Consider the following 137,601-nt stretch of genomic DNA (forward strand, 5'->3'; position numbering starts at 1 on the left):
GCATTAACTGTTGGTCTCAACCCTGTTAGCAAAATATCACTAAAAAACAGTTTTTTTTCAACTATTTTTATATTTTTTGTATACAAACCCTTGTGTTTCAGTAGTTAATGTCCTAACATTACGTGCTGAAACAAATTAATCATAACCTTATAATTAAATTAGAAATACATCCGTTTTAACTTTACTATCTGTTGCTGTAAACATGATCGGCTGTGAAGTTTTACTTCGCCTTCCTCCATCTTGTTCCCACAAGGACACGCCCATTGAGCCACATTGTTCAAATCTGAGAAACCAGAAATTAGTTTTAAAACCTCCAAAAACAGAAGTTTCAACATCGAATTGAACTTTGTACCTTTTTCACTTGAATACGGGGTTTTAAAGTGACGTCTGAACACTCTAAGTACGTGTTGACTTGTGTGACTCAAGTATAAGTACAAAAAGAAAGGACATTTGTGAAATCAAGTAAGGCTAATTCTTTATTGAGCATAAGAAGGTTGGTAATTGAAGGGTTCTCATCAGAGTTATTGGGAATCAATAGTAAGGCTGCTCCGTGAATTGTCAGTGATTATGAAGTAAATCATTGATAGAGCGTATTGTATTATTTACAGACGCTGAGGTGGTGGAAAGTGTGAAAAAGGAGTCAGAGAAGATCTGTTAACGTAGTTTACACTTTATATTATCCTGTTTTATTTATCTTTTTACTGTCGTTGTTTTAACTTCACCTTCATGCCTGAGCATCCTGCAGTTTACAGTTAAATCTCTGAGTTTGGGCTCGTTTTCTGCAGGTTTGTGCTCATTTCTGGGTGTAAAATCCTCCCTGATTCATTTGGTCACAGTTACATAATTACTCTGATGACATTCATCCAACCAACCAACCATCCATCCATCCATCCATCCATCCATTCAACCAACCATCCAATCATCCAACCATCCATTCATCCATCCATCCATCCAGCTATCCAATCAACCATACATCCAACCATCTAACCATCCATCCAACCAACCAACCAACCAACCAGCCAACCAACCAACCAACCAACCAACCATCCAACCATCCAACCATCCAACCAACTATCCAACATCCATCCAACCATCAAACCATCCAACCATTCAACCAACCATCCAATTAACCATCCATCCAATCATCCAACCATCCATTCATCCATCCAACTATCCAACCAACCAACCAACCAACCAGCCAACCAACCAACCAACCAACCAACCAACCAACCATCCAACCATCCAACCATCCAACCAACTATCCAACATCCATCCAACCATCAAACCATCCAACCATTCAACCAACCATCCAATTAACCATCCATCCAATCATCCAACCATCCATTCATCCATCCAACTATCCAACCAACCAACCAACCAACCAGCCAACCAACCAACCAACCAACCAACCAACCAACCATCCAACCATCCAACCATCCAACCAACTATCCAACATCCATCCAACCATCAAACCATCCAACCATTCAACCAACCATCCAATTAACCATCCATCCAATCATCCAACCATCCATTCATCCATCCAACTATCCAACCAACCAACCATCAAACCATTCAACCAAATATCCCTCCAATCATCCAACCATCCTTTCATCCATCTATCCAGCTATCCAATCAACCATCCATCCAGCCATCTAATCATCCAACCATTCAACCCTCCATCCAACCAACCATCTATCCACCCAGCTGAGAGTGATGTCTCTTTTTGTCCACATTACTTTTTCATGGCTGTGTGGCTTCCAGAAGGAAAGTTTCATTCAATATTTAAGGCCAAAGTCTGGAGCGTCTCCTCATCCCGGCCTACTGAGGACGATGTCTCAAACGCCCCTTCAGGTTCTCAGAACATGCTCGTGTTTTTTGTAGCGCTGGTATCTTCCCTGCGCGACAACAACATGGGCTGTAACAGCCTCCCCGTTAGCATCTGAGTCCGGCGAATAATCCACCAGGAGCAGCGGACTCACTTCCACTGTCACTTCACTGCTTCGGCCTGGTGGCATGTAGGTCACTCTGTGTTTGGACAACAGCAGATGCTTTCGACACGGACTCTAAGCAGATGATGCCAACTGGATTAATCCTAAAGAGTAACCACAGCAATGAATAATCCAGAGAAGTGGCTGGATTAGGAGATTACACACCCAGAGGGGAAATAAATCCCTGGTTTATTTATTGCTCCTCTGGTGGACGTCAGAGCCGCAGCATATAGAGGCAATCTGCAGCTTCTTCCTTCAACCCCCAGGACGTTCAAACTTACTGTTTAGTTAAATTACGACATCAGTTGATCACTCACAGATTTATCCGTGTTCCTATTTCTGGATCAGAGTGTTTCGCTGCATTTGGAGTGAAGAGAAAAGCCAACGTCTTGTCGAAGCTCCGGACCGGAGTGTCTAAATTTAGACTGAGCCGCTTTCAGCATCGAGCTTTTCTCCTGACGGGGTACGAAAGTGGGAGCAGCTGTGTCAGACCCTTCAACAACAGCGTCGTTTGCACCGTGAAAACAACTCAGTTTGATCCGACGGAATATTAAACCCTTCATTATCGCCCACTGTCAAAAGGCAAAGCTGGGCAGTGAAGTACATGGCTTTAACTCAGCCAGTTTTACAAATACTGACCTAAAATCTGGTGTGGTAGTAGCTGAAAGTGATCCCTAACACGTGCTGTGAGCGCAAACAGACCATGCCAGTTGTTTGTTTGAAATTTTACCATCACCTCTTTGGACTCAACACTGTCTGTCTGTTAGCAAAATATCTCAGGAACCATTGGACGGGTTTTTATGAAACTTTCAGGAAACAGTCATTGGATGTTCGTCTGCACCTGATTACTTCTGCAAGCTGACACAGGATAATATGGTCGCCACAGTCAGCTGTCCTTAGAAAACACAAAAATGACTTGAATCCAGCCATTTTTACAGATGTTGAGTTAAAATTTGGTTGTAGCTGAGAGTTAGTCACAGCTTCTACCTTGTGTGCTACTCACTGTGTGACATCTCTGCCTAAAATTTTAGCATTAACGACTAGAGTCAACCCTGTTCGTCTGTTAGCAAAATATCTCAACAGCCACTGGATGGATTTTAATTAAACTTTCAGGAAGTAACCACTGGACGCACATCTACAACTGATAAACTTTTGGAGTCAATCCAATACAAGATGGCCACCACAGCCACAATAAACTTTACAAAAATGGCTGTAACTGAATTTTACAGCCACTGAGCGTGCCATCTTTCAATATTGCGTGATTATATTTTAAGGTTTGTCCAAGGCAGCTACAGATCCATCATTCAAACTCTGGAAGCGAGTTAATTGTTTGTTTCAGTCCTCGCACTGACCCGCGAACGCGTTTGTGGCTGTGTTTGTGCGCACCGGCTGGGATGGGGGAAGAGGAAAAGATGAGGAGATTACTTTCTATCATCATTACAGGCAGCAAGTAATGAACATCCTAAAGCACACTGCCAAACAACAGAAGGGAAAAATACAATAACGGGAGCCAGGCTGTGCACTCGGAGGGGGAATTTCAATCGAGCTTACATAGATTTACTGCGCAGCCTCCCTCATCGACTCTGCTTGGTGCGTTTGTTGTTTGGGAAGAAGTGCACACTAAGTTGTTTTTATTGCCCTGCAAAGAGACGGGTAGCCGGGTCACCTTCACTCAGACACTCCCACTCTCCTAACAGGGAGGTGGGGAGCAGATGAATAACATATCTTTGTTTTTTCTGTTCGTCCACAGATGTGTGAGAGCTAAAGCAGAGAAACCAGACCAAGCTTCCACCTCATGTTTTTCTGATAAGACCTAAAATGAAATGGAAAACACGGCAGCATCTGTGAGAAACCGAGAGACTCCGGCAGCAGTTAGAAATCAGTTTTTCCCTCTCGCACACAGAGAATAAGTTAATTAGACTCCGTGGCTTTAGGGAATTGGCATGTAAATCATGATGGCTTCCTCTCGAAGCTCGCAGAGAGATTTAATTATGAAGCAGAACTTGTGATGGCGGTGGTATACCTGTCCAAAAGCCTGCCTGAAGCAGTCAGAGTCCCTCACTGGAGGATGTAGGTCGGCTGTGGAGTCAATAAGTCATCACAGTACAGACATACAGCTCTGAAAACGACAATCCGAAGCTGCACTAAACCCCTGTGTTAATATAAAACAGCTATATTTTATATTTCTGTAATAATATAAATAGGCCCACCTCTGTTTCTGCCTGATTTTGGGACTAAAATCATCTTCCTCTGAGAAAGAGTTTTGTTAAAGCGACATTGATGTGTTAAAGCTCAGGGGATGCATTGAGGACGACTCTAAGCTACTACCACACCAAATTCAATTCGCCGTTCACTTGTTGTCTGATGCTGATTGGCTGTGGGGGCCATCTTGAACCAGTCCAAACGTCAGTCGGATGAAGATTTACATCCAGTGATGGTGTTCTTTAAAGTCTCATTTAAATCTGTCTGAGATATTTTTGCTGACAGACACATATCTGTAAAACTGACTGAGTTGTAGCCATCTTTGTGTTTGCTAAGATCACTTAGCTGCTACGGCCATCTTAAATTGGGTTCAGTCCAAAATTATAATCAGTTGTTGACCCAATAGTTTTCTTCTGACAGCTTTATTAAAATCCATCTGGTGGTTCAGGAGTTATTTTGCTAACAGGCAGACAAATTAACAATTACATATACCAGCAAAAACATTATCGCCTTTCCCTTTCATCGGTGGGTAAAAATGATTTTATTATTCCTCTTGAACTTTAAAGACTCAGACTCTGCAGCGTTTGAACCTGTTTTCATCCTGCAGGTATAATCCAACTCTTGAGGATTAATGACAGACTTTAGATCTGTTATTTAGACCAATTTTAATTTGCTTGATCGCTTTATTTTCTCAACATTATAATTTAAGAACAAAACTCCACGCAATTTATTAATTCTGCACATTAAATCTTGACTACAAGTGCCCTTGTTAACCTTTGTTAAAGCTTTATGGTTAAAGTTTACAACCCTTTTGGATTTTTGGGAGAACTTTATAAAGTTTAACAAGTAAATCAGAATAAAAGCTGCTTGGTTATTTTGCACACTTAGCTCATGAGTTAAACTCTTACAATGTAGTCAATGAGTTATTTTAGTTTTTCTCTTAGGGCTCATCTTTCTCAGTGTTCCTTCAGTGAAAATAGCTTTTTTTTTTCCAAACCATGTTTTTCCTTTTTAAAACATGCTGCAGGGACACGCTCCAAGTGTCTCTAATAGAAATGGAAATTTCTTTTTTATTTTTTTAGAGATTTGGCTTCATTTGCTCCTGAATCTCAGCTGCAGTCTGCTCCAACATGCTGCTCTATTCCCATCACAAATATCATTATTATCCTCTTTTTCACTCAGACTCGCACCTTAATTTTCAAGACGCTTTAACGTTCGCACCATCTGATCTTGCTGGAAGGGCTTCAGGGATTAACTAAATGACTTCGCAATTAGCTTTAAATCACACACAGCCTCCCCAAAAATAAAACTCCTCCCAGCTCGAGCGGCGACGGTTCAGAGGAGAGAAGTCAGCTTTTCGTGGCCGGTGTTGGTCGCATCTGTGTCCTTAAAGTGTCCACAAATAAATAAAATCTGCAACATTAAAAAGATATAAACCCCTAACTCCTTTAATCAGCTCATGAATAAATCACAGCAATCCACTCCAGTTCATATAACCTTGATGCTTTTGGATAGATTTCATTTTAAAGCTCAATATAGCTTTGTAAAAATCATTTATTATATTAAAAAATGAAGTATTTGCCTCAGTCTTCAGCTCCTCATGCAGTTACACATTCAGTCCACTAGAGGCAGACATTCACTGTAGATTGTTTGTTTGCTGTGGAAAAAAATACATAAAAGCCAGTTTATTTACCTGAGGAAGAGTTTCTAAAGCTTTATAGCAGGAAGATGGATTAAACTAAAACAGCTGTGGTTATGTTATGGATACTGATTAAGACAATCATGTAACTTTGGATTTATATGGTTTCTTATAATCTTGTTCTCGTCACACAAAGATCTTAATGTTTTAATTTATCTTTTCAGACACTTCTACAGTGCTTCTTATTATATTCTGTACGCGCAGAACTTCGTTCTCCTTGACTCCTTATAATACTGAAGAACTAGAGATGGAACTTCTGCTGAACAGTTAAACACATTTAACTAAAATTAATTTGTATATTTTAACTTATTCTTTACATTTTGGCTGCACCTGATTCAGCGAGTTTAAAAGTTTATTCACTCAGGGGGCAATTGTACAACAAAAGTCATCCTGTGGAGCAATAGAAACAAACATTTATTATTATATTAAAATATTAAAGTTGCTTACTGAAGCCTTTTAACCTCTTCATTATGTAAAGGAATCAGAAAAAAGATCCTATGAAACTTCTTTTAACGTGGCTGTATATTATATCATTTTATTCTCAGTTTTATTTCCAAATGACTAGATTTTTGGTAAAAGTGTCTTTTTTTTCCTTAAACTATACGATCCTAAACGTGTTAAAATGAGCCTTACAGATGTAGGAAGTGATGATTTCAGCTCCAGTTCTGTGGGACTCGTTTAAATTTGAGTTTAAACACACAAAAGAAAAGATGACGGAAGACGTGTTTGTTGTGCAAGCTGCCACGGTTTCACCGCAGCAACTCTTTTTATTAGCAAAATCATGAAGATTAGTTCACTAATGTCCCCATCCACTGGAAACACGGACGGGGGAGTTTCAGGGGGGGAAGATATGCAACTTGAAACCCTCGCAGGTTCTAATTGATACCAGTGCACTTGTACCCAGCCAGCTGCCCGTCTACAAACTGAACACAGATCTACACACGGATCTACAATCTGCTACAAGGCCACCTTCGCCATCCTCCTTTCAAAGCTTCTTCAGGGCTTTTTTTTTTTCTCTTCTACTCAGGAATGTTTGTTTGTGCACTCTAATGTCGGGGATTAGCTTCATTTTTGGTTTCTTAGAAAAATAAAAACTTTGAAAGAGGATGACAAGTAGAGGAATAAAAGTCCCTTTGTTTATATTGTGCTCACACTCGCTCGCGGCACACACTCGAACCACACAGACACGCACGTTCCCACACAGCTCTCACAGTTTGTCAGCGTCAGAGTGAATTGGTCTGCAGAGTGACTTGGTCTTGCTTGTTTTGGAGTTTGAGAAGACACAAAAATTAGGCAAAGATGGAGGCGCTAGAAACGGAAACGGGTAACGTGAAATCAGGGGACTTGTTGGAAAAACTATGTGTAACCTAACTCGACAAACGAACAAAACAAACCGAAAAAAAAAGAAAAAAAGAACTGTAACTAAGGCATGCAAGGCAAGAACAGCTACAAACAAAAAGTGTTCATTTATGGACAAAGAAAGTCCCCTTTGTATATATGTATATATATATAAAAAAAATGAAACAATGATAAAACACATTTTAAAAACTCCTAAAAATTCCTGGCCATAGACTGTTGTACAAATATTTTACACAAAATGTTTTCTCTACACACGGTCTTTAAAACGTTTAGAGATGAACATAAGTTAATAAGAGGTTAAAGGTGACATTCTCAGCAGGGTCCACGACGGTCCGTCCACCCAGACTCCACTTCGATAAAGTCACTTCCGCCTGAACAAAAAGACGACGACACGGTTAGAAACAAGCGGGCCCGAGGCAGCCGGCTCCAGACAGAAACGGGCCGCCGTACCTTTCAGAACAGGCCGCAGTCCTTCAGGTTGTTCTTGATGATGACGTCGGTGACGGCGTCGAACACGAACTGCACGTTCTTGGTGTCCGTGGCACATGTGAAATGGGTGTAGATCTCCTTGGTGTCCTTTCTCTTGTTCAGGTCCTCGAACTGGCACTGAACGTAAGCTGCAGCCTCTTCGTAGGTGTTAGAGCCTAAACGACGACAAAACAAACCTTTTCGTGTCAGGAAAAAAACTGCTCCCCAAACACAACAAAAACAAATCCTTGGATATCTGCATATGGCACTAATCCTCCCATTTATAATAACGAGTTCATCAAGCCGTCAAAGAAAGACTGAATCAAGGATAAAATCCGATTTAATTTTTCATTATTTCCGCTAAATGATTCAACCCTCTACAACAACAACAAAAAAAAAAAAAAAAATTTAAGATGGGGAATTTTCAGAACAATAGACATTTTTCTGCAGTTTTTATTAAGTGAAAAGTACTGCTCATAATAATGAAGCTTAGTCTATTTTTACAGTAGTTTAACAACTTCTGAAAATGTTCTTTTCGTTGACGACTACTGGCCGAATTTCCCAACTTCCTGCCATGACATTTGGAGCCCTGCTGTCAGGATTTTGAGGCTACATTTCTGACGATAGTGATCAGCGATGTGTAGGACAAGCTGATTTAAACAGACTTTTAACCCAAGAAAGAAGCAAAAACGCTTTTCTGTTTAGCACCCGTTCAGTTAGTAATAACTCCACTGGTTTCGAACTCAAACAAATCTCTTGACTTCCCAGTTTTACCATCCCCCGTTCCCTCTTCCTCCACCTCTTTGAGTCTTCAGACCCAAGCAGACAGGAGGAAAGAGGCGTTTATCAAAATAAAACACTCTTGCTTCAGATCAGTCAACACTCATGTTTTAACATGAGGCAGCCCACGCAGCTCCAGGTGGAGGAAAGAGAAGATGAAGCAGTTTCTGGGTCATGTGTCTACGGAAAGCCAAAAGGGTCATAACTCGCGTGCTTTGTAAGACCTGTTAAACACGGCAGGCGTTTAATGGGCAACACCTGGTGTTTAAACAATACCACAACATCAGGAGTTTATTAAAAACCTGATGGTGGATAGATGATGAACTCTACCTCCATGTTTTTTTACAACCAGTAAGTCTGTCATCCACCTGATCTAACAAATCAAACACTCATCTTTACGTTGCAGCCTCGATAAAATGTCATATATGAACTTAGCAGTCAAAGTAGTCTTAGTATTACTATTTTAAATTTGTTAAACACCCCCGGGCGTTGCAGAGCATGTAAATTATGACCCGTTTGGCTTCCCTCGTGAGCCTGCCACACCTCAGAGCGACCGTGGAAGGCTGAAAGTTTAAAAAACAAAAAAGGGTCGAACGTGAGCCTGTACGTTTAGGTAACGTTGTCACCAAAAACACAGAAACATCGCTGTTCCTAAAACTTTCAGGATGAAGAAGTTTAAGATTAAAATGAAGACGTAAGCAGCCTCGTAAAATTCGCTCTTGCTTTCAAACTTCACACACACTCGGTCAGTGGTTTATCTGCACCCGGCGCATACAAAATACAGCATTTGCATGGAGACAACACCTGCTCTGCACGCGCCTGTCCGCCTCAGTGACTCACCTGCATATTCAGGGTAGCAGATCGTGAGAGGGCTCTTTTTGATCTTCTCCTCAAACAGGTCTTTCTTGTTGAGGAAGAGGATGATGGAGGTGTCTGTGAACCACTTGTTGTTGCAGATGGAGTCGAACAGCTTCATGCTCTCGTGCATTCGGTTCTGGATGGGAGGAGAGAAGCCCAGTGGTGACGCCGCACGCGTGTGGCAGCGGGTAGGGTGGGGTGGGGTTTGAGCTCAGACGGGTCTTACCATTTCTTCATCTTCAGCCAGCATCAGGTCGTAGTCGCTCAGAGCCACACAGAAGATGATGGCAGTGACTCCTTCGAAACAATGGATCCACTTCTTCCTCTCGGACCTCTGTCCACCTACGTCAAACATCCTGAGAGCACAGAAACAGAACTTTAAACAACTTAATCCCAGAAACAAAGACCCTGAATATAAATGTGCAGCACTGGTTGCCTTCAACTTTGACGCCAACAGAAAATAAACAAATCCCCTGTGATCGAAGCTGATTTTCTGTCCGTAAATCCTTCTTGTTTCTGGGCATACATACACCGCCGAGCTCCAGAAAAGAAACAAAGCACGACTTGGCGTCACGTGAACAGATTTAGAACAGCTGCTGTGGTTGTGCTCACTTGAAGTGCAGGTCCTTGAAGGTAAAGTGTGTCTCCACAATACCAGTAGTTTTGACTCTGGTCCTCAACACGTCCTGCTGGGTCGGGACGTAAGCAGGATTGGATATCCTGTCCAGATCATTTAGGTAACTTTGAGAGGAGAAAGGAGAATTAGGAATCAAACGATTAACAGATTAAAAGCATTTAAGGTGAGAATGACAGTCTTTCTGCCAGGTAACGGTCTAGTTTTCCTCCTATATGTCAGCAGGTCCGACTCACTATGAGGCTGAGTCGTTGAGCTGGTACTCCCGCGAGCGACTGAAGCACGCCTGAACGCCGCCGTCCTTCCACAGCCGCTGAATGGCGCCGGCCAGCTCGGCTGTCATGAAGCCTTCTTCTGCTGAGCCCGCCAGGGTGAACAGCTGCCGAGCATCGTCCTGAAGAAAGACGGTTTGTGGGAAAAAAAAAAAAAAAACTTGTTTCAGTTTTGCACAAAAGGCACGTCTACTAACACCAGAAACAGACAAGGAAATTTAAGGGTTATTTATTTTACGCATATGGGGAAGGTGATGTGTGGCTATAACTATTTATAAAAATAATGGACCAAGTAAAGTCGTGTCAATGCTCACAATAAAAACAAGATTTTGGCACCACTTTCCTTTCCTTTCCTTTCTGAGAACAAATTTAGTCATGAATGACTCAAACTACCATGACTCATGAACTAAAGTTTTCATTCCAGCCATTTTAGCCTCGATACTTCGGCAAATAATTAAGAGTTTAAAAACTATAAAAGCAGCAGAAACAATGAGCATAAAATCAGTGACACAGACACAGACGGAGAAGGTCAGTGCCTTCTTCTGTTGATAAGAAAAGGAAAATCCTCTTCTTTGATGGCTCCACTTTTCTCCCTGGCATCAGAGGACGTGTGAACGCCTCATCAAAGAGGCACAGCTTTAATTAAATGTTCTGAAATGTCACAGTGAGTTCAAACTGGCATCATCGAACATGATTTAAGGAAAGACTTCAAAGCGATGAGTTATAAAAGCTGATGGTCGGGTCATGTCCCGGGAAGAGGAAAAGTCGGGCTTGTTCTCCCGCTCTCACCGCTCTGCCCGGATCAGCAAAGTCGATCTTAAGGCGTCCCATGGCTCTGATGATGGCGACGATGGACTGGATGGTGTTGCTGAAGACCACGGCCTTGTACTGCTTACACTCCTCCTCTGAGTAACCGGCTTCATGGATGATCCTGGAAAACAACACGAAGACGTCAGGGGTTTGAGTCCCAACTAGTTTTTAAACCACAGATATTCACCCAAAACTAACCTGTGCGTTAAAAAAAAAGATTTGATCAAACTGGGGTTTATTTTATAACTAACAAAAGGAGCTAAGAGCTCACTTCAGTTCAAAATGTACAGATGGGAGGTTTTAATAAAAGGTAAAGATAATATTTTTTAAAGCTGAAACTTATTTTTGGCCACTTGAGGGCAGCAGAAGCAAATCTCCTCAGAACAATGTTTGTTGTTCCCTCTTTCATTCCAACAGTTAATTATTTCAGCAAACAATCAAAGATTTAGTCATCACACAAACACTGAGAGAAATCCAGTTTTGGCTTGTCAAGTTATTTAGACAATTTATTTTTTTACTGCACATAAAATGGCCTCACGTTTTTGGCCAAAAGCATTTAGCTGAAGCTGCTAGTTTGAATAACAAATAAAAGATTTTAATTTTTTTTGTTTTATTAAATTACAAAAAACCCGACTCACATTACTGAGCAGAGAACATCACAGCTGAATCTGAATCGATTCCCTAAAACACAGCCCAGTAATTATCACCCGCCTCCATAAAAACGGACTGTCTGTTAGCGAAATATCTCATGAACCGCTGGGTGGATTTTAATGAAACTCTCAGAAATTAATCACCGGACGTTCATTTACAACTGGCTAACTTTTGCAGCCAACCTGACTCAAGATGGCTGCCACAGCTAATCAACACTAGTTAAGACAAAAAAAAAAAAAAAGTCTTTAATGCAGTCATTTCTACAGATACTGAGCTAAACTCTGGTGTGGTAGTAGCTGAGAGTCATCCCCAACACACACTCTGAGTGCTAACAGATCGAGCAGCATCTTTGTTGTAAACCTTGGAACGCAACACGGCGAGTGATGTTTCGCTTTAAATACGTAACACCTGGACAGTGATACAGATTTATTTATCTAAACATAAGATTTATCTGTATTTGTTACCTTTGAACACTGCAGGTAAAGAAATAAAGGCTCGAAACATTTCACTCTGTGTGTAATGAATCTATATAATAGAGGAGTTTCACTCATAACGTGAGTGAAACCTGTATCTGTGTATTTAATTTAAACTGGTTTACAAAGATTATACAGCTCTTTAATTATTAGAAATGATTAGATCCAAATGACACACAGTAACCATCAATGTTAAGAAGAAAATCCTGATTTTTTTCAGACATCAGGGTTGGAGGAAAGTCACTCAGCTGATTCTTAGCTGGAGTATGTGGCTGTTTGCTGTCGACTAGCAGATATTTATTCAAAACAGCTAAAACTACATTCAGTTTATATCAAAACATTTAGTGATCTTTGAAAATGGAAGATGATTGTGTTCTTATTCACTCCAAGGTGTTTGTTTGCCACAAACAGTCAACGTCTTGGCTGCTTTCAGCTAGAAATCAATGCATCAACATGGACAAGATATCACACAAGATGATTAAAAGATGTTTGAGAACTAATTGTTGATTAGTTTACAGCGAACTGATGGATGGCTCTTATGCAGAAGAACAATGCTGAGGGAACAAAAGCTCATCTTCATCAGTGACTGGTGCTATTTGTTTTTAATAATCAAAGATGTTTCAGGGATCTAGTCGGTCATTCTATCTTTATGTAGGCTGAGAAACATGTTTTCCGTGATTATTCATTCATTTAGGTGATCCAGGGTTTGCGTTGTGCTTCAAGTGCTGGTAAACGTGTTATTGACCACTTACTTCATTTGCTTAACGATTGTGCTTTTCCCAGACTCCCCAGCACCTGAAACAGAAAACAAATGAGACACAAAATACATTAGAGTTAATGTAACAGCTAAAATTATACAATTACTGCAAAATAGTTACAATAAATTATTTTCAGGGATCAACATATGCAATGTTTTGTGGTTCCTAAATGCTTGTGTTTTAATCAACACAAAGCTATTCAGCTCATCTGAGCATGTAGGCAACAAATTACAAGAACCGTGGTACCAAAAAAAAATCAAAACAAATCAGATCCAATCAAATCAACCAGCTGCAATCTGTTCTCTGCCACAAAAACAAATTTTACAAAACTGAAGCAGAGAGAAATGTTCCTGTGGGGAAGAAAGGAAAATAAATTCAACTCAAACTGCCTTAAAACATTTTTTAAGACATGCTGGTTGAATAGAGAGTGATATTTATTCCAAGGTATAACATGTCCACAACTAAAATATGCACATTCAGACTTTTTAAGAAAAATACAAAACCCATCCCAAAACAGAAAACAGAATATCTACCTGCCAAATAAATACCTGAGTCCAGTTGTTGCATCAAACAGCCTAATTTTGTTAAATAATGTGTTTTCTCAGACAGGAATCCTCATCTGTTTGTTCCAGTCTGAAGATTATTCTGGTTTGTGCCAGTTCTGATTCCTTGAATTAGTCTGTGTGCTTGTTTGAGTAAACATTTGCCCCACATAAATGTGTCTAGAAAAGGTCAAATCGTAGTAAAACCACAGCTTCACCTCTGCAGAACATCTGTTTACAGATGTTCCATTCAGAATGAAAACGATTAAAAACAGAAATCACAAATTTAATATTTCTGGAGGAATAAAACCCGCTTTAATCGAGTCAAAAACACGAGTCGACGGCAGAGAAAGGGAACTTAACCAGCTCATATAAACAAGAAAAATAAATCAATTTCTGCCAAATTCACTCCTGAGAATTTCGTCAACCAAACAGTGCAACGAATCAAAAGGAACATTATTACAGAGATTTGTGAAGAGGTGTCTAAGGTCCAGTTTAAAGGAGTCTCAGAGCAGCTGGATTAATCAACTCGATCCTCCTGTCAATAAGATTACACACAGCTTACGCTTCCCTGGAACAGAATCTCTCGCTTTATCAGACCGACGGGACTCAGATGTGTCTCGTATGGGCCTTTGATTTGATTTGCATGAAATCAAAACACAATAATCAGGTCACCATTTCAGCTTTGTGGCTGAAAAGGCATCAACACGTGTGGCTCTAAGATCCGCCTGCGTTTGTCATTAGAGTGTTTTGTGCACCACCACACAGCTCTGTATCTCCCTGTGAGATTCAGAAGTGTTTTCAGCTGAGCACACAACATTTTAATTATACTGCCTCTGCGGGGGCTCTCAGCTCCCAGGTGAGCCGCAGTGTTTAGCAATTTATTGTCCCATATGATCAACAGCCACATGCAACAGACGTATTATTATTACCAAAGGAAAAATCCATTACATTGCAATCCCAAATTTCGTGGCTCATCGAGCTGCTAAATTTGAAGGGCACTTCAGAAGCCGATTATTGTAAAAAAAAAAAAAAAAAAAAAAAAAAAAAAAAAAATTCAGAAAAGTTAAATGTTTTGTGTTTGTCTGTGAGTTCAATCGTTGAACGGGGCGACATTGGCTGGATGTAATCCCACATATTAAACATATTAACTGCAGATATCGCTGCGGGAAAACATTAGTGCGGTCCCTGCATCTGTTTTGTCGTTCAGAAAGATGCTTAAATCAGAATGAAACTAAGTGTTGACCAGCAGCGTTTGTCCAACATGTCAGGCAATCAGTTCATACAGTCACTGCAAGGGGATGTCACCAGGACATGAGTGAAGTCTCACAGAGAAGAAAATGGCAAATGTGAAGAATGTGTGTGTGCACAAGAGTAAGAGACATCCAACGTCACAAATATGGACAGGAGATGAATCGAGCAGATAATGGAGCCACGTTACAAACTCAGATTTGATGCAGATAATTGTAAGAGTTGTAACAGAGAAAACAAAAAAACACCACCACTATTAAAATTCAAATCATCATCTGAAAATGAGGCACCCCCAAAACTGCATCTGAACAATCAGTATCTGATGACAGCGAGAGAAAAAAAAGTGGCACCACAGAGCAGCACAGGCAGAGAACAACTACAGTAAATAAGTCGAATAGCGCAACACAAAGCTGCTGCTTTAAAAAGAACAGCTTGTATCCTGAGTCGCTGAAAGGCGGGCAGCCAGCGATCCATCTCTGTTGTCAGTAAAGTTGCCATAGATGTACATCGCTGTCAGCCAGATTGCCAAGGTTGCTACGCAACCTCTACCCCATCCATCTACTCTGACAGAACCGACGGCGGACGGGAGCCGCCGGGGAAGGTGTGGCAGCTCCCTCTGAGATGGGAAAACCACGAAACAAAGACGTAACGTTATTAACAGATAATCTAAGAGGATGAATTCCTGTTGAATGACAAATATTTTATTTATTTGACCTTTTCAGGCAAAACAAGTTTGGCAAATCAGGTATAAAATCCGGTACGATTCATTCTTCAGGAACCGTTTACTGTTTAACATCAACTATTAGATTAGCAACATTTAGGATATAAATGTGTTTCTTGTGCAAACAAGGAAGATAAAGGCAACTAACAAACTCAATTTAGTTGCACGACTGTATTTGAGTACTTTGTGTACTTGTATTCTTAAGTGCTTTAGAAATCTGTAATTCTACTTCTAATTGGATACTTAGATGCTTTAAAATCAGCTCAGTTGCTCAGTAATAAAGAAAGAAAGAAAGAAAGTATGCGTGTCTTGGAAACTACGGCAGAGATTGATAGTGCAGAAGATAAAAACTTTCTCTGAAATCTCAAGAAAGGAGATGAACAAACCGGACTGCAGACAACACATACCCTTTAAATAAAGACAAACAGATAAAGTAACACTCCTGTTGTGTTTTCTGTGATCTACAGAAAAAAACAACTCAGTAACTTTTACTCTGAGTCCATTTTAAATACTTTCATTTGACTAGACTTCTATGCTGATCATTTAAAACTGAATATAAATGTGGTACTTTTACTTGAGCAGCATATGCATTCAGTCCATTTTTCTCCTCTGTTCAAAAAGGTACACAAACTAGTTGAGCAGCATGTCTGCAATCATCTAATCTCGGTCAAACATTAACTAGTAACATTTTCACATGGAGCACAAACCATTCATAAAATAAGCAGTGTTTACTTGTGTGCAGATTCAACAGGCCTCATGTGGACTGATTTTCTGTAGCCTGAGAGACTTCTACTATGTGATTTCAGCTACATTACAGTGCAGACACACAAAGCTGCGGGGCGGAAACAGCATGGGCATTATTGTTAGCTAGCGGCTAACTAATCCATGCTAACACCGAGCCGCTAAAGTAGCCTGAAACAAATTAGCTTACGGACTTAACGGAGGATAAAAAGCGGCCTGAGTGAGATTATTCGGCGTGCTCACGACCAAACACTGGCTAATGTGTTGCGCTGGGTTTAATTTGTCCAGCGGGAGTGGCCGAGATGGGAATGAAAGTAGCGCAAACTTTTCGGCTAACAGTGTCCGTGTCGGTGTTGTGCCAAAAAATGTACCCCCCCCCCTTGCTGCGAGCGACACCCCCGACGTTCCTGGGTGACCATCTGAACCCAGTTTCTTTAATGACAAAACTGAATACAGAAGTTACAAACAGATTTGTATTTCCTAATAGTATCTGTACTATTAGAAAGACGACGCTGTTCCCGGATGTTTTTATACAGTGATATGCTTTTCGTGACCGGGGTGCTTTTTTCGACACAACACCTGTTAACGCTGACCGTGCCATTCAAATTAAGCTGCCTGTTTTTGCCTCATCGGCAGGCACATAAAACTTTAATTTAGACGCCTAAAACACACACGTCCTGGCATGTTAACACCCGCGAGGTCTTCCCACATCAGCTACACGGACACCCCCTCTCCGTCCATCCATCTTTCTCTCACCGAGCAGGAGCAGCTTGACCTCCCGGGCAGCCTTTTCTCCGTCGTCCCGCAGGTTTCTGTCGATCATCTTGCTCCGCTCCTGCGCCGCCTTGTCGTCCGTGCTCAGGGTACATCCCATCTTCTCCTCCGCTAGGCTCCGAGTGAATGAGGAAAACAAAAAAAAATCCGCGGACTGCAACAGAACTTGAGAAACTACGACTGCAACGACATGCAAAGGGGAGCTACCGCGCTAGCATCCAGCGAGGAAGAAGAGGAGGAGGAGGAGGAGGAGGCAGTCTGTCTCTCCAGCGCTTCGAGACTCAAACACGCCCAAACCTTCCGGTTTTTAAAAGCAAATATCGCTTTATCGGATCGAAAACCGTGACTTTTACGACGCCTGTCTGTTCGGTTGATACGACAGCCTTAGACCCGGTCGAACAGTTTCTGATTTTTGGGGTTTTCTTTCGAATAAAGAACAAAATGTTGTGACGGACGCCTAAAATGTTTCCCGTTCTTCTCGCATACCTGCCCACTGCGCATGCGCGGCAGAGCAACAAGCTTAAAAAAAAACCCTGAAAAATATTAAATTAAAAACATTACAAAAAAAGGGCAAGAATGTTTTATATTTTTCTTTTAGGAACCTAGTTTAATAAACGCCATCATCAATTTAAATAATTCTCATAAATCTTTGCGTAATTCCTTTATAAGTGTTTTAAAACATGTATTAAAGTAAAGCCTGTGCTGGCCTCCCTACAGTGGCTTCCTGTTCATTTTAAGATTCAGTTAAAAAAATGTTATTGCTTGTTTGGAGTCTTAATAGTTTGGCACCACTTTACTTGTCCAAACCTTTGCACAAATCATCTTCTCTATCAACACTATAAATACTGTAGTGTCTCCTGGTTCTGTGGCACAGCCATGCAAATTAGAACCACCCAGACCCTTATTTATTTAAAATAATTTAAAGCCCATTTCTTCTCTCTAGCTGGTGTTCACCATTGCTTCACATTAAACTCTTTTCCCTCACTTCTTGTTGTTTAACTTAAGGTGAGATGAGATGTAGATAGCGGTGGCAGGGTGACATTATTTCGCCGAAGAAAAGCGATGTGGTCTTCTTAGAAGTACAGATAATAAGATTAAATGCCAATCATTCCTTTAAGGAATGCATATCACCCGCCGTCATTCAATGCCACAGTTTTAGATTAGGATCATCTTATGTATCTATGATGTTTGCTTCCAGTTTTGTAAATGCTCTGTTTTCTTTTGTTGTTGTTTTTTTTCCTCCTGTCAAGTGGACTTAATACTCACACTGAGATCAAAGAATCAGACAGGAAGCTTGACTGACTCAGATTTTTCTGTTTACTTTGTGTTTTTTTCTGGCCTAGAGGCACAAGTTATGATGTGGGAACGACAGAAAGCGGAGTACAATCACAAGCAGACAGAAGGGAAAGTGAAACCTGTTTGATGCAAATTGTGCAACACATGAAAGAGGGCGGATTAGAAAGCAGTAAGGGAACAATTCAAGCCATCAAAATCATAAAAAAAGGTAAAAATAAAAACTGAGTGAAAGTCGACACATTGTATGACTCATTGTGGTAAACTCCGGTGCAACAAATTTGTTATTATTTCCACATTGCAGAGGGAAAAAAACCAACATAACAGCAGAGATCATATCCAGATCACAGATTTCCACCATGATCTGCTCGCAGAACAAACCTTCTGTTGTTTCAGAGCACGAGCTCGCCAAAACATGACTCAGCAGGAACAACTTTTAGACTTTAAAGGCCCAGCGTTCGTTGAGGGAATGCACGTCGCCCGCCACCAACACGCCAGAGTTTTAGACTCAGATCAGCTTGTTTGGAGAACAGAGTTCGACCCGTGTGAATGGGCTGGGGATGACTCTCAGCTACTACCACACCAAATATTAGCTCAGTATCTACAAAACCGACTGAGTTATAGCCATTTTGTGTTTGAAAAGCCATCTTGAGTTGTATTGAGTCAGAAAGTTAACATGCAGTAATTCAGCAGCAGCTGATAAAAATGATTTAAATGTTTTTTATTGTTGTTGTATTACCTGCTGAGTACTGTTTGCCTTTGTCTTGCTGAAATAAGCAAATCTTTCCCTGAAAAAGACTCTCTGAGCAGTGCATTAATAATCCCCTCATGTGTCTTTTCTGACTAAACCTTCTTGTTTATTGCAATTCTTGATAGCTTTAAGCTCATGCACAAATTTCCACAACAGAATTTTGTCTTTTTTTAGGACGTAATGCCACCTGGGTGGAGTATTTGTTGTATCTTTCTCTCCTTTAATAAGATCACGCAACACAGATAATAAAGAATCTGAACTCCTCTCTGTTTTATATCTGGAAATTCGACCCCCCTTTGTTACAAGACCCCTTATAAAAATTCCTGATTATTACTTTTTTAACGTCTCACGACACAGACTGACAGCAGCCACTTTAAGTGATGCTGTAAACAATTTGGTTTTCCAAACAACACTGTGACAACTTAAGCAAATCAGCTGCAATTAGATGTCGCTTGTTTGTTCTGTGACTCCACACAGCATAAAAATGAGCCACGCACATCGTTATAAAACACTTCTGTCCTGCTGTTAGAGGTAATTTGCTTCACGAGCATCTACCGTGAGCTGCGAGAGCCCAGCAACCGAACTGTAGGTGGAAAACACCCAGGAAAGCTTTTAGGAGGGAACAATAATTAGAAATATTACCTGTAAACAAGCAAAAGAACTGACAGTTTTGACTTTTCTCAGACATAGATGTTTTCGCTTGTGTCTGTGTGTGTCTGTTAGCAAAATATCTCATGAACCACTGAAGAGATTTTATTAAAAAATATCAGGAAATATTCAACAGATGTACGTCTAAAACTGATTATCTTTTGGAGTCGATCCTATTTAAGATGGCTGCCACAGCTTATGAACATAAAAAAGCCATAACTCTGTCATTTTAATGGATATTGAGCTAAAATCTGATGTGGTAGTAGCTGAGAGTAATCCACAACACATATTCTGAGCGTGACATCTGCAGCGTCACATGAGAACATAACGTTATTTTCAAAGTTTGACCAAAATGGCTACAACTTTGTCATTTCTCAGCATAAGATGATCTTCGTGTGAAACTCTGACATTAAAGGGGCTGAATGCATTGCTTCAAGGAATGCTGGGCCTTTAATTATTCACACTATTATGCTGGATGTAGAGCCAGCTTTGAGATTAATGTCATTTCTATGGTGAAAACAGAAATACTGGGACGAAACAAGATGTATGAGAAGCTCCTATTAAACATGAAAACATGGGGACCCTAACAGAAAGCAGCATCAATGAAAGGACTCAGTGTGGGCATGGGTTTGGGGATTAATTATTTAGATAGACCCTGAACCCTGGGTCCACAGAGTGTTTCCTCTGCTGAGCTGCTGTCAGGTGGCGGCGGGAGAAGCCCAGGCTCCCAAATGTGGGCGAGCGTTCCCCGTGACCACAACCGTGAATTCAAATGAGCTCTGGAGCCTGAAGCGCCTGAAATATGCCCGGCTAAAACAAACAGGGCAGAAAACATTTTTTTTTTTTAAACGATCTGCAAGTTTATTTAATGGGCCACTTGTTTGAACGACTCTGTGATTATGCTTCAACATGGTTTTAATAAGAGGGGAAAATTAGTCACTCTTCATGCTCCCTCGTCCTCCTCCTCCTCCTCCTCATCGCCAGAATCCATTTGTTTGACCTGAAGCGAACCATCACATTCTCTATTGTTTTATGTGTTGCGCAGGATGGGAAAGGGCTCAGATGTGGTCAGAATTCATCTCCTCACTTTACATATGATTTTCTTTGCAGATGGTCCCTGCATCATGCAAACCAGAGCCATCATTTTTCCACTCTAAGTGGATGTGGAAAGATTTCTATTTGCATACACAGGACAAACACACACACAAACACACACACAGAGCACAAAATCCTTTTTAATAACCATCAGCGAAACACGCGTCGGGAGCTCAAAGGAGGGAAAGCTCTTCTTTTCCACCCCTGACTGGGGAGGGATGTGTATCGTTGTTGCCGTGGCAACGCGGTGTCAGCGCACCCCCTGGCAACAGGAAATGTTTTGACTCTTTTAGGAGATGGAGCCCGAGCTTGTCAGCACTCTGATGAGCCCAGCAGCACTAAGTGGGGCTGTGTGTGTGTGTGTTATGGGCTAAATAAATAAATAAAACCCACTAACATTTTCTGTTTTTTTAACCTCAGTTATGAAACGTGTCGCACACCGAAGAGGAAGGGGAAATAATGTTTTTGCCTGTGTGTGTGCTCGTTTGTCTGTTAGCAAAATATCTCATGAACCACTGGATGGACGTTTGAGTTGGAGTCTACTGGATTCAAGACGGCCGCCACAGCCTACTGATCTTAGGAAACACAAAATGGCTGCAACTCAGCCAGTTTCACAGACATGGAGCTAAGATCTGTCTGTTAACAAAATACCTCATGAAGCTCTGAACAGATTTTAGCGAAACTCTCTGAGAGTATTCGTCGACTGTTCGTCTACAACTCCTCAAAGTTTGGAGTCACCACAACTCAAGATGGCCATCACAGCTAGTCGACTTTAACCAGCACAAAAATGGCTGAAACTCAGTCAGTTTTACAAAAATTGACCGAAACGTTTGAGTGAAATTATTGTCATTTACAAAGTCTGACCTTAATGTAACTATAACTCTATCCTTTCTCACAAATAGTTTAAAACTGGGGCAGGAAAGGCGGCGGGCGACATGCAGTTATGCAATGCATGACAGCTTTAGAAGAGTTTTATGACCCAAAATCGTGTTTATATTGTCGATATTGTGTGTGTCTTTTGCAGGATGGAAAAACTATAAATCTGCTCTGTTCTTTATGTTGTTAAAGTTGTTTAAATATGTATAAATATTCACAATTAATGACCAGTTCCAATAAATATGCCTGAGTGTTTTGAATTAGGCGTCTGACAGTCTTTTGCTAAAGAAATTGATATTTAAAACACATTTTTTCATGATTTCTGGGGAATTTGCTTTGCTAAGTTTCTTTATTTCTGAAACAGTTTGAGTTGAAGATGTCTTCATGTCAATAAAAACATAAAATCCAGCTTTTTTCCTGCGTTAGAAAGTTACCTCCAAATGTCGCCTACATTTGTTGTAGTGGACATCATTTGTTTAATATTCAATCAGACATCAAACATTACATTTATATGTCTTTAAGTGTGTTTTTCTTGTGTGTTTCAGAAGCTGAAGCCACAGATAAAATCTGCTTTCGCCACAAACCAAGAAAGATTTCTGCTTTAAGATTTTGGAGCACACAGGTAAACATCTCCAAATGTTCCCTAAACTAAAAACACCTGTTGACTGAAGCAGCAGACTGGATCATTCTGAGGATGAATAGTTGTTGTGATATCAGGATTTATTATCTGTGTGTCAAATAAAAGAAGGAGATTGTTTGCAACAGAAGAATCAGCTGCTTTAGGCCTCGAAGTTCATAATAATAATAATATAATATCTATTATAATAAAATAAATCTTCTGTTAGTTATAGCGATAATTTAAAAAACTGGGACAAATGGAAGCATTTTAAAAACTAAAAATATGACAGACATGTCTTTACTAATAACATCTGTCAGCAGAAGTTTGTCCTGAATCCCCAGAACTCCAATCAGTGCTGAAAGCTGAGAAAATGACTGAACAAGATTACAGAGTATTAACAGATAAACATCCTTCAATAAAACGTATCCACACCCGTCATTTCCCCTCTCTCTCTGTAGCTGCATTAATTGAGCCTTTAGCTGATGTCACGCAGTGACAGGATGGTCATCTCCATGGCAACGTGGCACCTCCATCAGCTGCCAGATCCTGGTTTGAGAATATTTTAAAGATAAATCACAGATTGTGGTTATAAAGCAAGCATTCCTGCAGTGGATTTTCAGTTCTTAACCCATTTTTAAAATCTAAATTGTTAAATTACTTCCAGTGTTGTGTTTTAGTGAAGTTTTTCCACACACACGTACATAAAAACATCCTAAACTGAGTTGTAGTACTAGTGAAGAGAGCAGTCTGGCAGCCGTCTGAACCCCTCTGAGGAAACGTGGAGTTGATGGAGAGACAGACGTCAGTCCTCCAGATGGCAGCAGAGTCAATCAACAGGAAACACGAGGGGAAATTGTCTGTCATCGTCTTTTTTTTAACTGTTCCCGTGAAGCCTGATGTTTATGTTGGTTCGGCTGACATTTGTTTAAGTCAAAAGTGGGAAACGTGGGTTGAATAATGTCCGTATCTTTGGTGTCATCAGTTTAGGTTTGAGTCTAAATTTATTTGACAGAAAACATGATTCCTGTCAGGGACAGCGGTCTGAAATTTATTATTCATCTGACTGTTTTGCAGCTTTGTCCTCACAGTTACATCCCAGAGTTCTGCTTTCGTCTTCATGAAGGGATCAAATCTTTTTAATCTTCTCCATTTCTGCATACATATGTGCTAAAGGATCATCAAGTTCTAACATATTCTGCCTGACTTATTATATTTAATCTTTATTTGGTGTTTGGTGTGATCTGTCGGTGCAGTTTTAGCCCATTCAGCTTTAATTCCAAGATGTTGGGGAGATTCCTTTCATGACTTGAACAGTTCAAGTGTTTCCATCCTAATAAGGTCGAAACTTTGATTTGATCCATCCATCCATCCATCCATCCATCCATCCATCCATCCATCCATCCATCCATCCATTTCTGCTGCTTAGCTTTCACCTTTTTCCAGTTCAGAACCATTTGGACTTAGAGGAGCTGACTCTCATTCCAGCCACCTCACACTCAGCTGCGAACCGTCCCAGTGCACGCTGAGGGCCATGGTCCGAAGACGCCAACAGAACCACAACATCTGCAAAACTAAGAGACCAGACGTCAAAGTTCTCAAACCAGACACCAAAACAATGAAAAATAATAATAAAAAAGGTTCCCTTTTTTCTGATGTCAGGCAAAAGAAGTGAAGTCGTTTGGGGTTCAAACGTGTTTTATTAATTCACATGATTAAAGTTAGACAATTCTGCAAACAAAGAAATGTTTAAAACTCATATTTGTATTAAAGTGCAATGTGTTGGTATGTTTTTTGATTTAGCTGTGACCCAAATCCACTATCATCATCAACACACAGTGATGATGATAAATTACAGCTTTAATGAATCATCTAGAGAATATAATTTCATAATTTGCTCCAGGCTTGAGGGTGAAACTTACAGTTAATACGAGATACAACTAATTTAGGTCATTTCATAAACATATAGAAACCTTTAATGAAATGAAATTTCTCTGGTCCGGATGGCACTCCTGACAAGCAGGTAGCAGGGGGACCTGCTGGTTTTAGCGGTTTGCGAGGCTCGTCCATCAGTAATGTCTCGCCGACAGCCTGCCTTCACGGTCTCCACGGCAACCATCTGTGGCGCCACTCACTCTTTAAATCATTGAAGTTATACATGACAGGACACGACTGAAGAGCACGAGCAAAGAGAGGAATCAAAAACTCTCTCTCTCGTCCTGCATGCTTGTTAGTTCCTGAATGCAGCGGTAGGTTAAAAACAGGCCCGTCTGTCCTGTCTGAAATGTTGGTATTGTACGTTTGACCCATCTTTATTCAACAGTATCTGGAGCGCCAACCAGATGACCCATTTTTCCTGCAGCCTTGGGCCCTTTTCTTTATGAAGTGAAGAGAAGAAAGCTTCAGTGTCGCTGATTTTCTTTCCTCATCTTGGACGGCTGCTTTCGAAAGGAGCTAATTCTCCAACAGAGAAGATTAAAATAATTTTACAAAACTTATGAAGGAAAAAAAATGTAAAAGATTTGATGTGGTAGTAGCTGAGAGTCATTTACAACACATACTCTGAGCGTGACATCATGCAATATTGCATAAGATTGTTAATTTTCTTTAAACCTTTTCCAGATTTGACCAAAATGAGTACAACTTCATCATTTCTCTGCATTCATTCATTCATGCATATATAAGTGTATGGGTTTCTATTTTCTTTTAAATTTTGTGATGCTAAGTTTGTTTTCTGCGTCAATCAGCTCCGGCCTCCTGTGTTTGACTTCCTGCCGTGCTTTTACCCTTTGTTTAGTTAAAAAAAGGTTGACCTCATTCACATCCTCCGTCCCGTCTGTCTCCGTTTGGATCCTTAAGCACACAGCTTTAAAAAATATCAAATATTTGCTAAATGGGCTATAAAAAAAGGGCATGTGATGTGCCCCTTTGAGTCAGACCTTTGCACCAGAAATAAAATCTTAAGTGCCGAGAGTATTAAACTGCTGCCGAACAGGATGAATGACAAAATGACAAAATGACAAAATGAAGTTCCACTCTTGGAGAAGAACTGAGAAGAAATATGTGGGCAACATATCCCTGTTTTCAAATTGCTCCAAGAATCAGCTTCAGATTTATTATCGTCTGAGAGGTAAAAGTGGACTGTGATGTGTCTGTTTGTCGGTCTGTTACCAAAATATCTCCTGAATCAGTGAACGGAAACCTGCAGAAATGTCCATTTAGAACTGATTGATTATCAGAGTCAAGATGGCCGCAGCAGCTGAACTTAGAAAGGACAAAAAGGTCTATAATCCTGTCTATTTTATGTTTATTGAGCTAAATTCTGATGTGGCCGTAGCTAAGAGTCATTCAGAACATACTCTCTGGCATAAGAGGTGTTGAGTGATGTGCATCTCTTCAAGGAACGCTAAGCTTTTCGTTTTTTTAAGTGACTTCAGTTTTTGTGAGTTAGACTGAACAAAATATGGGTGATGCAGAAATCTTGCTTTCCTACAACAAGGTGGAACTGCATGCACAAAAATTAAATATACACAGATCAATATTGTATTGATTTGTGTTCATGACAAATGATGAAACATGAAGCTCATGGATCCAGGGGTGCAGCGAACACAGTCAAATCTGTGCAATGAACCGATAAGCGTTTTAAGCATTAGTTTGTACTTAGAGAAGTTTTTATTTCTGATAATTATGTCTTCATTCTCAGCTCCTGGTTTGATTTGTGACACGGCTTTGTGGAGATGGACGATTATCCTTAGTGGTCTCTCCATCAAAGTAAGGTCATCCACCAACTGGGGCAGACTGCGTCACCGGTTTGGTTAAAAGGTCAAAACAACAGAGTCTTAAAGGTTAACGTCCCGCAGCAGCAGAGACAGAGAACGTCCCTTTCCTTCTGTCCTCTTTTTATCAGAACTTTATTTTTCTTATTTTATGCTGCAGCCATTCGTGCGTCGTTCCTTTCGGCCGCCTGGAGCTTTCGAAACGCACAAGAATACGGTGTGTTTGTGCTCTCCAGGGTCCTGAAAGACAAAACAAATCTGTGTCTGTCCGTCCCCGTGTCTTGCTCATCTAAATCTCCAGCCCTAGCTAAAGGGATTCAGAACACCAGTCACTAATAGCCCCACAACCCCTCCCTGCTCTGACTGTCAGCCTCTTTAACACACACACACACACACACACACACAGGTTCTTCCCAGAGGAGGAGCTGCATCAGCGTCTGGTTTGACTCGACATCAGTGTGTCGGCAGAAGTGAAAGTAACATGGACGAAACCAACGCAGCTCATCCGAGCAACTTCCTGCAGACAACGTAAAAGTAAGACTTCTGCGGATTTGCATCAAGCTTGTGCAGGTAAGAGCACCTATTTAGCAAAAAAAGTACAATTTTATGGCACAGCTGAAATTAGATATTTTAATTTTTGCCTAAAAATAATAACAATAAAAAAAATCTTCGGAATCTTGCAGGAATCTTTAAATGATGTGGGTTGATATAAAAAGCTTAAATTGTAAAAAAAAAACCTTTTTTGTGTGTCTAAATGATACAAAGTGAAAAGCAAAACTATAAATATGTATTAAACAATTAAGCAATGGATTAAAAACAGACACTGAAAGCTAAAAGATGCACAAAAGGAGACGTTCTATGAATAAGCAGAGAAACAGCAAAGCTTGGTCTGAAATTTATACAATCTGGTTCTGAGTTCAACTTCCTGAAGAAGTTTAGAGTAACTGTGAGGTGTTGTTCTCCTGAGGTTCCTCTGGGAACGTAAATGTTGTGAGCTGAGTGGTTTTAGTGAGCAGATCGTGCCTCAGGACTCCCTGCTTCAGAGGAATCCCCTTCATTACTTCAGTCACAGTTTAAGAGGGAAAATTCAAACATGAAGCTCCTCTACGAACATCTGCGTAGAAGGAAATGTTCATTTTCTTCTCTGTTGCTTTTAATTTTGCACCCTGGCTTGTAAATCCTCACAGAGCTGCCCTGGAAGTTCAAGGTCTTTTTGTTATTATTGTTATTTTTACACCGCCGTGTGAGGCCAAAGCTCAGCCTGATGTGAAATTTCTCACTAATTCACATTCAGAAGACACTTCTTTGAAATGACAACAAACCTGCCTCCTGTTAACACCAGGAGCCAAATACTGCCATAAAAAACTATTTCACATCAGCTAAAAGTCTTTTTTTTTAATTAAACAATAAATTTCACACAGGTTTATTTAAATGTTCGGCACTTCTTTCGGCTCCTCTGTTCAAACACCTGATGAGCTGTGACAGATTTACACCGTGTTTGTCCTGAAAAGACAAATGATAAAATCTGTTTATGAGCTGCACCTTGACGCGACCAACTGCTTTTTCCTCTCTGCAAACAAGGCCGACGTCCTCCCATCTGCCTGCTACCGGCGACGGTCAGGCCGTCCACATTAAAGTCAGAACAGACTTTTAAAAAGCCGAGCTCACCCAGCCAGGCGAGCGCTCCTATATCCTAGAGGCCTATTACCGGTACAGCTGTTGCAGACGGTATCTGCTGGATCTAATTACTATGTTTCTGTCCATGCCAAAGAAATCCTGCTCGCTCTCACCAGTAGACCTGCGTAACAATTAGGGAGGTCCAGTAATGTGGGTCTTACTATGGAGGGAAGACATGAGGACAAGAAGCATCAAATTACAGTCCTGATCCTGGACTGTATGTTACATCACACAAACCTGTTGGACAAGGTGCTGATTTACAGTCTATGATGTAAAATAGTAGAGTTACAAGGGTTCAATATCTCTGAAATGGTGTCTTTTTTCACACCGACATTGGCAAATCACAAGATGATGTCAAGAAGATACAGTTTAAATATCAGTGAGGGGATTTCTGGTTTTGACTTTGGTCTTCGGGTTTTATAATCAGATTTCATCTCCAGTTTCTCTCCCGTTGTGCTTAATATATTCTGGTTAAATTGACTTCCTGCTCTGTTAGCAATCAGCACACCTGTCGTTTCACTTGTCAGTAAAACTTTCCCCGTATATCTGTTTCTTGGTTTCCTTTGTTCAGACAAAGATCTTCACTTCTCCCTGTATCATGCATCTGCTCTCTTGTTTAGTCATTTCTATCGCCGCCCACATTTTGATCTCTGTGCTGCAGCTCTTTACTCCTTTTGGTCATCTGACTCTAGACGCCTCAGTTAGGCCCTTTTATTTGCACAAACTGTGACAAAACCCTAAAACCTAGTAAAAATATTTGTCATTCAACATTTATTGGACTTTCCTTTTAACACGGCAGGTGCAAAACTGGCAACGCACCTGAAAGGTCAAAACTTTGACGTGGATGTGTGTATTTTGTGTACACCTTTAAAATGTTTTATGGCTTTAATGTTTTTAACATTAAACTTGGGTCAACACTGTCCTGTTAGGGAAACTTTTTTCATGAAGCTTATAAAATGGTAAATGGTAAATGGACTGAACTTATATAATGCTTTTCCAGTTATTTTTGACCACTCAAAGCGCTTATAAATTGATCTCTAAAGAAATGTTACACCACATTACTATCATCAAATGTCAAAAGGTGAACAAAAGACGATGGATGGAGAACTTATAGGAACACAGAAAAGAGACTCCAGTTACTACATAATAATGTGATGGTGCATGTTTTTGATGTCTTTGATGTAATAAGCAACAATCATTAAAAAAAACTGCACAAAGCTTAACTTAAATTGCTAAATTCATGCACTTAAACTTATTACATTAGGTTAAACAGTTCACCTTCTTCTCTATACTAAGATTTATTGTCAGTATAGAGTCTTAACCAACTTAACCAACTTAAGGCTCATTTTACCGGCATAATATAAACATTATACAATGTTCATTTGAGTTATCGTTAGTGCTGATTTCAGTCTGATAATAAGTTAAAGTTAAGTTGAAATTAAGGAACTGTGGGACTTTGTTATAGTCCTTTTAATAAAACACATCCTATCATGTATCTTAAAAGAGAAAAGAAAGGAAATATGTCAGCTTCAGTTGGAACATATTTTTAGATTTTACTAAAGCGCAGTTTACTTATTTTTAGACAAACCTTATTCAGTAAAGTAAGGCTTGTTATAACTGATTGACAGTTTTTGTGTTGTGAGTTAATTCCTGTTTGTTTAAGGTTTAATCATATTTAAAGTAGCTTTTATCAGCTGTCCTCAGTTGTTCCTGCTTCCAAGTTAACACTCACCTGTCTCTCATCTGTAATCAGCGCACCTGTTTTCACTCAGTAATCGTCACCATATATACTCGCTGGTTGAGTTTGTTTTTTTGGTTTTGTTTCCCAGTTATTGTGTATCATATTTAGTGAATTGGTTGCCTGCCTGTTTTGTTATAATCTCCAGCTGCCACAAAAGGCGGATGATAATGTAATTCCAGACAAACGACTGGACTTTAATTTAACTTTCAGGAAGTAATCATTGGCTGTACATTCACAACTGATTAACTTTTGACGTTAGCCTGATTAAAGATGGCTGCCATGGCTAACAAACACAAAAATGGCTGTAACTCAGTACGTTTTACAGATATTTAGCTACAACCTGGTGTAGTGGTTGCTGAGAGTCATCTTCGAGTGCTAAATGAGCAGTCGGAGCACTTTGACGTTAACTGTTGGAGCAAAACTTCTACGTCTGTTAGCAAAAAATCTCATGAACCACCGGACAGATTTTAATGAAACTCAAAATATGCTGTTAACTTTACTAGTCAAGCTAATCCAAGATGTCTGTTGACCTTAACAAACACAAAAATAGCTCAAACTCTGTCAGTTTTACAGATATTGATCTTAAACTTGGTGTGGTAGTACCAGTTTGTACGAGGCCTAACAGATTATGTGAGATATTTGCTTAAAACGTTGACATGCAAAGAAGCGGGCGAGAAGTGCTAGTTTAATTAAAGTTCGAGTTTTGCTCTTGTAGCTGCCTGCCTGCCTTTGAGTCCATTCAGATGTCATTTTTATTACAAAGCTTTGGATTTAAACACTTAATTTCCTCTGGAGGTGTCAAAAGTGCAGAATACATAATGCTGCTGTTTACGTTTTTCAGTTAATATTTTGATTTTAACCTCAGTAAATTGTTTATTGTAAGTCAGTCTGTTTGCCTTGTCTGCTTTGCTGCTTTTATACTGAAGGACTGCTGTCTCTCTGTGTGCGTGTGGGAGGTAATTACGCTGATGAATCCCTCGAGTCGTTCCCTGTTATATGGTTGCCTTAAAACAAAGATGCAGTTCTAACCCTTAAATGCAATGACTTGCTTAGCAGAGCTAGATTTTGATTCTAAAAACCCACTATTAGTCATTTGTAAGCAGATTATGAACATGTATTGTAACACCCGAACCAACTTATCTTGACCCTAAATCACTACATCTGTGCTAGTTTTGCCATCAGGACATCTTACAGTGGCTGCACCCCGAGATGCAAGATTAAACTAAACCACTATGTCTGCAAACACACAGAGTTCTTTTTATCCGTGACAGAAAAGTCCCAGAATGGGTCTTTGATGAGTAAGTGATGGAGTTAGACATGCTGTAATGAAGTTTCGGATGGCTGTAAGAGCAGGAAGAAAACGTCTCTCAGGTACAGTATGATCTTATCATGTGGCCTAATGGAGTCGCTTACAGGGTTTTAGCAATAAGCAACAACCCGCATTGTCTCAGCTAGTATTGATTTTCTGATCAGAACACAAAACATAATCACATTGTAACGCTGCAGCTCCATTCCTGATGTTTTTTTAAACTGAACAGCAGCTGTGCTTCACAGCAAAGAGGAGAACAACTGATTGTTGTTGGTTTGTCTGTCTCGGGTCATGTGTCGGTGCAACCCATTAGGAAATTTAAAAGACACCGTGTCTCCATATGTAGCTGATGCTTTTATCCATAGCACCTGACAGCTTCATGAGAGCCGGGACGTAGCGTGTGGGTGGCCCCGGTGGAAATCAGTGTGTGCTCGACGCGAAACAGTCTGTTATAACTCGCAGGACGAGGTGTTCCAGTGCTGAAGAAAACAAACCTTATTCCCTCTTTTTTTCCCCTCCTGTCACAGATACTGTTCTGTAGAAAACCCTTACAACAAAACCACAGTTTGCATTGGGATTAATTTGGAGCAAACACAAAGTTAGTAAAGGAGGGAGACAATTCAATAGATTGAATACAAACCATCTTTTTTTCAAAGATAGGTCACGAGGGGGATTAAAGATTAAAAACATTAAAACATCATGTGACACTCTAGGGTTAAATAAAAACTCGATCTTATTCTAGCATGCATCTGTTCCCTCATTATGTTTTCTTTAAGCAGATTTGATCAGTTTCAGGTCACCTAAGGTTTTGGTGACTAGAAGAAAGAGTTGACACCGTTTAATTCCACTAAATAAGAACGATATTTTCAGGGTTTAATCCTGGTTTAAGTGTATTTTCTTAAGATGCTTATTTCGCTTCCAAATAAAGCCGTTTTACTTTGGTGTTCCTGACCCGAGTGTGTGAGAAGCTCCAGTAAACACACCTGCTGCCGCCTCTATTCACTTCACACCTGTCCACTCTACTCACCTGGGCTCGAAATACTCGAAACACCTGCCAGTTGTTCCAATCCCGTGACCAAAAAAAAACCAAACATCCCAAATACACTGATTCTTTCACAGTCTTTGCCATTACCAGGGATTGTGCTGATATGACTCGAGCCTGAAGGAAAGATGGAGACCCTGAACGAATCTCAAAGCGCCAACATCACCAGCCTCTTCTCCGCCAGCCCGTACACGACGGTGGAGATAGTGCTCATCATCCTGGTGGCTGGATCTCTGAGCCTGATCACTGTCATCGGAAACATCCTGGTCATGCTCTCTATAAAGGTTTGGCTTTTCTTTGCTTCTATCATTCGTGATTAATGAGCGTGATTCATGCATCCATCCCTGCACACCTTTGAGAAGCATAACCAGACTTAGCGATAAGAATACGACATGTGCACCCCTTTGCAGAGGGGTAATCTAATAGAAATAAGAGACCATACATCACGCTGCTTAAAAAAAGATTAGAATCTGACAGCCTGATCCTTCTTGTTCCTCTAAAGGTAAACAGGAACCTGCAGACCGTCAACAACTACTTCCTGTTCAGCCTGGCCTGTGCAGACCTCATTATTGGTATCTGCTCCATGAACCTCTATACTGTCTACATTGTGATTGGCTACTGGCCCCTGGGAGCCGTGGTGTGTGACCTTTGGTTGGCCGTTGACTATGTCGTCAGCAACGCTTCGGTTATGAACCTGCTCATCATCAGCTTCGACCGTTACTTCTGCGTCACCAAGCCCCTCAGCTACCCCGCACGCCGCAGCACCAAGATGGCCGGCTTGATGATCGCGGCAGCCTGGGTTTTATCCTTCATCCTCTGGGCTCCCGCCATTTTGTTCTGGCAGTTCATCGTGGGCGGGAGAACTGTGGAGCCCGATGAGTGCCACATTCAGTTCTTCTCCAACCCGGCAGTGACCTTTGGGACGGCCATAGCTGCCTTTTACCTTCCGGTGGTCATCATGATCTACCTTTACTGGCGCATCTCGAGGGCCAGCCGCAGCCGCATGAGGAGAGACAGCAGAAAGACCTCGGGAACCAGTCTGGCAGAAGCTCCTTCCAACAGCCAGGAGGAAGGGTGCGAGAACAACGACGCTGCAACAAAACCAGCTCAGGAGGAGGCTGGAGATGGAAACGAAAAGGAAATGTTGCAGCAGCAGAACGGAAGTGGTCCCTGCGCGAACGAACAGGTGGACCAGGCGGACGCGACGTCGGAGGTCGTCCACGCTTCGGCGTCTAAAGACGCTGCTCCGTCACGCAAGAGCTCAGGTGGCGGGAAAAATCAATCACAAACCCCTTCCCCGCAAAACTCATCAGCTGACAGACAAAGCATGGTCGCACGGACGCTGTTGTTGGTACGTTTGAAAAGTTACAAGTTTTATTTAGCTTAAAAAAAATCCCTTTTACGAAACCTATGTAAAGGTACAGTTCTCAACACTGTGGTCTACAAACAGTATCGGCTTAATTTTGAATAAGATACACAATAACATCTCTTTAAATCAAACATTTACAAAAGGCCTTTTCTTCTTCTGCTCTGATTATTCAGGTAACGAAGCGTGCAGTGACTGAAAGAGTCGTGGCAAAGTGGAGAAGAAGAGGAAATTCCTCCAGGGAGAGAAAAGTGACGCGCACCATCATGGCCATCCTGATCGCTTTCGTCGCCACATGGACGCCGTACAACGTGATGGTGCTCATCAACACGTTCTGCTCCTCCTGCATCCCCAGCTCGCTCTGGACCATCGGCTACTGGCTCTGCTACATCAACAGCACCGTCAACCCGGCCTGCTACGCCCTCTGCAACACCACCTTCAAGAACACCTTCAAGCACCTGCTTCTGTGCCAGTACAAGAACATCCGTGGGCGATGAGGGTGCTTAAGATGGAACTGAAACTTTTGGGTAACGAGAGGAGACGCTGCAAATGTAAAAGCAGGATTTGGTTGAATCCCATTTGCAGGTGTAAGTGTCCCCTTGGCGCTTAACCTGAAGTCATGATAGCGAGTTAAAAGTTCTCCTACAAAACGAGACATCCCTTCAAGAAGCTCATAAACTGTGGCCAGGTCTTTTATGTAAGGAGACGCATGTTTTTGCTGAAGTTTCAGTGTAAGAGGTTATTATAGTGATGTAACCTGAAACAGACAAACAATAACGTCTTTTCTGCCTGTTGAAGAAGATCAACAAACACACCACATCAAAAAAACACCACAAGACGCAAGATTTGATGCTGTGACAATAAGATATTTTAACAGAGAAGAGACAGTTGTGAGGTTCTTTGAAAGCGCAGCTTGTAGCTCATTACCCAAACACTTCCCCCTCCCCGACACGACAGAAGCTGTTTTTCCATTGTCCAGCCTCAGCACGACTCGCCTCAACTCGGTTCCATGCAGTCTCGGTAGTTTTCCATTTAACTAAGAGCTGCCTTGATGTGGGCAGGTCAACACGGCGCGGCCGCCTGAAACTTAAATGTGTAAATAAGTTAAATAGAGTCACAAAAACACTCACAATTCTCTGCCACGGTTTCCAAAAATGCCATGGCTGAGTTGAGGCCAAGTTCCCTCGTGTCCATTTGGACTAGCTCCCTATGAATTCAGTCATCATCCAAAAACCATAGAAACGTCTGCACCTCCTCATCGTACCACATTGTTGGTCAACATGTTGCCATTTAATGGAATTTCTTTCTTTTTTTTAAAGTAAATAACAAAAATGAATACTGCAGTTGCGAGGTTTTAAAAATGGTGGCTTTCTTTTGAAGGAGACGCTCTAACATGGTGGACGTTTGACGCCAAATCTTCAGCTCGACTTGGCCGAGTCGGTTTCAAGAAGCGAGTATAAGTAGGCGGGATCACCCACCAATAAGGTCGACCTGAGTAGAACCGAGTCGAGCCCATGGAAAAGGGCCAAAAAAGAACTGGAACACATGAGCACAGAAAAATATAAGAGTAGGGCTAAAGATTACTAGAGAGAATTGTTCATGGCGCTAGTGACTTGTAACGTGACCGGAGCAGATTTGGTGTTTATACCATTGCCTGAAACGCCCTGAACTCACTGCAGTTCTCCTCCTAAACAGCAGGTGTCAGTGCTGAGAAAACAATACAACCACGCAGCAGGAAAGGCACTGAAACAAGCCGTACAGGAAGTAAATTCCCCATTAACAAATATGGGTGCACAGCTTCACCTTATATGCTGTAATTTAAGGGGGGTTTAAAGTTTGTGTAAAATTGGAAATGATTGTACCCTCCTGGATTTGGCTCGGTTGTACAGAAGCCCGAAGGAAACAAACCTGCTTGCAGATTCCTCTCTGCTGCTTCTCCTGTTTTCACTTGTGCAGCTGTAGTTACAAAAACTGGGAAGAGAGCGACAAAAATATGACCTTTGCACATGAATGTAACAAGTATAAAGAGCAACTCCACTAAAGTTCCAGCTGACTCACATCAAGACCAGGATAGTCTTCATCGTAAATGCTGACGGCAGCGGGGGAAATGGGACGCATGCTAAGTGTGTTGTTGTACGGAGCCCTCTTCGTGCCAAGAGAGGAAATAAAAATGAAACAGAGGTTGTAAGAATTCATTCCCTCAGTTTAGGAAAGACAATAAACTACAGCTTCGTTTTCATCAAAACAAGTCATACTGAAGAAACTCGAGGATTAACGAGCTCAACAAGAATTATACAAACCTGCTTGTTTCCAATTTAAAAGAAGACAAATGTCTTATGTAAATCAGGTGAAGACACAAACGATACTGTAGATGTTACTGAATATTTTAGCCGCGTGTTGCGATTTGTAGACGGTAACTAAACCCTCGTTACGCCTCTGGTGTTCTGTTGACTTTTGTTTCACCGTTCACACGGACATAAATATCACTGCAAATTCATCCACATGGATCTAATAAACCAAGGGACCAGACTTTTACAACTTTTACTTTTTATTTTTCCACCCTGGGCACTTTCAGGGCTCCGTACAGTGGTGCTCTTCCTCTAGTTTCTTCCTTTTTATTTTATTTTTTAAAGTGGATTAACCTTGTTCATACTTCCATATATACGGTATTTTTTTATCCACAGTAAAAATTATAGTAAAGACCAGGCACTGTATTAAATTTTTTCAAGATTTTTATTGAGCCGTTCTGAGCTTAATTGTGAAAAATAACATTTGACAGACCGTTTGAGTGTTTCCTTTAATGATATGTTTCCCTCTTGGCTCTTGCTACATAAATTTGGGCAGCTTAAATGTTGTGAATGTGACGATAAAGCAAATCACTACACAAAAATGACTATATAAGAACAATGTAACCATAATACTTTATTAATAAAGCCAACAGTGAGATGTAAAACAAGAAGAATTAGCCAAATCTGTGTCTTTAAACTGAACCAAGTGGAGACAATTAAATTAGTGATTTTAAAGGGTGTATCGTGCAATTGTTTGTGTGCAGCTTTCCCTCTAGATTTACTCACATTAGGCTCACATGTGACGTTAAAGGCATCTATAATCTGTAATGTGGAATAGGTCTAAGTGTGATGTTCGTCCATGTTGACTCCACTTCATACAGGATTTATAAAAATAAAAAAGCTAATGTTTGGCATCAGTATTCTTTGGACTTTTTTCATGTTTCACTAAAAAAAAAAAAATCTACTTGAGATGCAGCAGCATCCACATGCATCAATGTGTAAAAAATACAAATAATAAGAAACCAAACGAGAAACTGTGACGTAAAGAAATCTTGATGTGTTTAAGAGAATACTAGCTGCTCAGTTACTGTCTCTGGAAAGAAAAGCACTCACACACTTGCAAATGTACCTTTTTTAGGCCTGAGTCAAGCTTTCTGACAGGTATTTGACTCAGTGCAGCGTGAAACAGACCTGGGTGTGATAAATGTCATAAAAACCTCCACAGTTTTTAAACTGGTGAGGACAGGACAGTTGTTTCGCCCTCTAGTGGATCAGACGGGTGAAGAAAACTAAAACTGTTCACCTCTGCAGCAACATGCTTTTAAAACCTTTAGTCTGTGTTTGCGCAGCATGGAAGACATTTAAACCTGACCTATAGGATGTTTTTTTATTTATGACCATTTAGATAATTTTGCTTTGACTTAATGAGTCCTTGAAAGTCGGCGTATCTGCATTTGAATGTGCATTTTTCAACTTTTCGCACAATTTAGGATGTTTTGAACTTAACTCACGACTCATTTGGCAACCTGACACGACAAGGACATGAAATATCCCATTCATCCATTTGGTTAAAGCACGTTTTAAAGAGTCTCCCATTCCTTTCTCTAAAAGCCTTTCTTTAGTTAAAGCTCTAGCATTCCTTGAAGGAGAGCATATCACCCGCCACCTTTCATTTCAGTGTTTAAAACTAAAATCAACTTGTGCTAAAAAGGAGCTGAGGCCATTTTGGTTAAACCTTGTATATGACTTTAGGTGCAGTCTCATGAGATTGTGAGATCTCTCAAGATGTGTTAGTACTCAGAGAATGTGGTGAGGATGACTCTCAGCTACTATCACAACAAACTTTAGCTCAATATCAGTAAAAGTACCTGACTTATAGCAATTTTCTGTTGGGTAAATTATCTGTGCTGGCCATCTTAAATTACGTTACTACGATCAACAACAAAAGTTAAGAATTTCAAAACCTGATTGATGACAAAAGATTTGTGTAGAAAACCTAAATCTTTAACATCATATATTTCTTATAACTCTTAACTAAATAAGTACGTGTTGCTTCTGCGTGACGGAGAGAGCACATTACTGCAGCTACAGTCAGCTCTGTTGATGCTGGTTGGGTTTATTGTAAACAAATCATCACACATGTTTGTTTTTGATGTAACCTTCAGTCTGAGCGTCTCTCGTTTGACGCCGTTGTTGTCAGCATCAACACAAAAAAAGGAAAGAAGCCGCTTTTCAAGCCTGGAGAACATACTGTAAATATAGATTTGTCTTTTCAGGCGTGAACAGGTGCTGATGTTGTTGTTGTTGTTGTGGGGACATATCACTGTAGGTGAGACATTTTTGTACGCGTTCAGGCCCCACTTTTTTCTGTTTTCTCTGTACACACAGCATCCAGGATCAATTAGCTGCTTTATCACATCCTGTCAAAGTGTCAAAGTAACCAAACTGCGCTCCTGTTTGGTGTTAACACAGGAGCATGAGGGTAGACGAAGGGCACCCGAGCAAGAGTGCAGTTCACTTCATTGCAGGCTGTCCGAGGAGCGATGGCAGAGGAGAAGAACCAGATCGGAGCCTCCTGGGAGGACCTGGCCTTACCCGATGAGTATCCAGAACCGTGTGTGGATGGAGACAGAGCCAAGCTGGACGAGGATGAAGGGGAGGACAGCAAAGAGAGGCCGATGGAATGCATCCCAATGCTGCTGGACATGCTGAGGGCAGCGGAGAGCAGGTGGACGCCTCAGAGCCGGGACAGAGAGAAGGCAGAACCGCCTGAAACAGAGACAAAGGAGTCCATCACCGAGGCTCTGAAAACGAACATGGTGAGCAAAGACAGCGCATATATTACAGCAGTATATTTACCACACGCTCCTGTAATCAGACTCCACAGGAAGCGTGAATCTGCATCTAATCAGGCTGTCAATCATTTCAGACGTAAAGGAGCAGGCCTCCAGAAATGTTTGACCACACTCTGCAATCAGTCTCTCTGAAAGGGGAAACAGTCTGTTCACAAATGTTGGAGGTTACAACTCAATGTATATGTATAAAAAAAGTTTTCTAAAAGCCTTTGTGCTAAACTGGTTTAGTCATAACAAATGGATTCAGTTTCAGTCAAAGCATTTGCAACTAAACATATGGAAAAGGCACAAAGTTATCAGATCTCTGCAGCCTGCTTGTCTACTTTAGTTCATAGTTTATATCTTAAACTTGTGGGGTCAGAATTTGAATCATATGTGCATTCAGGAGAGAAAAGGGAAACCAGCAGCTGTTATTATAATTATACTTCAGTAAAATCAGTGGACAGCCCGTTAATCCAGTGGTGTCCAATCCTGGTCCTCCAGGGTCACTATCCTGCAGGTTTTAGATGTTTATCTGCTCTTCAGCAGGTCTTCAAGCTCTACAGAAGCCTGTTAATCACTCATTTTTATTCAAATCAGGTGTCAAAGCAGAGAAACAACAAAAACATGCAGGATAGAGGCGCTCAAGGACCAGGGTTAGACATCACCACTTTAATCCAACTGTGAATAAAACTGCAGTAGTTTAGAATAGAAAAAAGTAGAATAGGATCCTACAGTGCCAATAAAAAGTATTCATCTCATTAGATGTTTTTTTTTTTATTGCTGTCATAAATCAATCAGGGTCAATACAAACTGGCCTTCTTTTACAAAATAATTACAAAAAAACGTGTTCAGTGTCAAAGTAAGAAAACACATTTCTACAGAGTAAAACTAGTTAAATAAAAATATGTAATGTTAAACAAGTGGCTGCATAAATATTCACCCCCTTTAAAGTGGCTGCTCTAATTCAACTCAGAGAAAAGATGATTGAGAAGTTTGAGTCAGGTGGTGGAAACAGGGGGATTTCCGTGGAAGGAATATATGGGTCGTGTGTAAATCTACCAAGAGCTCAGTCCTCACGAGCTGAGTCAGCGCACCTGAGAGCTCACTGAAGGAGTTAAAGCTTCAGCAGGTGAGAGGGGAGAGGCTTCCCGGGTTCATCACCGGTCTGAGCTTCTTGAAGACAAGAAGGTTTTGATTGTTCCTAATTCTGCATATCTCTCAAACTACAGTACAGAAAACAATTAAAGGATCGCCAAATAATGACAATAAAAACTCTGAAATGAAAAGAAAGCATTTCTGTTCACACACCTGCATTGTTTCAGTTTCAGGCTGTAAGAACTGTTTTCATGTCCAGTGGACAAACAGAGTGGATTAAACTTCTGCTGTGTGACCTTTGAGAAGAAACCTGAAGCTCCCCTCTGTCTTGCCTGTCGCTCCCATCGGCCTGAGAGCCCAGTGCACTTCACTGAGCATAATCCCATTCATCTGCAGCCTCGGGCCTAAAACCTGTCTTTATGTGTAAAGGTGCCTCCTTCCTACGGTTCTGAGAACAGTGGGCAGCGAGCCCACAAAGCCTCCATTATTGTTTCCCCTCTGTCTCGTGTCACCTGTGGGGCGTGACGTAAGGTTTCCCTCTGTGAGCCGTTTGTCAGTGTCGGCTTGCAGCTCTGCACGGTGGATCAGTGTTAGATGTGGGAGCGCTCTGCCAGCATGAAGAAAGCGTACAACCTCAGGAAAGTAACTAAAGCCAAGGAGCAGAAGGCCGTGACGTCCATCTGCATGAAGGTAGCTTGTTTTACCTTTTCGTACGGATTAAAGCGAGTCTTCTTCATTCTGAGAGGAGAAGGGAAAGCTGCACTGCGTGAACTAGTGAGCTCTGGAAAATGATTAATTTCCCAAGCAGCCACTGTTTGACACGTCGTGACGTTGATTAAAATGATCAGCTCTGCTTTCAGGCAGCCTGGCCTGGATTCAAGCCTTTTATTTCAGGATCATTGAGTTAACTTTCAGGCAGCTCCAAGTCGCAGCTTAATGTCTTTCTGCGCTAAAGATTAAGCAGCTGTTTGAGTCGGTGCCAGTTTTTTTTTTTCTGAGGATCACGAGAACAAACGTCTTTGAACCTGACATTACGGCTTTGGTTAAACTGCATTAAGATAAATAATCAGTTTGAAGTTATTATTTATATTTTACTGTACAAGAAAAAATAAAGCAGTCAAACTAAACCGTGTTAAACAAGATAAACATGAGTTTTGGACCAGGTCCTTTATGATACATAGGTAAGAGGAGTGGGCTTTTATTCCACTTTCAGCAGATTAGTGAGTTTAATTTTTGATTTTGGATCAATTAAAATAAAGGGAAAAATCTAAGGAATTTAACAAAGACAAGAAATATTGACAAATAACAAGAAAAGGTCATAAGAGACACAGTTAAAGTGATGTGGAAATGTATAAAAACACTAAAGAAAATAAAGAAACTGAGAAGTTGATGTGAGAGAAAAGAATATAATATATTAAAATTAAAAATAGACTTTTTTCATTTCTTTTTTCCACATTTTATTGACTCTTCTTCTTATTCCCTGATGTATTTTCTTTTTCTTTTCAGATTTATTCCTTGTTTTTGTGCTTAAATCCACAGGATGACAATTCAAACAATATAAAGTGTCTCGTTAGGCATTTATAGCTCCAATAATCCTGCAGGTTTTAGTAATAATCTTTTAGTAATAATTTTCGTGCTCGAATAAATATTTAAATGTCTGCCGAACTCTTTTCATAAGCTTCTTTAAAACAGTATTCTCCAAACTAGAGATATTCTAACAATAACTGAATAAAGATCATTTTAAGAGGATCAAACTCTGACAGATTAAAGACAAAAATCCAAAGTTTGATAAGATATTAGACGTCAAACATTCAGAGGAGGCAAGAACTGTCCAGAAGTTACAGTCTGCTGACTCAGCCCTGCAGTAATCCTCTCAAACGTGGCCTCAGGGTTTGGAGGTGTCGGGGTGTGTCTGTGATGGGTTGAGCGTTTAAGTGAAGGGAAAAAGGAGCAGCAAAGGAAGCTGGAGGATGTAGCTGCAGTTAGTCTTTTAGTGTCCCTGAGTGAGAGGACATGGACAGGTGGGACGCCTCGGTCGGCAGCACAGCCTTCGAGCAGAAACTCTGGATGGTGAGTCTGCAGCTGAAGACGATGTGACGGACGAGGAGCTGAAACATCAAATCATGGCTGACGTGTTTGAGTGATTACTGATCCAGCAGCCGTCCTGATTGTTTTTAGTTTTGATATTTAAATAGTTCTGCATTCAGCTCACTCTGTAGACTTTTATACTTTTAAAAATATTTTAATTTATTACCAAAATATATCCCCATGGAAATACATGAAGATCTCTTCAGTTCCTTCAGAAACATCTTCTTATACCACTTTTAGTTTTTACCTATCATTCTGCTAATTTTAGCTTTAGCTAGCCTTTTAAGACTTTAATTTTTAGCTAGCCTTTTGTTACTTTTTGCTATCATTTAGCTCATTTTAGCTACTATGCTGTTACTTTTTAGCTTTAGCTAGCCATTTAATACTTTTAGGTTTTTGCTACCTGTTGCTGTTTTAGCTAGTGTCTTCGCTTAACTGACATTTTGTTACTTTTAGCTTTTGGCCAGTCTATTGATTGTTTTAGTTTTTAGCTGTTGTTTTACTTCTTTTATCTTTAACAACTCAGTTTCAGCTTCTTCAACAAATTTCAGCAGCCATTCAGCTCTCAGACTTCACTCAGTTCCTCTGGTTTCTGTTTTTAATGCTGATTTATGTTTTTATTTTTTTCCCCAGCAAATTCAGCTCAATGACCAGAAACAAGAATTCAACAAGCGTCCGACCAAAGCCGTCCCTCGCTCCCTGTCTCGGTCCATCTCACAGTCGTCTGCAGACAGCTTCACTTCAGGTACAAAAACACCATCACACGATTATCCTCCGCGTGTTCTACTTCAGCTTAACTTCAGCTAAAGGAAATGTTTTCTGTAGATTTCAGCTTCTTTAACTCAGATCATTATGACCCCCTGAAACAGGAACCAAATGATTGTTTTTCCGTACTCTTTGTGTTGCAGTGGGCAGTGAGAGCTCTGACGAGGAGCTGTCTCCCCTGGACCGGCTGCAGAGCACCTCCAAAGGCCTGTCAGACTTCTGCATAAAGAACATCAAAAAGGCTGACTTCGGGCGAAAAGAAATCGAGATCGCACAGCAAGGTGCAACAAACAGATTAAACTTTGCGCCTGTAAACGTTCAGCCACATGACAGGAAGGGAACGAAGCACATATGTTGCTTTTTGTGTTTTTAGAAATGCCGGCGCTGATGATCCTGAGGAAAAAGGCAGGAGGGGAGAAACCTCTGGCTGGAGCCAAAGTGGTCGGCTGCACCCACATCACGGCCCAGATGGCGGTTAGTTCAACACACGAACACAGCAGTCTGTAAAAGACTCAAAAACCTTTCCAATCTTTTCAGCTGGGATAAAAATGTTTTTGTTCAGGCGTGTGCAACAGGCTAAATATGCAAAACTAATAATTTTCTAATTCTAATAAAGTCATCAAAACTGTATTTACCAGGCGTGTCACACATTTCTACTAGCCTCTGAGATAAACGTGAAATAAATATATAACATTTTTATATAATTATATGACATTATATATGATTATTTAGCAATTTATGACAACAGTTTCACCACTAGATGGCTCTAAACCCCTCAGACAGCTGCTTTAATGACGCCTAAAATGTTTCAGATGTTTTAACACAAAACCCAATGACACAGAACTAAAGAAATCGTGAACGCTGAGCGCCGTGTGACTGCTGAAATCTTCTGAAGAAACTGAAATTGACATGGTAATAAAAGCTAAAAGGAGCAGAGTACTAACTAAATGCTAAATGTTGCAAAAGCTTAGTTTAAAGTAGCAAAAGGCTAGCTAAAAGCTGAAGTAGCAAAGGGCTATTTAAAAGTAGCAGAACTGTAGCTAAAAATAGCAAAAGGTTATCTAAAAGTGTCAAAAAAGACAAATATAGAGCTCGTCTACTGAATTAAAGGAATTAAAGAGATCTTAGTGTGTTTCTATGGAGAAAATATGGGTAAATAAACCAAAAGTCACAGCAGCCATGTCCTGATGGAGCTGAACGTTTTCATATATGAATGACTAAAGCAGCACAGAAGTATGCAGAAGTAGTTAGATTACACAAACTAAAATACAGTAAAACATCAGTGTGAACGCTGAATCAGCATTTAAAGAACATATAGAGTGATGAGTCACATAATCCCATTTAAATGAAGTCTCACGACAGTTTCCCTGGATGGAGTAAAAATGTATTAAGTAATTGAAGCTTCAGAGCCTGATTATTGAGGACTAATTGTGTTGCTGTCTTGGTGCAGGTGCTGATCGAGACTCTGGCAGCGTTGGGGGCTCAGTGTCGATGGGCCGCCTGCAACATCTTCTCCACTCAGAACGCTGTGGCTGCTGCTCTGGCTGAAGGAGGTACGTTCCTCTGCCAGGTACGTTTTTAGTCTCTCGATGACCTGACTGCAGTTGTGACTCTCTCTCTCTCTCTCTCCCTCAGGGATCTCAGTGTTTGCGTGGAAAGGAGAGTCGGAGGATGACTTCTGGTGGTGCATTGACCGATGCGTTGCGGCCGACTCCTGGCAGCCCGACTTGGTAAGCTGATCAAACTCTCCCCAACTTAATGCGTAACAGAGCTTCTCTGGATGTGGAAACCAAACAAGGGTACATTCAAAACAAATGGGGTCTTTATTTGTAATGTTTTGCATTATGTAATGTTTGTAATGTTTCCCACATTTACCCGCAGAGACAGGCATCAAGATCAAATCTATAATTCTTGCTCATTTCTGGTCTTCATGACGCTTGTCTGTGCTGAAAAATGAGGCAGAAATCCTAAAACGTGTCCAGAATGAACCCACATGTGTCAACATTTACACATGACCTGCTCATCATGTGACCGGTCATGAATATCTATAAACAGATTAAGTCCATGTGATCCTGCAGCAGAGATTAAAACGGGCACGTGGTGGTTGTTTACCATTTTCTGCAACATTTCCATCAAAGAAGCTGATATTTTCTGACTAAAATCTGAATTTTATGGGTGACATTTCTAAAAACCGTCTCGATTTTTTGTTGTTATCAGTGCCTGTATTGTTAGTGACTCCTTGCTTTTGTATTTTTTAAATAACTTCAGTTAAATTGTGGACATATTGAGCAATTTTTCGGAAAAGAAAACCATTGCTAAAATCGGAAAATGAGTCTTTACTGTCAAAATGTAATGATCAGTGGATCTTCCTTCTTGTGCTTCTTATTTACCAGAAGAAGCATCCCGCTGCAGACATAAGTCATAAAACGTCAACACGACGCCCTTTTTAAGTGATCTAAGAAATACTGCAGACTGTTGTGTGTTCGTTTAAAGTCGGTCAGAACCTTGAAATGAAAATAGCAGCCGGGTGACACATGACTGAAACTTTCCTAAGCCGCTATTTCTACTGAAACTGTAAAAATGTGTTAAAATGGTTCCATAAAAAAACCTTTCCTTTATATTCTGCTGTGTTTACACACACACACACGTTCAGATGATTCACGGAGACGTTAAAGCCACCAGCTTTGTGTTGATTACTGCAGAGGACATCACAAAGACAATGAAACTAGCTCTCCTTAAAGGAATGCATATCGTCTGTCTGCCTTTCATGCCAAAGGTTTGAACAGACCTCGATCTGTTTGAGCTCAGATTCTGTGTTGGGGATCAGTCTCAGCTACAACCACACATATTTTAGCATATCTGTCAAATTGACACAGCAATTCCCAATTTTTCATTAGCAAAAATTAATCAGTTGCAGATGTAGATCTATTTATTACTTTCCAAAAGGTTCATTAACCTCCATCCAGTGGTCCGTGAGATAGTTTGCTAACAGACAGGCGAATAAACAAACATAGTTACGTTACCGCCCACCTTTCATGGCAGCGGGGCATAAAAAGCAGTACTGGTAAACGCCCAACAGCAATTTCTATAGGAATTACACAGTTTTATGTTTATGGATGTGGAATAAGCTGACCTCCGTGTGTTGTTGATGATGATGATGATGATGATGATGACGATGATGATGCTTGATTCTTCTCTCTTTAGATTCTGGACGATGGCGGTGATTTGACCCATTGGATCTACAAGAAGTATCCAAATGTGTTCAAGAAAATCAGAGGCATCGTGGAGGAAAGTGTGACGGGCATCTACCGGTTAGTTCTTCCACAAAGCTCCGACCCTCCACTGAAGGTGAAAGGGCGATAATGTTTTCTGCGTGTGTAAATAACAGCTGGATGTACATCCAGGACTGATAATTCAAACTACATCAACAGATCATTAAACATAACTACAAATTAAAAAACCCAACATCTTAACAAACACAATGACATTAACCTGCTGGAAGAGGTAGGTACCAGTGGGAAACATGAGACATCGCTGATTGGACCACAGCACCATTTGAAATTTTGAAACTGAAATTTTGTGATTAGTCCTGAGCATATCCAGTGTCACCTCGTATGTGTGTCCTGACTCGAAATATTCTTAAATAGCGGCAGCTACAGCTACATTTGGGTTACATTCATGTTTTTAAAAATGCTCTACAAACAGAATAAGATCAGGTTCAAAAGCCAAACGCACTGTCGTCCAATCAGCGATCATTGTGTTTGTTAAGAGGTTGTTGTGGTTTTAAATATGTTGTTGTGTCTTTAAATTTGTAGTTCTGTTTAGTGATTTGTTGATGTGGTTTGCACTTCAGGGACACTGCAGAAAAACCTTTGGAGTCAAGCCAATTTAAGATGCTAATCGACATTAGCAGACACAAAAATGGCTGTAACTCAGTCGGTTTTACAGATAAGCTGTAATTCGGTGTGGTAGTAGCTGAGAGTCATCCTCAGCTGAGGGTCATCCTCAGCTACTACTATGAAAGCTAACACATTTTGCAAGACCTCACAATATCTCATGAGATTGTGCGAACCATTGTTTTACAAGGTTTGACCAAAATAGCTTTAACTCTGTCCCTTCTCATCATAGGATGGTCTTAGTTTAAAACTCCTAAACTTGGCGGGCGACGTGCATTCCTTCCTGGAAGCCATTCTTCAGCTCCAACACGTCTGTATATTTTCGTGTTTCAGGTTGTACCAGCTGTCGAAGGCCAACAAACTGTGTGTTCCCGCCATGAACGTCAACGACTCAGTGACCAAGCAGAAATTTGACAACCTCTACTGCTGCAAGGAGTCCATCCTGGACGGGTAACGACTCGTGTTTTGATTACAAACAGACATGGATGACTTGCACAACCGACGGTCTCCTGACCGCATTGAACTCTTCCAGGTTAAAACGAACGACTGACATCATGTTTGGAGGAAAACAGGTCGTGGTGTGCGGATACGGTGAGGTCAGTGTTAAGAGAAGTGTGAAATGCTCGTGCTTGCCTGTTGTGTTTCTGCTGCTCAGCCGGGCTCGTTTCTTCCTCCCGGCAGGTTGGTAAAGGCTGCTGCGCTGCTCTGAAAGGACTGGGCGCCATCATTTACGTCACAGAAGTGGATCCTATCTGCGCCCTGCAGGCCTGGTAAGAAAAGATGACACTTATCTGCAAAGACGGAAAGTGTGTCTTCTCTCTAACATTCTTTGAAGGAATGCATATCACCTTTCATGTCAAAGTTCAAAACTAAAATCATCTTATCCCATTCAATATTGTAAGATCTCACAAGATGCGTTAGCACTCAAGGTATATAATGGATATGACTCTCTGCTACTCTGAAGTTAGAGCCATTTTTGTGTTGGCTAAAGACGATTAGCAGTGACCATCCTGAATGGGGTTGTCTCCAGAAGTTAATCAGTCGTAGATGTTTATCCAGTGACTACTTTCTGAGAGTTTCAAGGGTTCATAAGATATTTTGCAAACAGTAAAGACAAACACATGCTCATACACTTTGGCAGATAATAATAAAAACACGTTGAATTTTAACCCCCTTCTCTTCTCCTTTCAGCATGAACGGCCTCCGAGTGATTACACTGACTGAAATCATCCGGCACGCCGACATCATCATCTCCTGCACAGGTACAACCGCTGTCCTCAGGTCAGATTTACTCTCCTGGCGAGCGAACGCCACTAATAATGGTTTTGGCGTGATGTTTCTGCGAAGGCAACAAGAGTGTGATAACGCGGGAACATTTCGACCGGATGAAAAGCGGCTGCATCGTTTGCAACATGGGCCACTCGAACACGGAGATCGATCTGGTAAGAAGATGAGAAGATTCTGTTCATAGACGCCTGCTTCAGTGTGGGAGGATACCTGAGTGGGTAAAGCAGAGATACCTGTTTTCCAGGCGAGCCTGCGGACCCTGGAGCTGAAATGGCAGCACGTGAGGCCTCATGTGGACCACATCCTCTGGCCTGATGGCAAACGGGTCGTCCTGCTGGCTGAGGTGACGATGGTTACACACAGGAACACTAATCAGATAGGATTTATTTATTTATTAACCTTTATCTAGGCAGGCAGAGCTAATTGAGAATAAAAATCTAATTTTTAAGTGTGACCTGGCAAAGAACGGCAGCACACAAAACATAAAAACCAGTTATCACAACAAAGTTAGAGTACATCATAATAAACAGCAGACATAAAAGAAGAAAACAAGCAAGAGACGAAACATTCAGAAAACTTAGAACTAACATATCAGTTATAATATTCACAAATATATGCATCATTTAAAAAATCTTTAAGAATAGCCTTAATAACATTCAAAGAGACCAACTCCTTCAACTTCAAGTCTTTCTGCAGCTGATTCCAGCCTGAAGGAGCCGCAAACTGGAAGGATTTTTTTTTGTTGCTATAATCTGTTTAAACATTTGGTACAGATAATAAAATTAAATCATCAGAGCTCAAATAATGACCTCCTGTGGACTTCTTAACAATGTAGGAAGTGAGATAAGAGCGAACTAAACCCAAGATGGCTTTGTAAATAAAACCAGTGACAGAACCTGCGGGTGGATAAAGCTGTCCATCCGAGGCAGGCGTACAGAACACAGCTATGGGTAAGGCCTCCAGGATTGGTTATGAAACAAAAGACTTCATGATATACAGAGTCCAGCCTGTGCAACCAGCGGGAAGATGTGTGTATATAAATTATGTCTCCATAGGCTAAGTTGGATGAAAACATGGCAGCAACAAGACGTTTTCTAGCCTCAAAGGATAGACATGATCTGATTCTGGAAAAAAAAAAACCAACAACTTTATCTTCAACTTTTCCCCCAGCTGTTTGATATGGGGAACAAAGGCCAGAGCATCATCGATAATAAAACCTAAGTATTTATATTATGATACAGCTTCAGTATCACAGTATGTGGTTTAGATTTAGTACAGGAGAACAGATCATGATGGAGAGACTGTATTTCTGTGTTGAAACAGTTAATCCACACAGAAAAGAGAATTATTGCCCGCTGCTAAAGGTGAAGGCGATTATAGTTTTACCCATATTTGTGTTTCTTTGTCTGTGTGTTGAACCAGTGGACAGATTTTAATAAACCTCTCAGAAAACAATCTACAGCTGATTAACCTTTGGAAGAAAACCCATTTCAAGATGGTCGCCACAGCTAATCAACCCAAACATGGCTATAACGGGGTCAAATTTACAGATATTGAACTGAAATTTAGCGTGGTAGTAGCTTAGAGTCATTCACAACACATACTCTGAGCTCAAACAAAGCTAACAATAGCTCACAATAATACATGAGGAAGAACATAAACTTATTTACAAGATGACCAAAATAGCTATAACTTCGTTCCTACTCGTCATAAGATGATCTTAGTTTAACTCTCAGGCATAAAAAGCAGATATATATTCCTTCAAGGAACCCTGACCCTTTAAATAAATTAATGGATTTGCCATAAATTAAATGTGTTGATAAACAGAGCTGGGTCAGCAGTAATGGGTCATTTGAACGTTTAAGGGCAGAAAAACATAGATGGAAATAAAAACGTTAATGGCTCACATACAGGAGCTATTTTTAGTTTTATTATTTTTACCAACGCTTTTCCAGGTGAACATTAACTCCCACTGAAGCTGCATGTCCCTCCTCATGGTTATTCAGAGTTTTTTTCTCTTTCCAACATCCTGCTGTGCAAAAACAGAACGGGTTTGTGTCTTTAATAACAGTATTCACAAAGACGTGGCTTTATCCAAAAATCTTCTGCACAAGCTTAGCTAGACAGCTTAAAATATTTGTTTTTGTTAAGGAGCTGCTCATTTTTTTTCAGAACTAGGCAGTATTGTCAAACTGCAGGCGTTTCATTTAGAATTAAAACCTTGTGGTTACATTTTACTCTTACTTTGCAAAGCTGGTTACACATTTGTCCTCTCTCATACATTAACAGGTCTGAAACTGCAAACAGTAAAAATATATTTATCTAAACCCCTGTAGTGGATGCTTCAGATTTGGATGTTGCTACAATTAAGAAGCAGTGTGTAAACAGCTCTCACACAGCATAGTGGGGTTCTGTTGAAAGATTATGAACAATTAGCATCTTACCTGTTCTAGATATATCCTTCGATGGCCTCAGCTTGGAGAAATAAAGTTTAACTAAATGAGCTAACGGCTCAAGACTTTTGCACAGTCCAGTGAAGCCTAATCCATCCTGTACATTATAAGTTAGCAGTTGTTGTATTATTTCATGACTTTTAATTTCTTGTTTTAATTTTCTTTGTTTGTTTCAGGGTCGTTTGTTGAACCTGAGCTGCTCCACTGTGCCTTCATTCGTCCTTTCCGTCACGGCCACGACTCAGGTATGAAAACCTGTCTCAATCTCACTCGTAAACGTCAACTGATATCAGTTAATAACGATCAGTTCCTACTTCTGATTCGTGTGTTTCAGGCCCTGGCTTTAATAGAGCTGTACAACGCGCCGCAGGGTCGATACAAACAGGACATTTACCTGCTGCCAAAGAAAATGGGCAAGTTCTCACCTTAAAAACCAAACACACACTCGTCTTTCTGAACCACTCAACGACTTCCTTTAAATTGAACTGTACACTTTAAACAAAAACGTGCTTTTTGTTTGTGCTTTTAGATGAATATGTGGCCAGCCTTCACCTGCCGATGTTTGACGCTCATCTAACAGAGCTGACAGACGAACAGGCCGTGTACCTGGGCATCAACAGACATGGACCCTTTAAACCTAATTATTACAGGTAGAGCTAAACTTATCTATGAATACAGGTTAGATAAGATAAGATAAGATAAGATAAGATAAGATAAGATAAGATAAGATAAGATTATTAGTAGGGAAGTGGAGGCTGCCTCTTGTGGTGGATAAAGGTATTGCAACTAAACTAAACATTAAATTAGGCAGAAAAAACATATTTTTTCTTAAGCAAAATAAACTTTATTAGCTGTATCACTGTTATAGAGGGGGACATAAATAAAAATAACACAACTGAAACCGAAATGTTATTTTTTGTTCCTGTTTAGGTACAAGCTAGCGTTAGGATCAATGACGTCACTGATTAGCATAGCAGCGCAGCTAGCCGATACAGGAAGTAGCAGTTAAAAACTCACAAGAGCCACTGCTGCTACAGTACCTTTATTATTATTATTATTATTATTATTATTATTATTATTATTATTATTATTATTTACTCAAAAACTGAGCAAATCAAACACAAAAAAGGCAGATTTGTGTACCAATGAGCAGCAAATGACATCCAAACAGGAAAGAGAAGAAATAAACAAATAAAAAAAGTAGATAAATACATAAATTGAAGAGTAAGAGGCTATTCACAAGATAAACTGTTAATATCTTTCTACAGCAGCTGGACTTTTTGTTAAGCATCAGCTCACAGTGTTAGTTTGCTGAATAGTTTTAAGAACTTGGCATTTATTTGTAAAATATTTAGTTGTAAATATTAAATTATTGTTTCTAAACTCTATTTTTTGTTTTCTATTTGACAACCAGCTCTAACCATGTTATAGATTAAAGGTGGGATAGCTTTATTTTATATATCTAATACTGGAAACCTGTTCAGAACATCTTTACTGGAGGTGAATAAAAGAAAAGATTTAAGATTTTAATATTAGTTTCACCGAGGATACAGGTTAAATCTTTTATGTAAGCTGTCAGTGCAAAGATAGATTTTATTAAAGAACTTTGAATTGAACTTCTTTCATTTTAGGTGAGAGGAGAGGTATTCTACTCTTACCTTTGATAAAAAAATATTCTTTAACCAGGTGTTTTCTTTTTAAAGGAGATAGGAAATAATGCAATTTATATAAATATCTTGTTACACTTTTTTATCTGCAAACCCACAGCCATTAATTACTCGAGAAGGTTCATTTGGAATAATTACCGAGGATGTCGGCGAAGGAGGAGGAAAAAAGTAGCTTTGTTGATCGATTTTCTTTTTCCATGTGGGGACAATTTAGGCAAATTATCGTAGAGTCTTTGATAAAGTTTTGATGCTGATGTTGCTGAGGGTGCTGCTTTTATATTGGTAATTACTTCTCATCATGATAAAAGCTCCTCAGTTCCTGACTGATGTTCTGCCAGCGCTGATTGATCCTAAGAAGCTGATTTATCCTTAGGAAGGATCAGGTGCTGATATTTGACTATTTATCTCATCAGCCTTCCTGATTAGCTTGTATTCACGTGTTTATTATCTGGGTATGGATGCAACAAACAGGAATCAGATTTCACATGAAACTATAAAAGCAAGCTTTTATTAATTTGACTTCAGTGCAGCTTCTCTTTCACACACAAACCCACTGGATGTGTCTGTTTCTTCCTTCCTGAAACAGGTACTGAGAGCTCAGGGAGGCTGATGCTGTGAAGAACCTCCTCGGTTTCAGCAGATGGACGAGCGGCGCCCTCTGCAGTCCTCTGCAGTCCGCCCGCTTCGAGACGACAGCAGACCAGGACATCTTTTTGACTTCTCTTAACTGCATCCAGAACGTGATCGCATCTCCACTCTGATTGGATTTATGGGAGATAAAACAGGAAAACCATCTCAGCCAGAACTTCTACGAAAAATAAAAAAACACGCCAGCTTTCACTCACTAGATGGCAGAGGAATACTGTTAATGAAGCTTCACACACTGGCATGTTTTTAATTCTAATCTTTTTGTTTCGACTCAAACTTCTTCACAACATCTGACTCATCGTGAACAGATGACAGGAAAACATTTGAAATGACTTACAGTTAAAATTAATCCACCTTTAAAGTAAAGTTTTCTGCAGTTCTGCAGCGCCACATTTGGACAAGAAACTTAATTCTGTGGAAACAATGATTTATTTATGAGAACATTATATTATTTAAAATATACGTGTAGAAGTTCAAGTTCAATAACTTTATTATCATTGAAATTAGACAACTCACCCTGCACATTTAAATCAGATTTTCCTTCATCAGACACAAGATAAATCAAAATAAACAGTAAATAAAAGCATCACTTTATGCATAAATAAATGTGTAAAGTCTCATATATCACTTTTCTAAGGTAAAAGGATAAATTCTGATCAAATATTTGACACAAAAAAATGTTAGTAATAAAGACATGCAGCACCAGTTTTCAGCACACAAAATCCTTGTTTCTGGGTGTTTTTGTCTCCCTGAAATCAATAAAATAAGTTTATAAATGTATTTACCTGTCCTTATTCAATAATTTGTACCATGGGCCATAAGTTTTTTTTAATTAATGTTGAATTAATTTTGATAATTACAGATGACAGTTAGGAGACATTTTGTGATAAAGACAGTGTGTAACACTTTTAATGGTTATAAATGGTGATCAATTAAACCTCAGAGCAAATCCAGAATGTAATTTCTATTTTCACTTTGAATAAAATATATTTAAATCATCAAAATTGTTCTGTCTTCGTGTTTAAGGTAAAATGTGGCGTGATGTTATGTGATGTCGGCTGTTTTTTCTCAAAAAATGAGTGGCTTAAAACCCCAAAAAAGGAACAGAAACTCTGGGCATCAACAGTATGTAAGAGTTAAACTTTTGCCTAAATAATCTTATTTAATCTGTGATATCACTGCCAACTCTGGGGAGAAATCTGAAATAATAATAATTACCAATAAAACTATTTTTTTTTTATCTTGATGGAGATGAAACATTCTGTCACAACAGTCAATCAAAAACAACCATATAATAAAGAGTAAAATACATCAACTGTCATGTTTTTTTAACGCCTTTTAGAAATTTTGTGCTTGAGATTCAACAAATATTAAGCAACTGGAATTAATCCCAACCAGTGCTGTTTATAATTTAGAGATAATAGCATCTTAAATATCTGGGTTAGCTCTCATTCAACTTTTAATAAAGTTCCAGGTAAAGACAGGATTAATCCGGTCCCTAATTTACCTGCAAATAATCTGATAATCTCCCTGTTTCAACTCCTTTTACTCATCTTCACCTTGATTATTCAAATAAAATCTACAAACAATCCCTAATGCTGATTTATGTCAATATCTTGAGCCATGTTATCCATCTTTTTATGTGATCGTACAAAATGTTTTGGTACATTTTTTTTGAAATTCACACACATTCCACCTCTTCAGACACCATTTACTATGATTGTTCATCTCTGTGGCCAATATTGTTGGAGACACTGCCAACAAAACAATATAATAAAGATTTATTAGCTGTAAATAACAATGTGATGTGCAATAATTAGTACACAACACAATAAATCAGAGAAATTATCCTGTGCTTTTCAGTGACTTGTATTTAAATGTCATCTTTTACATAAATATCACGTTAGTTTTTCTGCTTTTTGTGCAGAGTTAGTTAGTTTGGGATTAATTTACTCTGTTCCAAGAAAATCCAGCTGGTCAGATGACAGTCCTTATCTGTTTTTCTCAATTGTCTGCCTCTGGTCATGAAGTCCTAAAAATACCCCTCGGATTACTGTAATCCAGGGACTGAGTGTGTGTGTGTGTGTGTGTGTGTGTGTGTGTGTGTGAAGACTAAAGCGTGGCCCTGATGGAGATTCTTACTCAGATGTAGGTGGTTTTTTTTGGGGGGGTGAAGGAGCAAACAGACTCACAACAAAGGTGAGCCATCATTGCATGAGTTCATCATCATATAAAGAAACTTCTTTTTGTCGTTTTTCACATTTCTGATCGCTTTCTGATCTGGTTTTCCTCTCATTTCACTCTCAGGCTCTCAAATTTCCACCCGGCGGTGACAAATCAGCCGACCCCACCTCCAAACGCTGGTTCTCTTGGTGCCTTCTGTGTATTCTGAGGTAAAAGACACCACGACGTTGAGATTAGCATCATAAACCTTTAATGCAACAAACACGATGACAAACAGAACAAGAGAACGGCTGAGACAACAGCAATTAAACAGCCATCAGTGGATGGGATTAATGAGGAGATCCATTAACTTCCACACCCAGTCTAATCTAATGATGTCACTCATTTTCTTGTGTTACCACTACCTCAGAGTCAGAAAATGTGTGTGTGTGTGTGTGTGTGTGTGTGTGTGTGTGTGTGTGTGTGTGAGAGCTGCTGATAATCCATCGGTTGGTGATGCATCTGAGGAGGACAGATGGTCTGTGCAGCCTGCTCGCTGCTGGACCAGTAAGCTCAGTTTGTGGGCAGTTTCAGCGACCAGGAAGTTTCAGGATTTGGTCGGTTTGCGTGCGTCCCTGCCTCCTCCCATTTAGGGATTCTCCCTAAAGAGCTTTGATGTCTTCGCTGCATCACTACAGGGTCTAATCACTCGTACCAGCTGTCAGCGTGTCGGCCTCCCTCCTCCTCCTCTCTGCTGGCACCACTTAACCTCACATCCTCTGCAGGCAGCTATAATGGACTCTCACAGCGTCCACACTGAAACACGATGAACATACATCAGCTGCTTATTGCTCTCAGTGCTGCCGGTAATAAGTTTTGTTCTTTAGTACATGTGACGTGTAGCTGATCTGTTGTAATGTATTAAAGAAGCTGTCTGTTTGGAGGAACTGGTTCCTTCCATTTGGTGCGTTTTAGGACTTTATTTGTGTGTTTAAAAAGTCACTCCTGGCCATTTCTGAACATGTAACACAAGTTTCCTCTTTTACTTTAAAAAAACAAACTAATCTGCCTTTAAACGGTTCTGTGTTTTTTGCGGGACTCCTCAATTTTTTTTTGAAATGACAAAAATTGTGAGTTTGAGTGTGAGTTTATTGAGGCTCAGATGGTGCACAGAACACACCAACATCACACAACATGTTAAAATTACATATTGTCATAAAAAAGTCACAATTTCACAATGTTTTTTCACAGTTCGACCAAGCACATTGTGAGATATCTGTTAGCGCTCAGAGTATGTGTTGAGGATGACTCTCAGCTACTACCACACAGAAAATGGGACAAAATGAACAAACCTCTTGAGCAAAAGTGATATGGAGTAAAATTATTTTATTACATTTTATTTACATAAACAAACTGCCAGGAAAGCTTTGAGTTTGTTTTAGATGATGCTCTTGAATAGGCTCTGTTAGCGGTAGCTTTTAGCTTGATTCCTTAAGCTACTGCAGGTGAGATACTGACTCTGCTTAAATATCCCACACAGTCTCACTTCAGCATCCTTGTACATTCGTTCAGTTCATGGTTGATGCATGTAAACTTTGCTGATGTCGCAGGTTTCTCAGTGAACTTTGGGCAAATTTCACAGATTATTTGGCTGTAAGACAGCAGGTGGATCAGAACCTGCAGCAGCATGCAGTACGAGTAAAAAAATCAGCTGTTTCCTGAAGCTTAAAACAAGTATAAAGATCACTGAGATACAAAAGATTAACCTGTAAGTCGGTGCAAAATTAACAAATACGATGCTCTTCTTTTATCCACCTTTTTCTAAGCTGTGTTCCTACTCCTTTCTCCTCCTGTTTTCACAACAAAATAATTTTTCATATGCCATAAGGCTTAAACGACATGAGGAAATTTAAAAAAAAAAAAAAAAACTTATCAAGGAAAATATTTAAATTCAACATTAAAACAATTTCCTTGCGCGTTTCGGACACGTTTGAGTGTTCGCAGCTCTAAACTAAAAGTGAAGCATCACTTTTCTCACAGAATACTGATAAAATGTTGGTATTGTAATAAAAGTACTTACTGGGTACATACCTGGTGAATACACGGTACCTGCTAGGTGCGTACTTGGTAGTTACAGAGTACCTACAGAGACTGGGCTGTAATATAAAGTGACTTGTATTCACAGAGTACCTGATATCTGAGGTACTTATAAGTACCAGGTATGTACCTCATAGGTACCAGGTACAACTAGTACCCAGTAACTATCAGCATTTCCCATTATAACTAGTAAAACCAGAATATATTCTCAAACTTTACTTCCACGATTTCAGGATGATAATCTCTGTCAACGTTTGTGTTTTATTTTAACTGGTTTAAGAAAAGGAAACATAAATGAATCAGTCATGAAAGCCTAGTTGGAGCTCTCGACTTTAGCAGCACTGATTATAAAAACAAACATCAGAAACAGGAGATGGGGGCTTTGATTGTTTGCAGCACTTACATCATTTCCCGTCTATTCCTTTTGTGGTTGAATAAAATCAGGATGGAGCCGCTGCTCTCCTCACCAACACCTAAAGTGTAAATATGGCTGTTCCTCTTTGGGTTTAACACATGAGCATCACTGATTTATTGATCAACGTGGCTCCTAATGGGCTGTGAATGGATTTATGTGCTGTGGCCCGATAATCAAAGTCTCCTTTGGTTCATACCTTCAGTGTCTGGGGTCTCGAGTTACATACAGGGTTTAAAGTCGTGATCGGCTAACCGTGGCCAAGGAAACTCGAGGGAGATCGCACATCTGCGGCGGGTGAGAGGCGGGACAGGAGAACTGTTTTCCTAAGCTGCAGACTCCCTGGACTGGTGATGAATTCCTGTTTTAGTCTTCTTTTTCTTTTAATGTAGTTGAATAATTTTTAAAAATGGTGTTCTGAGACCGCAAGAACGCTCAGGGGGGGGATGGTGAACTCTGACCCCTCACTGCTCCGCCTGCAGTCACTCACACTCAGCTGCTCTACAAACACTCAGACTGCCAAACGTCGGGGACAACTTCACATGTTTCCGAACCTCTTCTGTTTGGATCCCTCCTGCTGTGTTGGTGGTTCAAAGCTCTCAGTCAGTTGTTGGCAAGTCTAGAACCACCGGATCCTTCCAGCCCACCAGAGTGAGTTCTACCATTGCCAAACACTGTGGGAGAGTGCACCAGCCCATCGCCACCTGATCCGGGTGCCGACCGGGGTTCGGGTTACATGGAGCGGCATCTCAGAGATGAACCCATCCTCAAAGCAGCCTGCGACACCTGATAGGGACAGCATTATTAATGAGGTCCTCACTTCCTCCTCCCGGTCCCGCTCTTTCCACTCCGCTTTGTTTCCCCCCCTCGAAGACGAATTGGTACCGTAATATTCAGCAGCAGACAGACTCCTTCAAGTGGACAGCCGAGTGTCTCTCTTGTCCCATGTTGGCACTACACATGATTGCTCAAAGAGAGAAACAAAGCAAAAATGTGCTAGTGCCAAAATAAGCGAAGAGAATCGGACCTGTTTGGTTGGCGGTGTCATGTCGGGGACACGGAGGCGAACAGGGTGGTTCTGTCTCTACTCTGTTTATGGCCCTATGGTAATTCACTGATAGTGTGCTGTGACAGTGAATTCTACCAGTGCCATACACAGAACAGGAGGAGATGCACATAAAGCCCCGCACTAAAGCAAAACCTGAACGTGAATTCTACCCAGACCTTCGAAAAATGACCTCCTTTAAGTTTTGGGAGTTCTTGTGTTTGAGTGTGAGAAGCCTCTGCGGGATTATGCAAAGTGGGATCGATGGTGTCCTTTCTTCATCTCCACCTCTCAGGAATAAATCCACCTGTGCCATCTGCCGCTGCTGCTCAGGAAGGCTCGTGTCTCTGTTTATCCCACGTTCTGTTAGAAAATCTTTAGCTTAAACGCCGAACGCCACTTACAGACCGGAGCTGGGCTGTTTTTTTGCGGAGCACTTTGGCCTCCACGAGAGCCGCCCTGGACACGGTGGAGGAGCAGGTACGCAGCTCAGATTGATTCTGGCTGTAGGGAATGATGCGCTAAGTGATTTTTGAGATGCACCAAATGGGTCCCAAAGCAGGGCTCGTCTTCCCGTTTCCGGGAAAGATCAATAGAGTAAAAAGCTTCTGTGTGTGTGTGTCTGTGTGTGTGTGTGTGTGTGTGTGTGAGAGAGAGAGAGGAGCAGAGCATCAATCACAACCTCCTGAAGGTTCTGTTGATGAAGCTGAGAGTTTTTAGTCTCTCCTGATATTCCGGCTGGTGTAAAATCTGATCATGGATCTGAATGTGATGAAGCTGAAAGTCATGGTTAAAATAAATAAATAAATTAGATTTTCACACAGCTTCATCCATTACCACTACTTTCATCGTACTTTCAAAATAACAAAAAGCAATGTCCTAATTTAAAAACACAAACAATACTTTTAAAGTCATCATTGGTTACTCAGTTCTTTCTTCTCTGTGTGTGTTGATTTAAAAACGTCTCTTCCTACCTTTGAAAGACAACTCCAACTCTTCATGTCAACATTTTACAGAAAAGAAGCTCCTCCACTGAGAAGTATCCAGCTGTAAAATATCTCCAAGCAGTCTTTAAAACACATCACAAATGAAAAAACAGCCTGATTTACTTTCTTTTTGTCTTGTTTTCCGTCCCCCGGCCCTTCATGTCTCCAGTTCTCCGTCCATCGCGGCTCGCTGCTTGTTTGGCCTGTGCAGCAGGGGATTTTCTGGTGGCCAGGTAATTAGTTGGTAAGCATCTTAACCCACTGGCAGTATAGTAATCCACGCCGCCCTCCTCCTTCTCCTGCTGCCGTCTCCGCGGGCAGGCCGCCTGGCACATTTCCGGTGCGCCTTTTTACGCGCAGGACGCGCGAGGAGCTGAGGTCGGTAATGTCACGCTGTTTCAGTTAGTTTTGGCACACTTTTAACACAAGAAATGCGCTGTTAATATAAAAATCTAATTGATTAAGAGATGTAAAAGTTAAACAATCCGAGGTTATATTTGATTTGAGGTCATTTCTTCACGCTGCAGGTAACTCACCAGCATCCAGCGGGCGCGGCACCTCCTCTCTCTCATCCCTGCGCGGATGGAAAAGTTTGTCCCACCTCAAGGCCTCCTCTGCTCCCTGTTTTATACACGGGCTCACGGAGGTCCCTCCAGAGCTCGTTTACCTGCTGTCGGCGATTATTAGACAGATTGCAGGTGGAAAAATACGCATCATCCTTTCAGCTGATGTGAATCCACTGTTGTCGGGCAGCAGAGGGTTTGGGTTACTGCTTTCTGAAAGTTAAGGTTGAAATCCAGCCGCGCTGCTTTTGTTCCTCTCCATACATTATGAAGAAGGCGCAGCCGGCCAGCAGAGTCTTCATCGCTCCCCGCGTCCTCCTCTTCTCCTGCTGCTTCTCGGGTTACTCTGGAATAACTCTAACTCCTGTTTGATCCCCTTTTTTAATTGATGTGACCATTTAATCACTCACAACACGTTAAAACTCCCAGTGCTCAGTGTTAAAACACCAATTTTACCCAAATTTAAAATTAAGACTTGAAAACAGAACTAAAACTAACAAAACTGATGGTCAAAACAGCTTAATATTTGTTGAGTTGAAAGCACATTTTTTGGGAAAGAATCTAAAGTCTTAAGCAAACAAGCCCAATGAATAAAATCCTAATTACTGAGAGTGGCCATGCAGCCAAATTAAACACTGATGGTGCAACTGGAAACCAGAATCTGCGCAGAGCGATGAATATTTCATTGGATCATTATACTCCTGGTCTGAGTCAGAGCATCACTCAGTTATCATCATCCCTTTATATAGGCTGGGTCAAGAAGGTCTTCAATAAGAAGGAAAATAAAACACTGGTATATTTCCTCTCAAACGTAGCTTTTTAATTTCCAGCGGACAGCAATTTGTTCCTAAATTTAAGCAGAACATAAAATGTGTTTACATTAAAAATGAGCTCATTTTTATTCTCCCCCACCTCATTGTCAGGCATTTCCCACCCAACAAATAACAGTGGCTGTTTTATTCAAAGGCTTTAGAGTCCAGGACACTTGAAGGTAAAGTCTGTTAATCATACCTGGGAATTTTAAGAACTGGCCTTTATATAAAAACAAAAATAAACACATTAAGAAACAACACACGTGGCAGATTTAAAAACCTATAGTCGTAAAAAAAGTTTTCTTTTTAATTGGCATGTGGCGATAGATAGATAGATAGATAGATAGATAGATAGATAGATAGATAGATAGATAGATAGATAGATAGATAGATAGATAGATAGATAGATAGATAGATAGATAGATAGATAGATAGATAGATAGATAGATAGATAGATAGATAGATAGATAGATAGATAGATTTTAAGAACACAAAGCAGACTTTAACTTGACATCTAAATGCTGCCATCTAGTGGACAAAATTAGACAGACGCTCTGATCATTCTTAACCTAATTGTTAACCCAAAATAACATCTATCTATATCTATCTATCTATCAAACCAGATCATTGGTACTCTACTAGTCCAGTTTCAGGACTCAGGACCCTCCTCCACCCCTATATAATGACAAGCTGTGACCCAAATCAAAGCAAATGTTAAAACTTCTCAGATTTATTGAATGAAAACATGACAGTTTTAACCTGTGAGAGCAGAACAGAACATCACGGAGTGCCAACACAGAAAAAAAATAAAATAAAATAAAACAAGTTTATTGATAAAACCAAACAGGGAAATATTCCTGTTTTACACTCAAGTTAGCTGTATTTTAATTCAAACCAAATCTCTTCACTTCAGTAACTTTAGCCTTCTGTAAACGGGCTCCAACAGTGATTTTATGCACCAACATGAAATAAAAACACCCAACTACTGAGAAGTAGTTTAAAAAAAGACTATGTAAAGAATATGTAGCTTTAGCCGAGTACCCACCCACTGAATGTGCAGCAGTCTTATTAACATGATTCAGTCACTTATTCAAGGCTGACCTAATCAGAACATAGTTATTTTTCAGTGCAGTAGTTGAGATTAATTGTGTTAAAGTACACATGTTTAAATCTAAGTTGTGTACTTGTACATATCTGGGGTGACGAGGCGGAGCAGTGGTCACCTCCCCGGCACACAAGGCTTTTCTCCCACAGACCAGAAACATGCATGTTAGGGGAATTAGTAGTAGACATGGGTGAGACTGAACGGTTGTCTCTACGCGTCCCTGTGATGGACATGAGACGTGTCCCAGACGTCCCCCCCGCCTCTCACTCAGTGACGGGTGGAGACAGCAGCTCCCTGCGTCCCTGGATGGATGAATGTAACTTTAAAAGGAGATAACCAAGTCTGTTTACAATTAACCTCAACTAAAGTAAGACATCAACTCTTCCTGCTCCGTTTGTAAACAAAAACAACACCGACGGATGGTTTTTTTTGTTATTTATTTCTTTCTTCAAGTTACAAGGGAAGCACATTTATTGACTTTTTTTGCCTTTAAAAAAAAAAAGAAAATCTGGGATATGTTGATCTGTATCCTGCACACAGGGCTTAAAAGACTAAAATAAAAACATTCAAATTATAGGCATCAAATATATGTGTGTCTGTGTGTGTGCTGTGTTTAAAAAAAAAAAAGAAGAAGATAAATCCAGATGATAACGATGCTGGACTTGGTTTGTTTTTGTTACATTTGAAAACTGTGACATGGTGTTGCTCTCAGACCAACATTAACACGCAGCATATTTGGTACAAAAGGCGAATTAACACATTTTTATGTCCCCAAAAACAAAAAAACACGTAAGTTTGATCAGATTATCTTAATGTCTGCGTGAAGGTCAACGCCTCCTCACAGGTCGCCACTAAAGACGGCCCGATCTTTTCTTTAAAGGGATTACTGATTCAGTTTTTGATTTTAATCAGTTCCTCTCTGAGCGAGAAGCCCCGACCCCTTCGAATGGAGATCCAGTTCTCTTCTGTCTGTTTCTGCGATGCATGAAGTGCATCTTTACAAGAACGTCACAACTAAAGGTTGGTGTTTTGTCAGGACTATGTCGGGCAACAGGTCAGCCAGAAGACACGAGGCCTGAGCTGAAGCAGACAGAGACCACAGGGTCGGACCTTTGCTCGGGCAAAACTGTTAAACTTTTTCTCCTCGTTTTTTTTTTTTTTTTTTTTTTTTAAATCTCTTTAGCCACAAACTTAAGTCTGAGGAGAATTTCCTTCCCGGATCCGTTTCATTTTGGTCCCACCATTTTGGATTACAAATAAAAACAAAACGCCATCAGTAAAGAGAAAACAACGCGACCGCGATGAACGGCTGAAAGAAAACGACGAAGGTAATCGTTAGTGATGGTCACAATCACAGGAGGAGGTGCAGAGGAGCACCGGATCTTTGGAGGATTGGATTCAACAGATAAAGATGCACAACTTCACATCTTTACAGGAAAAGTGTGTGTATTGTTATACAAGTAATTAAACCACCTGCAAAGAAAAACTAACTATCCCTACGCAAGTCAGACACCTATTATAGTTCAACACAAGCAGGAGGCGAAGTTTTAAACGATGAACCCCGGCCAGGCGTCCTCCTCACATCCACAGCGACACAGCTCCACTAAGGCCTACACACACTTTGCTCCTGTGTCATGCCACGATACACAAAGATACTCAGAGAATGGCAAACACTTTCCTAAAACGGAGAGGAGGAGGAGGAGGGTGCTGAACAACAGAGGGATTTATGAACCTCTCTCCTGATTTCTGCTGAGCATCAGCGGCCAGCACAACACACGTCATCATGCATACACTCACACACACACACCGTGGTATTTGTGGGACTTGTCATGGCTGAAGTGATCAGGCAGTGTGTGTGATGCGTCTGCAGTCCCGTTAGCGCAGTCCTTAGAGCGTCTGTACGCTGAACACACACTGTGGCCTTCGGCGCCTCGACTCTCTGAAGGTGACGGCAGCTCCGGCAGCTCCTCGTGGCGGCAGCGTGGAAAAAAAAAAAAAAAAAAAGAAAACCAGGGACTTTCCTCATGCATTTAGGCTGCTCAGATGTTGAGAACAACTGACAGAGATTGAAAGACGTCAACTGAAAACAGAAAACTAAAAAAAAAAAGAGAAGTGACCTGTAGCAACAATGGGTGAGTGACCGTCCTCCTGTGTCGGTCTCACAGCTCAGTCCAGCCTCGGTCAAACACAGAACCATAAAAAACATAATGAAGCAGGTCGTTCTGATCTAAGCAGAGTCTCCGGGTGAAGAAGAGCGGGAACGGCCGATGGTGATGAATTCCTAAAGAAGTTGTTGTTGTTTTTGTTTTTTCCCCTGTACTGCAAAACCTCGTGTAGCAATAAAAATCCTTGTGTTGCTGTAAAAAAATTGTCTTGTTTAAATACGAATATAGCACTGAGTTTCTGCTCTTTAGTCCGTTGCGAGGCGAAGGCGGCTCCTCCTTCACTACAACTCCATGTCCTGAGCCTCGTCCTCCGAAAAGTCCGACATGGAGCTCTCGGAAGAGGAGTCGCCCCCGCCCTCCTCCTGCTCCTTTAGAGCCTCCTCTGTGGCGTATTTCTGGATGTATTCTGGAAGAAACACAAGAGTTAACTGGTTTATGTCTCTTTTCAAACACATACAGTCCCATTTAGCAGAATTCACTGAATTAAAATAAATGCTTTAAATTACTAAACTAAAGCTAGGATCACAGATACTACACGTGACACTGGTGAAGAAGAGTCTGCATCTTAAAATAGGAAGAATGAAGGAATAAATGGTGTGAAACTATGATCTACATTATTTTTAAAAAGGGGGTATTGCTTTTTTGTGATCGTGCAGACATATTTAGGTCCGAGGCATGGCGTTTTACCTTTGATCTTGTGTTTGTAGTCCTCTGGTCGATGCAGGTACATGGCGGCGGCGTCACCGTTCAGGGGATCGATGGGGTTGGGGTAGGCGAGCAGCTGGGGGAGGAACGACTCGAATATGTTGGTGAGGTCTGGTAAACGTGAGGAGAAAGACGGGTCAGCAGACGAAAACAAACACTGGGGGCTGCTCGAGTGACGCTCCGTTAAAGATGATAAAACATTCAGCAATAAAACCCAACGGGGTATGGCTACTTGCATCAGGTTTGTTCAGTTTTATTTTCTGTGATTCTCCCATCGTCTGCAGACAGGCAACAACATTTTATTGGAAAGGATCACTTATAAAGCTCCTGATCTAAAGCCCTGTATCAAATGTGAATAAAAATAAAAAAACTGCTATGGTTTGCAAATTAAATCAACTATAAATTTAATTGAGATCAGTTTAAAAACGATATCAGGTCCTCCTAAGTTTTGCTAGCTTTGTAAAAAGTTGTGACTGGAGCACCGACAGACAGGAATGTTTGCTGGAGAAACTGGTTGGGGTTGAAGTGATGCAAATTTGCCTTTTTTGACAATTTAAAAAGGTTTTCAAACATCTAATCCGCCTTCTTCCTCATCTGCATACATTCTGACATGTCAGCCTTTTGTAGTTTGCTTTTTCAAAATGCGCATGGAAAGCGACTCAGCCCCCCCTTCTGCAACAACAAAAAAACACCAAATTCTCCAAGTTTCTGCAGCTACGATCCAAAGCTGGTGACGGAGCCCGTTTACAAACAGCTGGAGTGTTGATGTCTGTAAGACTTATCCTGACGTTTTGTTCTTCGACGTGGAGGCCTTGTTCAGTTTGTCACAGATGTGTCACACATTAAAACTAAAACTATCTAAAAAAGAAAAACTAAAACACCGTATGAATTTCAAACAAATACCTTAGTTGTCTTTCTTCTTTATCTCTGACCAAATTCAAGAAGCTTTGAATAAATCTACCCGTGAAGTTAAATGGAAACCAACAGCTGGACTCTGCTGATAAATGTTTCCCTTATCTTCAAAAAAAACTGTGACGCATTCAAGGGAGACAAACAGTCCGTGCGTTTGAACCACGAAATCGAGACTTCATCAGTCCGTTCAGCAGCCGTCGCTCGAGCCGATTCAAGCTGCAGACGTACAGTTTGAGCAGCTCGCTCTGTGACGACTGTCAAAGACACGAATATAACGTACCGTAAAGAGCCGTCCACGTCTGGTTGATGACATCTAAACACACCGTTCCTGACCTGAGAGAAATACAAGATGGTGAACGAATAAAAAGATAAGAGTGAACAAGACAAAACATCACGAGAGAGTTCCTGAATGGTGATTATTACTTAAAAAACACAGGATCTTTATTGTGTTAAATCCCTGAAAATGAGGAGCGTAAAACTGCATCCGAACCACAGATTTCTAAAGTTTTCCAACTTACGCTTCATCAATGTTGGGATGAAAGATTTTGTTCATGAATCCTGAAAAAAAAAATTTTAAGTTGTAATTTCTACGTGATTAACCCCCACACTAATCCATGCTGTTAAAAGGCATTTTAAGCTTAATTTTCCAAACATTCGTACCTATTGATGGCGATTTGAAGGGGTATTTATCTGGTAGGTCAACCCGAACTTTCCATACACCTCCTTCATACGGCGCTGAAACACAGTTTACACGAAGTCTAATGAAACCGGTTCCTAAAATATGTCAACAGAACGTTATGCAGCAGGAGGGAGGGTTATTTTTAAACATTAACTTTGATGCAACGCTGGTTATATTTACAGGAAACAGACGAGATGCTGGGAAACAAAGTTAAAGGGTCTTACTTCCAGGCGGCCCGTGGAACTTCACCACAAACTCGTTCAGTCCGCTCAGGATGGTGACTTCATGTTTGCTCTCGATGCTGACGGCAGGTTAAGGAAAAGGTGCGCTCAACGAGCAATAAATCTTTCATTTATTTCACACATGACTGATTTAGGCTTTCACCTGCCCGGCCTGACATAAACTAATGACACAAAAGCGCTCTGGTTGGTTAAGGTAGCATCTCACGGCGTGTTTTTGCTTTCACAGCTTGCAAAAAGAAAAGGGGTTCTTTATTTTGCTGCTACTTCGCAGGTTTAAGATTTAATCCACCTGAGCACACATTTGAAATGCAGAGAGGCGGATTTGGGCCAGTTTTTAATAATTAATATCGAACCGTGAACGTTTCAAGACAGAGTTTTTGCTTCACCCGCTGGTCGCAGTCCAGTGAGATCCCACCTTTAACAGTGACAGGATGTAGGACAGGAAGTAAATAAGCATGAGAATGAGTCAGATGTCTAAACGCGGCGCAGAAAGGTTGAGCGAGTTTATTCTGAACTACTGCTTCAGCTCGACACGTAAAAGAAAGGCTAACAAAACAGAAAACGATAACGCGGAAACCACAAAACAAGGCGCGCCATCTTGTTTCCGTCATCTTAATCCTGACGTCATCTGTGATCCAACAACATAATAAACACACAGAGGTGACATCTTGGTCTTCTGCTGGAATATTAACAACACGAGGCAGCTCGACACAATCAAACACTCAATAAAAAACTGGCAGCAAACGACGATGCAATAGTTTTAAATGTGATCTCAGGCAGAGGTCCCATAAATAAAACCTCTTACAGATGTAGACATGTCTCCCCCACCCCTACAAGGGATGAGGCAGAAACTCCAGCAGAGCTCCTTCAGACTGATGGAGTTGCACAAGAAAAGCTCAGTGTTTTCACCACTAAAGATTACAATCAAAACAATTGAAATTGCATACTTTGACACCTATTATGGTTTTAAGTTTCAAGCTAAATCCAACAATTATTGTTTTACAACCACGTTACAGCCATCAGAAATAGAAATTAACTGAGGTGCTGAAATATTTTCACTCCTTTTTTCCTATGCTAGTGAAAAACCTCAAATTTCCTTGATTTATTTACACAACCCAACACTTCAGAAGCTCTTCAGATTAAAATGTTTGAAATGACAAATATGATTCAGCTGTTAGTTCAGTCAGACGGTTGTTTCAGGGCTGAAAACAACACCAGTGTCCTGTCCTGTCCTGTCCCTGCCTTGTCCAGGCCTACATGTGTCCCGGCAGCTCGCTTGTTGTCCCCCATCAGCTGAGAGTCAAGCCCCGCCCCTCCTCCGTGTTCCGGATGGTAACAAGCCGACCAATCAGAGAGCAGCAACGAGCTGCAGGACAAAAACAAAACAGTTGGGCTCGCGCTGACAGAAAAACCTTTTCACGCATTAAAACGAATAACTTCAGCAGCTGTTTCACAGCGTTAAGCTTAAATAAAAGTACTGTTTTACTGAAACGAGACGTGGGATGGCTAACCCCTCAAAGAATACCGGTGTTAGCAAAAAATAATCCCAGAGAACACCACGCTCAGTCTTTTAATATGACTACTTAATAGGGATTAAACATTAAATTAGGCTTCAGGGTTTGTGGTTATAAGTGCAGTTCCTCCACTGTAATTCGCCAACCGTGACTTAATTGTTGCGATAAAAACAAATTCAGATTCGTCCTAACCTGGACGTCGCTCGGTAACTTTGAGTTTAAGGATATTAACCCAGAAAAGGGGGTCAGATTATCGATCATCTGCTCTTCTGATTGGCGAATGAGCCGCAGTTGCGGATCGACTTTATTTTATCGAAGATCGACTCTTAATTGTTCAGTAGCATGCTACACGGCTAGCATGCTAAACGTTACTAAATCACCGATTAACACCTATGTCTTTACAAAAGGGCGCTTCCGCGACGTAAACGGCCCCTTGTTTGTACTTCGCAGCGTGTTGTCATTCGGTGTGGGGTGGGGGTTACATTTTGCTGCTCGGGTTCAACGCTTTCGAGCTCGGAGCTAACACCGCCCGAAGCTAACAGGAGTTAACAGCCATCATTGTATCGTAGCCTGGGTCCACACCATTTACACTCCGGCGCGCCGAGGCGGCGCACGTGTCGGCAAAAGTCCCGAAAACCAAACCCCTCCTTCGCCGGCGCGCCGGCCCTCCTAGCCGGGTCGTGCGCCGGCGGATTAATACGGAGCGAGCCCGCATTTTCCGTTGCTAATTCGCCACCGATACAAACAGAGCGACGACGGCTAAGCTAATGCTAAGTTGAGTTCAGATGAATTAGGCTGAATTAATGGCTCGCTTTCACCCTTCTGCTAAATAACTCACGCTGTAAGACAGCATACGCGTTAAAATTAAAAGTGTTCATACTTTACACAGCACAACACAGCGGCCACCGGGAGCAAATTATGTAATTATTCACCATAAAACCAGCTGACTCTTTTCATTGAAAGATGTGTCATTTCACTGTTTCGGCTTGTTTGTGCGCCGTAAAGGATACAGTTTCACCACGTCGGTATCCATTCGCCTCTTGCCCGGACTTGGAGACGACATGTTTTTTTTGTGTGTGTACCTCAAAGAGAAGTGAGCTAAAAGAAATATAATGACGCTACCTTAACCTTTCAGCTTGACAATACCTACAAGCCCAGCGGACTGTATCAGCAGCCTTCCCACAACGTCCACAAGCAAAAGCTTAGCTGCAACATCGCCTACTTTTTCCTCCGGAGAGCCTCCCCTGAACCAGCTTCACCTAGTTGTGTCCTGTCCTGAAGACTCTCTCTGCCGGTGACATCAACCTCCGGCGACCGAACCGACCAGAGGAGGGGGCTCGAGCACAGAAATACACCGCGGAGGACCGCCAGCAAACCGGGGACTCCGGCGAGGTTGTTGCCGTCACTCCTGCGGAAACAAAGGGCTCGATATATCAACATTTATTCATCCTCGGGGCTCTTCTTTTCGGGAGGTCTTCCGATGATGCTCGAGCAAGAAGCGCGTGCGCGATCTATCCGGTTTAGGTCTATGTCAAAACTGCCTTATACGGAGTCCTGGCACAAGTTGGGTCACGTGACACGACCTGACCCATAAGCTCCATTTGTTGCTAAATAAGTCAGTTTTTTTTATTATCCTACACATTGATAACCGCGGAGATATTCAGATGTAACGGTGCTCAGAGTTGAGGATAAGTCTCAGCTACTACCACACCGAATTTTAGCTCAACATCTGTAAAACTGGCTGAGTTAGAGCCACTTTAGTGTTTCCTAGGGTCAGTTTCCTGTGGCAGCCATCTTGAATTGGGTTGACTCCAAATGTGAATGAGTTGTAGAGATACATCCAGTTATTACTTTCTGAGAGTTTAATTCAAATCCAACAAGTGGTTCATGAGATATTTTGCTAACAGACAAGCGTGGTTGACTCCAAACGTTAATGGTGAAGTTTGAAGCATAAAATACTGGATAATGTGTAGCCCTCTGAGTATGTGTTGGAGTAGACTTCCAGCTACTACCACACCAAATTTTAGCTCAATATCTGTAAAACTGGCTGAGTTAGATATGTTTTTGTTTCTTAAAGTTGGTTAGCTGTGGCAGCCATCTGGAGTGAAGCTGTCTCCTAAACTAAATAAGTTGTAGATGGACACCCAGGGACTATTTCCTGAGTGTTTTATTGAAATTCATCCAGCGGTTCTCAAGATATTTTGCCAACAGGCAGAGCTGGCTGACTGGGTCTCGTGCGGTCAGTTAGCAGCTAAATCTTTATTGCGTTGCATCCACTGGTCCCTGAGGTATATCTTACTATCACGACAGACAAAAAAACATGATCACCTTTTGTTTTAGGAGGCGGGCGGTAATAAAGTCAATACACAAAACTTGATGTCTGCACTGAAAATGACTTCTGAAGAGCAAAATGACACTCCACGAGTTCTCAGGATCCGCTTTAATTGTCCTGCACAGCAGTTCTGCAGAAACATTGGATTATTTAGAGGCGTTTTTTTAACTTTATGATCATTTTGAAAGTGTTCTTCTTCACTGCAGGTGAAGAGAGTAAACAACAAACAAATTAGCAGAGCATGTTAAACCTCTGAAGCAGCGCTGAGCAATCAGGCAGCGTGTAATTAAAATGTTTTTTCCAGCTAAAAATAAAATCTGGTGTTTTTGCTGTCATCTGCTGCGGTCCGAGACACGCTGGGAGTTTTTTTCTCCACATTCAGAGTTGGGAGTTTTTTTTTAAACAAAGCAGAAACAGAAAATTCACCATTTAAAGTAAATAAATAAAGAACCAGATGCACTAAAAATATAAAAATCACAGATATAAGCATTCGGGACATTTAGTGCAGTGGAGACATATCCTCTGGAGGGACGAATCACGCTTCCCTGTCTGCCAGTCCGATGGATGAGTCTGGGTTTGCTGGTTGCCAGGACAACGGCACTTGCCTGACTGCATTGTGCTGAATGTAAAGTTTGGTGGCGGGAGGATCATGGTGTGGGGTTGCATCTGGGCTCGGCCGCTTAGTTCCAGTGAAAGGACTCTTAATGCTTCAGCATACTGAGACATGTTGGACAATTACAGTCAACAGTTTGGGGACAGTCCCCGTTCCTGTTCCAACATGACTGAGCAACCAGCGCACAAAGCAAGGTCCATAAAGACATGGACGAGCGAGTTTGGTGAGGAAGAACTTGACTGGCCTGCACAGAGTCCTGACCTCAACCTGACAGAGCACCTTTAGGATGAATCAGAGCAAAAACTGTGAGCCAGGACTTCTGTCCAACATCAGCTGTCCTCAGAGATGAGCTTCTAGGAGGAACAAAGTCCTGAACCTGTGGAAGACCTTCTCAGAAGAGCTGAATCTGTTAAAGCTGCAAAGGGTGGACCAACATCATATTAAACCCTGTGGATTAAGAATGGTAGGTCTCTAAAGCCCATATGAGTGTGAAGGAGTGAATACTTTTGGTAATATAGTGGAGCAAACAACAGTAGCATAAAATATAATCTGAAACTTTGTTGTCGGGTAATCTGTGCGCCACCACCAGGGGGCGACAGAGACTCTTTAACAACCAGCACTACCACGTCAACATCTGAATGCTGTATTCATGCAAAACTGCGATTTTTAATTCGCTGGTGTGGTTGTGATGTCTCTGTCGCTTCCAGGTGGTTAAGAAAAGGCTTACAGCACCTGCTATTCCCAGGCGGTCTCCCATCCAAGTACTGACCAGGCCCGACCCTGCTTAGCTTCCGAGATCGAACGAGATCAGGCGTGTTCAGGGTGGTGTGGCCGTAAGCGTTAGAAATAACCTGATACAAAGTATTTATAGGTGACAAATGTCACACAGACAGCTTGGTAATATAGGGTTTTATGTAATAGTCTTCTAGGCTTTGAGTAGCCTGGTTGTCTTCAAAAGGCGCTATATAAGTAGTTCATTTCCCAATAATGCGTTAAATTCAAAATTTGCTTAATTTAATGACTTCTCTTCTGTCTGTTCTATAAAATCGTGGCCATTTATGAAACAAACATAAGAACTGGCTGACATTTCTCATGGTCCGTCTCAAACTTCTTACTCTAGCTGGCCCTCACGTCTGCTCTTTCGGAAACCTTTTTATTACGACCTTCTACGCGGTTCCTGAACGCAACGCGAGCGCCCTCCCTCCTCCTCTGATTGGCCGGTTCAGACCAGCTGGTCGTAACGTAGCAGGAAGTTCCAGGCTCCCTGCATCTGTGTTTCGCTGGAGTTAGCTTAACGATTCGATGCTGCGACGATAGTAAAGCGGGTTCTGGTCCAGCTCTCTGTGCGTGGGAAAAAAAAGAAAGAGTAAGAGACACAATGTCGTCTTCAGAACCCGACGGAACCTTCAGTCATCTCAATGCGTTTGAGAAACTGTCGTGGAGGCCCTCCATCCGCGACTCAGGTCGGTAAACAGAACCAGCTGCTAACGACAGCAGCCATGATCGCCACACAAACAGCAGCCGGAGTTTTGTTTTTGTTAGCGATGCTTTTATTTATATTTTGTGCAATTAGCCTGAGCTGTGAGAAACGGCGGCTTTGGTCGCTGCAGCAGGCAGGCTAAGGTTAGCTAACATTGCTACGGAAGTAAACAACAGCTTTTTTTAAATCTAAAAACAGACGTCAACATGTGGCGATGTAATGGAAAACCGCTCTGAGACTTAAAGCTGCAAATAAACTCACATCTGACTCAAAAATATGTGTGTTAAAGATTAATATATGTGTTTAACCTCTGGTCTCAACACTACTGATTCATTTTTGTCTCTAAAGTTTAGGTAGATTGTTTAATTCTTATTTTATATCAAAGTTTTCAACTAGTTTCTTTTCATAAACTGTTAGTTTTGGTTAAGCAGAAAATGTCTTGGTTTTCACTGCTCAGCCACAATTGTTTTTATTTGACTTTTGTTTAATTTGGTCATGTTTATTTACTGAAATTTGTATTTAATAATTATGTCTGTATATTCACAGTTTCTACAATGCTTAAATCAAACCTATGTGCTTTCAGAATAAACATTGACCCTTTTTTTTTGTCTCTTTCTCAGTCACCAAAAAGCGAGCCCGATGGCTTCAGGCCCGACGACTCTTCTCCCCCACCTGCCCTAACCTGCGGATCCCCAACAGGTTTCTGAGAGAAGGTGCTGAAACTTCAGGGAACAAAATCGGTGACGGATTAATACCCGCCCAGGATTCAAACACAGATTCTGATTTTAGTGTGAATGCCATTTCTCATGCAGGACACTGCATACCGCCCGCCCGCAGCGGACACCGCTGTGTTGCAGACAGCGCCAACCTCTACGTGTTTGGAGGCTACAACCCTGACTTCGAGGAGGCGGGCGGCTCGGAGAACGAGGACTACCCTCTTTTCAGGGAGCTCTGGCGGTTTCATTTCGCCACAGCCACCTGGCAGCAGGTTCGCACAGAAGGCTACATGCCCACAGAGCTGGCGTCCATGTCGGGTAAGAGTCGATGGGCTGTAGTCTGGCGTCTGTCTGCATTTTTTCTGGCCTCTGAAAGCTTTTGGAAGTAGGAAAAAAGATGCTTTTTTATTTATGAAGGTGAAACTGAAAGAGGCTTTTAGTTTTTTGAAGAAAACCGTATTTCTTTAGTGACGTTATCCCACATGCACTGTATATACTGATTATCTGTGTTCTGACTGAGTACAAACACTGAGAATTAGGGGTGTAATGGTACTTGTATTCATGCAGAAGTCTTGGACAAATATAGGGACAAGACAACAAATGTGTTAGTCTCAGCCAATCAACCACCTCTCTCATCCCGAGGAGTGAGCTAATAGTTTTTCATGTCTTCCACGATAAAGCCATCTAAACCACTGTACAATCCCCTTCACACAGAAAAGTGGGATGCACTGTGCAGGGGTCCAGCCCAGAGCAGGGAGGAGGCATTTGAAAATACAGGAAGTAGCTCCAGCTGCAGCTTGGAAGCTGAGAGACACACGGAGAAACATAAAAATAAAAAAAAAAGGCTGCAGAGTGATCGCTCTATTAGTGGAAACACATAAATGCAGAGTTTGTGTGTGTTTCCTTCTGACTGAATGCACTGAGGTGTGTGTCCTTCTGTCCTGCGCTCCGACCTGCACGTGTTGGCAGAATTTGAATTTCACCAAGACATGCTTATCAAAACGATGCAACTAAAAGCCAAACATTCACTTAAACCTAGACTTCAAACATGATGTATAGTGTGAGAAATGACTCGGTGTAACAGTTTGAGACACTTTCATGCTGGGGTTTTTGTCAGATGTAGGACGGAGTTTAATGATGTTTATGTCTGTTTCTCAGCTGCCCTACATGGAAACAACCTGCTGGTGTTTGGTGGCACTGGGATCCCCTTTGGCGAGAACAACAGCAACGACGTCCATGTCTGCCATGTCCTGTACCGACGATGGAACCTGCTGAGCTGCAGAGGGAAGAAACCAAACAAGATCTACGGGCAGGTAACGTTTGAGTCGGTGGAGACCCGGCGTACGGTTTTGTGTCACCGACGGACACTCACCCACACGTTCCCCGTTCCCAGGCAATGATTATCATAAACGACTACTTGTACGTGTTTGGAGGGACGACCGGCTACCTTTACAGCACCGACCTGCACAGGTTGGACCTGAGCACCAGAGAGTGGAGCCACCTCAAACCTAACAACGCACCGTCGGATCTTCCTGAGGAGAGGTCAGTCCGCACAGTCGAGTTCAGGCGCAGCAGCTACAGCGGTGTGTTTACCCTTAACGACCCTGCATGCGTTACTGAAAGTCAGGGAAAAATGTTTGTTTCAGGTACAGGCATGAGCTGGCTCATGACGGACAGAGAATATACATTTTAGGAGGTGGAACTTCCTGGACTTCGTATCAGCTAGATAAAGTGAGACGAACATGAACTAAAAGTTTAGTTTTTCCTAAAATAATGTGGCATTTTATTCATTTATTACTCTTTCTGCTCGTCAGATTCATGCATACAACCTGGAGACGAATTACTGGGAGGAAATATTAACTAAACCCCATGAAAAAATAGGTATGACTTTCACCTTTAGTTGTATTTTAGTTTAGTTAAAACCACCTGATGGATGTGATTTGTCTGTCGTCACAGGATATCCTGCAGCTCGTAGATGTCACAGCTGCGTTCAGATCAAAGACGGTGAGCGGCGTTTCAGCAGAAACTTATCACAGTAACGATGGACGTCCTGACTCATTCCTGGCTGGTTTTGTTTTCCCCACTCAGAGGTGTTTATATGTGGAGGTTATAACGGCGAGCTGATCCTGTCCGACCTGTGGAAGATAAACCTTCAGACGTTCCAGTGGACGAAGCTGCCTGCCGTCATGCCCGAACCCGCCTACTTTCACTGCGCCGCCGTCACTCCGGTCAGTAAAATGCCATCTAATTTAAAAACAATCCAAATGGAAAACCTCCTTTTACATTTTGTTTGCTGGTCGTTCTCTCGCAGGCGGGCTGCATGTACGTCCACGGCGGCGTCGTCAACATGTCTGGAAACCGACGGACCGCCTCTCTGTACAAAGTGTGGCTAGTGGTTCCCAGCCTGCTGGAAATGACCTGGGAGAAACTGCTGAAGACATTCCCTCATTTAACGCAGCTGTCCACCCTGCAGCTGCTCAGCCTCGGACTCACACACACATTAATTCAGAGGCTGAAATAAGACTCGACACGAGGACTCATTAAAGTGGAGCGAAACACCGATGAGTAGAGGAGGGAAAAAAAAAACGCTCGATGATGTCAGATTGTTACGAAAATCCTTCAAACTTCTGTTACATTTCCTTGAGTTTCTCTGTCAGGTTTCCTTCAGAGGCGACAGAGCAGACTGCTCATTTTAACCTCTATGCACTCACGATGCTCGTTTAAAAACTTTAATTGTCAGAGAAACCTGTGGAGCATGAAAATAAGTAGACTCTCCAAATATCCATTTCAGCTCATGATGCGAGCCCTGCTGCAGCCGGGCGACAGCAGTCCTTTTAAACGCTGCTGTTTTTATTTATTTTAAAATGAGTTAAACTGGCAGCCTGTCTTTATGGTTTGAGAGGACCATAGGTTAGTTATTCACAAAGAAGCAATCTGTTTGTTAAGGACTTCAAATGTACCAGCTGTCCTGCTCACAGATCACATTTAATTGAAGAAAACTTGACTTTTTAGGCCTCTTTTAGACTCCTAACATCACTGTGAAACTTCCGTGCCTCTGCAGTAGTTCCTCCTCTTGATTTGTGGCTCCACGTCGATTTCTCAAACCTTCGGTTCTTTCATCGTTCGGTGCCTTCTGACCTCAAAAAAAACATTCTTTGAAACCATTGTTTTTTACGAGTTGTGTGAATGACCTCCATGGTGCTCTCCACTTGAGGCTTTAGACTTCTTTTAGACGTTTCTGCTCGTAATGTAGTTAACAAACTCGTAGGTTTATTTATTGTTTTCAACCACTGTGCTGATTATTTTGTTACAAACTTTAAAAATGTACTTTAAACATGTAGCTGGTTTATTTTTTTTAATTGTCATTTTCAGTTTAAGTTTTGTTTTTCACATTTTTCTAGAGGCTGTAACTCTCTCGTGCTTTGGTACTTGGAAACTTAAAAAAAAGTGCTTTTCGGACTCAGAATGGTAAAAACTGTGAAGTGTTTTAGAAGCGACCAACACTGTCAAAATGTTGGTGGGTCTGTGAGACACCAGCAGTTCTTTTCCACGTACTGTACATTCAGACCACATGCCTTTTATTTCATGCCCTTTTTCCAGACGTCACAGCCTTTTTTTATGCTTTTCTTGAAGCAGTCCGCTCAGTGAACCTTTTACCCGAGTTAAGATTGTCGTGTTTATGTTTGTGTCTCTTCAGATGCTGATGGAAGGTAAATCTTCTGCATGTAAATGTGTTTTGTTTTTTTTTGTTTTTTTGCATGTAACCTTTACAGATTCTTGGTGGAAGAAGTGAATGTGACCTTAAAAGGTAAAAAAAGGCTGCATTGTTTGGTCATTTCTGTCAGTAAACAATAAAAAACAGGCAGCTGGTTTTTGAGAAACCTTGTTTCTTTACTTTCTAAACATCACCAGTTTCCAGATAACAGCTCATTTATCACAGATATGTACCATTTATGACCCCATGTATACAAACCTCATCCCAGCTGTACATAAAATGTTACTTTTGGATTAAATACTCATTATACCGTTAAAAAAATACAGTTTTTACCTCCTTCACAGTTTAAAAAGACAACATGCGTCTAAAAACTCAGTTAAATATGTTTATCTGTATCGTTCAACAGTCAAAATACCTGAGATTAAAAACTAGTTTAGTTCCCAAATCATCAGTCGTCGCTTCTACCAAAACTCAGAGACTGCGTGACGGAAGCTGCTCGTTCAGAGTTCTTCAGGTTTAAAATGGTCCGACCTTTGAGCTGAAAGTTGACCGCGCTCCTAACAGCCGGCTGGAGACGGAGCGAAGTAATACAGAGCCAGAAGGATGAGGTAAACGACCACCAGAGCTGTACCTGAGGAGAGCGGGGCGCTGATAAATACACGACTGAGATGAATGTTAGCAATGGACCCGAACAAGATGGCTCTCTTTTTGACTAAAGATCAGTTCTCATGGATCAAAGCAGATTTACTGAACCAGAACTGATCTGGTAATTATGACTGAGGTTAGATAAACTCTGGATTTTCTACCACATTCTGTGTGAATCAGTCTAATCTTCAAACTGAGGCAGAATGAATTTCTCTTCTCCTTTCCAGGTCGAGGGGGAGCTGGTCTCCATCTCCAGCAGTCACTGTGTGAGAGGCAGGGGACACCCTGGACAGGTTGTAAGTCCATCACAGGGACACAGAGACAAACAACCATTCACCCTCTCACTCACACCTCAGGATAATTTCAGACCTACCAATTAACCTAATGTGAATGTTTTTGGTCTGTAAGAGGAAACGGGAGTACCCAGAGGGAGAACGTGTAAACTCCACCCAGAAAGGCTGCAGGTCGGGAAGCGAACCTACATCCTTCTTGTTATGAGGCGACAGCTCTAATCGCTGCTCCGCCATGCCATGCAGGATGATATATAGATCATATTTACATCAGGTCTACAGAGAAGTCCTTCCAGCTGCTGATGCAGAAATGTTTCTAAAACATAGTCTTGGCAACTCTTTAGAAGCAGCTGCAGGGTTTTGTTTATGCAGATACTGAATGTAAATCAACCTGAGCGTTTAGGGAGCGCTTTAACAGCACATTTGGGGACCATTCTGTTGAGTTACATCCAACACATCGTACTAATACAAAAAGTAATTTCACGAGAATATTATTAAGTCTTTGATGCTTTGATTAGACTGTTTCTTGAGTTTGTTTTATTTAAATTTCCAAATTTATCTACTAAAACTAAACTAATTAACTCTTATTTACTTCTTTAACCTTTTAAAACGCTCCAAACTTACCCTGAAAATAATCAGACTTGCCATCCATGAAGATGTAGTTGACTAGAATGACACTGAAAATGCTGGCCCACATGTGCTGGTCGCTGAAGACGAGCACAAACCCCACATCCTGGAAAAAAAGCAGAAGACGATTCCAGCTGTAAAACTTCATATTATTTGTATTGTATTTGTGAGGAAATCAAGAATAAAAGAGAGGAATATCTTACGCAGAAGGCGTTGAACAGGACCAGGATCGGTATCTGTAGCATGCAGACCTGCACAGCAATACAGCTTCCAACCTCCAAGCTGAAACAAAAAGCACATTTAAGATACAAAAACGGATTTTTAAACTTCATTTTCAGTCAGACGGAAATTACCTCAAACTGATGTTGTTCTGGAGGGCAAACTGAATCCCGTTAACGATCTCTGGGATCTCGGGGACCATCGCAAGAACCGTCACCCCTATGAAGTACTGGAGGAAGGAGTAGAGTGATGCTGACGCAGCTGGAGGAGACTACAAACCGAGCGCGCTCAGATCGGCGTGCAAACCTGAGAGACGTTGGGCTGGTTGAGTATCGGCTGGATGTGTTCGGTGGCCAGGTCGGCACACGCCGACGTGAGCACGGTGGCCCCGATGAGGATGAGCAGAGACCTCCACCGCGACCAGTGGACAACTGCCCCCTGGTGGCCCAGGGCTGCACAGAGAGAGGGACGCTGTAACCATGACAACAGCAGCTTCAGCGTTCATGGTTTAAAGAAAACAAAACAGAAGGTGACTCGCGCTGTCAGGCGTGTGAATCGTACTCTGTCCGTTTCCAACGTGGATGTCATAGATGTGGGAGTGTGTTTTCAGAGTAAATATCAGACCGATGATGTAGGCAGCAGGCAGGAGGGCGGACACCGTGTACACCAGAGGCCTGACAAAGACACAGGACAGGTAAGACACCCGGGCTGGGCGGCAGTTAGTTCAGCAGCTCATCTTTTAACACAAACATATTGTAATAAATGAAGTTCCTGGAAGATTCACCCTCAGTTTACAGTACATACCCATGAAGAAGTTTCTTTTGTTTTTAAACAACTCTGTGAATAAATTAAACGAAACTCACTCAACGTGGTTGTGGAACAGTGTACCGTTCTTCTGTTGGCAGAAACAAAGATCAGAGTTAATCTCAGCGCGGCGCGCGTGGATCTGAGCATGTTTCAGAGCTCCTCGTGTCTAATGACCAGATCGTAGTGGCAGTTGTGGCACACGAACGGGCCGCTGTCGTTGCTTGTGCCGTTCCCTCCTGTGGCGTTGGTGCACGCGTCGCACACCAGGTTTCCGTACGCCTTGGAGAACAGAGTGGGAGCAAACACGCCTGCAGACGACAGACACAAAAAAAACAAGGTTTTCACAAACTGGAGAAACAAAATCTGTTGTCGCATTAATTCGATTTGGAGCTGAATCATTTCTCTTTACGGGTTTTCTTATGACTCGCCTCCCACAGAGATGAAAAGCAGCGCAGAGCTCACTCCTGCAGACCGACTGTTGAATTGTTGCTCGTTGTGTTTCAGGCCTCCGATGATCATGCAGATGCCCTGAAAAAGACGAGATTCTCATTCATGTGTGCTGACGAATTCACAGATGGCAAACGTGGCTTTGAGGCGATGTTCAGACTTGGCGCGAACACTAACACGTCGAATAAATTGACTTCTGTGCTGGAAAAACGGAAAGCCGATCCACTGTAATTGACCAGTTGGCTCACGGGGATGAAGAGGATGCATCCGAGCAACGTGCCGGTCAGCGCCGCCTTAACGACCTCCTGCAGGCACGGGTTGGCTTCCCGGTGACCCCTGAGCAAGGCTGTGATGTAAAAGGTCAGCTCGGTGATGGAGCCAAAGGTGGCGTTGACCACCGCGCCGACGGCAAAGTTACTCTGGGCAGAGATGCTGAGGACACAAAGGTGATCAACAATTAACACAAAAGAGAGAATTTACTCCTGTTTTTGTTACTTGCGTTTGCTCGAAGGCTTAAAAAGCTGCTTACCTGGCAATGCCCATACCAATATAATATGAGAGCGGGATGATGGAGCCGATCGCTATGGCGAACTTGACATCAGAACTGGCAAACTGGTTTTCTTTGTCAACATATCCAACTATCAGAGCAACTATAACTAGAGGGAGGAGGTCTGAAGCAGTGAGTCAGAGATCATAACAGGTACATGACACATAGAAACGCTCAGTTCTGAAAAAGGATACTGACAGCGAACACATTAATCCCATCAACAGTGTACTTGTAGTAGTACCAGTTTGCAGCGTGGTAGCAGCACAGCAGTGCTCTCGTCTCGTAGCCTTGATGCTGAAGTTTAATTTAAAAAAAAAACATAAATGAATTTGTCTAGGATTGCATTTTGTGATGGGTAAACTCTAATTCACCTTTCTCTGTGAGCTGGTGGAGATGTAGACTTCCTCAGGAGGCAGGAGGAGAATGACGCCCAGAGTCTGAGCGTTCATCTTGCAGACGGGGATGGTGAAGACGAGGATCCATGAGATGAAGCAGACCAGAGAGTGAACGACGGCCAGGGGAGGATATCCCAGCAGCAGCCACACGTAGGTGGAGAGGCGACGCTGCACAGCGAGGAGGGGAGACTTCAGTCGATCACAAACACAACTAAAAATTTAAACACTCAAACAGGAAAGCTTCACAATCTGCACAGGTTGCGTAATCACCCGCTCTCAGATCCACAACAAGTGCTCAGAACTGTTTGCGTAGCTTTGTATTTTCTGTGAGTCTGGACTTTTACCCAGTAGGGGGTCCGCAGAGGTGGTTCTGGTCCCTCCGGAGTCTCTGCGTCTGCGGGTGACGGCAGCAGAACGGGTGAGTTATCCTCCCCCGTCTCTACGCCGCAATCACAGTCCGGTGCTTCCTCGCAGCATCTCCTCAAAGTACTTCCAATCTGGACAACAACAAAACAAACAGCCACAGCAAAGGACTGTTTTTGTCTCAAAAGAAAAAAACAAAATGTGTTTGAAAAATGTACCCTCTCGATTTTGTCCTACATTATCTTCACAATCAGCAAAATATATCAAGAAACAATATGTAAAGAGCTCCTTACAGATCAATTAAATCAGATCAAGCAAAAATCTGGGTTGTTAAACTGGCATAAAACATAACATTAAAGATTTGACAGGAATATCATAGAATAAAATGCCTTTTGTCTGTTAAAGTTCAGACGATGCTATTAAGATTCTGTAAAGAACATTATCTGATAAATATTAGGGTTTTTTTAAATTTTATTTTACTTTGCAATAAAAAAATAATTAATGTGATCAGTTCAGGGTTAGGTCAGACTCCCTCTATATGGAAAAAATAATTAAATAAAGATAGAATAAGTGGTAATTAAAGAAACAGAACTGAACAGAAGGTGCTGTAAGTTTCTACAGTAATAATACAGCAGAATATGTTCTTTTGAGTAAAGTGCAGCTCGCAGATCGGACGGGTCAAACGGGTCAAACGGGTCAAACGGGTCAAACGGACTCCGTTATGCAAAGATTAATCCAGTGGCATCGTGGCGCCAGAGGAAGTGGGTTAAATGAACAACTTGTTCTATAAAAAGTGACATTTGACACTGTTTAGCTCACCAGAAAATGACTGACATTTTGTTGAACTTCTGCTGCTTGTTTTCAAGAAATCCAGGAGAGTATTTTGAGTGAACTCGTATTTACTGCCTTTAAGTTCATGCAGATATGTGTTACCTTGAGTTTTAAACCGTCTCCTAAAACAGCTGCTTAGCTGAAGGTTTGTTTTGGCGGCTTTCTTTTGTTTTGTTTTTTCCACCCTCTTTCAGTTTTAGTCAAGAATCAAGTATTTACACAGGATGTTGTTTGGTTTATTAGGAAGTGAAGAAATTTAATCAGAGAAGACAACCTGAGAACAGCAGAAATCTGCCAGCGTAAAATTAACCAACTCAAAAATAATCAGAGGCAAAATAAAGTGAAGGCAAGAAAAAAAAGTGTCATAAGATGAGATTTTTATGCGAGTATTTGCATTTCGGACAGAAAAAGAGTTCCAATTTCTTTATATACGTGCATTTCTTTCATCATTTGTCATTTTGCAGAAATTCAAACGAATGTGAAGTGTCTTCACTGAGAGGAGGAACTGGATGGAGATTTGATCAAACTTTCAGCGGCGTCTTTAGCATGGCACTAATGTTGTAAAGTTGTGGTGTTGTTTCATCAACAAGTCAGTAAAGCAGAAATAACAGTTTAGCACGAATCAATCACACTTCTGTTAGACCAGAGGTGTCAAACTCCAGGCCTCGAGGATCCACTGTCCTGGAGGTTTTAGGTTTTTCTGCTTCAACACACCTGAATCAAATGGTTTAATTACCTCCTCACCCAATCATAAAGTTCTCCAGCAGCACGTCCACAAGTCATCCATTTAAATCAGGTGTTTTAAAGCAACAACACATCTAAAACATGCAGGACAGTGGCCCCCGAGGAATGGAGTTTCACACCTGTGTGTTAGACGAAACTGAAAATGAAAACAGGAAGCGCGTCTTCTAAAATAAACCCAAACAGTACCTTGTGAATTGTGTTACCGAACGGCCAGAGGAAGTAGCAGCCCAACTTCCAGCAAAGTTTACCTGAAAAAGGGAAGAGAGTCGATTAAAAGGCCGGGAGATGGTACTTAACATTTTAACATTTTTACCGACTGGCTCGCCTACCGTAGGGGACCCCAATAATCGTGACGAACATCAGAGTGCCGATTACAAAATAAGCCAGAGACACCCACCAAGAGAAGAGGAGCACGTACGCAACATTTCCACACGTGATGAACTGACCTGCAAACAGACCGCCAGAGAAGGAAAGGCCGTCAGGTAGAGGCAGACAAATCCTTTAGGAATCTTAATTTTACAAACTTTTAAACTCTTAGCCCTTATGACAAAACTGAGTGACCTTGCTGGCTCCTCAAACTCTAAAAATAAGGATCCTCAGGACGATAAAAACATGTAGTTTGTATGTTTTATTACTAAGTATACTTTGAATGATCTTCAGCGTGTCAGAATAACACTGTAAATATTAATATAATTACTAATATTTTAGACTGAGATGTATGAAAACAAGGTTTATACATGCATCAAAATGACTTAGTGTGTATATATGTTTTTATTTTGCAGTAATAAAAACAGATGTTCAATAATAACTTAAGTATAACTTCAATTATTTGTAAGGTAATCGGGTTTAACTGCTGTTATGATTAATCTGACCCCTCTTTTCTCACTTAATCTGTTATATTTTTAAAATATTGAGGTTTTTCTTAGACAATACATCTACAACATATAATAAAGCAGCGGATCCAGGTCCGAACTGAACGACAAGTCGATCCAGACCCAGCCTGTGTTATAATGAATCGATACGATGCGATGAAGACTGGCTCTTTTAAGAGTGCGCACAGAGAGAGTGAGAGACTGAGACAGAGGAAATTAGCTGTAAAAGGTTGAACCTCAGAGTTCAATAAATGCTGCGACACTTTAAGCCACGAGCTGTTTCTCTTCTGCAGGGTGAAAAAAGGTTGCAGCTTCAGGCCTCCAGAGGCGTCATTATCAGAAACTAAGGAGGCAGAGAAGATGTGATGTCGCACGGTCATGAAGTTATCCAAGTTGCTAAATAAATAAACGAGTTAATCGAGTTTAGGTAAAAGGTTCCTTCTGAAACTACAGAGCACGTTAAGCTTTGCTGTCAAAAGTCAGAGCGGTTTCGGTTACAAAGCAAGCCATTTCCTTTGGTTGTTAACAAGTTTGATAAAAAGAATATGATTATTGCTAGTTGTTCCAGACGTTTGACTACCAGCAGATTAAATCTGTCCTCTGTGGAGGACATTTGTAAAACCTGAATGTCTCCCACCCACTGCATGATTATGAATGAACTCCTTTTGCGTCTACAGAGGACATTCAAGGCTTTTCAGTGATACCAAATGTGAAGCTGTGGGGCTAATTACCTTCCAAAGATTGGATATTTAATAAAAAAAAAACAAAAGTGATTGTTCCTGGTAGTCAAGGAGGATGTAGAAATCAGATTTGGACCTTAGAGTATAAAGTTTGATTGCTCCTGTAATAAAGAAACGTCATTACAATCTATACAAGCTCAATAAACTGTACCTGGGCCTGAGTGTGGTTTAACGACGTTTAGTTCGGAGTAAAGCTCTTTCACAACTGCTGAGCGGTCTTCGAACGGTCGCTCTGTCACGTGGCTCTTCCACTTTCTGAAACCAAACTGAAACCCCACACCAGCTGTGAAACTGAACGCCCCTCTGATCTCCGCCAACTCTCATCTGCAATGGCCGACCATCGGACTGCGTACCCTGTAGTTGTTGACCAGTTTATTGGCCTCCACCTCGTTCTCGGCTCTGATGACTCTCCTGCTTTGGATCTCCTCCCAGCTGTCGTCACAGGCATGAGGGCTTGCACCTGAAACGACAAAAACAACAACAAGAAATAAATAACTGTAAACATCTGAAACATCTGTCGGTTACACTTTTTGAAACGTATGAATCGTTGGTACAAAATGCTCACATGCTTGTGCAGACGTGCATTTTGTTGAAGGACGTGTTGCGTGAAGTGTAGTTGGACTGCATGCGTGTTTTGCGTTGAGTTGTTGGGAGCCCTGCAGCCGGTCGTGGACCTCTTCATGATCGTCACTTGTCTGAAGATCTTGATCACACGAGGAATCTGAAATGTCAGGTACGACGCAGATCAGTCCCGAGAAAGCCGAAAAGACATCGATGATGGCGTTTTCCCAAGATAAACTGTCACAAACATCAACAAAAATCCTGCATGGACTGAAACAGGTTCGTAGGACTAAACAGGAAGTTATTTTAGCAGCTTCTCATGATCCAGAAGTCACTTCTGATTCAGCTATTGTTCTGCCTCATGTAGCTTTAGCTCCTAAGCAAAGCCATTCAGCACTCAGACTGTGTTTTCACAGAAATGCAGTTTCTTTAGTTACAGATGATTTAATATTTTGGAACAGCAGTAACTGTACAACGACCTTTAGGCAAACAAGACAGATTTGTGCCTAATGGGTCCTGATTTTTGGACATGATTAAAGATTTATTGCTAATTTTAATTCATCCATTACTTATTAGGGGACAGAAAAGTCAGAAGCTGCTCTACTTTTGTCAAGAAGGCTTTTGTTTTAAGAACAGTGCTGCTGTTCACTGATTTACTGCTTCTTGGCGTCATCTGACTCGAGTCAGACCGTTTGAGAGCCTCAGCGTTTCGATTCTGACGCATGACAGTGCAGAACATCTGAAGGAATTAAACTTCCAAAATCACCATGGCTAAAACTCAACTCTCCCCATCACTCGTGCTCTGAGACTTGTTTCAGTTTCTAGTATGTTTGAGCTGATTGCAGCCTGACCGCAGCTGAAAGCGTCCTGCAGGAGACCAAGAGGCAGGGCTGCAGTGAAGAAGAGAAACACCACGCCACTCGTTATTCATTCATCCATTCATTCGTGTTTATGGAAGGAAACAAAGACATCCTACGATGAATAAATACTGAGGAAACAACTGGGATTAAAAGACAATGACACGACAAAAACAAGCACTTCTCCTTTTCATCAGTCCTCAAACCAGTTTTAGTTCTTCATTTTCTGTTTTTAAGTTTTAGCTTCAAGGCGTAAAAGAAAAGTTTTAACAGATTTCAGAAGGATGTTCAAGATAGTTTAGTTTAGTTCCTTATTTCAGTTTTGTTTTGCCCAGAGGTGAAACGTTTCCCCACGTGTCACGTGTGTCATTTACCCTCTTTGACAAGTGTTTGTACTATGAATTAATAGACGTGAGATTAGATATTGATAAATACATTTGGTTCTGAAGTGCAATAAGGAGTTCAAAGACTTTTCTTTTATTTTCACAATGCCACTATAATGATAAATGGATTAAATGAGCCTGAAAGCCAAAAGCAGTTAAAATACTAGTTTTTGACACATTCCTGGAAACAACCGAGGCGAATGATTGACTGAAACGATTCAAGGTGAGGTGATTTTAGTGACATGAATGGCAGCGGGTGATATGCATTCCTTCAAGAAATCACTGCAATGTTTAATACAATGAATTCAAACAAATCTCTTCAAAACAAACTTAAGAAAATTAAGTTTGACCTACTTATTTAAAGCAAGTCATCACCCCTCTAACACTCTTTTGACACTGATTATATTACAGTAAGTATAATAGCTTCCTTACCTTATTGAAGAAGAGTAAATAACTGTGATTTTTTTTTCTATTTATGTTCATTCAATGGGCATAGTTTTGTTTTTTGAGTGTATTTGTGTCACAGTTAATACCCACCCCCCACACATCCATCTTAGTAGGGGAAAACCCCTCTAATTAAACAGTCGTGACTGTATTTATTTTGTTAGTGTTGAGCTACATTCTCCTCCTGTGCGGGATTTAAAACATAAACACGCAGTAGAGTTAAAATAAAATGGAGAACGCTGGCGACTTATACGGTCAGCGGGTACAAATATTAAAGTTATATTTATTATAACTAGCTAAATACGGAGCTAAAGCCGCTCACCCTGCGTGTGTTCAGCCGGTTTCCTCCTCCGGCTGTTCGTTTCCGAGCTCTGGGTGGACGAAAGTGACATCTCCCCCGGTGAAAACCCGTAAAAACAACCGGCCGTTAATTCACTCCAGCCCGGACCCGTTCATCTTCTCGAGACACTGCTGCTGTTGCTCCGAGTCGCCGAAGAAGAAGAAGACGTCGCGCCGCTTGGAATTGTGGGAAATGTAGGCCACGCTCCTGCTGTTCCTTAAAGGCAAACGCGACAATAAACCTAATTTAAAACAATTTATTTTAACGTAAAAATCAACCAAAGTGGCCTCATTATTATTATTTTTTTTACATTAGCAGAAGAAGAACGTTTGTAAGTTTCAAGCTATAAAAATAATACCTTGTTATAAAATGATACAAAGGAAATTTCTCATTTCTATCGCTATTATAGACAACAGATTTATTGATAAATGGCTCCACAGTTTGGTCAAACAGAGGTATGACAGATGATCTGATTAGGTGCAAAACAAGCTGCTATCTTCATTTTGGTATTTTTCTGTGGTTAAACAATGAAAATCATCTATCAAAAAAATAAATAAAATGTTCTTGGCATTTTAGCAGCAAAATTTAAAAGAATCAAATCAGAATCAGATGCAAATGAAGCAGTGATGTATAGTAGGAATGTTTTAATGAAATACAATCATTACCAAACAAAAAAAGAAAGTGTAGAAGTAAAACATAAAAAAACAGACTATTCCTGTCTGAAAATCCTTTTAGGTTAAAGAAACTTTAACATCAATTCCCTAAAATGTTCATATATCCGCCTTGCTCATGTCTAATTAGCTGTTTCATTATCTTTTTAATTTTGCATTTAAGCTCTTCAAAGTTTCATTTTTACAATGACAGACTGTAAAACCTTTAAAAGAAATGGGATTTTTCTGTGTATTTCATTATAACATCAAGTCCTGAACCAATACTTATTGTTATATAATTTAAACATCCTGTTTTAAACAAGGATTTAAATGTTTTTTTATTTAAATTTTTCTTTTGGTATTTGCAATTGTCGCATTTTTTTCAATTTAATGATTTGCTGGTGCTCTCAAACAGGTGTATCACATAAACAGAGAAAATTTAGCACAGCCAGGTGACTTTTTATGTGTTTAATTCTGATAAAGAACTTAATTTAATTGATCCAAAGTGTCAATACAAGCCATAAACTTTATTTAGTGCACATTTTAAACCCGTATCACTGCTTTAATTAGAAACCTAAAAGTGTTCTTCGAGAACTTTTAACTTTTTTCTTTCAGTTATAGAACTTTTATTAATGTTTAATGTCTAAAATGTTACAAATTCTGCAAAAACAAAATTAACAAGTCAAAGACAGATCTGTCCTTGTAATGAGTGCGCTCTAAAGCAGCCTGTAGTACAAAAACTGAACACAACAATTTAGCACAAATTAAAGGCAGCAAATATATACACTGAGTTTGGTTTTAATCAGATTGCATAGAAATCCTGCCAGTAGGATCAGGAAATGCAGAATATCTAAGTCTGTGATGAATACTTTGTTTCCTGTAAAGCAAATTTTGTGACAATATAAACCATAGATTAAACTATCCTAAACTGTTAACACTTAGAAGTTAAATTATAATGAAGTAAACATACAACAAGCCTGCCTTAAAATAGAGCCAAAATAGAGTGACGTCAACAGATTCATCTTCTAAAAGAGGGATATAAATGTCCCCAATTTATAGTATCATGTCCGCATCATGTGATTTTTTTTTTGAATAATTAAAGAGTATACAAAAGTGACTGAACTAATTTCTCTGTACTGTGTATGAATGCTGATAAAAGTTAGGGTCACATAGACCCTGCAAATAAATATGTTTATGTCAAGCTGTCGTTCAAATCACTGTCGCTGCAGCTTTGTCCTGCAAATATAGGTCATCTGGTGAGGTTGCTGGAAAATAACTACTCAGCTCATCTAACAGTTAAATACAAAAAAATACTAAAAAGAGTGGCTGCACTAAGGTAGAAAATTTTGATAGTTTTTTTGTTCGAACTCCCAGAGGTGGACATTTTTTTTATAAATCCAGCCTCACAATTTATAATTGACACAGAGAAATATAAATCTTGAGGTTGGTCTGGTAATGTGCTGGATTGTTACCTCTTTGGTATCACAGGCATTAGTAGGGAACGAGGTAGATGATAAAGATCTTATGAGACAAAAGGAGCTCCCTTTCTTCTGAACCACAGCTTCAAAAGAATTAACCTTCTCCAATGTTGCTGCCTCCTTGAATCTCTGAAGTGCCAGAGATTCAAAAGTTCTCCTCTGACTTCCAGGAGCCATCAGTTGAACCTCTTGTAGAGTTGAAGCCTCCTACAAACTCACGTTTACCTCGGAACCCTAAGAGCCCTCAGCTCTTTTTATCATCGGACCCTCAAAACCCCAAGGATCATCAGGTGCTACAGAGTCAAAATGCTTAAAACCTTTAAAAAAAACAAACCTTTGCACTAAATTACACAAAACCTTCAGGATTCTGAAAGCTTAGCAAGTATTTCAACACCAGAAACCCCCAAAACCCTTCTGTAGTATGTATCATCCACCACCTGACCCCAAGAACTCTCCAGATCCTCAGTATCCTCAGCATTATTCATGGTCTTAGCCCTCAGACCTCTACACATCCTTAAATGTTAAATCTGCGGAGACCTTATCAGGACTCTTTAACCCTGAGAACCCTGAAATCTTTCTAGACATCTGATATCGTTTTCTACACCAAAACATTAACAAAAAGGCCTTGTTTTAACCACCAATCCATAACAGCTCTCTTGGCCCTTATCTCAGAGAAAATCTTTGCTACATCACTAAACCCTCAAAACCCTTGTTGCACACAAAACTCAACCTACTTTTAAAGACTTAGAACCCATGTAGCCCCAAGTAGCTTCATCATTTGACCCTCAGAAGGCCCAGGCCTTACACAACTTTCCATCTTCTCTGTATCTATCACTGTCCATCCAATCTCAAAAGCCTTGAATACTGAAGACTCAGAACTTTCAAGACCTTCAAGCACTTTCATCACCAAACCGTAAAAGCCAGCAGATCCATTGAGACACTAATATCCTTCACTGCAAACACCACAAGGCCTAAGTACTTTCAGAACCCTTCAAAACCCACGCAGTAGGAACTCAGTGCAACTAATGTTGATACAACAAGTCAAACAAAATCTTATATTTTGATCATTATTGTTTTTGAACAAGTGCTTCTGTATTTCTGGATGCTAATATTCATGTTCTCAGACAGTATTTGTTAAAGTCTTTGTGCCATATGTATATGTCATGTTCCCAACTTTCTTTTAATTGTACCACAAGGCGACTGCAGTGCTGACTGGTGGTGCTCACTTGTCTTTATTAAACCATGTTGCATAATCACCCTCACATTTCCATGCTTTATTTGTGGAACGTTGCATTTACGAACCCCATCTGAAGTGAACCCACGTTTTGGTGTCACGTAAGCACTAAGTGTACTTCAATGTTCATCCATAGTTCTTAATATTCCTCAGCAAGGATAGTTTTGTGTCAAAGGACAAGAAAGCTCTTATCCTGCAGATCATATGAAGAGACTGACTTTATGGAGTGTAATGTGCATTGCCTGAACTGTTGCAGAAATAATTTCCATTGATAATCCTGTCTGTAGTCTAAAGCATTTCCAAAGCTTCAGAGGATTAAAGTAGTGCACCATCTGTCATTTTAGAAGAACTGTAGCATGGACTGGTGCAAAAACAGTTTATTCTCAATTACAAAACGAATGAGTGTGGTTTCACTGGTTTTGGCAGAGGTATTTATTATGGTTAATTTTTAATGAAAGTCCAAGGAAAGGATCAATGTGTTTGTGATTGTGTACTTGTCGAACAAACATTTGGTAACAAATTAATTTCAGGTTGCAAAGACCCTGAAGAGGTTACTGTGACCTGAATCGTAATGTCACGCTGTAATCCGACACACTGACCTGATCTGATAAGACAAATTTCAATCACTTGTCCACTTGAAGAGTTAAGAAGAAGGTAAATAAAAATGACATTACAAAATAAATTGCTTGTAGTTCTTTTTGCCTCAGAGGTGGGGTTTGTGAGGCATCAGGCTCGGAAAGACATAAATGGAGCAGCGCACACAAACTGAACACTTGGGGACCGAGCAGGCCGGACAGCTGTGAGATCATGGCGAACCACTGGAGTGTCACCTGTTTTACAGCACTGGCTCTGCTATGCTTCTTAACTGAAAGAGAGACAGTGGCTCAGAGCTATTCAAAGCCTCAGCCCCCTCAGTACCCTCAGCCCCCTCAGTACCCTCAACCCCCTCAGTACCCTCAGCCCCCTCAACCCCCTCAGTACCCTCAGCCCCCTCAACCCCCTCAGTACCCTCAGCCCCCTCAACCCCCTCAGTACCCTCAGCCCCCGCAGAAGCCTCAGTACCCTCAGTACCCTCAGCCCCCGCAGAAGCCTCAGTACCCTCAGACCCCTCAGTATCCACCAAAAAAGTACCCTTATGTCTTGTCCAGCGACCAGTCTGTCAAAGATCCAAATATTCCTCCCCAGAAACCACAGGACCCTGTGCTGCCCGCTCCTCCTAAAACCTGTGAAGTGGAAACAAGTGTGCGAGTTCCCTGTGGGCTTCCTGATATCTCAGCTGCAGACTGTGAGGCCAGAGACTGCTGCCATGATGGCCAGTCGTGCTACTTTGGAAAAGGAGGTAGGTTTTTGAAAATGGTTGTTGAACTTTTCACCCCGTTCCAAAAGTAGAAGGAAGTATGAAAATCAGTGACTACTCTTTGGAATTTGGTATGTTATTACAACTGGATAAAAGTATGTTTTGACTCATCATAGCCTATTTTTGTTCCACCAGTTACAGTCCAGTGCACCAAGGATGGCCAGTTCATTGTTGTTGTGGCCAAAGACGTCACTCTACCCAACATTGACCTGGAATCAATCTCGCTGTTGGGAGGAGGTCAAGGCTGTACACACGTTGACTCAAATTCAGTGTTTGCCATCTACTTCTTTCCTGTTACTGCCTGTGGCACTGTTGTGATGGTGATGCCTCAGTTTGCTTTAGATTCTCAACCAATGATGTAATTTTCGACAGCCACCAACTCGTCTAACCTCTCTGAAACTTTGTAGGAGGAGCCTGGTGCTATAATCTATCAAAACAAGATGGTGTCTTCGTACGAAGTGGGAGTTGGGCCTCATGGTGCTATTACCAGGGACAGCAGTTATGAGTGAGCAAACATTAGTTGGCTGTTAACTTTTCAGAATAAAAGCACAGACCAAGCCAGTGGTTCCCAACCCTGATCCTTGAAGAACACCATCCCTGCTCTTCAGCAGGTCTTCAATGTTTGGAGAAGCCGGTTAATCACCGAACAACTAAAACATGCAGGATAGAGTTCATTGAGGACCAGGGTTGGGAACCACTGCACTAAGCAACATTACATCCTGTTTCTTTTGTTTTTTTAGGTTGCTCTTCCAGTGCAAGTACCATGGTACCTCAATTGAAAGCGTGGTTGTTGAAGTGTTGCCACTGGACAATCCTCCTCTGCCAATTGCTGCTCTTGGACCCATCAGTGTCACAATGAGGCTGGCTAACGGCCAGTGCATGACCAAGGGTTGTAATGATGGTCAGTGCGTCCCAACCGGGCAGATATGCTGTGTTTGTCGATCGTTTCACAATGTTCGATGTCATAATACCTGGTATCTTTGGTCCCACAGTGGTGGCAGCCTACACCTCCTACTATTCCGACTCGGACTATCCTGTGACCAAAGTTCTGAGGGAACCGGTTTATGTGGAAGTTCAGCTCCTCGATAAGACAGATCCTGCGCTTGTTCTGACTCTTGGACGCTGTTGGGCAACCTCGCACCCCGAGCCTCACAGTGTCCCCCAGTGGGACATTCTGGTTGATGGGTAACTAAAAAAAACCTGTTTACACCAACCTGTTTACACCAACCTGTTTATCACGACATATTGATTCTAAATGAAAAATATATTAGTCAGGTTTATTCACTGTAAATATTGTTTATGATTTTACACCAATCTAAGTGCGATTGATGGAGCAATTCTGATCAATTTGAAACAAAAAAGGGTTTTTATAAGACCTTCCAGAAAAGTAAATACTTAGCAAAACATCTTATAGCTGATGAATAAACTTGTCACTTATCTTTAGTGGACAGATAAATACTGCATGACTTTTCTGTTTTGCAGTTTGTGTTTAGTCATTAACAAAATTATGTGCTGAAGCTAAATATTGCTAATATTTAATATAGGGGAGTGCCATTTGTCACGTTCACATGGTTCCATATTATCTATAACTTACCTTCATTTCGACTGATCTTCATCCAGATGTCCATATGCGGATGATCGTTACCTCTCCTCACTGGTTCCAGTGGACGCCTCCTCTGGTCTGGCTCTCCCAACTCACTACCGGAGATTCATTTTCAAAATGTTTACCTTTGTTAATCTCAATATGGAACCCCTAAGAGAAAAGGTAATGCATGCATTCAGCAATCTGCAAGAAATCTCTTTCAGGTAATAGTTCAGATTTTTAATTCTGAAAATTTTTTTTTTTTCCTGTTTAGGTGTACATTCACTGCAGCACATCGGTGTGCGTGCAAATGCCGGGCGGCAGCTGTGAACCGTCGTGCTACAGAAAAGGAAGTAAGTAAATAATTCTTTATTTGTAAAAGAAAAACTCAGAGGCAATGGATGTGACCATGTTTGTATGTCTGCCTGCAGAGAGAGACACAGAGGCCGCGGAACAGAGGAAGGATGAACCGAAGGTCGTGGTTTCTTCTGGAGAAATGCTCTTCTCTGCCGCCCCCGAAGAGTAAACAGAGACCAGCTCAGGAATTCAGCTAAAAACATTTGGGATGAACATTTGGAACCTTTACTTATTTAATAATTAGTGGTATCAAATGAAAATGTCACTGTAGGTATTTGTAGTATTTGCAGAACAACGAAGGGTAGCGCAGAAAGACTCTTAAATTACTGTGGTTACCATTTTAATTTGTAAAGTTTCATTACATTTCCATCAGTCTTAAACAATACAATCACCTACAATATAGAGATTAAAATGAATAGTTTAAATTAGTGCTTAAGACTTTATTTAGAAACACATTTTATTGGTTTAGTTTTGTGCTTCTACTTTATTACTCCTTGTTTATAAAAACAGGAAAAACAAACACAAAATACCAACAGAACTTAAATTTTTCATGCATTTCAAAGAAGGTATGAAATTAAAACTTTATACTATATTTACATGAGGAGAACCACATTAGTAAGCAATCAGGATTATCAGCAGTTAAAAATATATATATTTACAACATATGGAAGACAAAACAATTTATCTGGAATGTAAAAAAGTGACCCATTTTTGTGATTTCAGTGACTTCTAATAAACAAATGTTTAAGTTTACGCTGAACTTTGTAAGAATGTTTCCAATAAGCACAAGTGAAAAATGTAAATACATTTTCTCTCATCCCCTTATTACTTCTCACACTATTACGAACTCTTTTTTGTTCTTTTATTTTGACTTTATATTAGCATTTAGTTTTTAAAACTGAATATTTTACTGGCATCGTGATGACAAAATTAAAGAATTTCAGAAAACGAAGTGGCGTAAGACATTTAATACACAGTGAGATAAAAACTGTCTTTCATTTGTGTATTTAAGTATGAAGCTTAATTCTGTATTGCAAAGAAATACACAGGGCCTTTTAAAAGTATAAACAGGTCTTTATGGAAAGCCATCCGGGCCATAAACACATCCATTTTTGCATTTTTTAAAATATGTTGCCTATGTGCTGTTTGTGCATAAACAACAAACAGTTTGCACATTAACTATGCTTCATTTTTTTACATTTTATCAATGCACAAACAAAATAAAGTTTACATGCAAGCAATGCAGATCCAGTGTATTTATGGCCTGGAGGGCTTTCCGTAGGGCTCAAACTCTTGAAGTAGTCACACCTGGCAGGAATATCATAATTCTTCTGCCAGAATAGCAGTGCATGTAGTGTGATGTGTTCATTTTCCTTGTGACGTCATGGTTAATGGTATCATTTCTTTAATAAATCAAATTTACAAACACATACAGTGCCTGCACAATGATGCACAAATTAAAACAGCACGCAGCTAACACCTGACAAAAAAACTGAATTCATGTGCTTTTCAGATTCTTAACATTTTGTTATCGACTGCTGCCAAAAGGTGAAGGTGGATGATGATGATTTTGCTTGTGTGTGTGCCTGATTGTTACCAAAATATCTCCGAACCAATGAGCAAAATTCAGTGAAACTTGTAAAAAGTCATGATTGGACGTGCGTCCACAGCTGATCAACTTTTGGAGTCAAGATGTCTGCCACAGCCAACCAACCTTAAAAAACACAAAAATCCTACAAGTAGTTCAATTTGACAGCTTTTGGGCTAAAATCTGATGAAGAAGTAGCTGAGAGTCATTCACAGCACACACTCTGAGTATAAAATCTTGCAATACCTTATGAAATTGTGCATAACTTAAATCTGCTACAACTACACGGTTTTTCAACAAAGGATGATTTCAGTCTGAAACTCTGGCATGAAAGGCAGCAGCACATATGCTTCAAGAAACTCTACACCTTTAGTATTTTTGAGATATTTTTCTCACAGCGATCTTTGCTTTTCTCAGAGTTCATTTATTCTCCATTAAAAAAATAAAATAAAATCTAAACCAGCTCTGAAATTTTATATTTGCAAAGTCAGATTTACAAGAAACTCTACAATGATGTAAATACTTCACACTCATACAGACCTTTTTTATGCCTTATTCAGGATTTTTAAAGTCCTTTACAATGAGTTTATCACACACAGCACTTCTCACTGATATTTATGTCAGCCTTTGTGTACATTTAGTGTATTTTATTTACAATCAAACATTAAGCCTAGTCGGGCAACCCATCATTCACTATCTTGCCAAAGAACACGAACACTTTGAGCAGCTGGGGACTGATTTTTTTACTTTTAATTTGGAGGACAACAAATCTGCCTCGAAACACAAAAAAACAAAATAGGTGTACAGGCAAATAATAGTCAAGGGTTTTTGCAATTGATAGCTAAACAATAAACACAATATACCTTATTTTTAAATGATCCTGCTTACATCTAGGATAGGAAAATAGCTGCGAATAAAACATAATATTTTCAACAAGATTGAAAGTAACACTTGGAACAAAAACAAGCCTCAGGTAGTGATTACAGAACAGTGTACATAGAACTAAAGAAATTAAATTACATCTGATTTATTTAGAAGATTAAAAGACATAATAAAACATCTTAATACAATACATTTTATATTTTGGTCTTGACAATGATTTTTGGGTTGCAAACTGTTTACTTGAACCTCACATCTTCAACTTGTTCAGTACCATTCCCCATCCTTCACCCACAGTTTTGATCCTGCTTTATATAGTATATTGTACCGGTTTGCTTTATTTATAAAGGTTTTAGCTGATCGGCTGAGATGGTTGAACCTTTCAGACTGATCTCTGCATTTTTAGGCTCGTCATATAACAGTAGATTAATAAACACTCCTCAATAGAGCATTTTAAAAGTCCAAGTAGATTTGCAGATATTTTTAAATTTGTAAAAACAAAATCGATGTGCTTGTCTTGTACAAGTTCAAGCAAAATAAACAGATGACAGATAAAAATTGAGGTTGCAAGGACTTTTGAAAAAGGCTTTTGTGACCCAAATTTTGGACTTGTATGTAAACACTTAAATGTCAAACTGCCATTTAAAACAGTGACCTGATCTGAATAAACACATTTCTTGTGCCAGCACTATTACTGAATTTGTTAGGAGACACAAATCATTCACTCAAATGAAGTGAAAAACACACCATCTAATTTTCCAGGCATTTAAATGGCTGGTGATTATTCAGCCTCAGAGGTGGGGTTTGTGAGACATCAGGCTCGGAAAGACATAAATGGAGCAGCGCACACGAACCGAACACTTGGGGACCCACCAGGCCGGACAGCTGTGAGATCATGGCGAACCACTGGAGTGTCACCTGTTTTACAGCACTGACTCTGCTATGCTGCATAACTGGAAAAGAAGCAAAGGCTCAAGCCCAGCCTAAGTCCCAATACCCTTGGCCTCCAGTGTCTTTGAATCCTCTTAACTCTCAAAACCCTCAGGAGCCTCAGGATCCTCAGCCTCAAACACCTTCGAAGTATCAGTGCCCTCATTCTCAAAAAAAGCCTCAATTCCCCCAGGCTCCTCAATACCCTCAGCTTCCTCAGACCCCCCTGACACCAACAAGGCCTGTGAGGCCCCAGAACCCTCAACCTCTTCAGAGCCCTCAACCTCCTCAGTCTCCTCAACCTCCTCAGACACCTTCAAAGCCTCAGTACCCTCAGCCTCCTCAGTATCCTCAACCTCCTCAGACACCTTCAAAGCCTCAGTACCCTCAGCCTCCTCAGTATCCGCAGCCTCCCGAGACACCTTCAAAGCCTCAGTACCCTCAGCCTCCTCAGGATCCGCAGCCTCCTGAGACACCTTCAAAGCCTCAGTACCCTCAACCTCCTCAGACATCTTCAAAGCCTCAGTACCCTCAGCCTCCTCAGTACCCTCAGCCACCTCAACCACCTTCAAAGCCTCAGTACCCTCAACCTCCTCAGACCCCTCATCCTCCTCAGACATCTTCAAAGCCTCAGTACCCTCAGCCTCCTCAGTACCCTCAGCCACCTCAACCACCTTCAAAGCCTCAGTACCCTCAGCCTCCTCAGTATCCTCAACCTCCTGAGACACCTTCAAAGCCTCAGCCTCCTCAACCACCTTCAAAGCCTCAGTACCCTCAGCCTCCTCAGTATCCACAGCCTCCTGAGACACCTTCAAAGCCTCAGTACCCTCAGCCTCCTCAGTACCCTCAGCCACCTCAACCACCTTCTAAGCCTCAGTACCCTCAGTATCCTCAACCTCCTCAGACACCTTCAAAGCCTCAGTACCCTCAGCCTCCTCAGTATCCTCAACCTCCTCAGACACCTTCAAAGCCTCAGTACCCTCAGCCTCCTCAGTATCCGCAGCCTCCCGAGACACCTTCAAAGCCTCAGTACCCTCAGCCTCCTCAGGATCCGCAGCCTCCTGAGACACCTTCAAAGCCTCAGTACCCTCAGTATCCTCAACCTCCTCAGACACCTTCAAAGCCTCAGTACCCTCAGCCTCCTCAGACCCCTCAACCTCCTCAACCACCTTCAAAGCCTCAGTACCCTCAGCCTCCTCAGTATCCTCAGCCTCCTCAGACCCCTCAACCTCCTCAACCACCTTTGAAGCCTCAGTACCCTCAACCTCCTCAGTACCCTCAACCTCCTCAGACACCTTCAAAGCCTCAGTACCCTCAGCCTCCTCAGTACCCTCAGCCTCCTCAGTACCCTCAGCCACCTCAACCACCTTCAAAGCCTCAGTATCCTCAGCCTCCTCAGACCCCTCAACTTCCTCAACCATCTTCGAAGCCTCAGTACCCTCAACCTCCTCAGACCCCTCAGTACCCTCAGCCACCTCAACCACCTTCAAAGCCTCAGTACCCTCAGCCTCCTCAGACCCCTCAACCTCCTCAACCACCTTCGAAGCCTCAGTACCCTCAATCTCCTCAGACCCCTCAACCTCCTCAGACACCTTCAAAGCCTCAGTACCCTCAGCCTCCTCAGTACCCTCAGCCTCCTCAGACCCCTCAACGTCCTCAACCACCTTCGAAGCCTCAGTACCCTCAACCTCCTCAGACACCTTCAAAGCCTCAGTACCCTCAGCCTCCTCAGTATCCGCAGCCTCCCAAGACACCTTCAAAGCCTCAGTACCCTCAGCCTCCTCAGTATCCTCAACTTCCTCAGACACCAACTAAACCTCAGCACCCCCAGCTTCCTCAGTTCCCTCAGACACCTGAGTACCCTGAGTCCCCTCAGAACCCTCAACCTCCTCAGACACCATCAAAGCCTCAGTACCCTCAGAACCCTCAGGTGCCATCAAAACCTCAGCAGCCTCAGTACCCCCAGCCCCCTCAGTATCCTCAACTTTCAACACCACCTTCAAAACCTCAGTATCCCTACACACCACAGACCCCTGGAATGCCCACTCCTAAAAGCTGTGATATAGAAAGAAATGTGAGAATTCCCTGTGGACTTCCTGATCTCTCGCCCGCAGACTGTGAGGCCAGAGACTGCTGCTATGATGGACAATCATGCTACTTTGGAAAAGGAGGTAAGTGAAGCCCCTGTCAGTCTCATTTTGGTGGGATATATTAACCTTACTGCAGTAAAGCATACAAAAATGTTTATCTTTGTATGTTTTAACAACTGGATAAAAGTGTGTTTTGACTCATCATAGCCTATTTTTGTTCCACCAGTGACAATCCAGTGCACCAAGGATGGCCAGTTCATTGTTGTTGTGGCCAAAGACGTCACTCTACCCAACATTGACCTGGAATCAATCTCGCTGTTGGGAGGAGGCCAAGGCTGTACACACGTTGACTCAAATTCAGTTTTTGCTGTTTACTTCTTTCCTGTTAGTGCCTGTGGCACTTTTGTGATGGTAATATTTCAACTTGCTTCAGTTTCTCAACCAGTGATTGCAATTTTCGACAGTCACTAACCCACTTAACCTTTTTAACTTTTTGTAGGAGGAACCTGATGCCATAGTCTATCAGAACGTTATGACGTCAATGTATGAAATAGACGCTGGGCCTCTTGGTGCAATTACCAGGGACAGCAGATATGTGTAGGTAAACATAGGAAGAGCGTAAAGTGTCAAAATAAAAGCATGGATTATGCAGGGATTATACGTTATACATGCATTCTTGTTTTTTTCAGGTTGCTCTTCCAGTGTAGGTACCATGCAACCTCAATTGAAAGCATGGTTGTTGAAGTGTTGCCATTAGACGATCCTCATCCGGTTGCTGCTCTTGGACCCCTCAGAGTTGCACTGAGGCTGGCTAACGGCCAGTGCATGACCAAGGGTTGTAATGAAGGTCAGCGCGTCCCAACCGGGCAGATATGCTGTGTTTGTCGATCGTTTCACAATGTTCGATGTCATAATACCTGGTATCTTTGGTCCCACAGTGGTGGCAGCCTACACCTCCTACTATTCCGACTCGGACTATCCTGTGACCAAAGTTCTGAGGGAACCGGTTTATGTGGAAGTTCAGCTCCTCGATAAGACAGATCCTGCGCTTGTTCTGACTCTTGGACGCTGTTGGGCAACAGCGAGGCCTGACCCTCACAGCGTCCCCCAGTGGAACATTCTGACTGATGGGTAACTAAAAAAAAAAAACTGTTTACACCAACCTGTTTATATATTGACATATTGATTCTTCATGAAGAACAGGCACACATTACTGTCAGGTCACTAAAAATGTTTACAGCTTTATACAAATTTGAGTGAGACTGATGCTTCATATTTGATCAACATAGTGGATAACGAATCACTACAAGTTTTAAATCTTAAAATTATTACTTTTTAAACAGCTCCAAAGACCTTCCAGAAAGGTAAATACTGAGCCAAACATTTTAAAGCTGATGAATGAACTTGTCACTTTTCTGTAGTGGACAGACAACATAAAAGTGACAATCCTGACATTGTGTATAAATGCTGCATGACTTTTCTGTTTTACCTAACTTCATTTCGACTGATCTTCATCCAGATGTCCATATGTGGATGATCGCTACCTCTCCTCACTGGTTCCAGTGGGTACCTTCTCTGGTTTGGACTTTCCAACTCACTACCGGCGATTCATTTTCAAAATGTTCACCTTTGTAGAATACAATATGGAACCCTTAATGGAAAAGGTAATGGATACGGTGGTCTGCGATCAATATCTCTTACAGAATACTTCTATATTTTATTCCTAAAAGTGTCTTTTTTCCTGTTTAGGTGTACATTCACTGCAGCACAGCAGTGTGCGTGCCAGGGCAGGGTGTCAGCTGTGAACCATCGTGCTACAGGAAAGGAAGTAAGTGAACACACATTTTCCTTTAATCTGTAAAAAATTCAGAAGCAAGCCGTCCGTAAATGTGACCGTGTCTTGTGTGCCTGCGTGCAGAGAGGGACACGGAGGCCGCGGCGCAGAAGAAGGCCGAACCAAAGGTCGTGGTTTCTTCTGGAGAAATTATCATTATCGCCCCTGAGCAGTAAACCGAGCCGAGCTCAGCTGAAAACATTCAGAGAGAATATTTGGAACAGTGAAATCCTGGAGCTGCTTTATTAGTTGCTTGAAATTAAAACATTTGGCTCAATATTCTAGTGTGTGCAGCAGAAATAATCAATCTATTGTGTAATGAGGTTTATATTAAACTTTCAGCTGTGATATGTTGTTTATACTTTTCTATTGTGTTATTTCGTTTTAAATAACTTTTGAATAAATGGTTTAAATATATAATACTACTACTACTTCTTGTGATGTCCATATAAAGTATTATGTTCTCGTGTTAGATTATCAGGTATGTCTGATTAAAACTAATTTAATAAGTTAAAAATAAATCTTCATTTTAAATATGACACTTTGTGGACTAATTGCATTTAGTATTAAGGGAATCTACGAAACGTTATTTTGTAAAAACTACAAAAATGCCAGCCGGTTTCTGAAATGAGTTTCATCGCTTTATTTAAACAAGTTTAAACTTTATATCTAATGGAGTGAGAAAGAAATGAATACTATTAGGAAACATGTTCGTTACAATAAATCATCTGTGTGTGTACAGTAATGTTTATTGTAATAAAAATAATCAAACGCAGGAAGGAAGGGCTTTTCAGTAAGCTGAGAACATAAACACAAGATGGCGAAACGAAGTCAGAGAAACGCTAATTGAAATGAAACATACAAAAAACGACAACAACAAAACCTCTCAAACATCAACCAGCATGTAATTCCTACGGTTTTGATAATGTCAGTTCAGAACTAATGTGAATAGCTGAAGGGATGTAAATCTAAAGCCACACTTGGCATTTCCAAGGACATTTAACAGTGAAATACTCGCATCTCCAAGGAAACACCTCATCAATGATTGTCATGCAATAAGCTTCCATATCTCTGTTTTCCTCTGGTGTGCTTTGCTGTAAACAAACAAACAAAAAAACAAAAAAAAGAGCAGCGAAGTCTCTGTTATACTGTTTTTGTTTTAACATAAATCTCGGGACACATAATTGAACGGACGCAGATGTCTAACCTGTAACACAAAACCGACACCAGAACTCGGACACTGAACTTTTTAAGTCCTTGGCGGCTCGTTTCCTCCAGCTCACAGACGACCAAACAGAGCCCGAGCCGTGCACCTCAGCTGTGTGTTCGTTGTCCTCCACCCCCTCCCTACGTCAGTCAGACTTGTCCTTCTTTTTGCTGCCACCTATGGGAACTTTGCTGACCACCGCGGAGCCAACGGCGGTCACTCCTCCAGCCACGGCACACACTCCGCCTTTCACCAGCCCCACTCCCGCCGCAGGCACAGCAGCTACAGTGCACACGGCCGTCTTGGTGAGGTCCAGGCTCTTCCCTCCTATCCAGGCCACCCCGCCCACCGTGGCTTTCGTGGCTCCGTACAACCCCCCCGCCAGCCTTCCAAACATGCCCGGTTGTGTCTGCGGGTGGTCCTTGTCGGTGTCTGATTGAAAACGACAAAAGCAAGCGATTTTAGGTTAAACGTACGGAACAGAAAGAGAAGAAGAGAGAGAGAGAACAAGCTGAGTCTGATAATAAGAAACACGCACAGAGATCAGGCAGTTTAAGGAGCCCAGAAGTATATAAAATAAACAAAACAAGATAATCTGGCTGAGACGCCCTCACCTGAACATGGTTTTGTGTTTAAGTTCATATTAAGCCTGTCTGTGCATGTTAAAACAGTAGCATGAATCTAATTACTGTATGTCACTACAGAATGTGTTTAAATTCACATATTTTAAGGACATTTATTTATCAAAACTATGAGCAATATTATACTCACAGCCCAGATTCTGGAAACGTTGGTCTGTGTGTAAAATGTAAACAAAAACTGAACGCAATGATTCTCAAACTTCCTAAACTCACATTCTGTTCACAGTGGAATGTAGTACACACATCAGTGTTGAAACTAATAAAAACTGCCTGTTTTTATTTTGTTTTGGGGAAAAAATAAGGTAATTTTGAATTTCATGGCAGCAACACATCTCACAGAAGTTGGGACAGGGGCAACAAAAATCTGTTAAGGTTTAGTGGCGCTAAAAAGAAACAGACGGAGGAGCGTTTTGCAAAAAATGAGGTCAGACGGTAACAGGTCAGGAAGAAAACTGGATATAAAACAAAAGTTTAAAAAAAAACTGTCTAAAAAAGTGGAGCAATTTCAGAATAATGCTCCTCAGTGTAAAAACTGGGAAGAATTTGAATATCCCATCATCTACAGTTCATAATGTTATCAAAAGATTTAAGAATCTGGAGAAATCTCTGAGCTCAAAAGGCTGAAAGTCGATACTGGAGTCCTGTGATCGTCAGGCCCTTCAGGCGGCGCTGCTTTAAAAACAGGTCTGGTTCTATTCTGGACATCCCTGCATGACTCAGGAACACTTCAACACATCACTGTCTGTGAACACAGTTCACCGTTTCATCTATAAAATGATGATTAAAGCTCTATCGGGCAAAGGAGCCGGATGTGAACATCATCCAGAAACGCTGCAGTCTTCTCTGAACCAAAGTTTAAAATAAACTGAAGCTAAGAGGAGAACTGATCTGAGGTCAGAGACCATCAGGCCTGTTATCAGCGCACTGCTGAAAAACCTGCCTCTCTGATGGTATGGGGGTGCATTAGTGCCTCTGGTGGGGGCAGCTTACACATCTGGAAAGACACCATCGATGCAGAATAAAATATAGAAGTTTTAGAACATTATATGTTTCCTTCCAGTGAAGAAGACTCAGAACTGTTGAGCAGCTAGAATCCTTTAGGAATGGGGCAATATTTCCCTCTAAAACCTCCAGCAGCTGCTCTCCTCAGGTCCCGATCTTTACAGACTGATGTTCCACAATGAGAAACGTGTATTGCTGCCATCAAGTTCCCAACTGTCTTATCATTACCCCCCAAAATGTCCAACTTCTCAGTTTTAACATTTGATGTGTTTATTTTGTTTCATTGTGTAAAAAATATGGGTTTATGAGATTTAAAAATCGTTGCATTTACATTTTACACAACCCATATTTAGTGGAATTGTGGTTGTACAACCCAGCGCTTCCATTTTACCTCCTCTGCAGCTCGAGGATTGTACCCTCTGACACAGTGAGCCATCTGATGTCACAACTACGACACGAAAACCTGCCCTTGTTCAAATGTCCTTTGAGCCGAGCTTACCTGTTGCTCCCGGCTCATCTTTGTGGTATGCAGGCGCGTCCTCAGGCACCTGCTCCGCCTGACTCATCTGAGAATATAAATAACATCATCACCAAGACGGCACAAAGAACCACAGCGTGGAATTACAATTACAGGACACAGAGATCCTCCATCTGCACGACATAAACAGGTTAAAAGCAGGGTAGTGACAGGCGTTCGCCGCATGCACAAACCTAAAAAAACCACATGACGTATCAGAGCGTCACGCTAAACACATCCTTGCTGCTGACATACGCATTAAGGAGGTAAACAGAAGCAGGGTGTTACTAATTAAATACACTAAAATCATAAAGGCTGTGCACCTCTGTAAAAACAAGTTTTGTTGGTTTGGAGCACTTAGGTGCGTGTTAACACAATATTTCTGAGAAAAGGCACGAGGAACGATTGTGAAGAAAAAGTACATCTCTTTTGGTAAGAGGTATACGCCCATTTTCAAATGATCTACAATAAGACTATTTACAAGCGGAAAGGTCAGACAGTGCAACATTGAGAGAAATACACAACTCTGACTCTTATGGTTAAATTTAAGACAGGATTAGAAAAAAAAAAAACATTTGACCACGATGCACATATGTAGAAAACAGCATATTCATGCAAACAACACACTAATTGTCAAGCACGGAGGTGGAGGATTGATGCTCATTCATTACCTTTTCCGTCTTTAAGCGTTTTCGAATACAATGTTAAATTGTGTGTCGGAAAAAATCCCAAACTTGTCCAAAAATTTGGGCCGGACAACACGACAATAATCCTGTTGATAATATAGAAAAGTACGGTAAAAAAAGTATGAATCCCGGTGACGCTCACGACAAATATCCAGATACTTAAAGAGGCCGGTGCAGTGATGACAGCTCTCTAACAGCAACGTTGTAAAGAAGAGTGGGACAAAACTCCACAACAAGTCTGTGAGACTGACAGAGTCATACATCAACACTTCAGATTACTGCGACTAAAGGTGGTTCTACAAGCTCCTGAATAACGGGCTTAACGTCACGCTGTTCGTCTGAGGCTGTGGGATTTTATACAAACGACACTGACAGAACGCCGAAATTTAAAACAGATTTGACCATTTTCTTGTCAACAGAAGCCTTTCCCCCTCGACCGACATGATTTTATATAACGCAGCATGACTTTAACCGAGCGTCAGTCGTAAAAGCAGACTGCCGTGTGTGAAGAAAATAAAGGAGTGTGCTCTTTGGGTGTGCTGTGAATACAAAAAACAAAACAAGGCAGACCTGTTCGCAGTCTGAGCTGAACGATAGGTTAAAAAACAGAATATCACCGACTCTTTCTGCCTCCTGGTTTAAAGGGTTTCTAGGGACAAAAAGCAAAAACCTCTCAGCTCACGACTTACTGAAAAAACAAAGACCGGGCTGAACCTCAAAGGATCTCTCAGTTTCTCAGTTTCATAGACTCATTATAATCCTTAACCCTGATTTAAAGCATTTAAAAAACGCTTTACTTGTTATTTATATCAAAGGAGAGCGTTTATGAACAAAACTAATTTTTCTTCTTGAAAAAATTCACACTGTCTTTACAAATTCATCTAGAAGTCCTGAGTTAGAAACTAACAACTAAGTTTGATAAAACAGTAATAATTAAGCATCAAAACTGAAGACTCCACTTTTATAAATACTTTAATTGTATGTATGTATATATATATATATATATATATATATATATATATATATATGGAATATAAGTTTAGAGTTCTTGAAGAGTTTTTACAATGAGAAAGTATAAATATTCATTAAAAATACACAGTTCCAGTTGAATATTTAGACTGATTTAGTATTAATTTTTAAAATTCTTTGACAGTAATTGTAAAAAAACATGAATGTTTTATCTCTTCACTAATATTTCTGTTGAACAGTTGTGACTTCAGTGATTTTATCTGACAGGTTTAGTTGTTTTATGCTGACGTTTGATCAATCCCAAGGTGTTGCTTTAAAAACCCCCACTTTTTTATCATGTTAAAATGTTGAACAAAACCACGAAGAAGACTAAAACCTCATTAATAAAGACTCGGCCTTTAAGGAAACAGCTCTCGTTGTTCGTCAGAGTTTTTATTTAAGATCGTGTTATGAGGACAAGGGACAAACCTTGTTAATATCTGCGATATCGCAAGATCTGTCGGGGCTTGAAGCTCATGTTGACTATGACTCTCAGCTACTACCATTCAATTTAACTCAAAGTTAACGAGCTATGGACATTTCTGTGCCGGCTAAGGTTGATTAGCTATGGGGGCCATCTTGAATCGGGTTGACACCAAAGGTCAAAGAGTTGCAGATGCACTTATAGTGATTAATGTCTGAGAGTTTCATTGAAATCCATCAAGTGGTTCATGAGATATTTTGCTAACAAGACAGGCAGAGTTGACACCAGCAGCTAATGCTGAAGTTTTAGGCTAAAATATAACTCATTTGTGCGGCATTGGGGATAATGCTCAGCTTCTACCACTCCAAACTTTAGGTCAATGTGTGTAAAACTGGATGAGTTGTAGCTATAAAGCTTGCTCAGCTGTGGCGGCCATCTTGAATAGATGTGACATAAAACTTTAAAGGAGGTACAGTTTGTGACTTTCTGGGGGTTTCATTAAAATCCGTCACAGTGGTTCGTCGTGAGATATTTTGCTAACAGACAAAACGAACACACGCACGCATACAAGGGCCCAAAGCATAGTGTTATCGCGCCAAGGCCATAAAAAACAAGTTAGAAGGGAGGTTGAAATTATCCGAGCAGGGTTAGCAGCACTCAAACGCATCGTTTTAGCTAAAAGTGAACGACGAAGCCGAAATGCTTCAAGCTAGCTGCCGAACGACGGTTTTGTTTTTTTTTAACTTTAACTTGTACGAAATGTTTGCAAGACAGACCCGGGCAAGCCGCGGGTGTTTAGTTTTAAAAGCATCCTACGCAAACGTTAACAGATAAGTGTCACTTTTGAAGCAGCTATCGGCGTCCAGTTTTGACCGCACGCGCTTTTTACGTTAAAGAAAACAAAAAACTGTAGAATCTTCTAGCTCGCGTGCGTCACGTAAACACGCCACATTTAAACGTTTTTATTTTAAACGGTAGCGCTCGATACCTAAAACTACATTTGGGGAATGTGGGGGGGGGGGGGGAAGCGAGTTTTATTACGAAATTGTGCAGTTTTTTAAGCTAACGAGACTCCCACCCCTTTTTTTTCCCTCACTAAAAGTGGTCCAGCAAAAGTTATCGCTGACTCGCGTTACAGAAAAACGGATGTTAATCTAAAAATACTCACCTTTGTTTAATGGTAGCAAGTTAACCAGTCCAATAAATAGATGGATCTGTGAAGGGACTATACCCGACTGTTTTCTTTTTTTAACAGATCTCGATTTTTGCAACAACGAAGCTCCCTTGTAGCCAAGCTGGGTTGTGTTGACTGTTTTTTAGGAGGAGGTCCTCAATCTCCACCCACAGAACACACGGAGGTACGCTGGAGCTCCGTCTACCCATCTATCTGATGGGCTTCTAAAAAAACAAAAACACGCACACGGACAGGTAAATTATAGCCAAGGGGCTTAAAATATATACGCTTTATCTTATGGCTCACTCTATGACATTTGAATGAATTCCCACTCTGAGATGGTTTCACGTCAAGACAAAAATAAAACGAGGACGAGGCCTTAAAACGGTTATTCCAGCTCATATTAAAATCAGCGGCCAAGAACGCCTTGTGAGATCATAAAATTAAATTAAGTAGCTTTAATTCATGATGATGAGCAAGAACAAATAATCAACTACTATTTGTAGGAAGCATTGCTTTTTAGGATATAATCCGTAAAGAAGCGGTACCAGTTGGCGGGACAGTACGAATTATTCCATAGAACTGAATTCAAGCGCTTATAATACGGATCTAAACGTTGAGCACCGCCCCTTCTTCCTAAAGGCGAAAGTGACGTACAAACCGAACCTCAAAGATCGTCTATTTCAAAACAGATGTGTTGTGCCATACTTTGAAAACAGTCATCATTTCCCCCCCAATCGGAATTGTAACGCATCTGACAAATAAATCTTAAATGCTTTAAAAATCGACTCCCAGATTATCTGAAACAATAATGACTTCATTATTACCCGCGAACACTTTATGTTCTATAAACATTTGCGTTAAAACTAACATGCCATGCACTGAATTATTATGAGTACAGATATGCCTTTATCTTACACATAGGTTAACTTATGAATGGATACATGTTTTTAATACTATTTTATTTAATTAACTAAAACATTGCTAAGCAGAGAAGCTGGCACTGAGGTTGCCTTTTGCACCCGGGGACCCATAATAAGCCTTTGAGTGACAGTGTATATTTTCCTGCACGTCAGCAGCTCATATATATTCTGTAGAACTAACAGCTGAATGGATTCATGTTAAAACACAAGCTGCACACAGGTGCTGCAGAATTGCTCAGATAGGTAATTTTTACCTCATGTAAAGTGCATCAACTCAGTCCAAAAACGTGGTTTGCAGTGTGCCAATATCTGAGTGGACTGGAGGTAATGGATTCTTATCACTCACCGGTGAAGGGCAGAAGCTGAGTGATAGTGTTTGTGCATGTGTGTGTCATTAACTAGTCGGAGTCAACTTCGTCTGTGTGTTAGTAAAATAGCTCATGAACCACTGGACAGATCTGAATGAAACTTTCAGGAAATAATCTTTGGATGTGCATCTAAATCTGAGGATCAACTTGATCCAAAATGGCTGCCACAGCCACCTGACCCTACAAGACACAAACACTCCCATAACCCAGCCAGTTTCGTAGACATTGTGCTCAAACTCGACGTGGTAGTAGTTGAGAGTCGCTGACAGCGCATGCTCTGAGCGCGAGATTACGCCTGACGTAACATTTCTCAACATAAGATCATCTCAGTCTAAAACGGACATTAAAGGAGGGTGATGAATCATCAAGGAAGGATTGTTTTAGGCAAATTAAACAAATTTTAGCTGAACAAAACAAATAACAGGAACTCATTCCTCGTGAAATATAAAGCTTTTGACCAAACAACCCAATCAGACTCATAATCATTAATGAGGAAAATCTGGAAAAGGTAATACTCTTGTCTGTAATATGAAGCGCAGCTAAACAGATTCAAGTGATATAATTCGTAATTGTGAGATTTTAGTGCGTCACTGCTTTATTTTGAATAACTCTTAATTTGAAAAGCGGAAGTGCCCGTTTCCCGCCGGAGTTCGCAGCGACTCGCTTCGTGCGGTGAAAACGCGTCGGAGTGAGACCTCTGTCCTGTCGTCCCTTTGGGCTGCGTGCTGTGGAGGAAGGAGCCGCCGGAGATACTTTTAATACAAATAAACCCAACTTTATTTCGCTGCGTGCTGGAGGCCACCGAGAACCAGGCTCCGACTTCAGCGTCCAAATCCGCTCAGACAGCTCTTATTTTGGGCGTCAGACATCCGGACCGACCCGGCAGAGTTTCCCCCCATCTGTCGTCGTGTGTTCATCATTCAGAAGCTGTGCAGTCTGGGAGGAGACAGGTAGCTCATGACACCACAATCACTTCTCTTTAAGGCTTATAAAACGCGTACTTTCTTAAAAAATAAGGAATCAGTCGCATGTATTTGTTGCAGACCTAAAACATCCGCCCACTTGCTCTTTTACTTTAGAGTTTCAGTGTGAAGATCAATTTAGAAAACTAATATCTATCTTAGGGATGTTTCGAAACCTGCAGGATGTTTTGGATGAAAGTTCAGGATTTGTTTGTTTCTTTTAAAAGAGTGCAAACCTAAAGAATACTTGGTCATTTAGGAGAATTCAGAGGAAGCCCTGAAGTGACTCAGCCAATGTTTGAATTTAAAAAATGGCACCAGAAAGTTAAAAAAAAATCCAATTTGGAAACAGACGTGGTGAAGTTTCTGATTGAGGAGAAGGAAAAACCTTCAAATTAAAGGTGTGTTAAGCTCAGGGAAGTATTCATTAAGGCTACATACTTTACTAATTAAAGGCCTTTTGTGTTTTTGGACTAATATCCTTTTATGAGGAGAGCTGAGAAAGTTGCAGCAGTTTTGGTCAAACCTTGAAAATATTATGTTTCAATCTCTTGATATATCGGGTCACACTCAGAGCACGTGTTGGGGATGACTCTCAGCTACTACCACACCGAATATATCTTTAAAATGGACCGAGTTATAGCCATTTATGTGTCTATTTAGGTCACCTGGCAGCCATCTTGAATCAGGTTAATCAGCTGAACAGCCAGTGGTTATTCTCTGAAAGTTTCATCCAGTGGTTCGTCAGATATTTTGATGACAGACACAGTGCAAAAACATTATCGCCTGCCTCCCTTCTGTCTGTTTCAGGGCCAACCCCAGTCGTTGAGGGCCACTATCCTGCATGTTTTACCTGTTTCCCTGCTCCAACACACCTGATTCAGAGGTCAAATCGCCACTTCCTGTTCTGCAGAAGCCTGTTAATCAGCCACTGATTCAAATCAGGTGTGCTGGAGCAGAGAAACGGGTCCAACCTGCAGGACGGCGGCCCTCCGGGACCAGGGTTGGCCACCCCCCTGATCTGTTTCTTGTCCTCGGAGTGTCCGTGAGGTGTAGCTGTTGGACAGGAGGAGACGTCTCTGCTGTGTTCTTGTTCAGTTCCTCCCGTTTTAAAGGTCAGAACGCCGCTCAGATGTCCCTCAGCCCAGGTTTGTGTTTGGATGCACCCCGTTTTCGCCCGAGGTTGGCGTTTGGTTCGGAGGAAAGTTCCTCCAGACTTTGAGCCACAAACAGAAACAAGGTTTTGCTTCTGTTGTCCCCGTTTCTTTGTTCTATTTCAGACCTATTTGTCGACGTAACCGAAGCCCAGTTTGGGCGTTTTCTCGACTTCCCCTCCGTCTCGGTGGGGATATCGACTCTGAGCTCGACGACGTTTGGCCCTGATGGCAGTTTGGTGAAAACGCAGACGCTGGTCTGTGTGTGTCGGCTTCCTTCAGTTTGTTGTTGTTCTGCACGTCCCGCTCTTCATGTGCGATGAGTCAAAACATCCAGCAGGTGTCAGTGTGGCATCACTGAGAACAGGAAGCTTCCTTCCCGGTTTTCCGAGCCTCTTGTCGCACACTCCTAAAAACAACCTTTTAAAATAAAAATAACTCTGGCTCATTAAATTAACTAATAGCTTAACGTTGAAACTGATCTTTGGTCGTTTGTTAACTGAGCTGCTGATGTCAGGATTGTTTTTTCTCTCAGGTTTGTAAAGAAATAAGTAGTGTACAGATATTAAAGGGTCAGGTTAACTCTAAAAACAGTGGTTGTTTGTTTTCATATATTTATGCTGAATGGAAACATGAAAAAATGTATCTTAGTAATGGTTTTCTCTTTATAGCCCTCCGCAGAAAGTGAGAGGGGATGTTTCTGCCCGACTGTTTGTCCGCAGCCTCGCTGCCGATCGTCCACAACCGAGTAACTTATTGAGTCAACCCCATCCAAGATGGCCGCCGCCGCTACAGCTCAGTTAACTTTTACAGCTGCTGAGCTGAAAGCTGGCGTGGCGGAGGCTGAGAGATCTCCCTTTCATAGCTCCTGATAAGATGATCTTCATCCCAAAGCCTGGCTTGGTCGGTGGCAGGCGACAGGCATTCCCTCGAGCCTTTTAAACGCCCTTTTTAATAATCGGTTGTGAGCGGCGGCAGCGGGCGCTTTAAGTCGGTGCAGATTTAATTAAACGACGCCCCTACAGAACTGATATTGATACTTGATTTGTCTTTAATTAAGTGCCAGGGCGTCTTTGAAATCGCAACAAAACAGGAGTCATTACTGAGCCGTCCACACACACACACGCACACACACACACCACCCACCTTCCTCTGTGTGTGAGCAAACAACATACTAACACAAATTAGGACTGGCCTCTTTGTGTGAATGGAGGGGCCAACAAAGATGCTCCACAGAGTGATGTGTCATTAGCGAGCAGGTGGGGAGGGAGGACGCGGCGCTGCTCCCTCTTCAGCTCGGTAATGAAGAGGTTTCCATGGTGACCAGGCTGCCGGATGCTGCCCCCTGCTTTTGGGGGGTCGGTGGTGGTGGGGGCGTGCAGCGCAAATCAAAGTTGGCCCTCCTCGACTCGGAGGGTTAAACGCTGGGGCCGCGGCGGAAAAAGCCCCTCGTTAAACTCAAACCAAGTCTGGTTTTCTTTTCTTTTTTTTTTTTTGGACGAGGCTGAGATGTCTCAGTAGCTCGGAGCGAAGAAGAGCGAGGTCGGGCTCCGATGAGCCAAACGTTCACGACAAAAACACCTGGACTGGATCCTGAAAGGAAGTGAATAAACAGATTAAAGGCCGAGCTTCCTTTAAGGACTGGCTTCAGGATTCACTTTATTGTTTTTGCTGTTTTAACCCTTCACATGCCACAGCGCTCAGCTCCAGGACTCATGGAGCGCTGAGACCTGAGTTCAGGAACTTTTCAAAATATTTAATTAGATTTAAATTAAGATTCCCACAGAAACACATCCAGATCTTTCCAATAACAAAAACATGTTTCTCTTTGAAACCAGCTTCAACATTCTCCCTGTTTCTCTTTTTATGCTACTTTTAGCTTTTACTGCGGTTCTGTTCCTTTTAGCCTTTAACTCCTGTTTTGCTCATTATAGCTGATGTTTTTCTGATTTTAACTTTAGAACATGTTTCAATATTAGCTGCAGTTTTGCTAAATGTAGCAACAGTTTTCTGAGTTTTGCTCCTTTTTAGCTTTTAGCTGCCATTTTGCTGACTTTAGCTTAAGCACTTCTTTTGCTACTTTTAGCTTTTCTTTTGCCCCTTTTAGCTCTTAGCTTCTGTTTTGCTACTTTTAGCTTTTCTTTTTAGTTACAGTTTTGTTCATATTTAGCTGATGTTTTGCTACTTTTAGCTGCAACTTTGCTGACTGGAGCTATCATTTTGCTGATTCTGGCTATTGATTTGCTCCTTATTTAGCTTTTAGCTACTGTCTTTCTGCTTTTAGTGTTTCACTACCACTCTGCTTCTTTTAGCTTTTAGCTGTCATTTTGATAGCTACAGTTTTTTAGCATTTGTTGTGATACGTTTAGTTGTAATTTTGGTGCTTTCAGCTGCAGTTTTGCTAACATTAGCACCTGTTTTAACAGCTAATGTTTTAACATTAGCGTCTGTTCTGGTAATTCTGTCTACTGTTTTTAGCTTTTAGTTTTGCTACGTTTAGCATTTAGCTGTGGTTCTGTAACTTTCTGCCACAGTTTTGCTGTTATTAGCTTGTGTTTAGCTAACTTTATCGTCTCCGTTTAGCTGATTTTAGCTTCTGTTCTGCCTGTTTGACTCTGACAGTTTCATTCAACAAAATCAACAAAGTCCTTCGGCTTCTCTCTCTGTCTCGTAGCTAAACTTTAGCTCTGATCCTCGCAGCTCTCTCCTGGTGGTCCGGTTCTGGGACAGGGTCTCAGTCTGAAAGGGGAGGCGGGGGAGAGGTGGGGGGAGACAGAGGAGCGCCCAAATCCTTTTAAAGCCTTTTGTCCTTCATCCAGGGATTTATTAGTCATTAAAGAATAATAACACATTCATGGCTTCATCTGATGAAAGGCTGAACGTTTCTCTGGAAGCAGTTTAATCTGGACTTGGTTCTCCCGGGTTCTGAGCGGACCGTCCGGTCCTGATGGCTCCCCCGGTCGGGTCGAGGTTCTGCTTTAATAACCGGGCCTGTGATTCATCGCCCGTCTTTCTGAGCGGAGGGCCTCGGCCTCCTGGAGTTTTTAATAGTCCTGAAGGAGGACGAGGAGGATAAACGGCGTCGCTCTGAAGGAGGAGGAGCTAAAACTCAGACTGACCTAATGATGATGATGATGGTGGTGGAGGTGAAAGGATTTAATGCAACTAAAATGAAAATATCTGCAGATTTATTTTGGTTCCTGGTTTGTAAACAGAGATGTTCACGTTTCTGCTGCTTCCTGAAACATCTGACATAAACGGCCATGTTTACCTGGTTGTTGTTGTTGTTTACCTGGTTGTTGTTGTTTCTGTTCATTTTAATCTTCGGGGTCTAACAGGTCTCTCCCCTCCTTCCTCCTCCTCTCTCCCCTCCTCTCCTTCTCTCCTCCCTCCTCTGTCCTATCTCTCCTCCTCTCTGCTCCTCAGCTCTGTCTTTATTGAAACTCGTCTATAAATCATTTATCTCCTCTGCGGGGCCCTTCAGGGGCCATCTTCTCCTCCTCCTCCTTCTCCTCCTCCTGCTCCTCTCCCAGCTGGGTTTGTTGACTCATATCTGCGGTTCTGTTTCGCCTCTCGGTTCTGTCCGAACAGTAAAGCTGCCACAGCTGCGGGTCGTGTTAGCATAGCTGCTGAAGGCGGTGGGGGGGAGCAGCAGATATATTGCAGCCATTAGCTTTTGTTCGGCTGCTGACAGTTTTAAAACATTTCAGCTTCCCTCTGTGCAAAGAGACGGCGGGATGTTTCAGTCTGACGGCTTTTTAAAGACGAAGAAGAGGAGCAGCTGGGAAAAAAAAGCTAATTACTGAGAGAAACTGAGCGCCGAATGACAGTCGAAGTTTCTGAAGAAGCTGAAATTGAGATGGTAATGAGGGGGAAATGGGAACATGAGCTAAAAGCTAAAAGAAGACTAGCTAAAGGTTAGTGATACTAAAAGTAGCAAAAGGCTAGCAAAGATTTTTAAAAGGCTAGCTAAAACCTAAAATAACAAAAGTCTAGTTAAAATGGCAAAAGACAAGCTAAAGGCAGCAAAACAGCAACTAAAAGTAGCAGAACAGTAGCTAAAGTGAGCTAATGCTAGCTAAAAGTAGTAAATGAAGACGACTCGAGTATAGCTGAAGCAGCTTTCAAAGAGAACATTTGAGGGACATTGAAGGACTTAAGGAGATCTCTGTTTCTCTGGAGGAATTAAATTTGTCTGTAGATCGTTTAATAAAACCGTTCATGTTATTAATACGTCTCTTAAAAAGCAATAAAATTAACGAGCAGTTAAACTTGTAAAAAGGAATATTTAAAATAAATAAATTCTCTTTCGTTGATGTTGAAAATAAACTTTTCACTGGTTTTATTTGTTTGTTTTTTTATTTTTTCCCTGCAGCCGGTGCAGAAATGAACGGATCCGAATCCAGCTGGGATGAGAAGGCGTCCCAGCCTCCAGACAGCCGGACGAGCCTCAGGTCCAGCTCCAGGACCAGGACCAGGACCCGGCACTCCGACCCCGACCCCGCAGAGCCCCAGGACCCGGGTCAGAGCCTGCATGGGAAACAGCGGAGGAGGAATTTGGACTCGGCTCTGGCTGAGGACCTCAGCCAGATCAGTGTGGACGCTGTACCCACAAGGTGAAGATCTGTGACTGCAGCAACATAAAAACATCAGATCTCAGTTTCAAAAGGATATGTAGGTGCTGCTGTGGATTATATACTCTGATACCTCACTGGGTGCTTCTAAATGTGATATAATCAGTTTAGTAAACTACAAAGAGTTTTAATACGTTTAATGTTAGTGTCTGCCTTTAAAACATTCTCCCAGAAAGAGTTTTTTAGGAGTTCTGTCCCTTAAATACAAAAAGACCCAGTTCAGAACCGGGTCTGTGTCCGTCCGCGGTTCTAAGAGGCTCGTTAAAGAATAATGTGTGGAAGTTTCTCCTGCTTTCAGGCTCTGTAGAGGAATCAAACGTATTAAAGAGGCGTCGTGTTGTTTTCTTCCGCAGTAAAGAAAAGCGGTCCAGATCCAGCAGCGGCGCCGTACCGAGCTGCCGGTCCTCGGGGTCCACGTCCCGGAGCGGCCTGTCCTCTGTGGCTCGGCTCGTGAAGCTCGGTCGCTGTAAGAACGTGGTGGTGGTGGCCGGCGCGGGGATCAGCACGGCCAGTGGCATCCCGGACTTCAGGTTGGTGTTTAAACGCCGCCGCCCTCCACCCGCTATGCGTTCGAACGGTCTGAACCAAAACGCCTCCTCCTTTCAGGACTCCGGGGACGGGTCTCTACGCCAACCTGGAGAAGTACAACGTCCCTTACCCAGAAGCCATCTTCAACATCGACTTCTTCTCCAACGACCCGCAGCCTTTCTTCCTGCTGGCCAAGGCTCTGTACCCCGGCGCTCACCGGCCCAACTACATCCACTACTTCATCCGCATGCTTCACCACAAAGGGCTGCTGCGCCGAGTGTACACGCAGAACATCGACGGGCTGGAGAAACGTGAGTGAGAACAACGTCCACACTCGCATATCTCCAAACGTATCATCTTCTAAAACATCTCCATCACTGCTTTGTTGAGGAATCTGGTTTTTAGAGACTTTTTATTTCAATTTGTTAATTTTTTTTACATAAATCACCAAATAGATGTAAAAAAAATACCTTTTTTATTTTAGGGTTTTCAAAAGTAGAGCTAGTTGATGATTAAAGATTATTTGCAGCCACTTTGGTAATTAATTAATCACGTCCGTTTTTGAAATATAAAGCTTTCTTATCTGTTATTTCGTCTTTGAGTTTAGGGCTGAGAGTGAAATTTCTGACGTCAAGTTCAGTGTCTTCAAATTAGATTTAAAAAAAAAACTTATGTTTTTAGGGTTCCTACAGTCTTTAAAAGTGTGGAGAAAAAGAGCACACATTCCTAGTTTCTAATACCTGGAAAAAAAAATAAAAAATCAACATTTCTAAACGTTGCACCAATAAAACAGGAGTTTCTCTCTTTGACTATAAATAAAAAATAAAAAGTCACTATGATGACTGCTTCTTCCTTTTACCAGGAGGGTTTAAGGTCAGATTACAGATTATTTAATGTTCAGGCTCATGAAGACATAAATAAATAAAAAGATATACATTTAGTCAGATTTGCAGGTTGGGTTAATAATAATTTAGTTAGCTAAATTAGTTAACATAAATATATCTTTTGGGGTAGTATCCTCACGAGATGCATTGTAAAACCAATAAATAAACTAATTTTAGGGAATTAAACCTTCTTAAATCCAGTAATTTTACATGCAGTTAAAAGAAAAACTGATCCGATGAACAAACACAGTAAATTTAGACTGTTTGATGGTTTAAAAGTTGACAGAAAATCTGTCAATTTAAGTGAAAAAGCTTTAAATTTCTGATATAACTTTTACTGATATAACTCGTAACAGACGAGCTTGTTTGCTTTATGAACGTTTCTAAAAGTCGTCCTCCTCTCAGTTTGCGGCGTCCCGGATGACAAGCTGGTCGAGGCCCACGGGAGTTTCGCCACAGCTTCCTGTCACCTCTGCTACACGCCGTATCCTTCCGAGGAGGCTAAAGTATGTCCACGACCAGACGAAAACCCAACCCAGATGATTCATCACGTGATCCTGCTGTGAATCTGTGTTTCAGAGGGCCATAATGAACGACAGCATCCCCACCTGCTCCTTCTGCGCCGCCACCGTCAAACCAGACGTGGTGTTTTTCGGGGAGGACCTCCCTCAGAAGTATTTCCTCCACACCGAAGACTTCCCTAAGGCGGACCTGCTCATCATCATGGGCACCTCCCTGCAGGTAAACGTTCAGAGCATGTCGTGGAACCGCACGCCGTGGCGCCCGCGCGCCGTCGCCTAACGGCCGATTCCGCTTTTCAGATCGAGCCGTTCGCCAGCCTGGTGAACACGGTGCGCTCCACGGTGCCGCGCCTCCTCCTGAACCGGCACGCTGTGGGCCCCTTCGAGAGGGTCCCCCTGCGGAGAGGAGACCACATGGAGCTGGGCGACCTGGCCGAAACCGTCCGAAGGTTCGCCAAACTCCTCGGCTGGAGCGGCGAAATAGAGGAGCTGATGAAGAGGCAGGAGCTGCTGGTGGGTTCAGCGCCGATAAAATCAGAAAATGTTCAGCTTAAAGTTACTCAGCAGTATTTTATTTTTTAATCTATTGGCCACATGTATTTGATTGTACTGTTAGCAAAATAATATGAAACTTTCATTGACGTAAAGCAGGGGTGTCCAACCCTGGTCCTCGAAGGCCACCATCCTCCATGTTCTCCTTGTTTCTCTGCTCCAACACACCTGATTCAGAGGTTGAATTACCTCTTCATTCTGCAGAAGCCTGTTAATCACCCATTGATTCAAATCAGGTGTGTTGGAGCAGAGGAACAAGTAAAACATGCAGGATGGTGGCCCTCGAGGACCAGGGTTGGAGACCCCTGACGTAGACCTACAACTGATTCACTTTTGAAGATGGCCGCCGCAGATATGCAACCTTAACAAACAAAAATGGCTTCAAATTTAGCTGGTTTATACTATATATATTTGACCAAAACGCCATCCTTTCTCAACAGAAGGTGATCTTAAACTCTGGCATGACCGGCGGCGGGCGACATGCATTCCTACCAGACCTTTTTAACGTTTCGTCTTGTGTTGTTCCAACTCCCTCCCCCCACAGAGCCTGCCCGCTCTGGTAACCAGCCCCTCGTCGCAGAGCACTCAAACGTTCCGTCCGGACGCCGCCGCTGCGTCAGAACCTGAACGCGGCGCGGGGACACCCGGGTCCGGACCGCGGGATCAAAGAGGAGCCGGCAGCGGCGGTGAGGACACAGACTCTGAGACGGACAGCAAAAGCTCCACGTCGTCCAACGCGAGCAAATAACGCCACACCGTTTGTTTGTTTTTGTTTTTAATCCAGAGTGTTTGTTTATATGTAAATCTGAACGGTTTTATGGAGCATAAGGAAGCGTCCCTCCACAACACTAGTAACCGTTTCCTCCTGCGTTTTTATGTTAGAGGCAAATACTTATTTTATGATGAATAATGCACTGTATTCTTAGCAATATTTAATGAATGACTGCGTTCTCTGTGTAATAAAGTTAATAAAGTATGAGTCGAGACGACAACCATCCTTGGTCTCCACTTTATTTGAACTCGAAGTGGAATTTTTCCCCTCCGAATAAAATACGTAGTGCTGCCTACAGTACGCAAAAAAACAACCGAAAATATTCTGTAGGCTTCCCTCCCGGATGCATGCAATTTGACCGTACCTCCGAAGTGTTTGTGGCAGAAAAATGAAAAAAGGGTTTAAAGCAGAAACACGAGGAAAAGTCTGTAAGAGTTATTTTTACAAGAAACAAACATTAAGGGCAGGGAAATATAAATATGTGAGCTTTCAACAGGTTGTAATGTGAGCAGGCAGTAGTGAAACGTGTGCTTTGATTACATTGAGACAAACTTTCACCGTTTTTCGTCCTACGTTTTAACTAGATGTTAAATTATGCAAAACTGGCAAATTAAAAAAAGTCTTTGCTGTTCATTGTCAAAAATTCATCTTTCTCTCCTAAACATAAAGTGAACACCAGTTCAGAAAGTTTCATTCACAATAATTAAGACACACCGAGCTGCCAGTTTTTTTTCCCTCTTTAAATTACGTCACTATCCTCTACGTTCAACAAGCAGCGCGATTTTAAAACCTCTACAGTCCCGTCGATCGCGTTTTTTGCACTTTGATATTTGCGGCGCACACTCAAACGACACAAAGATAAAACCTGAAAATGAGGAATATAAAACAAAGCCAGCGTGAAGGAATGATTCATCAAACCTTGGCAACAGTGTTTGCAGTTAAAAACTAGGAATCCAGCAAAAATTTAGATTATTTTTTTGTTTCCTTCCCATTTCAGGGAGCAGGAGAACAAGTGAAGCCTCAGTAACCATAAAGACAATGTCCCACTTCCCCAAACCCCAAAAATCATTCAAAATGAGGCTAAGAAAGTAGAGCTTCTTTTCAGTCCTTCTTTTATACATTAAGTTTGCGTTAACTACACCAGGAGAACGATTAATGACCCTGCAGAGTGTCGCAAACAGACGCCCGTCGGAAACACATGAACGTTTTTCAGCCTTTAACGTGCCGAACTATCTGAAACTCCGTCCCAGTTCAATGTACAGCGTTAGTGCTACTTCTGCCGCCTCCCGTTTCGAGTGCAGCATGTCACAGTTCAGTTTGACCACATCCAGTCTCGGTGGAGGCGTGGCTTCTGAGGATCCACTGGAGCGTCCGCCAGGCGTGCCGAGGTCTGGGAGAAGCGGCCGTAAGACACGGAGCGCACTAGTCCGAGTCCGATTCGGAGTTCTCCTCGGGAGGGTCGCAGAGGGTTTCCTCGAGGGGCGCCAACGTCCCGTCCGGCCTGACGCCCATCGGCCGGATGACGTTCTGCCTGCGGAGACGAAAACGCAAAAACATCAGATCCGCTCAGATTGAACCTGAAGAGCCTCCCTGCTCGGGCCTCTTTGTATCTGCAAACGAGGGTTTGCTCTTTATTCATGCACATCTCAAGGACCCTCATACAACAACCCCCCCTCACCCTTTCACAGACAACCAGGCCTGTCTGACCATCCTCCCTCCCTGTGGCAGTTTAATTACAGGATCAGTACTCGCGCTAATCTCCTCAAAGCCACCACTGCCTCCTCTATCCTAATCCAATTACACCTGCCCTGTGTGTCACCGCTGCCTCCGAGACGAGTCATCTGAGAAATATCCAAAGATTTAAAAAAAAAAAAAAAAAAAGGGAGAACCATTTGAGTTGATTTGACAGATTAAAATATGAATGTTTGAGTGATTCCTGGGAATGAAAGGGTTTAATGTGGGAAAACCACACGTTGAGGACGAAGGTCAGGGAAAAAAAAAAAATTTAAACCGGCAGCAGATTGATCAGTGAAGAAACAGCAGAACAAAACAAACAACATTTAGCCCCAATTAGAGCAAAAAAATAAATAAAAATCTGATCTGCCCCCCTCAGGAGAGGCGGAGGCCTGAGGGGTCGGCAGGTGCTCCGTGTTAATTGGAGGACGGGTTAGCAGATTCTTTCGGGGAGCTGAGCGATCTCCTTAGCACCTGTACTGATGGAGGCACCTCTCTGCCGTCACTGCGCCTTCACGGAGGAGGAGAAGAAAGAAGACGTATCGGGGAGGAATCCTCTTATTCCGGCCACACGCGTCTCATTACGGCTCAACGCCCTGCGGGCCTGACAATAACAAGGTCTGCCTTCTTATGTCTGCGCATTTATTCAGCCGTGTCTCTTCCTCTTCATCCGCGTTCCACCCAAATTGGTTCGTCTCGTTGTCGCCTCCGTCTCGGCCCGCTCCTCTTTCTGACCGCTGATTGGCTCTTCAGACACGAGGGGACTTAAGTCAGAACGCGTGGTATTAAAAAAAAAAAACCTGAAAGGGGCACATAAAGGAACCAGAGCCCACGAGTCGGCCCCGCTCGCCAATTAGGCGCTAATTAACGCAGAGGTGGTAATGATGCTGCAGCGACGCGCCGGCGAGCTCCCATTTACCCCAGCTGAATGCTGCGGGACTAATTGAAGCTGCGTCCACCAGCAGCAGATTCTTCTGAGGCTGAAGCGGTTGGCAGGGAGGATGCTCGGCGTCACCTTTTCCTTGCAGGTAGCATTAGCCTCCCGCTCACAAAGGGAAAGGTCAACGCAAGCACAACAGGACCTTCTGCTGAGGAAACACCGGATGAAAGAAATATGAAAAAAGATCATCTGACTCGAGTCTTTACTGTTTCTCTAGTTTTTAACGTTTTAAATCAAACTACGAAGTGTGGTTTTTAATCTGAGCTGCTGTTTTTCATCTACAAGTTAAGAGGCGAAGCACACAGGTGACGACTGACGTGTCAGAAACTACCTTATTCTGACCTCTGACCCCATCGCCGGCTGCCAATCAACGCTTGGCGCCGCAGCGATGTGTCTCACCTCTGTCCTGTCTTCTCACTCGCTCTCTGCTTCTACATCCTGGTTCCTGCGGCTGCTCTTCTTCTACGCTTTTTGCCTTTTATTTTTTTGACAGCTCTTCTTCTCTTGTTGTAAAAGTTAAGCTCATATTTAAGGCTGATTTGTCCTACGTGTTTTAGTGGCGTCTAATGATGCTCCTGGAGCGTTCTTGGCTTCAAACTTTAATGTCTCTTCCTGAACTAAATGAACTTTACAAATCTAAACCATGGGGGAAAAAATTAAAATATTTACCTGAACTCGTATTGCATTTATTGAGGAAGTTATTTAACACATTAGAGGTGATGCAGTCTGTTCTGATCAGGTTCATCATTTATGGCCTCTCTTATAACAAATATGAGTCGTTATTACTTGTTTCTGGTCATGTTTTACTTGTGATGCTGCTTTGGTCTTTACTGAAATGAGTTGTTTGCTCCTCTGTTTGGAGTTAAGTGCAGTTTGAAAAGCTCATCTGCAGAACTGAACGTTATTTAGAAACATGTATAATTTATAACCAATCCGACGCTGTAGGTGGCGTCTTTTCATGCAGATGCTACATTTCTCTGAAGCCCAAACTCGAAGAGTCATGCGCTCTGTTCCACTTTCGTGCGTTACCTGGACAGCTTGTCAAACATCTTGACCAGATTCTCAGCCTCGTACTCCTTCTGCTCCTCGGTCATCTCCTCGATCGGGTTGGGCATCGGCTCCTCCACGTGACCGGTGATCGGGTTGATGCTGGGAAACGGGAATGAAAGAGCCTCATGTAGATCTACAAACACATTCACGCGCTCTCCGTTTAAAAAACAAGCCGCCGACTCACAAAGGTTTGGCAGATTTGTACTCTTCTGTGTCCGAGTCTTCATCTTCGGAGTACTGCGTCTCTCCTCTTCCTCCTGCGAGAAGACCTCGAGCCACGAGGAGTCCCGCTGCGTTGCCGTATCCAGTGTACTTCAACAGATTGTCCACTAAAAAGGTGCCATCGTGAGCAAAGAGAAGTGATGCTTTAGAGATCGAACACCCGGACACACGCCAAGGATCGTCCCAACTCACCGCTCTCTTTGCAGAGGACGAAGAGGAACTCTGCGGCCGTTTGCTTCACGCCCATGTCGACGTGCGTCATGAGGCGCACCAGCTTGTTTCTGATGGTGCTGCCGACCTCCGGCCTGTTCTTCACATCCTTCAGTGGAGGAAGGACCTGAAACAAAACAGGAACTTTCATCTCTCACAGTATTGTATAAGCACTAATCGTCACTGAAACTCCATTATTTACTGCTGTCTTCGTTTTTTTTTAATTTACCTGAGCTTTGAGATATCTGCGGATCTCCCTGTGACATCTGGATCCCTCAGTTAAAAGGCTGAGCACTGGAGTCAAACCCTCTTTGTAGTTGGAGCCCTGCTCGGAGTCGAACAAACACAAACACTTCAAGCTCTTCGTAAGAACGATGTGCAGGAAACACTACGGCACCACCGAAGTTTTAACAATGCAGCTAAATCATACTGGTGTCCGAGCTGTTGAACAGAATGTAACTGAAGTCGTATTTCCATCCAAATGTTTCATAGACCAGTGAAGCTTTAAATACTTCTCTTTTTTTTCCATTTCTTTATAATACAGAGCTGTAAATTAAGCTCCAATAAACCCATAAACTCCACCTGTATTTGCCACAGAGGCTGAACCTCACCTTGTCGATTCTCTTCTCCATGAAGTCCAGCAGCACCTGCACCACTTCGACGTTTTTCCCGCCGTATTTCTCCTGCCCCCCCTGAACGGGCACGTCGATCAGCACGTCCAGGCAGGACACGGGCAGGTTGTTCAGCAGGTTGACGGCGTGGCTGGAAACACAACAGCTTCAAGATGAGCAACAGATAAAAGCTTTGGACCAACAGGGTTTCTTTAAAAAAAAAAAAAAAAAAAAGATCACAGCTTTGTACAAGTGTGTCTAACATGGAGACTCCTTTTTGAAACTCCTCTCCTATTCAGTCGTGTTTTCATTCAGACAAATTACAAAAAAAAAAAAAAAAAGCCGGTCAGAAGGTCAAACTCCCATGACCGCCGCAGGAGTTCAGGACGATTGGCGGTCACTAAAGTTCAGGCTGCAGATACAAATTCTTGGCATTCCAGCGTTAAAAGGAAGATGCTGATGGCTTTTATGAAACTGACAAGATTTGCATCAAAGTTGGAGCCGGTTAGCTTGTGAGGCGCTGACGAACTCGGCCGATCTGTGTGCTTTTTTTCAACGGGAAATAGTCGGCGTAAAGATCAGGACCACGTGGCGTTTTTCATGCAGAGTCCTACCTGTGAGCCTCCTCTGTTTTTTCCTCCGTCTCGGTGTTCAGCATCAACAGGCGACGCAGGATGGCAGCTATGAGCCGGAACTGGTGGTCGTCCTCCTGTCGAACAGAGCACGTGCAAAAAAACTGACTCAGAGGGGTGAAACTTTGTTTAAGACCAGTGAAATTAGGGAAATGAGTAAATGAATGAATAAAACAAGGACATGGAGGCTGGAGGTGAACCCCTAAAAGCACAAAACAGCAACACTGAATTTTATCGAGGCAATAAATGAATCTACGAGCCACGGCAGCAGAGAAAACCGAGTAAAGGATCTGGGTATCTAGAAGGAGAGCAGTAATCCTAAAAAAAAACTACAATGGATGCTGTTTGGACTTACAGTCTGTTAGAAGCTGCAGTTCATACTGCCTCAAACGCATGAAAAACCACAAACAAACGCAAAACATATTCATGGACGACTGCAGCTTAGGTAAAAAAAATCTGGTGATGACTTGAAACGATCGCATGAGTAATATAAATCTTAAACATAAAGATTTCAGATTCTGTTAGGCCGGTTCATTTTGCAGACCCCGACGTCGTTCTGTGCAATTTAAAGTAGCACTAAATGTTGACAATAATCTTAATTATCTTAATTAGCCAACTTCATTACCTTTAATTAGCTTGTGTTAGAAAGTCTGGGTCATACAAATGATAACACTTCATAACAAATCCATGAAACCTGGTTCAAAGCTGCTGTAGTTTCCTCTAAACACTTAAAGTTCTCTAAATAAATACACTAATGCTTACAGAAGAAGTCATTAAAAGCTTTTTTTTAATTCAGTACAGCTATCAAATGATTGTTACCAGAAGTTATGGAGGTTAAGATAATAGAAAACCAAAATAATAACCAAAAACAAAAAAAAGAAAAAAAAAAGCAACTCACTGGATAAATAAAAAATCAACTAAAAAAAAAAAAAAAAAATCACAAAATTACTTTGTGGTCAGATCAGCGAGAATCGGAGTCAGTTCTGTGAACCGAAGTAGATGAAAAGAGAAAAGTTTTGGTTAAAGAAAAAGAAAAGATAATTTCCTGAAAGGCACCGCTCTCTAACAGCTTATGTTACTCATCCTGCAGAATGAATATTAAATTTTGCACCGAAGCTTATCTTGTAAACAGCTGAAGCTAAAAAAAAAAATCATGGTCGACGGGAAAATTATACCTAATAAACACCCACAAATTAACACTGGGAAAGCTAAATCTGTCCAAGCTTAAATGGGTTTACTGTGACCTTTATGATGAGAATCTGAAAACTCAGAACCACAAGCTTTTCACAGGAGGAATCTAGAAAACAGACTAAACTGGCAACAAAAAGGGGGCTGATATTGAAGATAGTAAATTTTCTTTCAGGCTTTTTTCTTTTGCAAATAGTTGCAATAAAAAAAATGGAGATCTTGGTTATATTACTATAGACATGGCTCATCTTGACCTTTCTGACCCCACTTCCTGTTTGAAGATGTTCACAAACCAACAGAGGTGTGAATCTCGACTGTAATGAAACAGCAGACCCAACCCGCTCACCTCGTTCCGAGCTTCAGAGAGCGTGAGGTTGAACAGGGCTTTGAGGGCCTCCATCGCCCGCTCGTTGTTCTCCGCGGGCAGAGGCCGGGCCTCCGGGCCCGGGGGGGCAGCCTCGTAGGTGCCGACCCAGCGCACATCCAGGGTGTGCTCCAGCACCTCTGTCAGCAGTCTCACGGCGTGGCAGTCTTTCCTCAGGACGCCTCTCACGTCGGGGCGGAGGGCGGACAGCAGGAAGAGGAGGCGCAGTACGAACAGCCCCACCTCGTGTTGCCACGAGCTGGACGAGTGCAGGCTGGCACACAGGCCACGAGCCAGCTGTATGTCCACACACACCTGCTGAGCCGCCGGGCTGTTGTACACCACGTTGCACAGGCACTTCAGGGCCTCCACCACCACCCTCTGCTCCTCCTCGGACTGCGAGGAGCCTCCCTGGTCGTCGTGGGCCTCCTCCTGTCCCGTCTGCAGCCCTGCCATCCCAGTCAGGACCAACATCCCCTCCCTGGTGGCCACAGGGGCCAGGACATGCTTGTCTCTGGACAGGATGCGGAGGGTTTCCAGGCACGCCTTCTGACAGCTGGGCCGCATCTGTTTCCTGAGGACCATCAGTACGCCCTGACACAGTTTCTGACATGGAGACACAGTGAAACAGATAAATATAAATAAATAAACCCACATCACTCCAGTCACCTGATTGCAGCAGTTTGGGTGTAGCAGGCTTACACTGCGCAGGGCTTCTTCCTTTTGGTCAAACTTAAAGGTCTGAGTGTTCTGAAAGAGGAAAAGACAACCATGAGGCAGTAAATAAAAACAAACAAACCTCTCTGAGAAAGACAGCTTTCACATTTTCCTAAGAAACATGAAGTTGCTCAGCTTACCCAGGCAGGGTTAGCATGTTAGCCATGTTGGTTCTGAGGAGAGCGAATCGTGGCCCAGTTTAATTCATTCACACAATTAATGTGTAAAAAAATTACAAGACACTTTGACAGTTCCCGAAATCTCTGTTCAGCTGGTCCGCTCCGCTGAGGCGAAGCTCACTTTAAGCTAGCTCTCCTAGCTAGCTAGCTACTAGCGTTAGCATCCCCGTTTGTTTGTTTTGTTTTGTTATGTTTGTTTTGGTTGAACGAAACGCGAGCATTTACCTCTTGATTGTAGCGGCGCAGGAGCTCCCCCGCGTCCTCTTCGTTTGCAGTCTCAAGCTGCGAGAGGATGGTGTTCAGATCCATGGTGCGGAGACCGAGCACGACACGGCTAGCTAGCTTGGTTGGAACCGTGCTCGGTGTTAGCTTAGCCAGCGAGGGGCTAAGCTGATGCTGCTGTCAAACAGGGAAACTCCCCTGACCGCCTCCGTCTCTTCATGTTCGGGCGAAATTAATTAATAATAAATGACTTCCAGCTTCACACGCACCGCATCCGTCCGTTTTAGCAAACACGCGCCAGGGCTGGAAACGTGCCCAAAACAATCAGGCGGGACGCTGCTTTTAAAAGATCGTTTACATACATTACACTGTCAGTAAAACGATTTAAACACATTAAACTACAGACTTCTCAGCTCGTACGCTCACGCTCTGTGTGGAAGACTCTCAGCTACTACCACACCATATTTCAGCTCCATATCTATAAAACTGACTGAATTATAGCCATTTTTGTGTTTTATAATGTCGATTAGCTGTGGCGGCCATCTTTAATTGGATTGACTCCAAAAGTTAATGAGTTGTAGCTTAACATCCACTGATTATTCCCTGAAAGTTTCATTAAAATCCGCCCCGTAGTTCATGAGATATTTTGCTAACAGACAAACAGGGTTGACTTCAACAGATAATGCTAAGGTTTTAAGCAAAGATCTTGCACGATGCGAGTAACACTTAGAGTATGTTCTGTGGATCAGTCTCAGCTACTTCCACACCAAATGTGAGATCAATATCTGAGAAACTGACTGACTTATAGCCATTTTTGTGTTTTGTAATATCAGTTAGCTGTGGCGGCCATTTTGAATTGTGTCGGCTCCAAAAGTTAATCAGTTGTAAATGTGCATCCAGTGATTATTTCCTGAAAGTTCCATTACAATCTGTTCAGTGGCTCATGAGATATTTTGCTAACAGACATACATTATGGTATATTGATTGCAATGTCAGTTTTCTATACTTATTTAATTTTTTTTGTTGTAATATTGCTGTTGATAATGCAGAAACATTTCACTGTTTAACCTTCACTTGCCATAGATAAATAAAGAGAAAAGTTTAATTTTTCTTCCATCTTCATAAACTCAAGTGACAACATTGATGGGGAGGTGGGGGGTGGTGGTTGTAGAGACTGTTTCTATGAGGAGAACGTCCTGCTGTGATGGGGTCACTGCACCTCAGTCCCGTGACCTGTGACCTTTCACCCCTGACCGTGGTTTTTATTTATTAGAGAGAGAATCCTGCAGGATTCACGGCCGAGGCGTTGAATGCAGACGACTCGCTTGATGCAAAAAGCGATTTAATCACCCAACCTGAGTGTCAACATCAATATCCGCTGAAGGTTTCTTTCTTCGTGCAGCTTCAGCCAGGAGAGAGCATCTTTAATATCACCAAAACTCAACAGGAGCTTTTGTGCAGCGCATCTTTTCTTTTTTAATAGCTTAATTAAGCGCTTAGAATAAAAACACTTTGCATGAAATATGTTTCCTGCTCTTAACACAGATCTTCTTCACCTCAGTTGTTCACAAACTTCACTTTTCTGCAAAAAAACAAACCGGTTATAGTGCATGATGTTGTCATTTCTCCACAGACGGATGATGAAACAAAACAAACCAAAAAAAAAAAAAAGACAAGAATGACGCAGTTTTAAATTGTGAAATCATTTATGGGGCAGAATATTTCCAACATACACATCAGTGATAGTTTAACCGTCACCACAGATGCTTTCCAGTGCTTTTATTTACAGAAAAAGTGACTATACTTCATGTTACTGTACACTTTGATATTTTCCCTTTTTATAAATACCCATAGGGTAATAGGTCCTCAGTAGCTTTGAGTGCATTATAAAACACACAACCCTAAGTTAATGCGTTCATTACTAACCATACAAAACAGACAATGTACCGTTCATAACATAGAAAATAAAAGGTACACCAAGTTACAGAAAATACATACTTTATATATCTATATATTTATATATAGATACATATAGATATAAAGTCGGAGAATCGAAGCAGAAAAGCTTGCAACAGAATACATTTGCTGTTCTGAAGAACTCGGTCATTTAAAAAATAAAATAAAATAAAATCGGAGATGAAAACGCATCGATGGTCGTCACCTTCGACGCAGATATCTGGAGGGTTAAGGCAGCGCGAGGAAACCTGCTGTCACTGGGACTGCACTGTCAGGCTGGCAACACACACACGTGACTGTTGGTGTGTGTGTGTGTGTGTGTGAGAACTCTGACAGACGTGTACATTCCTTAAAACAAAGGCACAGCTTGGCAGCAGCATTGCACTCATCAGATCATTTCGCTGCACGGTTTTTAACAATCCGGTTGATGTTTTCTTTTTGTTTTTCCTTCCATCGACAGGTGAAGTAAGATTAACAAACCTCTGCTCAAATTATGCCTCAGTCTCTACAAAGGTTCGACGTCATCGCCAGCACAGCCTCCTTGATTGACAGCTGCCGGTTTTCCTGCGAAGACGTCCGGAGCGACGCTCGGAGGCTATTTGGCCCAGCCCGTCGTGGCCTCCCCGTTGATGTAGGCAAAGCCGGGAAAATGCTGCGAGTGCTCGTAGTCTGAGTTCCTGCGGGGCCCCAGAGGGGAGTACATGTCCCCGGAGGCGGCGTAGCGGGACGAGTGCATAGGCGGGCTGGTGTAACAGCTGTTGGCGGCGGACACGTCTGGCCAGCGGGGGGCGACGGGCGTGGGGTGCAACCGAGGAGTGCTACCCATCAAGCAGGGCTCCATTCGAGACATCTGGCTGTTGAGCTGGTACTGTGGAGGAGGCGGGAAAGAGACGTTTAATTCTTTTAAATTAATCTTTTAATCAACAGTTCAGATTGTCAGATCGAACTGAAGCATCTTCAGCTCAGAAACAATCTTACATCAGTAAATTCAAATCTCACCTGATGCCAAATTTAACAGATTTCTCTCGTTTTTTTTTTCTGAACTTTGATTCTTTAATTCTGCTCCTCCTAGACTTCCTGCCTGACTTAAAGCAGCAGTTCAGATCTTTTAAAATAAGGCTCTGTAGAAATATTGTAAACAATAATATCTTACCTGCTGTAGATAGCGATTTGAACACTCTCAGATTAAGAAGCATGTCTGTGTGAGGCCGTCTTAAAACAACCTGAATGCTGACTCAGCATTTCTACATTTCTGGTTTCTTCCAAATTTTCGCGATTTATTCCCACATATTTTGTCCTATTTAAACCATTCAAACGTCAAAACATTCGGCTTGATCAGGAATAGCGTGCTTTAACTTTCCGTTTCTGTGACTTTTATACGTTTTGAACAACTTAACCTTAACTTTGTTTACCAATAGGTCCTCCATCGAAACACAGCTTCTTCAAAAACATTATTCTACTTCAACATACTCGCTTTGTTTTAATCTTTTTATGCTCCTTTTAGCTGCTGGCTTCTGAATTTTAACTTCTAGCTACTGTCTTATGAAGTGTAGCTTTTAGAAACAACTTTTCTACATTTAGCTTTTAGTTACTGTTTGGTTAATGTTAGCATTTAGCTACTGTTCTGCTCATTTTATCATCATTTCTGCCTGTTTGAACTTAAAACATAAAGCATTTCTGCAGAAAACTCAATTTCTTCAGCCTAAAAACAACTCCATAGCCGTTCACACTAACAACTTTTTCTACAACCTGCTGGTAGCTTAACATGGTTATTCAAACATTATTCCAGCTGCAGGAATATCACAATATTTCTACTGGAAAAACTGAAAGTTTGTAAAACGGTGAGTTGTTTTAAGGCAGCAGCAACCCTCTTTAGTCTTGGCTTCAGATTAGTTCTCCAACCTGAGGTCGTTCTAAAAGTTTTCTACAGCAGGTAAGATATTAACTGTTTGTAAACTTTCCAAGAGATCAGAACTATCCCTTTAAATGAAGCACCATTTTATAGATTGTCTAACAGCTTCTTTAAAAAGGTGCCATCAATAAATCTCCTCCAGAGGACATAACTTCAGTTCAGAACAACAAAGTAATTTCCTGTCAGGGGAAATTACCTCACAAGGTTGTGCCAAAATGGTCCAAATAAAAAAAAAGAAAAAAAGAAAATTAGACCACTTTAGAAAATTAGGGACTTTATTAAAAGCTGTTTTTCCTCTGTTATTTGCGTTGCCTGTGGTGACGGACCACAAACGGCACCGTGACAGAAATACTTTGAGCAGATGGGGATCCGGCAGAGTTTTCGGCTCCGCGTCCAACCTCCTGCGTTGACAAAGTGCCGGCATTGTTCCCCGTTTAAGCTCAAATGGGTCTATTTAAGAAAAAAAAAAAAAAAAGTGGAAGCTCCTTTTCCCCCTTTTGCTTGCTAAATATAAACACGACAGTCGATTTCATTATGAGGGATCGCGGCATGGAAAAAGACAGTCAGCGCAGAACGGACTCCTGAAAAGAGACCATTGAATAACAATATTTTAATAAACGCCCCTTTGCCCTGCTGCTGCGGCTGCTGGCTCAAACAGATGAAGAGACCATTGAGAGCTGGGAGGAGGAGGAACCGAGCAGGGCCCCTCTTGGCCCCGGCAGAGCCACCTTTCACTGCTTGCTTCCGCTGATTCAGGGACTTTCAGAAACAGCGCGAGCACCGAGGACCCAGCTGATCTCCTCCCTTTGGCAGGAAATTACCACCAAAGAGTGAATTCACGACCACACGAGCTGCTCACATCAGCCACTGACTCTTCATCCCCCCCGCCCTCCACATTTAAATCTTTACCTTTATTTTGTTCTTTTAAAACGAGCAATATAGATTCACGCTCACCTGTTTCCAAACCTGCTTTCAGTAAAACGGACAAAGTTCTCACGTTTCCACATTAAGTGTTTTTTTTTCAAACTGCGTCCAACATGTTGCCAGATTTACAGCAGAAACGTCTGAACAAGTGATACATATTCTGGTTAAATAAATATTTAGAATAATCTCTACACACATTATGAGATTACACTGACAGCTTAACTTATGGTTTTCATTTTTATGCCTATAATTTTGTTGTTAATATATTTGGATTCAAATCCCTCAGCTGCAACTTTTTCCACAAGATTTTCTTTCATTTTGTAGCAACTCAATAATTACTTTTTGAACAACATAGGATGCTTTAAATGCTCTTTATGAAAGTGGGCGCTTTACACGATGACAACTGTCTAACGTTTAGCCTGATTCGCAGACATTAACTTTGACTTTTCCATAAGATTTGCGCCTCGAAACGTTTTGTCTTTCTGCCATTCTTCTTAAATCCTTAACACGATACAAGTTTACTATCTTCAAGTCTAAGAAATGTGTTTTTTTTCTTGTTGTTTCTTCTGTTTTTATTGAAAGACTAACCCACAACATGTTGATCAGATAGCTCAGACGTAGCAGTAGATTAATGGGAGTCATTTAACACCACAAGTGTAACTTAAATGAGGTCAAACAGCAGATTTCACTCATTTAAAGCTGTGTTTTAAACCTTTCCTCACGGAAGTAGCGAGGAGTAGAGGGACTGACCTGTGCAGATGAGCGGTGGTAGGCGGAGTAGTGGAGGGGGGCGGGGATGGCCGGGTCGTGGCCCAGGCTCGGGTACTGGCTCTGGATGGAGTGGGGGTGCTGGTTGGTGTAACTGCCGTAGTTGTAGCTACCGGTGTACCTTTGAAAGCAGCAAGAAAAATTCACGTGAGGAACTTTAAACGCTCCGAAACGACCCCTGAAAGGTATTTATTGCAGTGGTCATAATTACCCGTGTTCCTCCCTGTACACCGGCATCCTGTGGGCGGAGGACGGGGGCGGGACGGGGGCGCTGCTCCTCATACAGGACAGCTGCTGTCCCATCTCCGGCGTGGAGCCGCCTGCGGTTGTCACTGTGTATGTAAGGGACCAGGTATATGACTGAACGGCGCCTGGTGAACACAGAAATAAACGCTTTGGCTACTCGGTGTAAACCCTAACGAGGAGCGTAGGTTTTGCTTTTTAATCTGTGAGCGAGTCCGGCCTCACCTGTGGAGGTGGTGACCCCGGTGTACTCCGGGGACAGGGCGGCTGTGGGGGAGCTGGCCGAGGACACGTCCACGGATTGGACCGAACGAGCAGGAGAGTAGGATCCAGGAGACGGGGAGGCGGGGGTGGTTTCTGTCAGCGGGAATTCCTCCTCTCGCTCCGCTGAAAGAGACGTTTCATTTTGACTCAACTTCTGAATGTGGAAAAGAAAAGCTTCCAAAACTTTTACTGAATGTCACTAATGTAAAAGCAGAAAAGGTACTTAAATATCCTGCCATCTTAGAAACTTTACATTAATTAACGTTTTAGAAGAGCTGTAAGTGGCTACAGTTCATTACTGCAGATTTCTCTTTGCTGTGTTTAAATTAAAACAAGAAAGTAATTCACCTAAATGAGGGTCTGACTCCCAAAAAAGCAGAGATTCAAATGATTTTATTCCTAAATTACACAAACCTCAACCCGTAAAGCTGCAAAATACAAAGATTTATTTCTCTTCACTATAAGTTTCAGGGTTGATCAATTGTTTTCTCGTAAACTGGATTTCTTTTTGGTCCTCAAAACCCAAAAATATAGTTTAAAAAGTGAAGCATCATTCCTCAAAGCTTTAAACAAAAAAAATCAGTAAATCCTCTATAACAATTAACTTTGATTTAAACCTCTTTGGTGGAAAAAAATAATTAAATATAAACAATTTCTAGAATAGTAGCATGTTTGCGAGCCTCACCTGTACTCCCCTCGCCTTTCATGGCCCTCATCAGGTCGTTGGCCCTCTCCTGGAAGTGAAGGGACTCCAGCAGGTAGAGCACGTAGTCATCAAACATGAGGTGGATCAGGTGGAAGGACCCTGCAGACGGCACACACACACACACACACACGTTATTTGACTAAAACAAAGGAAAAACAAACTAAAAACTTAAAATTCTGCCCTGTGGTTCATCAGGTGTTTTACGCATTCAGGCAATTACATAACTGCTTGCATCTCATGACAGACAGTGAGGAAAACAGAAGAAACAAAGCAGATCTGTGATGTGATTGATGATCATTAGGAACGTCTAAGAGTGGGTGATGACATCACATCCTGCGTACGGACATGAGGGCCGGTGTGGTTAAAAGAGGAGCGCACGTGCGTTTGTTTCCACGCACCAACTCAGAGCCAGAAATAAGTCTGGCGACCCCCCTCACTCCCCCGTGTGTGTGTGTGTGTGTGAGTGTGTGTGTGTGTGGGGGTCACAGGAAAGATGGGGCTGAGGCATGCAAGGGAGCGTCATCACAACGGTGTCATTGTGCCGCCCGCCGTCGTCACCGTGTGCATAATAAAAACACTTGTGGCCATTCAGGGGAGCAGGGTGCAATACTGACCGCTCGTAAAATGGGAAAAAAAAAAAGCAGACAAACACGTCGGGAGATGGGGAGGGGCGGCTTTTGTTAATTAGCTGTTTGTGCTTTATGAAAACACTGCTACCAGCTGTGGCTTTGATATTCAAAAAAACGAGCCAAAGGACAAGAGTGGAGGAGAGAGAATCTGTTTTCTTTCATTTCAGGTTTACTGCCCTGCGCTCACTGCAAACCTTCTTACAGCAGCAGCCATTTTACTTTCCTCCTCCAACAACACGCTGTGCAGGAGTTTAAAATGCACGATAAACTGTTCCATTATGAAGTTTTGAATGTCTGGTTTCATCCAAGTCCCTCTTTTGTTGGCAACGACACAAAAAAAGAAGTTGAAGAAGAAGTGGTGACACTGCTCTGGAGGCTCACCGAAGCTCGGCGCGCTGTGGAGGGTCATATCCCGGATGACTCGGGTCCCAAAACACGACCACATCAGCAGGAACTGTTGGGCCACCTTCTTCAGTGACCCGGGCCTCTTCCCCGCCACCTAGAGAGAACATTTCCATGAGAAAAGGCGAGGGGAAGGAGAGGAGGTTGGGGGGGGACACCAGGCTAGAATTAACCCCTGGGTCCATATTGGAGCTTAACCCTCAGGAACGAAAAACATGTCAACAAGTCAACTATTTAATTTGCCCCCGGGGACACGCCTTCCTATTGAACTATTGTCTGGGCGGTGCAAGGCGTTGCCAGGGCAACCAAATTTTACAAGCCCATATCTGGCACATAATGGGCGCAAATGGGAAGCTTGAAGACATCATTAACTGGGGAGGATTGCGACCTAAGTGCCTCGGCGAGAGAAAGACGCGCAGAGGCGTCTTTGCCAAAAAGACTGTTTGCTCCACAAACACGTTCGTTTGACTTAAAAGCGAATAAATGATCTCATTAGGCATGTTGAAAAGCGGCTCACCTTGACGACGCAGCGGTCCACCATGGAGTCCAGCCACTCGATGTACGCCTCGATCGGGGACTGCTCCTCCAAGAGGCGGTCGAACTCCTGATACACTGTGACAGGAGACAAGAGTGTCCCTTTTGAGACAAGAATCTGGACTCGTAATGAAGGAGAAGTCTTCGTATCGGCGACCTCTGCTCCCGTCCCGAGTTGGAGCGGCTCCTCGGGGCGTTTGAGAGGAGAACGAACTCCTTTAACCTTTTGGTCTCCGACTCTGCCGGTCGTGGGAATGATCGTCCCCCTGAGCGTGCTGTCTCTGTGTTAAAGTGGACACGGTTTTTACTGCGTTACTTACAGTGCATAATAAGCTGCCTGTGCTCCTCCTGCGAGTCCTCCATGGTGTAAAGTGTCTGCTTGGTGATGCTGTTCAGGTCCACGTTCCTCCAGTCCTCCAGCATCTGAAAGGTGATGTCAGCGCTGTTTATCACAGTCCGAGATGCCTGAGGACGGATAAATCAACAACATGACACACTCAGACACCCGTCAGCTTTGATCTTCATATAAATTTCGTTAAAAACGTTCAAAGTCTGCACCTGACACAGATGATTTAAAGACGTTTGCCGCTTAAGAATCTGAGAGAATCTCCTCGACACTGAAAACAAAACAAGAAGCCAGGGTTATTTCTGCGAGCGAACATCATATAAAATACAGTCTACATATTTGTCATGTTGCTTTTTAAGAACCTACATTCGAATTTGATATTCCTCAGGTTTTCTGGAAGGTCGTGAAGTGCTATTTTAAGCCACTCGTCGAGCTGTTTGGCAAATTTTCGGATAACCTGAGTCAAACTGCGGAGAAACGACAACAGAGTGGATTTAAAAAAGCTGAAACATCTTCATCTAAGCGTTCATCGGACGAGCAGAACTTAATTTTACTGAAGAGAAAAAGCCTCATGGTGTTGTTAAGAACTGCTCACAACAAATAATTCAATAAATTTAAAGTTCTCAAGTAGCTGAAGTTTTTAATTTGAGCCAAACTAAAATCCAGATCAGACTTTTTACGCTTTCTTTTTAGGTTTTAACAGGTAATTGACATAAAATGATGTTTATTTTGTTTTGTTTTTTGTCACTGTTGGAAAGAATAACCTCCTTTTGTTTGAAAGATGAAGTTGTTTTTAACCGGGTAATAAATAGATAAAGTAAAACGTAACTTTGCTGATGTTTATGATCATAATGTTTCCTGAAGATGGAGTTACTTTTGTGTTTTTTTTTTAATTCATGTAATCAAACAGAGCAGGTTTTCAATCAATAAATAAGGTTTAAGAGTCAAACTCTAAACAAACGTTTGTATAAGCTGAATAAACTGAAAGCAAATCCTCAGATTTTGTTCGTGAATCTAAAATGTTTGTCTCTTTAATGAGTTTCTGGATGGTAAAGAAGCTGCCAAGAGATCAGAGGAGCAACTCGACAACAACGAAGTCTGGAAATAAAAAATGGATTTAAAAAGAAAATGCAAAATACAGATAAACTACCAACTCATGTTTGCTTTACTTAGACCATCTCCTCATCTCTGCCTGGTTTTCTCTCCTCAGTAAATTGAAAATTATATCATCTTATACATTATTTGTACATATTTTTATGCCATTTTTTCAACACTAACCAGTAGAAATGTCTCATTCAGCCAAGAGAGACTCAGTTTAACAGCTGAAACTTCTGAATTCAAGTGATTTTACCTAACAGGTAAAAATGATTAAGAGCAGCATCTGCAGTTTTGCTCTGAAATATTTTTTTAAATTGGTAATCTTTTTTCCCCATTGACTGGATCATTAATATCCAGAATACATCAAACTTACAGTGCAGTAAAAGAGAATCTAACGACTGACTGTGTAAGCTGTGCACGAGAATTTAAGGTACAAGTCATCATAAATAACCTATGAATAATGCAAATAAAGCCTTAGATGCTGATTACCAGCTTTAATTAGCAGAGTAAGTTTACATAAACAAAACAGACGCATGTTTTAAAGTCTGAGCAGTAAAAAAAAAAAAAAGCAAAACAAACTGTTTAAATATTCAGCTTTAAGGCCATCAGAGTGAGAAATGAGTTTAAAAAGCTCCTGAAACTTCAGAGAATCACCTGTCAGGCAGTGCTTGCAGGACGGTGGGCATCAGCACTCCAGAGATGGCCTTGTAGAGGATGGAGTCGCAAACCCCGACGATGTTCACCACCGTGGGGGAGCCGAGGACGGGGAGCATGTGGGGCGGCATGCCCTGCCAGAAGTGCAGCAGGAAGCTTTGGACCTGCGGGCGCCACACAGGATGTGATGTCAGCATCACACAGGAGGTAGGAGCAGAATTTAAAGGGACGTGTAGCTTCGAACGGGGAAAAACCTTGCCTCGTCAAAGTTGGCTCGAATCACTGTGTCCAGTATCCTCTGACAGTGCGTTCTGTACATCATGATGAAGGTCGACACCTGAAAAAAAAACAAAAACGACGACTCGGTATTAATCTAATTGCTGCGCAAACTAAACAGCTCTTTTTTTCCCCCTTCTTCTGAGGGAAAACACAAGTGCGGCAAAAACAAGAAAATAAATCTGCCTGTGAACCAATAAATACATGTTACAGGTCCAGAGCGATATAAAACGGGCTTTAGAGATCAGCAAAACACAAACCATTTAAAATCATGGCCCCCCTTTTAAAAGCCGGACAGCTAGTACCCATCTTTTGTCCACG

The 137,601-nt window shown here is 41.8% G+C and overlaps 12 protein-coding genes and 1 non-coding gene across 25 annotated transcripts in view; 6 read left to right on the plus strand and 7 right to left on the minus strand.

Moving 5' to 3' along the window:
* Positions 1-6,847: 6,847 nt before the first annotated feature.
* LOC108239985 (guanine nucleotide-binding protein G(i) subunit alpha-1) lies at positions 6,848-17,478 on the minus strand. The gene is made up of 9 exons (XM_017423071.3): positions 16,964-17,478; positions 12,947-12,989; positions 11,050-11,191; positions 10,225-10,382; positions 9,967-10,095; positions 9,581-9,710; positions 9,337-9,490; positions 7,699-7,892; positions 6,848-7,619 (listed from the first exon to the last, which is right to left on the minus strand). The coding sequence occupies exons 1-8, from the start codon at positions 17,079-17,081 to the stop codon at positions 7,702-7,704; spliced, it is 1,065 nt and encodes a 354-aa protein (XP_017278560.1). The 5' UTR covers positions 17,082-17,478; the 3' UTR covers positions 6,848-7,619; positions 7,699-7,701.
* A 9,020-nt stretch (positions 17,479-26,498) lies between these two features.
* LOC108239971 (muscarinic acetylcholine receptor M2) lies at positions 26,499-36,393 on the plus strand. The gene is made up of 4 exons (XM_017423051.3): positions 26,499-26,606; positions 31,899-32,089; positions 32,308-33,156; positions 33,348-36,393. Exons 2-4 carry the CDS (start codon positions 31,934-31,936, stop codon positions 33,666-33,668), a joined length of 1,326 nt encoding a protein of 441 aa, XP_017278540.1. The 5' UTR covers positions 26,499-26,606; positions 31,899-31,933; the 3' UTR covers positions 33,669-36,393.
* Positions 36,394-37,883: 1,490 nt separating this feature from the next.
* On the plus strand, positions 37,884-53,193 carry LOC108239970 (S-adenosylhomocysteine hydrolase-like protein 1). Of its 3 annotated transcripts, none has more exons than XM_017423048.3 (17): positions 37,886-38,278; positions 42,113-42,224; positions 42,388-42,525; positions 42,618-42,718; positions 43,695-43,797; positions 43,880-43,974; positions 45,449-45,555; positions 46,474-46,590; positions 46,673-46,736; positions 46,822-46,910; positions 47,332-47,402; positions 47,488-47,582; positions 47,672-47,770; positions 50,057-50,125; positions 50,215-50,293; positions 50,410-50,530; positions 52,134-53,193. In XM_017423048.3, the coding sequence occupies exons 1-17, from the start codon at positions 38,003-38,005 to the stop codon at positions 52,138-52,140; spliced, it is 1,743 nt and encodes a 580-aa protein (XP_017278537.1). In that variant the 5' UTR covers positions 37,886-38,002; the 3' UTR covers positions 52,141-53,193. The 3 variants fall into 3 exon arrangements, with proteins under 3 accessions (XP_017278538.1, XP_017278537.1, XP_017278539.2); XM_017423050.3 differs by lacking the exon at positions 37,886-38,278 and adding an exon at positions 39,944-40,081; XM_017423049.3 differs by lacking the exon at positions 52,134-53,193 and having other exon boundaries at positions 37,884-38,278; positions 50,410-50,534.
* Positions 53,194-62,513: 9,320 nt separating this feature from the next.
* Positions 62,514-69,105, minus strand: LOC108239991 (ubiquitin-conjugating enzyme E2 H-like). The gene is made up of 7 exons (XM_017423077.3): positions 68,606-69,105; positions 66,064-66,140; positions 65,821-65,895; positions 65,679-65,718; positions 65,441-65,493; positions 64,231-64,359; positions 62,514-63,949 (listed from the first exon to the last, which is right to left on the minus strand). The coding sequence occupies exons 1-7, from the start codon at positions 68,656-68,658 to the stop codon at positions 63,825-63,827; spliced, it is 552 nt and encodes a 183-aa protein (XP_017278566.1). The 5' UTR covers positions 68,659-69,105; the 3' UTR covers positions 62,514-63,824.
* A 2,155-nt stretch (positions 69,106-71,260) lies between these two features.
* LOC112450746 lies at positions 71,261-71,379 on the minus strand. Its single transcript, XR_003039426.1, has one exon. It is a non-coding gene; the product is annotated as a 5S ribosomal RNA (ribosomal RNA).
* A 402-nt stretch (positions 71,380-71,781) lies between these two features.
* Positions 71,782-76,606, plus strand: LOC108239987 (kelch domain-containing protein 10). The gene is made up of 10 exons (XM_017423074.3): positions 71,782-72,003; positions 72,641-72,733; positions 72,833-73,054; positions 73,895-74,049; positions 74,130-74,278; positions 74,383-74,467; positions 74,551-74,617; positions 74,693-74,740; positions 74,825-74,964; positions 75,048-76,606. Exons 1-10 carry the CDS (start codon positions 71,919-71,921, stop codon positions 75,255-75,257), a joined length of 1,254 nt encoding a protein of 417 aa, XP_017278563.1. The 5' UTR covers positions 71,782-71,918; the 3' UTR covers positions 75,258-76,606.
* Positions 76,411-86,712, minus strand: cax2 (cation/H+ exchanger protein 2). 3 transcript variants are annotated; one of them, XM_017423072.3, is made up of 20 exons: positions 86,546-86,712; positions 84,544-84,699; positions 84,332-84,438; positions 84,130-84,244; positions 82,696-82,812; positions 82,553-82,614; positions 80,773-80,925; positions 80,405-80,596; positions 80,228-80,327; positions 80,016-80,157; positions 79,735-79,918; positions 79,468-79,567; positions 79,214-79,347; positions 79,096-79,127; positions 78,794-78,906; positions 78,539-78,684; positions 78,367-78,461; positions 78,217-78,295; positions 78,011-78,119; positions 76,411-77,082 (listed from the first exon to the last, which is right to left on the minus strand). In XM_017423072.3, exons 1-20 carry the CDS (start codon positions 86,613-86,615, stop codon positions 77,009-77,011), a joined length of 2,280 nt encoding a protein of 759 aa, XP_017278561.1. In that variant the 5' UTR covers positions 86,616-86,712; the 3' UTR covers positions 76,411-77,008. The 3 variants fall into 3 exon arrangements, 2 of the variants coding, with proteins under 2 accessions (XP_017278561.1, XP_037834295.1); XM_037978367.1 differs by having other exon boundaries at positions 76,411-77,381; XR_005233752.1 differs by lacking the exon at positions 76,411-77,082 and having other exon boundaries at positions 78,059-78,119; positions 78,539-78,703.
* A 3,965-nt stretch (positions 86,713-90,677) lies between these two features.
* Positions 90,678-93,974, plus strand: LOC108239934 (zona pellucida sperm-binding protein 4). Its single transcript, XM_017422984.3, has 8 exons — positions 90,678-91,264; positions 91,418-91,602; positions 91,690-91,787; positions 92,023-92,183; positions 92,275-92,467; positions 92,903-93,047; positions 93,139-93,217; positions 93,296-93,974. The coding sequence occupies exons 1-8, from the start codon at positions 90,733-90,735 to the stop codon at positions 93,388-93,390; spliced, it is 1,488 nt and encodes a 495-aa protein (XP_017278473.1). The 5' UTR covers positions 90,678-90,732; the 3' UTR covers positions 93,391-93,974.
* Positions 93,975-96,535: 2,561 nt separating this feature from the next.
* Positions 96,536-100,959, plus strand: LOC108239936 (extensin-like). Of its 3 annotated transcripts, none has more exons than XM_037978104.1 (9): positions 96,536-97,939; positions 98,075-98,789; positions 98,935-99,119; positions 99,208-99,305; positions 99,398-99,555; positions 99,647-99,839; positions 100,228-100,372; positions 100,458-100,536; positions 100,627-100,718. In XM_037978104.1, the coding sequence occupies exons 1-9, from the start codon at positions 96,584-96,586 to the stop codon at positions 100,716-100,718; spliced, it is 3,021 nt and encodes a 1,006-aa protein (XP_037834032.1). In that variant the 5' UTR covers positions 96,536-96,583. The 3 variants fall into 3 exon arrangements, with proteins under 3 accessions (XP_037834032.1, XP_037834031.1, XP_024863148.1); XM_037978103.1 differs by having other exon boundaries at positions 96,536-97,156; positions 97,247-98,789; XM_025007380.2 differs by having other exon boundaries at positions 96,536-98,789; positions 100,627-100,959.
* Positions 100,960-101,165: 206 nt separating this feature from the next.
* On the minus strand, positions 101,166-107,333 carry tmem263 (transmembrane protein 263). 2 transcript variants are annotated; one of them, XM_017422966.3, is made up of 4 exons: positions 107,196-107,333; positions 104,581-104,681; positions 103,892-103,958; positions 101,166-102,181 (listed from the first exon to the last, which is right to left on the minus strand). In XM_017422966.3, exons 3-4 carry the CDS (start codon positions 103,956-103,958, stop codon positions 101,895-101,897), a joined length of 354 nt encoding a protein of 117 aa, XP_017278455.1. In that variant the 5' UTR covers positions 104,581-104,681; positions 107,196-107,333; the 3' UTR covers positions 101,166-101,894. The 2 variants fall into 2 exon arrangements, with proteins under 2 accessions (XP_017278455.1, XP_017278454.1); XM_017422965.3 differs by lacking the exon at positions 104,581-104,681 and having other exon boundaries at positions 107,196-107,329.
* On the plus strand, positions 107,322-118,723 carry si:dkey-103i16.6 (SIRT1 domain-containing protein). 5 transcript variants are annotated; one of them, XM_037978106.1, is made up of 8 exons: positions 107,322-107,455; positions 114,984-115,224; positions 115,596-115,772; positions 115,849-116,081; positions 117,060-117,160; positions 117,234-117,395; positions 117,476-117,688; positions 118,272-118,723. In XM_037978106.1, the coding sequence occupies exons 2-8, from the start codon at positions 114,995-114,997 to the stop codon at positions 118,473-118,475; spliced, it is 1,320 nt and encodes a 439-aa protein (XP_037834034.1). In that variant the 5' UTR covers positions 107,322-107,455; positions 114,984-114,994; the 3' UTR covers positions 118,476-118,723. The 5 variants fall into 5 exon arrangements, with proteins under 5 accessions (XP_037834034.1, XP_017278508.1, XP_024863142.1 ...); XM_017423019.3 differs by lacking the exon at positions 107,322-107,455 and adding an exon at positions 109,133-109,442; XM_025007374.2 differs by lacking the exon at positions 107,322-107,455 and adding an exon at positions 110,402-110,602.
* Positions 118,722-126,848, minus strand: ric8b (RIC8 guanine nucleotide exchange factor B). The gene is made up of 10 exons (XM_017423017.3): positions 126,572-126,848; positions 126,153-126,200; positions 125,433-126,056; positions 123,881-123,975; positions 123,267-123,417; positions 122,885-122,980; positions 122,638-122,782; positions 122,408-122,552; positions 122,203-122,322; positions 118,722-120,030 (listed from the first exon to the last, which is right to left on the minus strand). Exons 1-10 carry the CDS (start codon positions 126,653-126,655, stop codon positions 119,922-119,924), a joined length of 1,617 nt encoding a protein of 538 aa, XP_017278506.1. The 5' UTR covers positions 126,656-126,848; the 3' UTR covers positions 118,722-119,921.
* A 1,399-nt stretch (positions 126,849-128,247) lies between these two features.
* The window catches only part of rfx4 (regulatory factor X, 4), a 16,259-nt gene continuing 6,905 nt past the window's right edge, over positions 128,248-137,601 (minus strand). The window contains exons 7-18 of one of the 2 annotated variants that reach the window (XM_017423016.3): positions 137,264-137,341; positions 137,005-137,168; positions 135,619-135,719; positions 135,465-135,523; positions 135,227-135,371; positions 134,890-134,984; positions 134,352-134,469; positions 133,321-133,440; positions 132,597-132,758; positions 132,340-132,460; positions 132,111-132,249; positions 128,248-129,392 (exon numbers count right to left, since the gene is read on the minus strand). In XM_017423016.3, coding sequence (XP_017278505.1) covers positions 129,120-129,392; positions 132,111-132,249; positions 132,340-132,460; positions 132,597-132,758; positions 133,321-133,440; positions 134,352-134,469; positions 134,890-134,984; positions 135,227-135,371; positions 135,465-135,523; positions 135,619-135,719; positions 137,005-137,168; positions 137,264-137,341 — 1,575 coding nt within the window. In that variant the 3' untranslated portion in view covers positions 128,248-129,119. Of the gene's footprint in view, positions 129,393-132,110; positions 132,250-132,339; positions 132,500-132,596; positions 132,759-133,320; positions 133,441-134,351; positions 134,470-134,889; positions 134,985-135,226; positions 135,372-135,464; positions 135,524-135,618; positions 135,720-137,004; positions 137,169-137,263; positions 137,342-137,601 lie in introns of both variants that reach the window. The other variant, XM_017423015.3, reaches the window with a different exon arrangement.

The sequence above is a fragment of the Kryptolebias marmoratus genome, linkage group LG11 (assembly GCF_001649575.2).
Source record: "Kryptolebias marmoratus isolate JLee-2015 linkage group LG11, ASM164957v2, whole genome shotgun sequence".
Lineage (NCBI taxonomy): Eukaryota > Metazoa > Chordata > Actinopteri > Cyprinodontiformes > Rivulidae > Kryptolebias > Kryptolebias marmoratus.

Excerpts from the sequence above, each read along its gene's own strand:
- LOC108239971 (XM_017423051.3), top strand. The coding sequence starts at position 31,934 with ATGGAGACCCTGAACGAATCTCAAAGCGCCAACATCACCAGCCTCTTC. Across the intron at positions 32,090-32,307 it reads TGGTCATGCTCTCTATAAAG|GTAAACAGGAACCTGCAGAC; the intron begins GTTTGGCTTTTC and ends GTTCCTCTAAAG. Across the intron at positions 33,157-33,347 it reads TCGCACGGACGCTGTTGTTG|GTAACGAAGCGTGCAGTGAC; the intron begins GTACGTTTGAAA and ends CTGATTATTCAG.
- tmem263 (XM_017422966.3), bottom strand. The coding sequence starts at position 103,958 with ATGAGTCAGGCGGAGCAGGTGCCTGAGGACGCGCCTGCATACCACAAA. Across the intron at positions 102,182-103,891 it reads AGATGAGCCGGGAGCAACAG|ACACCGACAAGGACCACCCG; the intron begins GTAAGCTCGGCT and ends GTTTTCAATCAG.
- LOC108239936 (XM_025007380.2), top strand. The coding sequence starts at position 96,584 with ATGGCGAACCACTGGAGTGTCACCTGTTTTACAGCACTGACTCTGCTA. Across the intron at positions 99,306-99,397 it reads ACCAGGGACAGCAGATATGT|GTTGCTCTTCCAGTGTAGGT; the intron begins GTAGGTAAACAT and ends TGTTTTTTTCAG. Across the intron at positions 100,373-100,457 it reads TGGAACCCTTAATGGAAAAG|GTGTACATTCACTGCAGCAC; the intron begins GTAATGGATACG and ends TTTCCTGTTTAG.
- LOC108239985 (XM_017423071.3), bottom strand. The coding sequence starts at position 17,081 with ATGGGATGTACCCTGAGCACGGACGACAAGGCGGCGCAGGAGCGGAGC. Across the intron at positions 12,990-16,963 it reads GGTCAAGCTGCTCCTGCTCG|GTGCTGGGGAGTCTGGGAAA; the intron begins GTGAGAGAAAGA and ends TTTCTGTTTCAG. Across the intron at positions 10,383-11,049 it reads TTGCTGATCCGGGCAGAGCG|GACGATGCTCGGCAGCTGTT; the intron begins GTGAGAGCGGGA and ends GTCTTTCTTCAG.
- LOC108239934 (XM_017422984.3), top strand. The coding sequence starts at position 90,733 with ATGGCGAACCACTGGAGTGTCACCTGTTTTACAGCACTGGCTCTGCTA. Across the intron at positions 91,603-91,689 it reads CCTGTGGCACTGTTGTGATG|GAGGAGCCTGGTGCTATAAT; the intron begins GTGATGCCTCAG and ends GAAACTTTGTAG. Across the intron at positions 92,184-92,274 it reads GACCAAGGGTTGTAATGATG|TGGTGGCAGCCTACACCTCC; the intron begins GTCAGTGCGTCC and ends TTGGTCCCACAG.
- ric8b (XM_017423017.3), bottom strand. The coding sequence starts at position 126,655 with ATGGATCTGAACACCATCCTCTCGCAGCTTGAGACTGCAAACGAAGAG. Across the intron at positions 122,981-123,266 it reads TGGAGAAGAGAATCGACAAG|GGCTCCAACTACAAAGAGGG; the intron begins GTGAGGTTCAGC and ends GACTCCGAGCAG. Across the intron at positions 122,783-122,884 it reads GCAGATATCTCAAAGCTCAG|GTCCTTCCTCCACTGAAGGA; the intron begins GTAAATTAAAAA and ends GTTTTGTTTCAG.
- LOC108239987 (XM_017423074.3), top strand. The coding sequence starts at position 71,919 with ATGTCGTCTTCAGAACCCGACGGAACCTTCAGTCATCTCAATGCGTTT. Across the intron at positions 73,055-73,894 it reads AGAGCTGGCGTCCATGTCGG|CTGCCCTACATGGAAACAAC; the intron begins GTAAGAGTCGAT and ends TCTGTTTCTCAG. Across the intron at positions 74,965-75,047 it reads ACTGCGCCGCCGTCACTCCG|GCGGGCTGCATGTACGTCCA; the intron begins GTCAGTAAAATG and ends GTTCTCTCGCAG.
- cax2 (XM_017423072.3), bottom strand. The coding sequence starts at position 86,615 with ATGTCACTTTCGTCCACCCAGAGCTCGGAAACGAACAGCCGGAGGAGG. Across the intron at positions 80,158-80,227 it reads GATTAATGTGTTCGCTGTCA|ACCTCCTCCCTCTAGTTATA; the intron begins GTATCCTTTTTC and ends TCACTGCTTCAG. Across the intron at positions 79,919-80,015 it reads ATTGGTATGGGCATTGCCAG|CATCTCTGCCCAGAGTAACT; the intron begins GTAAGCAGCTTT and ends TTGTGTCCTCAG.
- LOC108239970 (XM_017423048.3), top strand. The coding sequence starts at position 38,003 with ATGGCAGAGGAGAAGAACCAGATCGGAGCCTCCTGGGAGGACCTGGCC. Across the intron at positions 42,526-42,617 it reads AATCGAGATCGCACAGCAAG|AAATGCCGGCGCTGATGATC; the intron begins GTGCAACAAACA and ends TTGTGTTTTTAG. Across the intron at positions 43,975-45,448 it reads ACTCCTGGCAGCCCGACTTG|ATTCTGGACGATGGCGGTGA; the intron begins GTAAGCTGATCA and ends TTCTCTCTTTAG.
- si:dkey-103i16.6 (XM_025007374.2), top strand. Across the intron at positions 116,082-117,059 it reads CATCGACGGGCTGGAGAAAC|TTTGCGGCGTCCCGGATGAC; the intron begins GTGAGTGAGAAC and ends TCCTCCTCTCAG. Across the intron at positions 117,161-117,233 it reads ATCCTTCCGAGGAGGCTAAA|AGGGCCATAATGAACGACAG; the intron begins GTATGTCCACGA and ends TCTGTGTTTCAG.
- LOC108239991 (XM_017423077.3), bottom strand. The coding sequence starts at position 68,658 with ATGTCGTCTCCAAGTCCGGGCAAGAGGCGAATGGATACCGACGTGGTG. Across the intron at positions 65,896-66,063 it reads GTTCCACGGGCCGCCTGGAA|CGCCGTATGAAGGAGGTGTA; the intron begins GTAAGACCCTTT and ends ACTGTGTTTCAG. Across the intron at positions 64,360-65,440 it reads GACGTGGACGGCTCTTTACG|ACCTCACCAACATATTCGAG; the intron begins GTACGTTATATT and ends CACGTTTACCAG.